The sequence below is a fragment of the Rhinatrema bivittatum genome, chromosome 4 (genome assembly GCF_901001135.1).
Source record: "Rhinatrema bivittatum chromosome 4, aRhiBiv1.1, whole genome shotgun sequence".
Classification (NCBI taxonomy): Eukaryota; Metazoa; Chordata; class Amphibia; order Gymnophiona; family Rhinatrematidae; genus Rhinatrema; species Rhinatrema bivittatum.
In genome coordinates this window covers 180307868-180435208 of record NC_042618.1, presented here as the reverse complement: position 1 = coordinate 180435208, position 127341 = coordinate 180307868, and the positions used below count along the sequence as shown (strand labels likewise).

General features: G+C 43.9%; 1 protein-coding gene and 1 long non-coding RNA gene across 2 annotated transcripts; one reads left to right on the top strand and one right to left on the bottom strand.

Annotated features, from left to right (window-relative positions):
* Window positions 1–7119: 7119 nt before the first annotated feature.
* FAM20A (FAM20A golgi associated secretory pathway pseudokinase) lies at window positions 7120–86377 on the bottom strand. Its single transcript, XM_029599293.1, has 11 exons — window positions 85874–86377; window positions 45359–45543; window positions 36650–36700; window positions 28117–28195; window positions 27062–27154; window positions 25805–25920; window positions 24831–25011; window positions 23199–23308; window positions 22201–22282; window positions 18822–18881; window positions 7120–7729 (listed from the first exon to the last, which is right to left on the bottom strand). Exons 1-11 carry the CDS (start codon window positions 86233–86235, stop codon window positions 7462–7464), a joined length of 1587 nt encoding a protein of 528 aa, XP_029455153.1. The 5' UTR covers window positions 86236–86377; the 3' UTR covers window positions 7120–7461.
* Window positions 86378–86518: 141 nt separating this feature from the next.
* On the top strand, window positions 86519–101135 carry LOC115090344. The gene is made up of 3 exons (XR_003856385.1): window positions 86519–86871; window positions 88104–88529; window positions 100636–101135. It is a non-coding gene; the product is annotated as an uncharacterized LOC115090344 (long non-coding RNA).
* Window positions 101136–127341: the final 26206 nt, after the last annotated feature.

Below are 127341 nucleotides of genomic sequence, written 5' to 3'. Positions count from 1 at the left end.
AACTGGAAGGACTTCTGAATCTTTCTGCACCATATGCATCGATGTTGGTGCTGGTTGCATCGATGATTGTATCTTTGAATCTGCAGAAGGAGATTTGTTTGCATTGATGCAGCATGCATTGACAATGTCCAGTGCATCAAGTGCTCTATTGGTTTGTGAGCTAGGCACTTTGAGGCGTCATGTCCCAACCGCTTTGATATGCCATGTGTCAAACTCTCCGATGAGCCATTGTCAGGGGCAGCAAGATTCAAACCCTCAAGAGTTCAGAGCCAGAGAATTTGACAACAAAGCCATATAGACTCAGAAAGTGCAAAGACCATCTGGTAAAGTTCAGGAGAAGAAAAGACCGAGAGAACCACCCACTCCGACTCCCTGTTGGACCAGCAATAGGTGTGGCCCTAATAGTCTACAGTATATAAGGAAGTCCTGTCTTCCACACCTTTGCTGGTCCAATGGCTCAGCTGGCATCTGCCTCGTGGAAGTGCTATTGGTTTAGTTATGATCTCTGGCCATCTTCATCTTCTCTTGCCAAGCCCATATTCCAAGTCCTGCCTCCATGTAAGTCTCTTGGTTAAGATCCTGATTTGCCTGTTTCTGTCTTCAGCAGTTCCCATTTCCAGCCCTGTACTCAGCGTAGCCTGGTTCCTGCTACCACCATAAGTCCTGTTGTCCGCCTAAACCCACAGGCTGAACCCATGGGGAATGGCGACTCTCGTAAGTGAAGACCATGTAGCCTGTCCAGGCCTTTAGTGCAGAGTGGACCGAGACAGCTGTGTGCCAGACTCTGATGTGTGTTGCAGTAGGTGCTTCAATGTGTCGTGTGCTGGACATTTCAATGCACCATGCTTCTGTTTTCTTCACATTCTTTATGGGCATGCTTTTTAATCGATGCTTCATCAGGCCCTTCTTTTTAGATGGTACTGGCACAGCAGGTTCAGAATGCTTTGAGGATTATTGGCGCTTAGCCTTAGTAGGCAGTTTGAACTGGTCCATTGAGTGAGGTGGTTCAGGACTCAATGCATCTGGGGTTTTCCAGTTTAGGTTATCAAGGTGGGAAGAAGAGTCAAAGACTTGCTGTGGTGGCTTCAAGAAGAACAAAAAGAGTGACTTCTGGATGCAGACCTACTCTTACTTCATGGCCAGAGGCTTGCAATCTTTGCTGCTTGGGACTGCTGAGAGCACAAGGATATTCTGCCACAAGCCACGCAATTAGGCTAATTGTGATCCAGACTGATATAGATATAACATCTGTCATGGCCATCAGTTATGAATATACAGTAATTTGGCCACAGGCACAGGATTTGAAATTGCTCATGATTTTCTTAGCTGCCATGTTCTAGAAGCTTCAAGCCAACAAAAAAGACTTCTCTCTCTTGGTTTTTTTTTGTTTTTTTTTTTAAGCCAAAAGACTAAGTAGCATCAAAAAGTACTATTGTGGGTCACTGTGAACAGTGAGGCTTAGAAAATCTAAATAAAAAAAAAATATCCAGGAGAGACAGAATTACCATCTGTGCAAAGTATGAACAAAAAACAAACTGAGGAGGCTTCTGAGGCAACAGCTGCATGGGATCTCCTGCACATATGCTCAGTAGAGCTAAAAGCTCTGCTAACTTGGAGAGACAAGTCCATCAGTGCCGCTGGATGATGTCACCCATGGATCATGGCTAATTCAGCCTGTTATCAATGAAAAAATTCTGTTAGCAGCAAGAAAACCTGCTACCAGAAAATCATATAACTGTAACTAGAGATTTTCACAATGGTGTCATATACAGAAGCCGGACCCATCTAGTGGACTCGGGTTTGAAGTCAAATTCAGTAAGGGTCCATATGAGCTTCATTGTGACTTATCACCAACATGTAAAAGTTCAACCAATATCTCAAGAACCATTGGTAGCAAAATTTGTAAAGGGCTTTATAATTGAAAACCAACAATAAAATCTCCAGCACCACAATGGGACTCTAAATATAGTATTATGATAATATTATGAAATATAGTATTGTTCAAGCAAGCTTACCCAGAATAAAAGCCTACACCGTTTCCAAAAAAAAAAATAGACCAACTTGCGTCTATTCTCTCTTCCTCATATTGAGGAACCATATTTTGTTATCCTCTCTCCTCTTCACACCGAGGAACCATGTTAATGTTAATGTTACCGTTATTTTTTTTCTCTTCTACTTCTTGTTACCCTCCTCCCAGTTTTGATTCCCCTGTTAAAATGTAATTTCCAAGCTTAACCAGTTTTGCTGTAAACCGGCATGATGTCCACAACTAATGCCGGTATATAAAAATGTTTAAATAAATAAATAAATAAAATAAATATTATGACAACGTAGATACTATATGAACCCTTGGCTACAAAGGAGATAAAAAGTTGTCTCATGGAAGACACTATTTCTAATCAGATCAAAGAATAAGTGCTGGTTATGTACTCTCTGTACCCCCAGATATTCAGAAACAAAGATGCTCAGAACTCATCCAAAATTCCTACTAAAAATAGTTTCATCTGAACCAAGCTATAACATAACCAGCGTTTTTCCAAAAGCCTAGAGCAAGCATTGCATACACTAAATTGTAGAAGAGCCCTCCTCTTTTTTTCTAGACAGAACTATACCATCTAGGAAATCATTGCAACTCTTATATCCTATGATATAAATAGAAATGGGAATTTACTTACCAAACAAACACTATCTAGATGGCTGACTAAGACTATATCTCATAGTTACACAATCATAGATCTCAAAATTACGCAACCAATAAAAGTTCATAAAATGTGAACAGTTGCTGCCTCAACGGCACATCTTAACTCTGCATCCGTCCAGGATATCTATAAGGCAGTCATGTGGGCAACAATACACACTTTTACCAAACATTATTGTCTGGAACAAGAACGAAGCACGGACTATTTTTGGGCAATCAGTGCTGAGAAATATTTTAATATAGAATTTACTTATGGGTTGCAAAAAACTAACTATGGACACAAAACATCAAATTGCAAACCTCAGCTGGGGAGGAGTCCATCTTGTGTGGCTGTGTTGTCATGCTTGTCAGGAGAGAAAAAAAGTTGCTTACCTGAGACAGGTGTTCTCCAAGGACATCAGATCAAACAGCCACTTAATCCCTCCCTCCTCCCCAGAAAGTTGAAGTTAGCTAGGAAATAGACTGAGGGAAGGATGTGCGGCAATGGTAGTGCAGGGAACACCCATGCATGCTTAGAAAGTGCTATTAGTTATGAGAGAGAAGAATCCTGAATTGGTGCTGTAGGATGACATGACCCATCTTGTACGGCTGTTTGTTCTGCTGTTCATGGAGAACACCTGTTACAGGTAAATAACTTCACTTTATCCTTTTAAATAACACTTGGACTAGGGCATAGTCCATGAAATTAGCAATCAACATGTTTAAAATAAATCATAGGAAGTCTTTTTTTTTTTTTTTTCCATTCAGTTCACAACGAAGCTATGGAATCTGCTGCCAGAGGATGTGGTCAGGGCAATTAACATAGTAGGGTTCAAAAGAGGGTTGGACAAGTTCCTGAAGGAAAAGTGCATAAATAGTTATTAGTTAGACAGACTTGGGAAAGCCAGTGCTTATATCTAGGCTTGAGATTCAAGAAATGGATAAACTATTTAGGATCTGCTGGTTACTTATATCCCAGACTGGCCATTGCTGGAGATGGAATGCTGGGCTCAATGGACCTTGGTCTGATCCAGTATGGCACTTCTTATGGTCTTATGTCTACTCAAATTTAACAGAGTAAAAACTTGACACAAAGTTTGTATCTTATTCAGACTTTAACCTTTAGAATTCTTCTCCTTCATGAGGATGATATCATTTCCATGACTTGAATGATTTTGGTAAAGAACTTTTGTTGTGAATCCAGACTGACCAAGAAAACAGTCTATGATTCTAAGAAAACTACTTAGGCAAATTTTCTTGGAAATTCTTTGGCATCACTTCCATGTATTTATTTATTATTTTATTTAGTGATTTTTTATATACTGCGGCACGTTAATAACATCACCTCGGTTTACAATAAACAAAAATGTAGGAGGGCCAAAGCACTTTTCTACATATGGTATTATATAGGTTAGAATATAAAAGTTCATTTAACAGAAACATTGAGGGAACTGGCTGTTGTACATTTAATGTGATATATTTCTTCAACACGCTGCTAAACTAAATCAACTGAATCTATTACTGAAATTCTTGTACAGGATCAAAAGAAATATCTAGTTCCAGCAATGAGAACTTAAGAGATTTGTTGAATCAGCCCATTACCTAGAAGATGGTGCACCAGGTGTGCAAAGAGGTCCCTTCCATATACCATACATCTGTTGCTTTTATGAGCTAAGAAATTTGTGAGGACTGCCAACAAGTAGTACAGGTTTGTGAGTGACTACCAAAGAATTTTCAATGATGCCTGCTGACCCTAAGATTACATGGAGTTGAAGGCTTGCAGCTTCTGGTATTTGTGATCAGGAATTGTTATTCTGTGCTGTGATGCATTTTTAATTTGGCATTAGCACCCCCAAACGTAGACTGCCTTAATTTTGGGAATAGGGGTTTTCCACTTGCATGATGCTGTCTATTTAGGAGTTGTAAACCTTTATTCCCACAGTTGAAATGTCATGTTGCCTTTTGTACATAGAAACATAGAGATGATGGCAGAAACGGACCAAATGGTCCATCCAGTCTGCCCAGCAAACTTATGATAGTATCTGCCGTGTGTGCAGGTTACCCCCATGCTTATCAGTTTTCCAAACCATAAAAGTCAAGGCCCTCATTGGTTACTGTCTGAATCCAATTCCCTGTAACTCCTTGCTGTTGAAGCAGAGCAATGATGGAGTTGCTTTGACAGTATGTAAACTGGGAGAGGGGAGGGGTTATTTAAAAGACAACATAACTGACTTGTAGGGCTGAGAACAACAGAAGTGGACATTGTGCTGCTGATGTGGTAAAGAATGTTAAAGTATTTTATTTATTTGTTTTTTATATACCGACATTCGATATGGAATATCACATCGGTTTACAGTGTAACTCATGGAATAATATGACAACGGTGTCTTATTATTTTTACATAGTAACAGAATAGCTTATTTAACAAATTGGAATTCTCGTTTGATATACAAAGTAATTTTGCGCCCTAGGCTAACCTTCCCCATCTTACCTTGTGGTAGCTTGGGCTCCAGCACATCTCACCCCCTTTTTGGCAGTATTGGCTCGGGCACAGCACCCTTCTGCATCTCACGTGGGCTGGATTTTGCTGACCCCCACATTTTTGTGCCTAGTTTGCCTAATGGAAGCATCACCCCTAAGAGCAATCATGAAGAATAATCAGATGTTCTTCATGCTTTTGCCTGTGGCTGCTATGCACAGTTTCTTTCTTTAAAGCCCTCCTTGCATGGCCAATCCAAGGATATTAGATGCCCTAGATAAACCTTCAGTCTTGTGCCCTCCCCCTTTCACACCTGCACAGCATCACCCTACTCAGCCAACCACCTCTTGCTCTCCTCTCACCCGCTGCCAGTTTTATTCATATATTATTTTATATTCTGCTTTTTGTCACATCAAAGCAGATTACATTCAGGTACTGTAGCTATTTCCCTCACAATCTAAGGTTGTACTTGAGGCAATGGAGGGTAAAGTGACTTGTCCGAGGTCACAAGAAGCAGCAGCAGTCTTTGAACCCTTGCTTCCCTGGTTTGTAGCCTGCTGCTGTAAACACTAGGCTGGTCCTCAGCTCCCTATGTATCCTCCTCCCTTTGCCCCCTATCTACAGTGCCCAGCATCCCTTCTTTCTATTCACTGTCCAGCATCTCTCCTCTGTTCTCTTTTCCTCACCCCTAACATCCATCTTTTTCCCCTTTGCTCCCCACTCAGTACACCAGCATCACCCCAATCTGTCCTGTTTTCTGTAGTGCCTAGAATCCCCTCTCCGTCCCCTACCTGCTCAGAATATTCTCTTCCACCCCACCCTCACCTGCCAGCGCCCTCTCTCCACAACTCCCCCCCAACTTCCCTCTCTGTTTCCACCCAGCATCCATTCCTTTCTCTGTTTGGTGCCATGCCTTAGAAGTGGATAAGTGGCACCAGAGGTTACTGGAGTTTTGGCCCCCCTTTCCTCTGCCCTCCCCTAAATGTTGGTGCCCTAGATGACCAACTAGTTTGCTTAATAGAAGAGCCAGCCTTGCCTACTTGATAGTGATTGAATCAAGATAAATTTGGGGTTTATCTAAAGTGCTCCAAGCTGTTTTGCAGATAATAATACTTCTCTTTCCTCAATACTGCACCTTGTTTGTATTAATAGCTGCAATAAAGTGCTATATGAGAATAACAGTGGTGTACAGGTGGACATCCTAAACAATGTATTAATTGTGTACACATTATGATACACTATCATGGGTGACTGGGGGGTGGCAAGGGGGTCATTTGCAGCCCCTACCCCCTGGATTTTAATGAGACAGGTGTCTCTCAATTGTTCATAATTTGGTCTCATGTACTATAACAGAGTATATGAATGCCTGCAGGAATATAAAAAAAAAATTAAAGATATACAAAAAAAATCATAGAAAGTTCAGTATCTCAGAATACTTTTCCTTCTTCCCTCTCTGAAATAATATAAGCTGTATTTCAACCAATTTGTTTGATCCATTTGGGTATTATGGGCATATAATACACACTATATAAAATAAAATATTAGTCTGGATCAGGCCTTGGAGTCTTTTTCATAATCACAGAATCAGTGGAAAATCTCACTGTTTTCTCCCTCACTTTAAGCTAGGTTAAGGGCCTTATTAAAAAATATTGTCTTGCCATTCCTTGTCTTGGCAGATAATAAATCAAATCTTTAATGAATAAGACCTTATGACAGTAATTTTTCAAATATACAATTTCTTTGGGAAACCTTTTCCATTACTGCTGGACAAATAGGAACCAACAGAATTCCATCTTGGTGACACTATCTGCTGAGAGGCGAGCTCAAACTTTTAACAACTTATTTGTAAAAGAAAACATTTAAAGTAGATAATTATGTTATACAAGTTTGCATTTTAATCATAAGTGCAAATGAACAAGTGGAAGACCTGTCTGTAAAGATGGCATATTGAGAATTAGGGATCAAATAATGAAATTCCACTTGCTGGATTTTCTTGAGGCTGATAAACACAGAAGATTATTTTAATCTTTTTTTTTTTTTTTGACTCTGTTTTCTATCTTTTATTCTAGCCTTGACTTTTCATTTCTAATTCCAGTGTTCATCATGGAAGACTCGGGAGTAGTCTTCAAAAGCATTCCAAGAATCTTCAGAGGTGAAGCTGGCTCAGTGCAGATGGTTCTATAATTTGTGTGACTAGCTTCAGTACAGTTTGGTGGTTTGTTCCCTCGCAGTGTTATTACCAGACCAGCCTGGTAAGGTTTGTAAAGATTACAAATTCCAACTCAGCAATTCTAAATAGCAGACCCTAGCTTGCTCCAGACTTTCTATTAGCCAGGGGTAACTCAGGTTCTTTGAAACTGTTGTGGACCACAACTTGCTTATCTCCATTTATTTCTATGCATCTTTTCACTGTGTTGAGCACTTTCTGCAATCGTCTATCCAAAGCCAAAAGATGGGGCTCTGTCAGGATGGGCGCCAGACGGTCCTTAAGGAGAGACTCCCTCATGACATCACTGAGTCTATAGTCTGGTAAGGCCAAGAGTTGCAGTCGTTCTAATGTTGTCTTCCTTATCCTGTAAAAAAGTGATGATTAAGGATGAATATTTTCTTTGGGAAAGATTCTTAAACTAAGGTTTACGGCTTACCAGTGTTTTTTGGGAAATGTTGCAGTACTATGCTAAATGGCAGACAGTAGAATTAACATCTGATGCATGATTATATAAGTACAAAAGGAGTATCTTGGAACAAGTTGCCAAGAGAAACATAGAAATGAAATGAAACATAGAAATGACGGCAGAAGAAGTCCAAATGGCCCATCCAGTCTGCCCAGCTTGTTTGGGATAAAGAAAACTCCAACTCTTCTTCTTTTTTTTTTTTTTAAAGTATGACTTTTACCTGTCAATTTATGTTTAAGATTAAGATTCAAATCTAATTTACTAGCTATACCAAATGCCCAAAGATGTGTCCAATTAACCAAATGAAAACCTTTTCTAGGTTTTTAAAGCTGGTGTTTGTCTTCTTGCCTTGGGCACAGAATTTAAACTGAATTCTCAGATTTAATTTTTATGCTGAGGCGTTAGAAATGCTGAGAAAAACGTCCTCTTGTTATTGAAATATTAAATTGTAGGGACTCTTACAGGTCCCTTAAGCACTGAGATGTTATCTTCAAACCCAGTGGCGAGCCAGAACTGATTTTTTGGGTGAGCTGTAGGCATGCAGGATTGCATTCTTATTGATTAAATAATACCATATCCTGCACCTTACAATGGCTTTCTAAGTAGTTTGCAACAGCCATTATATATCATGTGTGAAACTTTAAAACATTTTACCTCAATTATTTCAAGCACTTGCCAGCATTAAAAATTCCTTATTAATCTGTACTCATTTATTTTATATTCATTGCAGTATATTAATGCATAAGTATATCATGTAAAAAACAAAGAAAAGAAGCAAACAGATCCAATCAATCATGTAATAAAACAAAAATCAATGTATTCTTTCATGTATCCTCTTTGCAGAAAGCCAGAAATCATCATAACGGCAATAAAATATCATTAATCATCAGACCAGGTACAGAGCAGAGCTAGGACAATTCATATTACAACCACCATAAAAAAATATTCAAATTCTGGTATCACCTCAGCAAAATATATCCTTCCACTGCTATTTTGTGAAGTAACAAACTCCTGCAAAGAAAGAGACAACTAGAACCTTGTCATACCATACAGTCACAGCAATCACTCTCAGGACTCAAATAACAGCAACCTTATGAAAAAGCAGCAATGCAAATATTGCACCAGGCCCTAGAATATTAATATATCACCTACTGGAGTAACAGAACAAGCTGTACTGCTATAGAGAAACTACACGCTAGCAGAAATACTGCACTTCAGTCACACACACGTAAAACAGAGACTGACCCTTACCTAATATACAAATAAGAGACTACAAATTAGAAATAGAAACACGCAAACAAAACCAAAATAGCCTGAGAAACTGGACTCTGAACAGTGGAATACTGAAGAAAGCAAAATACAAAAATATAAGATATGCACATTCCCAAAGATGGCATATTCAAATTGCTAAAATCTCAAAATATATTTTATTTTTACATTTGTTCTCTGATCTTTGTGTTTTTCTAATCAGTTGGTCCTGGTCTCTCTTTTCCCATGGTGCTCATTTCCTAATTCCTTTTCAGTGTCTCTCTTCTCCTCTATTGTCTTCTTCTCTTCCTCCTTCACATTAAGTTCTCACTCTCATATGATCTCCCCCCCACAAGCTCACATTCTTTATACAAACACACACACGCACGCACGCACGCACACACACACACACACACACACATAAGCTCTCACTCTACATGCTCTATCATACAAATACACAAGCCTTCACTCTCCACCTCCCAGGCTCCCATTCTCACCCATACACATATATTCAAGCTCCTATTCTCATCTACACACATGCAGGGCCTTTTCATTAAGCACAGCCAAAGCCCTACTTCTGCTGCTGAGGGATGGTATCCTGCAATGGCCTTGTTGGTCCAGCCTTCTCCTTCACCATAACAGGGATGGGATCCCACAGTGGCCTTGTTTTTTCCAAGGCCGTCCTCTTTGCTGTTGCAGGGATGAGATCTAATGATGGCCTTGCTTCTTCCGGGGCCCTTCTCTTTGTCGTCGCGGGGATGGGATCCCGCAACGGCATTGTTCCAACAGACCTCTTCTGATTTTGTGGGCCATGGCCCACTCACAGCTATACTACTGCTCTAGCCCATGGTTTAAAAATCCCATCCTAAAGCATTCAGGCTGGGAGAGAGGGGATTTACTGCAGGCCTTTTTTCTTAACATAAATCCCTGAATGCAGTGGAATAAGAGACCCAGAATAAGCTATGTGAGTGTTTATGGAGTTCCCATTCACTACTGTATCAGTTATGAGCCAGTGACAGGAAGACCAGTTCTTGGGAAATACCTCTGCAGTGACATCAGCTCGCCAGTATTCTCCGTCTCCAGCAGATGGTGGACATGTATCTCCCTACTGGGGATTGCTTAAAGTTTTCAGAAGAAGAAAAGAAGAAAATTAAATCACCCTGCTCTCCTTTGGTGATACCATATGGTCCCTTCCTCAGTTGAGAATTCCTGAGGTGATATATACCATATTTTTCCTCAGATAAGTGCCTTGGACCGGTAGTTGGTTTTCAGCCAGCATGGACTTAGCTGTAAAAGACAGATGAAAGGCAAGCGGGTACAGGAAGCTGAGTGCAGTGGTGACGGTATATGCATCTCCCCCCACAGCTGTAGACCGACTCTGTACTCAGCCAGGATAGGTTGAACTCGGTAAAAGCAAAAAGAAAAAAGAGAGAGAGAACAAGGAGGCTTGTTTGTAGGGATTCCTCCTTCCTCCGGTCTCTGTGCTTGGCGGGCCGATCCAACATTCGTTCCCGCCTCTGAGGGAGTTTAAGGGACGTGGGCAGCCTGGTGGATTGAGCAGCCTTTTTGGGCTAGGCCCCGATTTTAAGTTTATCACTGTGTGCCACGTGGTAGGCTTCGGCAGCCTTTTTGCACGTTTTTTCCTGCGCATTAGGCTGCCCTCTTCAGGATCGTCGATTCATGCGAGTGCATCCTGATGTGCATCCAGTTGTGTGTCCAGTTTTTGGATGCTTAGTTGGATGCCTGCTTGGGCATCCAGTTTGTAGTGGCATCTAATTGAGGTGCGCTTATCTGTACACACAATCTGAGCAGCTTTGAGGATGCTCAGTTTTTGGGCATTCATCGAGGCACAAGGCTGTATGCTTAAATTTTGGACACCTAAATTTTGGATGCCTATTTTTTGCAACACGAGTACAGCTGGACTTTCAGTCACCTGTTAAGCATACTGACAGACTGATGGCAGCTATAGTTAAAAAACCTAAGCGCCTTACCCTCTGTGCTGCTTGTCATGTTCAGGCATTCCCTCTAACTTGTGCCAGCGCTGCTTGGAGGCTCAGGGAGAATTGCCTTCATCTGATTTTACTAAGCTTGATTCTTCCCAACCTGGGATGTGGGCCTGGGTAAAGATGTGTCAGAAGGGGTGCCTGACTTTGGAACTCCCTTAACTTGTTTGTCAGTGGGGGAAGGTAATTCAGTGGGCACAGGACAGGTGCCTCCTGGTTTTCGCATGGATCCTTCTGCCTTTTCTTGGGTGGAATATTTTCAAGGATTGCAGTCCTTTCTTCAGGTGTAGACCTTGGCCCTGACCAATCTTGCCAGATCAGAGATGCAGGTGGTGACCTCCCGCATGCCTGGTGCTGCAGTTAAGTGTTGAAGTACACCTAGATCAGCGACTGGTCTTCCAGATAGGGACCCGGATGGCATGGATGCTGAAGCCAATCCTTACTCCCTGGAAGATGGGGAAATTCCTCTGGGATTGGAACTATATAGGACTGTTTTTGGTTCTTTCATAGAGATACGTTAACAGCTCTGATGTCCCAGACATTGAAGATACTGGGAGTCCCTGGGCTGAATCCATGTCTGAGCCAAAGAAAGATCCCATTTTGATTTCTTTGTGTAAAGCCTCTTGTTTTTTCCTTGTTATGAAGGCCATTCAAGAATTGATTGATCTTGAGTGAGGCGCCCCGGAAGCTAATTTCATAGGGGGACAAGTCTTGGAAGGACTAACCCCCCTGGATCCAGCTGCAAGAGAGCAGTTACATTTTCCACAAGTGGATGCGCTTGTGTGTGCCATCACCAAGTGGACGACTAACCCTGTAGAGGGATGAGCAGCCTTGAAGGATGAATTTGATAGGAGGATTGAGGCCATCCTTAAGCAGGCATTTGAAGCAGTGGCTATGACTTTGCAGATAGCTTCTTGTTGTTCCCTGGTGACTCACTTCTGTTTTCTTCTCTCTCAGGTGGTCAATGAATCTGGTGTGAATTCCAGAGCAGTAATGGAGCCAGCAGCTGCCTTTTTGGCAGATGTGGGATGCGGGCTGTGATTTGGTCTGCACCTCAGCCAGAGAAGTGGCTTTGGTAATAGTGGCCAGGTGTCTGTTATGGCTGAAAAATTGGTTGGCTAATGTGACCTCCAAATCTAACCTTACAAAGTTGCCCTTTAAAGGCTCGATCTTGTTTAGGAGCGAGTTGGAGAAAATGGCCAATAAGTGGTGCGAGTCCCAGTTCCTTGGTTACTAGAGGATAAGAAGCAGACGCCAAGCTCCTTTAGCATGAGAAGTCATGCTAGGGGATCCAAGCATTTTCAACTTTACAGAGGAGCGTCCTTTTAGAGGATTCAGCCTTTCGGTAGGCCTCCGTCTTTTCGTCCCAGACGGGGTGCAGGCTCGTGTAGCGGAAATCCTGAGACTCCCATGGAAGGTGTGCTGACCCACTCCCAGGAACAGGACATAGGGGATTGCCTCTCTCTTTTACCAGAAGTGGGTCGAAATCATGTTAGTCCAGTGGTCCTGGAGGTGATATGGGATGGATATGCACTGGAGTTTTGCAGTGTTCCTTGGGACGTGTTCATGGTGTCTCCCTGCCACTCTTCACTGAAGAAGCAGGGAGTGGAGTGTACATTGTCAAGGCTCCTCAATCTGAGGGCTGTGATTCCAGTGGTCACGTCTCAAGAAAATATGGGCTGATATTCCATCTATTTTGTTATGCCCAAAAAGGAGGGCTCTTTTCATCCCATCCTGGATCTCAAAGGGGGTCAAGTGTCATTTGTGGGGTCAACCGTCATTTTTGAATGGAAACCTTGCACTCAGTGACAATGGCCGTGCAGTTGGGGGAATTTCTGACATCCTTTGATCTGTCAGAGGCATAACTGCATATTTCCATCTGGCTAGAGCACCAACTTTTTCTGCGATTCGCAGATTTGGGGTGTCATTATCAATTTTGAGCACTGCCTTTTGGTCTGGCCACTGCACCCAGAACTTTTTCCAAGGTTATGATGATGGCAGAGTTGAGAAGATGGGATTGTAGTACATCCATACTTGGATGACTGGCTGATTCAGGCCAATACTTTGGAAAAGAGTCTCCTGGTGTCACACAAGATGATCTCCTTGTTGCAGGAGCTTGGTTGGATGGTGAACCTGACCAAGAGCAGTCTTCAGCCATCTCAGTCACTGGAGTATCTTGGTGTTTGGTTTGACCCAAAGCAGGGCAGTGTTTTCTGCTGGAGGGACATATTCAGAAGTTAATGGCACGGGTGTGTCTGTTGAACACAATATGCCTGCCAGTGTGGTCCTATCTATAGGTACTTGGATTGATGGCGGTGAGCCTGGAAGTGGTGCCATGGGCAAAGGTGCATATGCATCCTCTTCAGTGCTCCCTGCTGTCTTGTTGGAGCCCTAAGTCTCAGGACTATTTGATTCAGTTTCACCTGTTGATGGAGGTCTGCACTTACCTGCAGTGCTGGTTACAAGCGGATCATCTGAGAAAAGGGGTTTCCTTAAGCCTACTGGACTTGCTGGTACTCACTTCAGATGCGAGCCTCCAGAATTGGTGGACTCTCTGTCAGGAACTGACAGTGCAAGGGCGCTAGAGTCCAGAAGAATCTTTCTGCAGTATCAATCGGCTGGAGGTCCGTGCAGTCCGGTTGGCATGCTTGCAGTTCAGTGACTGATTGTAGGGTCGAGTGGTTTGAATACTGTCGGACAATGCAACGACAGTGGCTTTCATCAATCGGAAGGGAGGAACCAAAAGCCAGCAAGTACTGCAGGAAATAGCCCAGCTTATGTAATGGGCGGAAGTGCATCTTCAGGAGATCTCAGCCTTGTAAACTGCAGGAAAAGACAATATAAGAGCAGACTTTCTTAGTAGACAGAGTTTGGATCCAGGAGAATGGGAATTGTTAAACGAGGCATCTCAGCTGATAGTGGATTTCTGGGGCCTTCAGTTTCTGGACTTACTAGCAACTTCTCACATTGCAGAGGTTCCTCATTTCTTCAGTCGCAAGAGAGATCCCAAGTCCTTGGGAATCAATGCCTTCGTGCAGAAGTGGCTTGAGGGCAAGCTTGCTGTATGTCTCCCCCCCATAGCCCATGTTGGGAAGAATGGTATGGAAGATCGAAGGTCACAGTGGGATGGTGCTTCTGGTGGCACCAGATTGTCCCAGGAGATCATTGTATGCAGATCTGCGAAGGCTCCTGCTAACCCCCCCCCCACCCCCACCCCGTCCCCCCTGGCTTCCAGTGCACAGGAATCTGCTGCTGCAGGGGCCTGTTCTTCACGAAGATCCAACTCAATTTTGTCTTGCGGTATGGCCCTTGCTTGCTGAAGCTTGATATTCTACTGTGGTGATTGCCACCTTGCTGTGGGCAAGAAAGTTCTTCACTTCTTTAGCCTATGTGTGGGTTTGGCAAGTATTTGAGGCTTGGTGTGAAGATCAAGGGGGTTAAGAACATAAGAACATAAGAAAATGCCATACTGGGTCAGACCAAGGGTCCATCAAGCCCAGCATCCTGTTTCCAACAGTGGCCAATCCAGACCATAAGAACCTGGCAAGTACCCAAAAACTAAGGGTTCTTCTTTGTTCAGTTAAGATCCTGCTCATTTTGAAATGTTTGCAGGATGGATTGAATAAAGGGTTGGCCCTTAATTCCTTGAAGGTACAGGTAGCGGCTCTTGCCTGTTTCAAGGGGTCAGGTGGATGGTGGATCCTTATCGGCTCATCGAGATAAGGCCTGTCCCTTGAAAGGAGTGAAACATCTTCATCCTTCCTTTTGGTTACGGGTGCCCTAGTAGAGTCTTAATCTGGTTTTGGATTTCAAGTGGGCCCTACCTTTCGATCGATACAAGACCTTTCCTTGCGGTTATTGACTTTGAAATCGGTGTTTCTTGTGGCAATTTGTTCTGTGTGAAGAATATCTGAGCTGCAGACCTTGTCTTGCTGGGAGCCATTCCTTCAAGTGATTCCGGGGTCGATACAGCTGTGTAATGTTCCTTCCTTTTTGCCAAAAGTGGTCTCGGATTTTCACTTGAATCAGTTAATTTCCCTGCCATCTCTGGATAGGGAGAGAGATGCAGAGGAATATTGCCTGTTGTGACCCTTGGATGTCAAGAGACATATCGTGAGCTATCTGGAGGTTTCTAAACCTTTCCAGAAGAAGGATCGCCTGTTTGTCCTCCACAGTAGAAGTAAACAGGGTGAGCTGGCTTCGCGAGCAACAGTAGCTTACTGGATTAAGGAGGTAGTCACAGCCGCATATGTGATGCTGAGCAGCTATTGCCTAGCCAGATTAGAGCTCATTCCACTAGGGATCAGGCAGTGTCATGGGTGGAAGTTAGATTGTTGTCTCCCATCGACATTTGTCTCCTTATATACCTTTTCCAGGTGTAATCGTCTGGATGTGCAGGCCCGGGAGGATGCAGCCTTTGCACGTGCAGTTTTGACTGGACCTCGGGCAGCTTCTCGTCATGTTTGGGAGTAGCTTTGGTACATCCCACTTGTTCTGGATCCACCTGTCTAAACATTAAGAAATAAGTAATTACTACTTACCTGATAATTTCCTTTTCTTTAGTCAGGTGGATCCACCTTCCCGCTCTTGGCTGCCGGCGGGTTGTGTTTTTGTTCTCTTGCATGTCTTCATGTTTCCAGGGGTTACTGGAAAGTGTTAATCCAGTCCCTAGACTAGGGTACATACATTCTTTATCTGAGCTAAATATTTCCTGTTGGCTGAGTGCTGGAATGATTATCTGTTGTTAATCGAGTTTTGTTAGTCTGTCCACAGTTGGTTTTTGCAGAATAATACTGGTGGGCTGATGTCACTGCAGGGGTATACATACTGTGATGTCAACTTTGCTTCATCTCCATCTGCTGGTAGAGGTTCATAACCTACTTGTTCTGGATCTACCTGCCTATACTAAAGAAAAGGAAATTAACAGGTAAGTAGTAATTTCTCAATGCATGCAAAGCAGTTCATCCATACCTAATTTTATGCTAATAAAATAACATGTCCTACTTCAAATAATGCAAACCACATTATTTCCTGAAAAGGTAGCTACAAACCAGGGAGGTAATTTTCAAAGGAGTTACATGCATAAATGTGGCATACTATCGTAGCAATTTTCATAAGCCATTTACTCACACAAAGTGCACTTACAGAAGTAAACCCTATGGACAATTCAATGGCATATATTGTAGCAATTTTCAAAAGTCCACTTATTTGAGTAAAGTGCATTTATTCGAATAAAACCCAGTTTTATGCATGCAAATGCTTTTTAAAATCAGGCCCCAGGAATTGTAGTTAACCTTTCCCTGGAGCATCAGGATGTTAATTTCATTTCATTTCATTTTTTCATTTATTAAAATTTATTGGTCGCCTACCACAGGGAGGCCTAGGCGATTTACAACATTAACATACATAATAAAAACATAAAAATAACAAATACAATAACACACGAATTGCATATGTTTCACAGAAACAGAAATAGACAATCTCATGTAAATAAAATGAATAATCAATCACCCAAAGTATGTAACAGAATCCTCACATCTGTAAAGGAATTTCTTCTGCTGGCAGCACTCTAGAATATGTTGTATGTACGCTGGAGAAGGTGCTCTTTCAATGACTGTCTGAACTTTTTTGCATCATCCAAAGACCTGAGCTCAAATGGAATGAGATTCCATTGTGTTGGTGCAGCAATGGAAAAAGAGGTCTCACGAGTACTATATAAGTGAGCTTGTTGAACAGAAGGAACTTCTAGCAGATTCAATTGAGAAGAATGTAAGCATCTTACTGGTTTATAAATGCGTAGAAGGGCATTTAGCCAGTAAGACATTCATGTCTCAATGCTCTTGCACTTAAATTTAAATGGCCAACAGCAGCCTGAAAGAGGTTCCCTCCATCCAAAATCCATAGTATCAGAATTCTTAATAGTATCAGGATTCTTAATAATTTTATAGGGTTTATTCATATATTTATTTTTTAGGGATAAATATTAAAGGCTTATCCCCAAATTTTGATATAAACTGACATGAAGTACATACAATGTTCGTTATATAAACATGCCTAAATAAATAAATAAATAAATAAAATCCCTCCCTCTAGGGGTGTGGCTAGATCCCTGCCTACCCCATTCCCCTTGTCGAGGCAGCCCAACAGAAAATAGAATATAAAAGTATGCAGTGACACCCTTTATAAAAAAAATAAATTCCTCCCCGATCCAAACCTGCCTACTCTTCAGACATCCTTGCCCCATATCATAGAATAGGTCCTTGGTAGTCCCCCTAGACAGCGGCCCGGTCACCGCCATTTTCCAAAATGGTGCTGATCAGCCTTTCCCCATCACGTGATAGGGGCAGCTGTCCTGGAGGCTAGGAAGAGCTCTAGATCCCACTAGACTAGCAAACACACCACTAGACCACCAGGGATCTATTCTAAGATAGGGGGTGGGGGGAGGGGTTTCCAGAGTGTGGGCTAGGCTGGGAGAGAAGGGGGGTTTGGATCGGGGTGGACTGATCAGGGGAATTTTGTTTTCAGGGATGGGGCACTGAGATGTAACTTTTTGTATCCTATATTTTACCTTTCTCCCCTGCTGGGTGGCCTTGACAGGTGGCAGAGGTTTTGCCAGACCTTTGGGGGGGGGGGGGGGGGGTGGCACATGGGGTTACTTTTGGGCTGCTGGTGGTCCTGATGACAGTCCTAGGCAAAGGAGCTGCTGAAGCGTGTATTTTCCCTGTTTCCTTGCAATATTTTTTTCTTGCAGAATACTGCGGGAAGCTGCCATAGTATTTTACCACAGAGGGGAAAAATGCCATGTCAACGCTATACACCCACAGTGTTTTACAGCGGCCCACAGTATTTGTCCCCTCCTGCAGTAAAATACCATGGCTAGGTAAATGACCCCCTTTGTTTCCAAGAAAGTCATTCTAAAGTAGAAGTGGGCAACTCCAGTCCTCAACAGCTAGAAACAGATCTGGGTTTCAGGCTATCCACAATGAATATGTATTTGAGAGATTTGCATGCAATGTCCTCACTGTATGCAAATCTGTCTCATGAATATTCATGGTAGATACCCTGAAAAACCTGGCCTGTTTATGGCTCTTGAGGACTGGAGTTGGCCATCCTTGCTCTAGAGCAGCAGTATTCATTTCTAATCCTTGAGGGCTGCAAACATATTTTCAGGATATCCTTAATGAATAGGCATACAATATAATTGAAGTAGTGTGCATGCAACTCTCTCTCATGCATGTTCATTAAGCATATTTTGAAAACCCAACCTGAATGTGGTAGTCAAGGACTGGAAGTGAATACCACTGCTCTAGACTGACTGTAGATTTGTGTTTCTGAGCACCTCTATATAGGAGCATCAGTTTCCTGGGCATTAAAAAAAACAACAAAAAATAACAACCTATGCATAATATTGCTATGATAAAGTTGCAAATCATCACTATTTTATAAAAAGAAGTATTATATACTGCTGATTTGTGACTACCTCCTAATTCTATGTTCAAGACCACCTGACTAAAGCAGCCCCTTTATATGTTCATTAATGATCAATAAACCATTGTCAGACTCTCCTCTCTGCAGCAAAGCTTGGGCAAACCATGAGCCTGGATGCAAACTCAAGCATTTGAATACATCAGAAAAATGTGTCATGATGCCCATTCATTTTTAGAAAGTCTGTGTAGGAAGCTTTTCCCACTTTATAGCCACCATTATGTACCCTTAAAGGATCATCGGGTAAAACTTACATGCAGCACTGATAAAGTGGAGCCAGGATGGATATTTCATCATGTGAATGCTTCCCAAATCTGGAAAACCAGCAAAATAAATCAAACTACGGCAAGTTAAATTTCCAGAAGAATACATACTGAAAGTTAGTAGGGAAAACAGAAAACCCTTCCTCTCTGTCAACATCATCATCTCTAATCTTTTCAATCAAAAAGTTTTTAGTTGCTGTTCCAAATTTTAATATAAACCAAAAAGATTGATTAATGTCTACCCACCCCTAGCAAACAGGCCAGAAATTGGCTGTACCAGCTTTACAAAAAAATAGCAGAACGTTATGAAAATAGAAGTTTACAGGATGCCGTAGTCAAGCATAACCTAACAGCAAAGTATTTCAATGAAAAAATTGGAAAGATACAAAAGAATTTCATACAAAAGTCCCACAAGAAGAATTATCTCCTGATCTTTTAGAATTCTGGGAAGCACAGGATAGCAGTACGCTGATTAGAAGAAGTAAATTTGCTTCATTTCATACAATGTCAGAGGTTGATGTACTAAAAGTACTTCATCTAATGGATTCCTCTCAATCTTCTTTGGATATACTACTGCCCAAATTGATGAAATTGCCAGAAGTAGGACTTTTTCCATATTTGACATCAATAAGTACCATCAGTTTTTAAGACCCTGGTTCGGCTTATTCTTAAAGGAAGTAAACTTGACCTGACAGTGCCTGACAATTATAGGTTAATTTCTAATTTGTCTTTCATTTTCAAATTCTTAGAGGAAGTTGTTTGTTTTTTTTTAAACCAAATAAATGATTTTTGAGCAAAATAAATGCCCTTCACCCCACAGCAAGCTGGGTTTAAGACTGATTTCAGTGGTGAGATTTCTCTTACTGTCTTATTAAATAAAGCTAGAAACATGGCCAGTTCTGAAAAGGATGCTTTGATTATTTCACTAGATCTAAGTGCAGCATTTGATTCTATTAATCATCATATTTAACTTTGGTGGTTATTTGATCTTGATTGCAGGGACATGGTTTTATTTCTTCTTAACTAGCCATACCTTCAGAATAGTCTGGAATCATACCAACTCTGATTCTATGCCATTGTTCATTGGTGTTCTTCAAGGTTCCATTTTGGGTCCAGTTCTTTTTAATGTATGCCTAGTCTCATTGATCATCCTTATTCAAGATCATGGTTTTAGCCCCCTATATTTATACAGATATTCAGCTTGTGGCATATGCAGAACCAGGTATACCAGATAACTAGTTTTCTTTAAATCAGTATCTTGCTGCTTATAGATGACTGGTTAGAAGAACATAGGCTGAAACAGAAGCCCTTTGGGTTAGTCGGTTGAATCAACCAATTAATGTTTGTCCTAAATTGGCTTATATCCTAATCCAACCTAACAAGTGAATTTTCAAAGGACTTACATAAATGTAATATACTATTGTAGCAATTTTTAAAAGCCATTTACGTATGTAAAGAACACTTACACTGGTAAATCCTATGGACAATTCAATGGCATATATTGTAGCAATTTTCAAAAGCTCACTTACATAGGTAAAGTGATTTTGCATGTGCAAAACTCAGTTATTCCCAGTTATACAGCATGTAAATGCATTTGAAAATCAGGCCTTAAGGATTCAATTAAGACCCTGAGAATAAGACTAGATAGTGAATTGACCAGGAATGCGCATGTTTCATCTGTGGTCAAAACATGCTTCTTTTACCTTTGGTTTCTTTGGCAAGTAAGATTTTATTAGGGGGGGAGGGGAAGAACTTAGCGGCATTAGTGTATTCATTAATTTTAAGCTGTTTAGATTACTGTAACATTATATACCTGGGGTGCACTGAAAAATTGTTAAAGCCTCTTCAGTTTTTAGAAACACTGCTATCAGATTTCTTTTTGGTGCAAAAAAGACAGACTCTATTACCCCTATATTTATATAGACTTCATTGGTTACCTCTGATTTTTAGAATTGTTTATAATTTTGTCCATAGTATTTAGGGTTCTTCACACTGGTCAGCCTCAATATCTTTCAAATCTTTTTCTTCCATACAAACCTTCTCAAGTTTTAACATCTAAACAGCAGGAACTAGTACTTATTATCCCTTCTGCTAGTCAAATAGGCTTGGAACAGACTCTACAATCAGCCTTTTCATATGCTGCTCCATATTTATGGAATACTCTTCTTCTTTCAATCAGAATTGAGAAGAATTATTTGAAATTTTGAAACAGTCTTAAAGTTATGGATATTTAGACAGATTTATAATGAAGAATAAAGTTTTATTATCTCTTATGCTAACCGTTGTGTTATTGCTTAAAGACATGTATCCAATGTTTTATAATTTTAAGAAATATTATGTCTTATGTATATTCTTGGAGTAGTAATTCTTTTGTTTTAAGTTTTATTATATTGTATCTTTTACCTGTGGTACTATTGTAAAATGCTCTGATTTTTATCAATCAAATTACAGTATATCAAAATATAATAAATAGAATTAAGATGATGGGTATATGTTCTATAGGTAGGGAAGTTAATATAAATACCTTTAATAAAGTAAAACATTTCTGGACCTATTCTGTCTCAAATTACAAATTTGAAAGAGTACAATCTGTTAAATGCACATTGATATTATTTATCATTATACTATGCAATTAGCTGATATAAGTTTTGGCTGGTTCTGGGCTATAAAGTAGGGCATGTAATTAAATCAAACTAAGTGGGAAAATTTGAAAAAATGAATTATTATAATACATATTACATAGAGATGTAAGGATCATACAGAAAAGGAAAAGAATACCTTGCTCTAATTTTGCCACAACCTAGCTCAGAAAGATATGGAATTGCAGAGTTAAGTCAGAGTAAAGAGTTTAAAGTGTCTATAGGAAGAACAGGAAGCCAGTGATGATGTTCAGGGAGAAGTATGGTTAAAGCTGGGTGAGTGATAGGTGAATTAAGCAACAGAACCAATTGTTAAGCAGCTGAAAGGCTTTGAGGGAAGATGTACAGTTTAACTTTGAGTAACTGAGGCCAAAAAGAAGCTCAACACAAAGCAGAATTTGGGGAAAAAAGGAAGTAAGGAAATTTCAGGACTTAGAAATAATTAAAAGCAGACAGAATTGTGATAATGCCAAGCTGGGAACCCTGAAAAACACTCAGAAAAAAAGGAAAGCCGAAGAAATGACATCCTTCCTCATTTTCCTTCTGCCTTATTTACAGCTCTGAAAGAGGAGAGCAACTCTCAGACAGAACGTTGAACACTGGCCAATATTTGCATGGAGAAGCCACCACCATTGATCATGAACAGGGAATCAATGTTTATTACTCCCTGCTTCAAAACCTCCTAGTCTTGCAACTTAAAAAAAAAAAAAAAGGCTGGTTGACGGTGTTACCCTCTGGCATTGTCGAGGTGGATGAGGAACCCATCTTCCTCAAACTTGGTGAACATTTCATAATGGTGGCGGTCCATGTTCCCTATGAAAAAAAAACAAGAGAGGAAGCCATCTTTCTTTTACGTAGATGGGTAAGAGACTCTTTCAAAACAAACTTCTTTATGAAAACTCTGCCTACTACTACCCTCAACAGAACGCTTAGGGGTAACCTGCATGGAGCAGCAGTTACTACTCAAAACAGAATGCATAAGAGTAACATGCATGGAACAGCAGTTACGTACCCTCAACAGGACATATGGGCGTAACCTGCACAGAGCGGCAGCTGCTACCCTTAACAGAACGCATGGGCATAACGTGCATGGAGTGGCAGTTATTGCCCTCAACAGAATGCACCTGTATGGTGTGGCATTTACTATCATAAGTAAATGGTTGGGCAGACTGGATGGACCATTGCTCTTTATCTGCTGTCATTACTATGTTACTGTTTTATCCTAATGTAAAACTATATAGTGTGGGGGGAAAAGCATTGAAAAGCATTGAATGTCCAATGGCAATTGACGACATTTTGGGGGTTTGACACACTTTCCCTACACACTGCTTCTGGTGGTCTCACTGCTCTTTGCATGTGCTAGGGCTTGGTTATTACTCTGTGGCAGATGAATGGCTGCAGGTTCATCTTCAAGCATGCCCTAACTGAGGAGGTGTTACTGCTATCCTGGAAAGTACTGGCAAAACCTACTCCCTTCATAGCATCCTTTGACTGACTAATTCCAATTTCCACCATGACCAGATTTAGGTATAGGCAACACAGGCCTGGGCCTAGGATGCCAAATTTCAAAGGCACCCAAATACTAGAACACCCTCCCCTGATCTCCAGTCTTCAAGGGGATCCCTCTCCCATGCGTAATCTTAAATCCAGCCCTGGTTTCCAATGGAAAGTTGGACCTAGGGAAGCAGAGGGGAAGAGCAAAGTGCAATCATTCTTTTGTTTAATTTACCTATTAAAAAGTCAAAAATAGCCATGTCCATGACATCCAGAAGCCTGTTGCTGTTGTTGTATGGGTAGATCTGTTTTAATGTGCTGCAGTAGAATGGATTGACTTCCCACCTGATAGACAGAAAGAAATTGACATATTCTGAAAAGCAGACCTGTTGAGTGAGGCTCCTACACTATATTAGGAAGCACTAGACTACAGGAACTGCAGGAAAAAGTAAAAAAAAAAAAAAAAAAAGTGTATTTAAATTGATTTCAGTACTAGTCTTCAGTGTACTGTGGATGATAATATGGCAGTATCGGAGTGATGTCAAAAAAATTTAGATTAGCCATTTATAACCCTCAAACGTTGAGTATAATGAGTGTAAGAACCTCTTCCATCAGTGACTGCTGCTTCCTTCACTATCTCTAACAGAAAAATGTTTGCCTACAAAACATAGCTAGGGACCTGAGACTTGCCCCCGTGAAATAAATTAATTTCCTCCAAGTTTGACATCTTCTTTTTACCATCTCTCTGTGCATTTTTTTCCGGCACTACATGTCTCTATGAACACAACAACATCTGGATAGCTGGCAGACAAAGTTTTCATAGCTCTAGCCTGTTGGGGGTCTGACTCAAAGAAGAAAGCACATGTGTTATTTGTAGCCTATCCTCATATAATTTGGTTTTCTTTACTCTCAGTTTGAGAGTTATGTCTCAGCAGAAATTTGAGGTCATAGTTTGAGACCGAAGCCAGAAACTTTCAGATTGGAGCCTGACTTCTTAGTGTGTTATAGAGTTTATCTGGCCCCCAAGGTGCACACACTTCAGAACTGATTCTCGATGTGGGTGGTAGGCCTCCCAGAGGATGCTCCTGCTTTTGTAAAAGGAGATTCAGACCCAGTAGGGCAGAGCAGAGAACAACGCTTCTCTCTTCAAAAGTCTTTAAAGGTAAAGTGATGGCAAAGGCAGTAGGCAAACTGGCATAAGTTGGCAACACAAACAGCCCGAAGGCTCTGTTGCTCTGGAATGTGGAGAACCCGCAGACCTTAAGGCCAGTCCTTGACCCTTGGGACAGATAGACTATAATTTTCTTCTAGCAACCATGAAGAATCCCAGAACCCTTGGAATATGTAAATCCCTACACTATCCCTACATTTTCATTTTGTCTTCTTTCTATTAAAGAAATACCTGAAATCTTTTCCAAAACAATTCACTTGGCAGCTAAAACAAACAGAATTTCAAGCTTCATAAATATATTTTTTAATTCCTCCCATTTAGCTACTCCCTCCTATAGGAACCAAATTGACTAAGGTGCTGTTGTGCTGATCCACATCAGAATTCCATGCAAATGTCACACTGCTAGATGCAGAAATTGAGCAAAGCACAAACAGCCAAAGGGTGGACGCTGGGGAAAGCAGGCATGACCATAACTCAAGCTTATAAAAATATCTGAGGGATCTAGTAAGGGCTACTGCTTTAAACTAGTGCTACACCTTAAACCTGAAACTAGTCCTTTTGGTAGCATTTCCTAAGGAATGCCTGCCTTTGGACTCGGATGAGTGGAGTTCGTGTGGGAAGAAAATTTTATAGTTGGGGCCAATGCAAACAAACCAGGAGCAGCAGATTGGTTGGCTTTTAAGGCACTCCACTTACTCCTCTTTTCCGGTGAAGGTGTAGGAACGAATCCAGGGGTTGGGGACAGACACTCTTGGTGCAAGGTTGAGCGAGGGCAAAAAGGCAATAAGGGACCCCTCTAGGAGGTGAGGAGTCCCACACACAGCATACTCTGTTTTACACATGTATGGGCACTTGGCAAAGAAACACACGTTGTTTGCTGCAGGAAACAAACAGAAAGAATGTAAATTAAAAAATAGCAGTCCTGTAGAATGACATTTTCCCAAAACTCTTTTCTTTCTTTTGTTATTACTGAATTCAGTATTGCTCCCTGGGCTTGTGCTTACTGTCCCTTGGGTACTGTAATATTTCATTCACTTGGCCCCCAGCGCCAAGAAGAACACCCATGTGTTGCAGGATCTCCCCCTGCTGGCAGCCAGTGGGGGAGGGGAACAAGAAAGAGGGTGCTAATTCTTTATTAAAACACTTGGGATAAAAACACATTAGGATTATCTCACAAGAATTCTGTAAAACTCTATCTTTGGTAAACTAGGAAATTTTGACTGCCCTATGTACAATAAAAAAAATAAAGTGCAAATCTGTAACAGACAATGCTAGAAATGATAATATGAGGGATAATCAAACTTGCATGGAACAGTCTGCCACCGTACAGTTCAGTTCCAGTGAGGAGAAGTCAATTCAAATGAAATGAGGGAACATGCTCCCCATCTGGCAGATTACTTTATTTTTTATCATTTTGTTGTCAAGCATTTTAAACCTCCACTGGACACCAGATTACACTGGAAGGTGGTGTTACATTCATGAGGGCCTAAAAAGTGGTGAGGGAGACATGATTAGCAGTTTCCTCCACCCCAAAATCTGGCCCTGGGCAGTTCACTGTCTTTGTTCTCTGCAAAGGCAAAGGGGGAAAATGGATTTCTCCACCACCTTTTCAATTAATTGCCCATCCCAAAAACATACAATCCTTTGTGGCAGGGTACTTCCTACCCTACCAGGAGAGACGAAGAAAACGCTTTGTAAGACTTCATTCTTGGTCACTTGTAGGATTTCCTGGGTGATGTTAATCATCCTCCCGGCCACCGGAGGCACTCGGCGAAAATCCAGGATTCTGCATGGAAGAAGGGTTGCACAACACTGAATTTTAACTTATGAAGAATGCGGCAGACATTACTAACTTGGCAAGAGTCATGCAACAGTGGCACTACAGAATGACTTTCTCTGAGGTGACTTTACTACTCCCTGGAGCATGCAGTAGCCTTTAAAATTCTGATATTAATTTACTTCACTTAAAGTAGGCTTGCTACTTCATAGCCTGTTTAAAATGATTTTTTTTGTTTTTTTACAGTTTATATATTAATTTGATCACTAACCATTAAATAAACCTCATAATTTGACTGTGAGAGCATGTTTGATCACTAATCAGGAATAATAGAATTATTGGAATACTTCTGTACCCTTCTCTGAACAACACTTGCTTGCTTATTTATTTAAGATGCCTTGCCATAAGAAAATGCCTCTGGAGAGGAACAACACTTGTATCTAATGCTGTTGTCTGTACCTGGTAACCTTCAGTATAACACTCCTACAAACAGCTTCATACAGAGATGGGATGTATCTTGCTAGAACAACTGATTCATAGTTTAGCTTTGGGCCAGAGGTGCTGTCAGATGTTCTCAATGCTAGTCCTTAAAAGGGGGAGGGGAGGGGGGGCTGCAAACGGATCTGATTTCAGAGCAACCGACACATGCCAGATGTATGCAAATATAATCTGATGAATATGGATAGAGGATATCCTGAAAAAACCTGACCTGTTTGTGGCCCTCCAGTACTAGGAGTGAGAACTCTTGTACTAAGCATTTTGTTCCTAGACAAAACAATGGGAAAAAAATCCTTTAGCACATCTAGCCCATAGGGACTAGAGTAGACCATACAACAGTGCAGCTTAGACTATGTAACTGAGAAGTGTGGATAAAGTGGAACATAAGCAATCTGAATGAATAAATAAGTAAAGAAAGAAATAAAATCCCTTAAATCTCTCTCTCTTTCCATTCCTTCGGTTTTCTCTCTGTTTGTACCCTGGCGACCAAACAGTTGTTCATCAACAGTTTTTTGGGGATATTGAGTGATCTCTCGACTTCCTCTTTGGAAGCCAAGATAATGGCTTTTAATTAAGTGTGCATGCTTTGCCATCTATGAAAAGTGATCCGGTGACGGTAAGCTGGAAGGATGAGCCATTTTACAGCACATACCGGTCCAGGTGGAAGGCAGCAATCTCGGCATTGTGCCTTTGGAAATCAACAAAGTAGAAAACGTCTTCTGGGGTCTCCTCTTCTCGTCTCTGTCTGAAAAGAATACAGAGTCTGAAACTGGGCAGTAAAACGGAGACAGGATGTAAATTTACAGTGTAGGAGTTCTGGTATGCATGGGGGAGAGAGAGAGGGAAGATAAAGAGATGACTGGGTAGGCCAAGAAATTCTTATATTTCAACTCTCACACCTTGCTAAGTTAACATTTTAATATTTAGGAGAAACAGGATTTTTGTATTTCAGTTTTGTTGGGTTCTTACTCGATTTATTAAGTGAAAGGTTAAGTCATGTTTAGAGGCTTGTGGTTCAAAATTAGGAAGACTGAAATAACTACAGGCAGAATCTATATGCTTAGATAGGGGCAGCGGAACACCTTTTTGCTTGGGGGGGGCTAATAAACCAACCTCTGCCTTTGCCTCTCTAAGCTCCTCAGTTGCTGATGCCATGTGGGGCAAAATTTTGATCGAGACATGGTGCCTGTGGGCCTGCCCATTCCACTCTCTATGTGCTTAGAATTCCCTGGGCAAAGTACAGTAGGAGGGTTTCAATTTTCTGTGAGGCAGTCAGTACATGGCGAGATATGTTCACTTTCCGGAGGGTGCCGTATGTCCTTAAAGGGCAGGTATGAGGCAAGAAAACTCTTGTGCATGGAAGAGGACCCCCACCCTTTCCCCCAATGAAGTCCTGCAACTTCCTGATGTAGTTTCAGAGAGCGACGCCTCTCCCCTGCATTTAAAAGCCTGTAAGAATTAAATCCAGTCCCAATCGTTTGCATCCTGCTGCATCTGTTATCGTGGTGATAGATGTAGCTTTAACCAGTCCCTCTCACCTCCTCCATCTGTATCCCTGGAACACAATCTACGTTCTCACTGCCAATCATTTCTGGTTGTTTGCTGTTCACAGTTATTTGCTGACCTTCCAGTTCTGTTTGCTGCTGCCTTTGCATGCAAGATGAAAGTGGCTGCTGGTTAGGGGAGGTAACGTCCATGCTTCCTTACCTCATGGGTTTGAACATGGCCTTCCCAAAGTCCTGGAACCTCAGAACCAGTTTCAGGTGAACACCGCTGGGCTTCACAACTGGAAGGAGAGAATTAGAAGAAAGCAGGATACACACAAATAAATGGCTACAAGCATAAGAGAAATGTGCTTACTACTATGTGTTAAAACATACATTAAAAACGTTAAGTGCCTAACAAACAGAAAAACAGATTAGTCAAGGACTCATTGAAAAGTCCTCTGTCAAAAAATATTACATTTCTGAATATATAGAGCACTTTACCAGGTCCATAGGTGAATGGTAAGGACCAGCGAATGGTTCATGACTGGGATTCTTAATGCTATTATAGGCAGCTCTTTTTCTGAATAAAGAAAATATTTTACTTGTATGGGTTTGTATAAGAACCTAAGAACATAAGAAATTGCCATACTGGGTCAGACAAAGGGTTCATCAAGCCCAGCATCCTGTTTTCAACAGAGGCCAAACCAGGCCATAAGAACCTGGCAAGTACCCAAACACTAAGAAGATCCCATGCTACTGATGCAGTAAATAGCAGTGGCTATTCCCTAAGTAAACTTGATTAATAGCAGTTAATGGACTTCTCCTTCAAGAACTTATCCAAACCTATTTTGAACCCAGCTACACTAACTGCACTAACCATATCCTGTGACAACAAATTCCAGAGCTTTATTGTGCGTTGAGTGAAAAAGAATTTTCTCCGATTAGTCTTAAATGTGTTACTTGCTAACTTCATGGAATGCCCCCTGGTCCTTCCATTATTCAAAAGTGTAAATAACCGATTCACATCTACTTGTTTAAGACCTCTCATGATCTTAAAGACCTCTATCATATCCCCCCTCAGCCGTCTCTTCTCCAAGCTGAACAGCCCTAACCTCTTCAGCCTTTCCTCATTGGGGAACTGTTCCATCCCCTTTATCATTTTGGTTGCCCTTCTCTGTACTTTCTCCATCACAACTATATCTTTTTTGAGATTCGGTGACCAGAATTGTATACAGTACTAGGTGCAGCTTCCAGCAGTGGTGTGGAAGCAGAATATTCAGCATTAAACGTTCTGCAGCTTTGCAACACTCAGCTAGGGACTTTATTTCAACCAATCAGGATGAAGCATGTTCAGACATGGGATTCTGTAGGTGTCTGATTTTTCCTAAGAAGCATCAGGGCTCTTCAGAACATATCTGGTAAAAGCAGCTGCAGAGATGAAGGCTGTAGAAATCTCCAGAGGAACTGGCCCATTCTGCAGGGCTGCATCTTTCTCTCCTATTCCTATCATAAATCTTCCAAGAGCTGCTTTTTCTTTTCCTTTTTAAAAATTAGGCATGTCCAAAATTCCCCAAAAGTCTTGTTTCTCAATGTCGATTTATCAGTTACTGGGTACCAAAAGCTCAGGGGGAAAAGGAGGGTCACTTAAAAATGTGAGGTATTTTGATTTACTGTTTACAGAATGCAGTAAAAGTGAACATATAAAGCAGAAGGCTAAGATTTTGTTTTGTTTATTCCAAAGTGTGACACTGTGTATGTCACCAATGAAATCACTAGTTAAAAAAATGTCTCCCTCCATGGCATATTAAAACATTGAAACTGGGGAATATGTTTTCGTCTACCTGCATGATTATATTGCCATAGCCTCAGGGGTGGCTTAAAGCAATCTACTGCCTGAAGCAAGTGATGAGATGGTGCCCCCGCCCACCAAAGGCATGACATGGGTCAAATTAGTTAGAAGGCAAAGAGGGTGGGGGATCTCTTGGAGTCCTGGCCCTTTTGGTAATTTGAAATGCTTAGGAGGGGGAGGTGGAGGTGAAGGTCAGTATTCCTAAAGGAATGTCAGACAATATTTCTAGGAATCAAGAAACCCTGCCACACTCCCAGGAACCCTACCATCTATATGTGTGTGGTGTTCTAGGTGATCCTTACAGCCTTGTCCTCCCCCCTACCCCTTCCCACACACAATTAAAAATTATGCATTAGTAATATCTCACATGAAAAAGGACATCAAAGTACAGTTTTCTGAAGTAAAAATCACATAACACGTACATTATATTTATACGCCCTGCTGAGGTACCAGCCAGAAAACACTTCAAAAAAGACACTTGGAATTCATATGGTATTAGGCCTATTGTAACACATGTTGGGTGTGAGCTTGGCCCTCAGAAAACCATAAGTAAATTGAATTATAATTGGAATATAGTAACCTCCTATACCAAAACAGCACTAATTGCCAGCCTTCAAACAGTAACAACCTTTCCTATGAAAAAGGCAACATTGCAAATATTACACCAGGCTCTAAAACACCAATACAACTGCTATTAGGAAAACAGAACAAGCCAAACTGCTATAGATCCATACAAACAAACAACACATTAGTAGAATACATCACCTCAGTCACACATGCAGAAACACAGACAGACCTTCACCAAATACAGAATGAAAAAGAGATCATGAAGCCTAAATAGAAACCTGCAGACAAAAACTAAACAGGAAACTGCAACTAGGCAGACTCTGTGTATAATGTAACAATGGAAAAACTGAACCATTAACATTCCTCATAAAACATCAACTAATAAAATCGAGAAACATAAAACAATCATAACAGTACAACCATACTAATAAAAAGCATAAATATTTTAAAACAGGTGACAAATATAACATCCAATAATTAAATTTTTTTTAAAATTTCCCAAACATGAATAAAATATTTAAAAATAGCAGACACATCAAATAACACCCAATAATTAAAACTAATATAGATGAAAAATATTCCCCATTCTACCTGGGAACTTTTCATTTTTAGTCACCCTGAGATTGTCATGGACTTGTGAGTGTTACATTTTGCCGCTTGTGGATGGTCCCTTGAGTAGCTGCACTCACCACAAATCTCACCAGTGTTCTCCATGTGGCAGGTCGCTGCTGTTGATTCCAATGCAGCAGGATGCTGCAGGATTCCTTAGTGTGCGTGCAAACTGACGCTACCTGATTTAAAAGGCCCATGATGGGAAATCCCCTGCAGCGCTCTCTGATGAGGTTATCATTCCTGCCCTACATAAGCCTGTTTCACGCACTCTTTCAACAGCTCAGCAAAGGACGTCTGCAAGTCTTTTTCTTGTCTTCAAGCCTGCCAGTCTCATTCCGATTTGTCTCCAAGCCTTTGTTCGTAGTCTGTTGTCCAGCTTCCAGTCTTCAAGCCTTGCTCCGCTCCAGTCTTCAAGCCTTGCTCCGTTCCAGTTTCCAGCCTGCTTCAGTTTCTGCTTCACTCCAGGTTTTCAGTCTGCTTCATTCTTCAGCTCCTCTTTGCTCCAAGTCTTCAGGCACAGCCTTGCCGCCATCAAGCTTTCAGCTTCCACCATAGCCTTTTGGACTCTGTCATAGCCTGGCCCATGCTAAGATTTGCTCACCTACCATCGACATAAACCTTAGGGCCCGGCCTACAAGGTTGCACCAATTGCGCCACGTCAAGAGAGGATCACACCCATGTTGTTCACAACAGATTGCTGAGGCCATGAGCTCAGTGAACGTGTCGCACGATGCTGCATCGGTCTCCCAGATGCAGGAGCAAAAAACGGAATTGATTGGTCTCCTGCACCAGTTCATGCAACAGGCCCAGCAGCAATTTGATCAAGTCAATGAATTACTACAGATCCTATCCCTACATTTGGATATGATACAAGGTCAATGGCTAGCTTCAGTTCCAGTTCCAGCTCTTGTGAACCCTGCACAGGCACCTATACAGCCTGTGGAATCCATGATTCAACTCCCACCATCTCTGAGGTACAGTGGGGATCCTAAGGGGTGCAGAGGGTTCCTCAATGTTTGTAAGATGAAATTTGAGATACAGCTGGCTGGCTTTTTTTTTTGACAATGTGAAGGTCACGTATATCCTCTCCATGTTGGACAATACTGCTCTCACCTTGGCTTCTCCCTTATGGGAACAAGATGATTTACTTCTCAGGAACTTGGATAACTTTATACAACTGTTTTGCCTGACTTTCACCCAGTCTGGTTGTCTTTCGTCCACTGCTATAGAAATTCTTCGTATTCATAAAGGCACTTGCTCGGTTAGTGAGTACACAGTAGAATTTCGTACCCTAGCTTCTGAACTCGGTTGAGGCGAAGATAGCCAAACCACCATTTTTTGGCAAGGATTATTGGGGAAGATAAAGGATGAACTAGTAGCCCACCGTCCCTCGAAGACCTCCGTCCCTCGAAGCACTTATGCCTTGGCTATTCATAAAGACTTGAGATGACAGGAACAAGCTTGTGAGAAAGACCTCCTAGTGGATCACTCCCATGGCTCCCAAACCTCTGAATCCTTCACAGCCCATCCTGGAACTGCTGAAGGCAGTGGCCTTCGAAGAACCCATGCAATTGGGTAATACCCGACTCTCACTTGATGAGAAACAATGGTGTAGATTGCACAATCTCTGTCTCTACTGCGCTGCACAAAACCATTTTGTCAGTCGGTGTCCTTTAAGACCAGGAAATTCAGTAAAAAGTCTAGCTGGGAGGTTAGCATTTCACTATCCTGCTTCCTCTCCACAACTACTGATACCGGTGTCCCTCACCTACAGAAAAGAAATACACACTTCAAACCAAAGCCTTAGTAGACTCTGGAGCCGAGGCAACTTTATCCAGGAATCACTGCTATGCCAATGTGACTGCCCTACTACCCACCTAACCACCCTCTGTGTCATTTCATCCATCTACGGAGAACCTCTACCTGGTCACATGACCACCACTTCCTTGTCTATTACAATGCAGATTGGGTCTCTCTGAGAAGATCTTCAGTTTTATGTGCTATCTAAGATCTCCAGTCTTGTATTTGGCTTAGCTCCATTAATTTATTTATTTAGAACTTTTCTATACCGACATTCATAGGAATATCACATCGGTTTACATTGAACAGGGGAAACTGTTAACTTTTGGAAAAGGAATTAGAAATTACATGGAACGAGGGAATGCTGGAACTATGGTGTATAAGGAATAGAAAAGAAGAGTCGAGTAACAGAATTGAGTATTTACAATTAGAGGTATCCATTGCCTAGAGCACCTTACAGATTGACCAATGGGATCTGTCCTGCTGGGAGCATTGTGCTGTCTCAACCTTATATCAGGGCACTTTCCTCCAAACCCACTTGCCTGAAGTAGCAGACCTGCGGCTCCAATGTAGGGTCTGTTCCTATTTGAGTTCTGAGTTATGTTGTCCTCCTGAGGATCCTTGCCTGCAGATCAGGATCAGACCTTGTCTCCGTCCAAGCCTTCAGCCTTGAATGGTTCTTTGGTCCAGTCACGAAACCAAAGAATCACTGGATCCTGTGTCAAGACCCCCGAGTTCCTAGTTGGTAAGGGGGTACCTTCATTTTCTCAGAAGCTGAAGAAAAAAGGCCTGAGGAGGGGGCTTAGAGGAAGGGGTACTGTTACATTTTGCCACTCGTGGATGGACCCATGAGCAGCTGCACTCACCCCAAATGCTGCCAGTTTCTCCATGCGGTGGGCCACCATGCCACCGATTCCAAAGCAGTTGGACACCGCAGGCATCCTTAGTACGCATGTGCACTAACACTACCCAATTTAAAGGGCCCGTGGTGGGAAATCCCCCGTGGTGTCCTCTGATGAGGTCATCATTCCTGCCCCTCATAAGCCTCTCTCAGGCATTCTTTCAACCCCTCAGCCAAGGTTGTCTGCCAGTCTTGTTCTTGTCTTCAAGCCTGCCAGTCTCATTCCAGTTTGTCTACAAACTTTGTTCCTAGTCTGCTATCCTGCTTCCAGTCTTCAAGCCTTGCTCTGCTCCAGTCTCTAGCCTGCTTCAGTCTTCGCTCTGCTCCACTCTGCTCCAAGTCTTCAGCCTGCTTCAGTCTTCAGCTCTGCTTTGCTCCAGGTCTTCAGCCACAGCCTTGCCTCTGTCAAGCCTTCAGCTTCCACCATAGCCTTTTGTACTCTGTCATAGTCTGGCTCGTGCTAAGATTCGCTCTCCTGCCATCGGTGCAAAACTTAGGGCCCAGTCCATGAGGTTGCGCAAATTGTGCCACGGCAAGAGGGGCTCATGCTCGAGTCATTCACAACAGTGGGGAGGAGGGTACCTTCAAACTTTCTCCTGTCTCTCATAGACACACACTCTAACACAGCCAGGCTTACTCTCTCTCACTTTCACACACATGTTCTCTCTTATATACCTCCTTCCCTCTCACTCTTACACCATGCTTTCTCTCTTATGTGCTCCCATTCTCTGTCTCCTACTCACAAGCATACTCACTCCCTTTCTCTCCTACTCACATGCATGCTCCCTCACCTGCTCCCTGCCTCTCTCTTCTACTCACACTCATACTCTCTCTCATGTGCTCCCTATTCACACAGATGCTTTCTCTCATGCGCTCCCTACCTCTCTCTCTATCCTTTTCACATGCATACTCACTCTCTCATGTGATCCCTCCCTTTCTCTCTCTCTCACACACATACACACACATGCTGCCTTGCTCATGCGCGCGCGCACACACACTGAAGAATAGGCCGAGCAGATAACCAAGAATTCCCAGATGCCTCTGCTGTACTGTGGCCTGTCATAGGTGAATGAACTTTGAGTGCTTTTCTGAGCATGACTTGCAGAAAATCTCTGAGACAGATTTGCTGGCAACAACAGGAGAGAGGCCTAGTTAATGGCTACATTTACTTTACAATACAGAGAAACTGGGTCCAGGATGCAATCTTTTGTCTTGCAGATGCATGGTTTCAATGGACAGAAACCAATTTGAAAAGGAGATCCTGTGAGGTGACAGTTTTTAATTAAACCCTGGTGCCAAGAAATGGAATTCAAGCCTAGCTCCTATTCAAGACCCAGACTGCGATTTGTTTACACAACAAAAGAAGAACAGAAGAGAATACATTGCATCAAAGCCAGAGTGATACAGGAACTTGTATGATGGGAGGATGGTTCAGGGAAGACTAGTATAGAATGATTTTTACAATTGAATGGGGGGTGTCATCACAAGCATTTCCTATACATGATAGATTGTCATGACAACAGCATAAGGTATTTTTTGTAAGGAAATCTTTGGGCAGTTACGTCATTCATTCTGGAAGCTTCGGGAATGTTGTATTTTGATTATATAAGTCAGGGCATGGCAGAGATTCACTGAGATGCAAGTTATTACAGATAGAGGGCAGTTATATTGCATCTCCCAGAACACTTGTCTTGGACTTTCTTATAAACAGCTGAATAAATTATATTTTAAAATCTTTTTCTGAATCGAAGTGTTCTGATTGCCCTGTCCCTGTGATACAAAAATTATATACAACACACACACACACACACACACACACAAACATCTCTTTCATTTCTTTTGCCTCTAACTGGATGGGCTTTGTTTCTTCGGCTGCTGGTCCTCTCTCTCTTGCTCCTTATTTTCTTTGGCTGTGGTGGCCCCACTGGGCCTCCCCCTCTCCTCCATCACTGCTGCCACCCCTGGGTAACACCAGGCGTGATTCCACCTTCCCTTCCTCACTTATCCACACTCTCCTTCCCTTTTCTTCTCCTCCCACTCTCAACCTCCCTCACATCCAATGTTGTCTTCCTCCTCCTCCTCCTCCTACTGGCAAATTAGGACACTGCCACTCCAAGTTTTCCTTCTGCTCAGGGAGGAGAGAAACCCTGCTGGCACTTGGGTCTTCCTTATGTCCCCCTCCCTCCACTCATCCCTCATATTCCCTCCCCTCTCACTCACCCTTCTCCCCTCACATTCACACTCTTCCCTCTCACACCGCTTTGCACCTTTCCCTCTCATTCTGTCCCCTCCATTTACTCATGTTCCATCCCTTCTGCCCTCTTTTCCCTCCATTTACTCCCCTGCAGCATTCTCTCATGCCTCTCATTTACTTTCCCCTCACACCCCCTTTCATTCACTACTTTCTCCTCCCTTCTCACTTAAATCTTTCTTCCTTCTTTCCCTCTCATCATCTCCCTCCCTACCTCAGGAGCTGGTTCCAGCCAGGTCCACCTTTGCTGGTGGGGACCTGGCCTATCCGCCAGTGGCTGTGCTGGGCGGTGGGCCCGCCACTCTTCTTTCATTGGCAGGGCCTGGCCTCCCCGCCAGCATCTGTCCTCCATGGCGAGCCTGGCTGCTTCTCTTTCATTGGTAGGGCCTGACCTCCCTACCAGCAGCTGTTTGGTGTGGCAGGGCCAAGTGATGTTGGGGTGGGGAGTACTTTTTCCCCAGATGTGGGGTAGGAACCTCCTCGGCATGTCAATAAATCATGCCACTTGACTCACTTCCTTCCAGGAGACCCTCTTGTTAGGTGGGGAAATAAGGTGGTTGCTGCAGGGGTATTTGGAGAGGGGGAGAGCACTTGCTCCCACCTAAAAATGTTACCACCTGAGGCATCCGCCTCACCCTGCCTCATAATAGAGCTGCCCTGCAATAGCCTACAACAAACCACAGGGTTGCCACCTGGAAAGAATGCAGCGTTCCTGTAATCTCTGGTAGTAATGAAATCACATCAACATGAAAGAAGAGAGAAGCTTGACTTACTCTGGCTGCAGTCACATGTTCCCAACAGAGCCTTTTCATCTTGGCTATAATCTGCAACACACAAACAGGCCATTTATTTTTCATTTGAAAGGTGCCCTAAAGCTGGGTGCTGTATATCGCATCACAATCCCTAATCCCAAAGAATTTACAATTTAAATGGACACATGAGGCACAAAGAAAGAAAGCGACTTGCCCGAGGTCACAGTGAGTGGCAGAAGTAGGACTTGAACTTGGATCTTCCTGATCCCAGTCCACACCTCTAGCCATTTAAGCCCCTCCCTAAACTGAGAAAGTTTGTGGAATGTCCAAAATGAAATAAGCACAGATCAATAAAATACTGATTTAACAGGTACCTTTTTTTCCCAAAATACTACTATCTTTTGTGATTAATATTGCTCCTCAGGTCTCTACTGTGCAAATATGTATTTATTTAATTTCTTGCTTGCTTATAAACAATAATGCTCTCAGAGCAAGGAACAACAGTAATAGCAAAAAAATCATAGCATCAAATAACAGTATCATAGCAATCAAATCAGAAAATAAGCATGTCATAAATAAAAAACACAGTACAATAAGCGAAAATCTATGAAATCAAATAAATTAAAAAAACAAGCAGGAAATTAAGATCCAAAAAAAGAGGAAAGCTTGACAAAGGCAAAATAATATGAATAAATAATAAAAATCAGTTAAAGGCCTGTACAAATAAATAAGCCTTGTGTTAGAGACCGGCTTCCCAAAGGGGAGGAGTTAGCAATCTGATAAAGGCCAGCTCCCCAGAGGGGAGGAGTTAGCAATCTGTTATAGATCTGCTCCCCCAGAGGGGAGGAGTTAGTAATCTGTTATGAATCTGGATGCTGGATACCTCCGATGAAGGAGGAGTTAACAAGCTATAAATGATCACCCCGCCAGGGGGCGAAGTAGCACTCTGTATGGATCTTACTAAGGAGTAGCAATCTGTTAGTGCTCTGCTCTTCCAGAGGGAAGGAGTAGCAACTGTAATGCTTTGTTCCTGTAGAAGGTGAACCAGCAACCTGTATGATTCCCACGGGGAGATTGCTATCTGATATGGGTCAGCTTCCGCAGAGAGAGGAGTGATGGTCTGATGTGGGTTGGCTCCCACAGAGTGGTAGATGATGATACCGCTCTTATTAGTGTAGGAATAACACTTAGTAGAAATAGTGAATCCCTGGGCCGATGGCAGTCGACAGCGCCCTCAAGTGGAGATCCTGAGAGGGACCACTGGCTAGGCTGGAGCATTGAGACAAACACAGATAGTTCTTTATTAGACTGGAAGTAGAACCACCAGAGGTGGCAGTAGTGAGTTGATACGCCCGGCAGGGCTGAAGTCCCTCTGATACTGAAACCACAATCTCTGAGTTGTTGAGCTGTAAGGAGAGACTATAGATAGTGAGTAGACAGGGTATGCTGGCCATAACCAATAATAGATGATACACTCACAATAGTAGATCTCTGTAGTGTCTTCTATATGCAACAGAGAATCTTCAGTATTCAGGAACAGGAGCCGCAGGCGAGCACTGGTTCTTGTAAGCAGTCTGAAATAGTAGAGATGTGAATCGGTACTGGAATCGGTTCCGATTCCGGTTCCGATTCACATTGTGAATTTTTTTTCGTGCGGCCCGATCGGGTTTTTTTTATCGGCTGCGCCCGAGCCGATAACAAAAAAACCCACCCCAACCCTTTAAAACAGCTCCCTTAGCTTCCCCCATCCACCCAACCCCCCCCAAATGTTTTAAAATTACCTGGTGGTCCAGTGGGGGTCGTGGGAGCGATCTCCTGCTCTCGGGCAGTCGGCTGCCACTAATAAAAATGGTGCCGATGGCCCTTTGCCCTTACCATGTGACAGGTTATCCGTGCCATTGGCCGGCCCCTGTCACATGGTAGGAGCACTGGATGGTCTGCACCATTTTTAAAAATGGTGCCGGCCATCCATTACTCCTACCATGTGACAGGGGCTGGCCAATGGCACGGATACCCTGTCACATGGTAAGAGCAAAGGGCCATCGGCGCCATTTTTATTAGTGGCAGCCAATGGCCCGAGAGCGGGAGATCGCTCCTGGGACCCCCACTGGACCACCAGGTAATTTTAAAATATTTTGGGGGGGGGGGTCAGGAGGGTGGGGGAAGCTAAGGGAGCTGTTTTAAAGGGTCGGGTGGGTTTTTTGGTTATTGGGTTGTTTTTGTGTGCTGTTTTTCCCGCCCTCCCCCAAAACGATAAGAGAACCCCACGAACAATTTTGTGGGGTTTTCCTATCGGTTTCGGGGTGCCCCCGATTTCTGACGACTTTGAAAATATCGTACGATATTTTCAATCGTCAGAAAAACGATTCACATCCCTATGAAATAGAACTCACAATAACTGTGTATGGGATGGCTTCTGGAATAGAAGAGAGGCTAGGAGAGATTTAGGAATGTAGGCCCTCGTGGAGCGAGTACCGGTTCCTATCTGTTAATCTGTAATAATAATCCATAAGATATAGGTATGCGATATCTTCTGAGGAAGAAGAGAGCATGAGAAAGGAATTAGGAACATAGGCCCTCGTGGAGCGAGTACTGATTCCTATCCGCAATGGTAAGTCACGATCTCCGTATCTGTGATAACGTCTTAGATGGAAGGGAGCCTTAGCGATAAGGAACAATGGCCCTCGTGGAGCGAGTACCGGTTCCTGTCTGAAATAGGACTCACTTTGTTCACGTCTGCGATCGCCTCCAGGCAGTCGTAGTCTTCTGAGTCTTCGGGAACGTAGGCCCTCAATAAGCGAGTACCGGATCCCGTCCAACAATCTGAAATCAAGAATAGAGAGAGCGGAGCCCCCAAGGAGCGGGTACTCCTGGTAAGTTTGAAAAGGCCGAGCAGTGGAGAAGAATTCCCCTAACTGACTCGGATCGTAGTTGCAAGTAGCGTGGACTGCCGAAGCAAGTCCCATTGGAGTTCCTTGCTAACTCATTTGTAGTTAGCAAACAAAAACCTTTTAAATTGAAAACGGATGATGTCAGAACAGGGGGATGCCCCCGAGGTTCACGCCCTTGCTGGTACAAAGTCTGGAGCGTATGCGTGCCCTTACGTCATCAGAAACATGGTGGATCCGTAGCGTCAAGCCAGCCCGGGGACACCAGGACCAAGAGGCGGAGAGAAGCCGTGGCTGCATCTGTCCATCTGAGCCGAAGGGAGTCGCCACAAAGGTAGAGATGGTGGAGCGAGGGCGAGAATAGGCACAAACGCAACACCTTGGCAAGCTTTCCAAAGTGCAAACAATTAGTGATGGTAGGAACCTCAACTGACAGTTAAATCCATAGCGAGGGAATGATGCTGTTGTGCTTGGGGGTGGACCCCTGTCCTGGAGCAGAGAGGGAACACCTCCTGAAGGAAACAGAAGGCAACTGCCCCAGGGGGCGGAGCACTGGAGGAGACAGAGGCTAGGGAAGAGCTTCATCACTGGAAGCCCAAGGTCCTCCGGGGAGGAGCCCATAGGGACCCGGGCCGCTTGGACTTAGGTGGCCTTGCAGGTTCTCCGGGATAGAATGGAAGCCCGGCTTGCCCACAGACACAGAAGGAGCGTGGTCGAGTTCGAGCTGGAGCAGGAAGAACCAGAACAGAGTTGGTGATGATAAGGTGAGGAACAGAGCCCGAATCTGGAGGCGAGGTCAGGCAGGCAAAGGTCGAGATCCAGAGATCAGTCCGAGGAGTGGTCAACGAAGCAGGGGTCAGAAACTGGAGGTCCGACGAAGTCGAAGGCAGGCTGAGGTCTGAGGCAGGCAGCAAGCAGGCAGGTCATGGAACAAGCTGAGGTGCTAAGGCAGGCAGCAGGTAGACGAGTTGTATCAAGAAGCAAGCCGGGGTCAGTACCAAGAAACAGTCCAAGGGTACTACCTGGGGGTGCGCAGGAACAGACAGGCGAAGACAGCAGGACGTTGGAACAGGACTGGAGGATAAGCTGGTCAAGCAAGCAAGCAGAGTTCAAGTTCCGGAGGGCAGATGTGGTCAAAGAACAAACAGGTCGTGGTCAGGTGGCGGTCAAGCATGGTCAAAGGACAAGCAGAGGTCAAAATCAGGCAGTGATCAAACAAAGGATTCTTAGAGACAGGCACAATAGCAGGAGCCCAGCCAACTATGGAGGAAGCCAGTTGCAAAGGCAAGCTCTGGTAGTCAGAGCTTGCCTTAAGTAACCCTGAGGAAATGAGATCAGCAGGGGAGGCCCGGCAGCCCTAGCGCATCGTGGCCCCTTTAAATCTTGGAGGAAGGCGCGCGCACGCCCCAGCCAGAACGGGGCTTGATGGCGGGTGAACCACGCGAGGGCTGGAGGAGGACGGTGATGGCGTTCCTGCTGTGCTGCGCCGCGCCGCGGAGAGAGTCTGCTGTGCCGTGAGAGAAAGGTGAGAAGAGCCAGTCACAAGCTCCTTGGCCGGCCTTCGTAACAGATGCAATAGAAAGCTCCTTTCTAGTGCTGCTTAAGCAAGCTCTTTTTAAAGACGACTCAGCCAGGGCATAAGAAATACCATGCTGGGTCAGATCAAGGTCCATGGAGCCCAGCATCCTGTCTCTGAGAGTGGCCAGTTAGGGTAAAAAAAACTCAGCAGCTCCCACCCATAAAGTAGGTCTGTTTCCTGTTACTCACTTTCAGGGTTAGCAATTGTTTTCTTTAGTCTACTGGTTAATAAGTGTTTTAGAGACTTTTCCTCCAAGAACTTGTCCAAACCTTTTTTAAGTAAGACAAAAGCAGACTATGTATTTCATCAGATCGCAAACTATGACTGCGGTTGCTGAGCAATTTTTGCACCTCTCTTTCTTGAAAAACTGCACTTTTAAACGAAGTACTTAAAACTCAGAAAAGTTTCTGCACAAATTTGCATTTTTTAAAAGCTGTATAACAGGCACGGGAATGCCCTCAGGCCTGGGGAGAGAGGGGAGACAGCTGCAGCAACAGTGCTGGCCCCTGCTGGCTAAAGAGTGGTACTAAGGGATGAACCTCAGAGGAGGTGCCCCTTGGGCTAGTAAAGGTTTAAATAGTGCCGCCTGGGGAAGGAGAATCAAAAATGGGGAGGTAGACTTTTTGACTATAAAAAGAGGAAGCTTCTCTTCTGAAAAGGAAGGGTTGATAAGTCTGCACCACTTGCCAAAATGATCAAATGGGAGCCTGAGCTGGTGCTTTTGGCTACTTTATTTTGACTGGTTATTTGATAGTAAAATATTGTATTTTCAGAAAGAAAAAGAGAGGTTTAAAATGAATGGTTTAATATAGAGACCATGTTATGCCAATGAAAAAAATTCTTAAGAGCCTATGACTCACAAGCCTTAAATATTTTTTAATAATCTACCAAAATTTTTAAATGATATTGCTCAATCAAGGTAAGTACTATCTGGTATCAGAAAAGCTAGTGACTCAGCTCCCACATAAAAATGTAACCCTTCTTTCCAACTGCACAATAACAATTTCACAACTCAGAAGCAATCAAGATTTCCTTGGCAGATTTGTTCAGCTCTTCCATAAGACACAAGAGATCATAAAAGTAAACTCTACTGCCACACATATAATCATGTTTGGATTCTTAGCCTACCTTTCCAAATGACATTCAGGGTAGCTTACAATATTGTTTGAATTCAGGCACAATAAAAGTTCCTTCCCAAAAGAGCTTGCAATCTATCCCCAATGTAGTATTGTAATATCCCCTGCACTTGATTCCTTTAAAGTTTTATATTGTGTTTTTACTTTTCAAATTTTTTATTTTAATTGCTACTTTTTTGTAATTGTTATTTTCTCTTTTATTTTATTACTATTAATTTGTTTTATTTTACTATTGTAAACCGTTTTCATTAAATTATATTTGTAAAAGCGGTATATAACCAAATTTAAATAAAATAAATAAATAAATGTGGGCACGTGAGGCAATGAGAGATAAAGTGTCTTGCCCAAGGTGTGTCAGTGGGGGAAGTGGGATTGGAATCTTGGTTTATCTGGTTCTCAAACTACTTCACTAACCATTAGGCCGTTTCACTCAATAAGGGCAGTATTTTAGGATTACGATTTAGTGTATCAGCCTCCAGGCACAGCAACAACATGCTGGGAGTATCTCAGCCCTTCTGTCACAGAAGGCGTATCGCAGTTATAAAACTGCCTCTAAGGAAGAGAAAAGAAGGAACTACAAAGCTGAGCAGATGTGGCTTGGCAGACTAGATAGACTGTAGGGTCTTTATCTGCTATCATGTTCTATGTTTCTAACTCACCTTTCCTAATATCCCCAATATAAGCTACGTAATATCCCCAATGTTAGCTATGACCAGTGCTCACAAACCTGTGTGGCCAAATGGTGCCACGTCATTAGAGGCAATCCCTGCATAAATAGATTATTGTAACCCTAATTTAAGCAAAGGCTGAAGAATCCTTACCACAAAGAGTGCAAAAGCTGAAGGTGAAACTGAAATCTAGATATTTGGTCTTTTATTGACATACGTAAGTAACTTTAAAGTGGCTGGAAATTCCCATTTCCACAATTAGAAAAATGGTAACTGGAGAAACAGTTAACAGGGAATTTAGTTCTGGCTATTGCCACCTTACGTTGCATGACTTAGAGGGTAAGTATTTCATCTTTGATCAGGCTCTACATGAAGTCAGATTTTAAGCAAAATCTTGAGGAAGAGGCTGACCAAAGTGAAGCCAATCAACTGCTGCTGGACACAGAGCGAGCATGGAGTAGAAGGAAATCAGGGAGGAGTGAGCAAGGAGGTTATGATCCTTTGTGCTCTAGTCCAGGGCTTCCTACACCAGTCCAGGGGACCTCACAGCCAGCTGAGTTTTGATATCCACAATGAATATGCATTGGAGACTCAGGGGCGGATTTTAAAAGAGTTACGCGCGTAACCCTTAAAACCACCCCCTGCGCGGGCCGAGCCTATCTTGCATAGCGCGCAAGCCCCAGGAAGCGTGTAAGTCCCGGGGCTTGCAAATAGGGGCGGGGCGAGGGCGGTCCAGGACGGGGTGGGGCCTGAGCCACCAGACACAGCGTCCATTTGCTGCGGTCGTTGGCCGGCGCGCGTTAACTTCTTCAACAAAGGTAAGGGGGGGGGGGGTTAGGTATGGCTGGGGGCGGGTTAGGTAGGGAAAGGGAGGGGAAGGTGCGGGGGGGCGGGGGGCGGAGGGAACGGAGGCAGGCTGTGCGGCTCGGCGCGCGGACGTTGCACAATTGTGCACCCACTTGCGTGCGCCGACCCTGGATTTTATAACATGTGCGCGCAGCTGCGCGCGCATGTTATAAAATCGGGCGCAGATTTGTTTGCGCCGGGTTGCGCGAACAAATCTGCGCCCACACGCAGGTTTTAAAATCTGCCCCCCCAGTGTATGCAAATGTTATCTCGTGCTTCTTCTTTATAGATACGCTGATGACTGGCTGGGGGGGGGGGGGGGGGCACCAGGACACGTTTGGGAAATTCTATTCTAGTAGCTTATATCGAGGAAAACATGAGCTGGTCAGATCCAATGAGGAAAGGAACCTACTGCACAATTTCCGCAGGCAACACTGTCCCCTGGCACACTGAGAACACTTTTCAAAACCGTTTGCTTGAGTAACGCAATCTGACTGAAACCTGCCAGCCTCAGTTTGGCTAAAAGCCTGGGCAAGCTTCCCCGCTGCCCTAGTTAAGCAGAGATGTTCCCGGGTCGGGGGAGGCACCAGCACCTGTACCTTGATATTTTCAATTCAGCTTTCACTGTTCTGCCACTGATCTCCTGCAGGTACAAAGTAGGCTCGCTGCTAATCTTCAAACCACCCAGGCAGCCTTTTGTTTTTGAAAATTAGCTACCAGGTACAGGCAAGTTGGCACAGACCTTACAACAACGTGGGCTGCTCAGAGCTGGCCCCCATTATGTGTATATTCTGCTGACAGAGCACGGTTTTATGCACAGCAGAGGTTGATGAAATGAGCACTGGGGCTTAGGATGTGCAGTGAACACATGTGAGCGGTAAAGGGCCTGCTTAGCGGAATGATTTTCACATTTTCAATATCTGAAACAGTTTAAAAATCATTTGCATAGTAGAAATTGCTTATTGGCATTGTGACTGCCTCTTATCTGCCAGTATATGTCCTGTCTGGCTTTCACCGTTTTGATGCTAGAGCTGTCTTCCAGTTTACTTGTTACTCGGACAGATGCAGAGTCATCTAAGTGGTCGGTGGGAGCTCTGGTGTCAGGGTAAGGAGCAATGTCTTAGAGGCAGCCATGCTCTATGGCTGGCAGCCTGGATATATCCTTGGCAGTGTGGAGAGGAATGATTGCCATCATCTGCTATGTTACTATATATTCTTCACAAGGAAAGGTTTGCAACATTTACAAATTTCCCCCGAAGATGATACTCCACAAGCTTTTGTCAGGTCATACAGGTGCTTCCTTCATGCTTGCCTCTGAAAAAGGGACCTCTGTGTTCTCAAAAGCTTGCGTAAAGTCAAACCCTAGAAGCAAAGTTCTGGCCAAGGAAGTCAGGTCAACCTTGACAGGCTGATCCAGTCCTTTTTTTTTTTTTTTGCCTAAAATCTCATCCCAATTAATTTTGGAATTTGTAGTTCTAGCGTTTCAATAAGTCCTAGGAATAGGAGGTTTCACCAAAAATAGAATGGATCTGGCCCATCAAGGCTACCCCGAGTCAGTTGGTAACACTATTGTCAAAAGGCATAGACTCTTAAATATGTATTTTAATCCTTACCGGCACTGATAGTGTTAAAGTTGCTCATATCATCCAGAAGCCTGTCCACAGTAGAACTGTCTCTAGGGTACAGTCCGGAACGGCTGATTTCCTGGTGAAACCGCAGCCAGTTTGCTTCTAGATTCAGCAGTGCTTGTACATCGGGGTAGGTCATGTTGAGCTCCTCTCTGTAAAGCTTTTGTCTCCTGAAAAACAATTTTTGTTTATATAGAAGTCACTGATAAAAATGTGACTTTAATTCTGTTGCTCTTCAACTACGTATTATGCTCACAAACAGCCAGATCCCTAACCACATGCAAGACCTGCAAACGTCCAACTTCTTATATATGTTCAAACTATATTTAGGGCAGGTTTCTGGTTTTATTGAAGCTGCTTTGTCTCTGGGTCCTGTCCAACAGAGCTGAAAGCTGTACAGAACACTGATGACCTGCTGTGAAAAGAATGCATTGATTTGGATTTGATATTTTTTTTTTATGATCTGTGGCAGCTTTGGCTCAGTGTTCATTTTTATTGCCTCATGCCTTTCTTGACTTGTGACAAGCTTCCCCTATCATCAATTTACCACAGTAAATGATGCTATTCCATGCCTTTGCCATACAGGAGGCAATAACTGTGCACTGGGCTCTAGGCAAGGGCTATAGTTCATAAACCATCTCTCCTGGACCGGACCCACCCAAGACCTGACTAATCAAGCCAAGAATAGAGAACAGGAGATTAAGGTTCCTTAATTATACAGAGACAGACTAGACACCACTATCTATACCTTTAACTATAATGATAACAATATATATGAAGAAAGAGGTCTTTTTTTTTAAATATTTTTTTGCTGAATTCAGAATTACACCAGAAATCCAGGCAAAATGAGCACTGCAACAATCTTTCTTGTCCTTAACTGCTTGTTATGGATAAAGAAATTCTTCTTGACATACTTGCATGCAGAAGAGAAGACGGAGAAAAGGGCCATGATCCTTGTAATGGATCTGACTAAGAAAGAACACCTCAGAGGGGTGACAATTGCTTTCTCTGCAGTTTCTTTGGCGTTTTCACTGCTCATCTGTATTTTGTTAGATCTTGAAATCTTACAAGTAATTGGAAATAAACCAAAGGGAAAAAACGTCACACACCCTATGTTTTTCTCTGTTGATTCTATGAACAAGTATAAACAGTCCAGAAAATTACTGAATAATGCAATGTCTGCCACGCCGGTGAATTACAGTCGGTGAAAACATGCTCCTTGCAACACATACTTATCAGCAAAATAAATGAGGCTTTTGGGAAGCCGCTACTTTAATTGCTGTTTACATCCAACCATGAAAATGCACCATATCCAAATTAATAACTGCTCACATGAAGAGGCTGAGTGTTAGCTGAACCGTACAAGGAGGCGTAACGCCCTATGCAGGGCTCCTGTTGCAGGCAGAACAACGGGCCAGGCCTCTGGAATCACATAGCTTGGATTTCATGTGCAACGTATGTATTCAGGACACTAACATGGTCTGACATTCTGGGCCCTTATGGTGTGAAGATGATGCGTGCAAAAGATATTTTTGCCAAGATCTTCACTGGCAACGTATCATTAGGATGGCCCCCAGGCTTGGCCCTGGTGCTGTGAGCTGTGCTGCAAGGAGACCTATGTTAGGCTTCTTCTCTGTCAGGGTACAAAGGTAATCCTTTCAGGCCCTGGGAGTGAGGGCGGTACTGCTGAGAAATAGATGAGACCAAAAAAATCAGCCTCACGGGGTGCTCCCCTTCCGGCCTTCATCCTGACACCACAACCTGAATGATCTCTGATTCCCAAAAGGTGACCTTCCAGACCCTCAGCCAGCTCTGCTTTTCAGGAGATTCACATTGAATGTTCATGTATTAAATTTACATGCATATGGTCTAAAACCAAGTGTGTTTGCACATTTTGGTTATCTTGTAAACCAGGCCCAGTTAGAGGTTTTGAGCAGCAGGTTTGTAGCACTGGTTTAGAACAGTGATTCTCAACCTTTCATGACTATTGCATTCCTGTCAAGGGTTTGAGATGTTTCATGTACCCCCCCCCCCCCCCCTGGTTTGCAAAAATTCTAAATTTATAGCAAACACTATACCTACTTTTATTTTTACTCTACCTTGATTATAAGGGGGTTTCCACCTTGGTCTCTTCTCTTCTGTCATCTTGTTTGTCTTCTCTCTTTGTTTATTGGTTCTCCTTTCCATTTTCTTTTTCCTTCTAAGGTTGTCTCCTTTCTTCACCCATTTTTCTCTCACTCTTTCTCCCAGATTTTTCTTTAAACTAATTTCTCTCCATCTTTCATCTTCAACAGTCCGTCTCTGCTTTACTTCTCTCTCTCTCATTACTCACCCCTCGTTTCTTCATTTCCCACCCTTTCACTTCCCTGTCACTTCTCCTATTGACCCCTCTGAGCCCTCCACTTTTCTCTGCAGGCTCTCAGCTCTCCCTTTCCCCATCTCATGCTCACCTTTCCCCCCATATTTCCCAGCCCTCCGTTGCCCTCTCTCTGGCTTTTCCCTCTGTGCCTCCTTTCTCTGACTGATTCTTTCCCAGGCCTCCATCTTCCATTCTCCCGTACCTCTTCCCCTATACCTCTCAGCCTTCCAGCTCCCTTTCCCCCTACTCATTAGTCTTTCATCTTCCTCTCCCCCATCCCACCATCCAGTTTTCAACTCCCTGCCCCCCCCCATCTGCACTCTTTGCTTTCCTCATTTTTGGGCTCTCTTGGCTTCTCTCCCATGTCAAGACTAAAAAATACTTACAAATGACACAGAAAAAAGCCTGCCATTCCATCAAGCACATTACAAATACCCTCTACTGAATATTTTTGCACTCTATTTAATTTTTCTCTTTACGTTAAGCAAAACACCTCTTTAAAAAGGAAAGCTTTTCATTTCTTTCTAACACTCTGAACACCTTCTGTTACTCTAAGCTCATCTGGGAGAACATTCTATTGTGTACGACCACTGAAAATGCTTTCGTTCTCATTTCCTCCAGCCTGATCTGCCTTCCAGATGGGGTATGTTTAAAAAGTTATGTTGTGACTGCGGCGCGAGCTTCTGACTTCCCCATCTAAGCTCTTAATATAGAGTATGTCAAGATGCACTGAACCTTCACAACTATTCCAGCCTACCCTGCCTCACTAGACTAAGAGACAGGGAGCATCGTCACAGGATACAGCGGAAATCATGAATATGCACAGTGCTGTGTGGTGATACTTCAGTAGTGAAGCTGAAAGCAAAGCACTGCCTCTCAAAGGTAAATGTTTACCCAAGCGAACACAATTTTTGCAAATCCTGCAGAATTAAGAACACACAAAAAATTAGATTTGCTCTTTTTTTCTTTAGGTCAAGTACTATGACTTTGCCCTGGGTTTTTTTGTATTTCTGAATGGAAAACATTTGAGAGTTACTTATGAATTACATTTGTCAAAGGTACCTTCAGCCCAGAATGTCACCCAGAGCTTTTTGTCCTGGGTCAGCATGTTCTGACTCCAGGATTGTGACACTGCAGCATGCCGTACTCTAACCCTTCTGCAAACATTACTGAGCTCCATCTCTGAGAGTGATATTATAAGGGGCACAAAATAAAGAGTCAGGCTGGAGATATAAGGATCTCCTCTTGGGGGTTACTGGTGTAGCTCAGTTGCCTCTGATCATCAGGCCATAGGTTGGAGTCATAAATTTGCAAGTTAAAACTCCACTTGGGAAGAACATGCTGCAGTGATGTAATCAGTGAGAACCCTCAGATCCTTGCCAAAATATGTATGCTTTTCTGCTGTGTCTGTCTCCTGCCAGGCTGGAAAACCTCTACCTCAGAATGGGAGTTCAGGAGAGACTGTACTGCTTTGTCAACACTATTTCAAAAATGGGGTGGTGCCCACAGGCAGCATTTCAAATTGCAATATAGGGTTCTGACCTTGATTTTTTTTAATCCAGTTCTTCCACTGAAAAGAAAAGTGCTTTATTTTTGCAAAGTGCATTATCTAAATTTATTAAGATCATAAAAAGTAACAAACTTTGTAGAACTTGGTATTTCCTTCTGACTGAATCACAAGTCTCTCGTGGCTTGTTTGGATCTGAGATGAAACCGTGATCTTCACTTTGTCACCCCATTTCCCAGGGTCAGAATGACTTACGAGTAACAGGAAACCTCAGACACCTTATGAATATGTAAGGCACATTCACACATGTCCCAAATATCAGTTCCAATCCGGGAATATTTGTGCCATTGGCAAAGCACTGAACAGTATGGAGATGATAAAGCAAATTAGAGCTCCCAAAGCCAGGCTGTGCAGAAAGCACCATAAAAAAAAAAGGGAGGAGCAGCAGCAACCTGGAGACAACACAAGAGAGGGCTAGCCCAGTGGCTCAGCGTGTGTGACGGGGTAACTGAGCTTGATTCCTGGTTCATGTCTACACTGCCGGGGTCAGAAGGAGGTGGGGACGCCATGGAGAAGCCTTCACAGCCCTTGGAGAAAGGCATCCCCGTAACAGTGTTATGGCCACACCTGGTGGCTGGATTTAGGATCCATGATTGCAACCACCTGGAAGGAGGCCTTGTGCATGGCCCCTGGCTGAGGTCAGTTGCTGCAATGACTGGGCTAGAGTAAGTTGGGAAGGAAATAACAAAGGCGGTGGGGGATGTCCCTGAGCATTTGTTGCAAATGAAGTCCCGTGACACCAGATCCCACCCCTAGTTCCGACTGAACTGGAAGTCCGAAGCAGCAGGAAGGAACTGCTAGGACAAAGAAAGAGATACCCAATTGCTCCCCAAATGAGAGGAAGATTGGTCAAAGGTTTGAATGGAGATGAACAGGAAAATCCCAGATGTATATCTGACCCTCTTCGTTAACAAACAGCGTAACTTTAATATCATCCAAATTGTAAAATTTCGTAAACTTTCAGGGTGGTTTTGGCCCTGGAATTTGAATAAGGCGTTTGATAGAATTCAATGGCTTTATTTATTTCAGATTCTCAAGAGATTTGGATTCCATGAGGAATTCAATTACTGGATAAGAGCGCTCTATTGTGGCATATGTATCAGTGAACGGATGTCTGTCAGACATGTTCCCAAATCTTAGTGAGAGGAGGTGTTATTTTCTGTGGTGTGTATCATTTGTTGAATATAAAGTTAAAAAAAATAAAATCTAAATATAGGGCCGGATTTTAAGATTTACGCGCGGGCGTAGATTTGTGCGCGCAACCCGGCGCGCACAAATCTACGCCCGATTTTATAACATGCGCGCGCCGGCGCACGCAAGGGGGTACACACTTGTGCACCTTGCGTGTGCCGAGCCACGCAGCCTTCCTCCATTTCCTCCGAGGCCGCTTCGAAATCGGAGAGACCTCGGAGGGAACTTTCCTTCCGCCCCCCCCACCTTCCCCTCCCTTCCCCTACCTAACCCGCCCCCCCAGCCTTACCTAAACCCCCCCTTACCTTGAACTTAATGGCCGCTGTGGCTGGAAGCCGCTGTGCCTGGAGGCTCTGGCCCCGCCCTGCCCTGCCCCCTTTTTCAAGCCCCAGGACATACGCACTTTCCGGGGCTTGCACGCGTTGCTGGGCCTATTCAAAATAGGCTCGGCACACGTAGGCTTTGAAAATCTGCCCCATACTGTGTGGGGCACACACAAATGCTGAGGGATGCCTTGATTCAATAACAGAAGACATACTTTTTCTTTTATTCTGAACAAAGGTGCATGCTGCTCACAAAAAAATGGAATATAATAGAAGGTTGTCAAGGTTTGTGGTTTCTGGCAGTGAAGTCTGAATCAAGTCACAGTGAGCCAGGAAGATGTAATAGAGCAAATCGACAAACTAAAGAGGAACAAATCAAACCCCTGAAAGTATTTAAAATGAAGATTTATTACTCTAATCTCTAAATTCATATTTAAATCAGCTATGGACCTGAAGATTGAAGGATGGCCAATGTAATGCCCATTTTTAAACAGAGCTCTGAAGTGTACTGGGAAACTAGAGCCTGGTGAGTCTGATGACTTTTACTGGCTATCTGGATCGACACAGACTAATGAAACAGAGTCAATATGGATTTAGCCAGTGGCGTAGCCAGAATTGATTTTTTGGGTGGGCACAAGGTTAACATGGGTGGGCTGTAGGCATGCAGGTCTACTAGTTGTTTTTTTACTGATAAATAATGCCAAATTATGCAGCATAGCATTCACATCTACGCCTAAATATGAGGTTTACTTAATGATACAAACATAATTCACGGTGATTTGTGGTACTTTAGCCTTCTTATTATTACGATTTTATACACGGCTCCTACCTGTCCATAAATTTTGAGAGAGCGGTTGTGTTGCTTATATTTAAATTGCTAACATCTCAAAATATAGATATATATTTTTACCTTTGTTGTCTGATCTTTGTATTTTTCTAATCAGTTGGTCCTGGTCTCTTTTTCCTATTTTTTCCCTTATAGCTCATTTCCTAATTCCTTTTCAGTGTCTTTCTTCTATTACTGTCTTCTTCCCTTCCACACACACACACACACACACACACACACACACACACACACACACACACACTTTCTCTCACAGACTCCCTCTCACACACTCAAGCTCTCACTCTCATATGCTCTCCCCCCCCCCCCCAACAAGCTCACATTCTCTGCAGACACATACAAGTTCTCACTTTCTCACTCCTCCCCAGGCTTATATTCTTATGCACACACAGACGCACATCCAGGCACCCATTCTCACCCACACACATAAACCCAGACTCCCATTCTCACCCACAAACCCATGCTCCCAGTCTCACCCACACATATTCAAGCTCCCATTCTCATCCATACATATACACATTTAAGGTCCTATTCTCACCCACACATACACACATTCAAGCACCCATTCTTATCCACATATTCAAGCTTCCATTCTCACCCACCCACCCACACAAACCCAGGCTCTCATTCTCACCCATATATACACACATTCAAGCTCCCATTCTCACCCACCCACAAACCCAGGCTCCCATTCTCAACCACATACACACCCAGGTTCCAGTTTTCACCCACACACACTCCCATTCTCATCCACACATACACATTCAAGCACGTGCACAGCTTCCGCTTTCTCCCCCAAAGCAGGAAGATCAGCTGCCTCTCCTGCTGCCACCGGACTCCTGCTATCTTCAGACGTCGGAGCCGAACTTCCTGTCGGGGGGGGGGGGGGAGCGGAAGCGCAGCGCACAACGTCCGCTTCCTCCCTCCCCCCCCCCAAGCAGGAAGATCGGCCCCGACGCCCGAAGATAGCAGGAGGCCGGTGGCAGCAGGAGAGGCAGCTGATCTTCCTGCTTTGGGGGAGAAAGCGGAAGCTGTGCGCGGCGCTTCCGCTCCCCCACCCCCAAACAGGAAGTTCGGCGGGAGATAGCAGAACGGGTGGCAGCAGGAGAGGCAGCTGATCTTCCTGCATTGGGGGAGGAAGCGGAAGCTGCGCGCGGCGCTTCCGCCCCCCCCCCCCCCCCGAACAGGAAGACAGGTTGGCCATACAGCCGCAGCAGCGCTTCCCCATGTGTGCCGTGATGGCGCGCGAGGCGTGGGTTCTCTTGTTCGCTGTCGCGGGGATGGGATCCCGCGACAGCCTTGCAGTTCCGGTGCCAGTTGGGTGGGCCTGGGTCTAAGTTGGGTGGGCACCTGCCCACCCAGGCCCACCCGTGGCTACGCCACTGGATTTAGCAAAAGGATATTTTGCCTTATAAATCTGTTGGATTTCTTTTGAAGGAGTAACAAACATGTTGGCAAGAGTAAGTTAGTTAATATGGTGTATATGGATTTTCAAAAGGCATTTGACAAAGTCTTTCATGAGCAACTCAAAAAGTCATAGGCAAGAAGTGCAAAGTCATGCATATGGGGAGTGGAAATCCGAATGAACTGTATTCGATGGGGGGGGGGGGGGGGGAAAGGCTGATGTGCACGGAGCAGGAGAGGACCTTGGGGTGATAGTGTCTAATGATATGAAGTCTGCGAAACAATGCGACAAGGCGATAGCAAAAGCCAGAAGAATGCTGGGCTGCATAGAGAGAGGAATATCGAGTAAGAAAAGGGAAATGATTATTCCCTTGTACAGGTCCTTGGTGAGGCCTCACCTGGAGTACTGTGTTCAGTTCTGGAGACCGTATCTACAAAAAGACAAAGACAAGATGGAAGCGGTACAGAGAAGGGCGACCTGGAAGGTGGAGGATCTTCATCGGTTGACGTACGAGGAGAGATTGAAGAATCTAAATATGTACACCCTGGAGGAAAGGAGGAACAGGGGTGATATGATACAGACTTTCAGATACTTGAAAGGTTTTAATGATCCAAAGACAACAACAAACCTTTTCCGTAGGAAAAAAATCAGCAGAACCAGGGGTCACGATTTGAGGCTCCAGGGAGGAAGATTCAGAACCAATGTCAGGAAGTATTTCTTCAGGGAGAGGGTGGTGGATGCCTGGAATGCCCTTCCGGAGGAAGTGGTGAAGACCAGAACTGTGAAGGACTTCAAAGGGGCGTGGGATAAACACTGTGGATCCATAAAGTCAAGAGGCCGCCAATGAAGAGTGGGTGACTCGCCAGAATGATGGCTACTGCCTGGACACAATACCCTTATTCAATAAACATACACATGCTTACTGTGACTCCAACATCGCTCTAAGCTTCAACAGCAAGAGGAAATGTGGAAAAAAGGATTTGCACTCACAAAGAGGGGAGTAGCTGGCTTGTTACGGCGGTTACTACCCCAAACCAAATAAGCCTGATACTTCACTTTCAATGCATATACAGCATAGCTCTCTGCTTCAACGGCAAGGGAGAAGAATAACTGATACTTCACACATCCAGCAGAGCTCTCTGCTTCAATGGCAGGGGAGAAGAAAAAAGGGTTCGCACTCACAAAGAGGGGAGTAGCTGGCTTGTTACGGCGGTTACTACCCCAAACCAAATGTGCCTGATACTTCACTTTCGATGCATATCCAGCATGGCTCTCTGATTCAGCAGCATGGGAGAAAGACTGATACATCACGCATTTCCAGCATAGCTCTCTGCTTGAACAGCAGGGGAAAAGAAAAACTGATGCTTCACGCATTTCCAGCATAGCTTCAACAGCAGCGGAGAAGAAAAAAGGATTCGCAATCACAAAGAGGGGAGTAGCTGGCTTGTTACGGCGGTTACTACCCCAAACCAAATGTGCCTGATACTTCACTTTCAATGCATATCCAGCATGGCTCTCTGCTTCAACGGCATGGGAGAAAGACTGATACTTCACGCATATCCAGCATAACTCTTCACGCATATCCAGCATAACTCTCTGCTTCAACGGCAGGAGAGAAGAAAAACTGATACTTCACGCATATCCAGCATAGCTCCCTGCTTCAATGGCAGGGGAGAAGAAAAAACAACCAATAAGGGCTGTATAACATAGTCTGGGTACAACAAATAATCATGGGTGTAGCTTGCTTATTGCGGCGGTTACTACCCCTACTGCCCCTAACTAATCAAGCTAGATATTTCACTTGGATGCAGCTCCATCACTGCTCTCTACATTAATGGTGGGGGTGGAAGGGAAATAGAACCAAGAGCTAAGAGAAACAGATAAGTATGAGAGAAAAAATGTGTGAAGCTTGCTGGGCAGACTGGATGGGCCGTTTGGTCTTCTTCTGCCATCATTTCTATGTTTCTATGTTTCAATGTCTGATTGTGGATTGGTAACTAAAGGATAAGAAACAGAGAGTAGGACTAAAAGGTAATTTCTCTCAGTGGAGAAAGCTAAACAGTGGAGTTCCCCAGGCATCTGTACTGAGACTGATACTTTTTTCATAAATTTATAAATGATCTGGGAAAGGGAGTGAATAGTGAGATGATCAAATTCACTAATGATACAAAATTATTCAAAGTTGTTAGATCGCGAATTGATTGTGAGAAATTGCAACAGGACCTTGCAAGACTGGGGATTTGGCATCTAAATGGCAGAATGAAATTTAATGTGGACAAATGCAAAGTGATGCATACAGGGAAGAATAATCCAAACTATAGGTACACGATGCTGAGTTTCATATTAGGAGTTACAGTCCATGGAAAGGATCTTGAGTCATTGTGGATAATACTTTGAAATCCTCAGCCCAGTGTGTGGTGGTGGTCAAAAAAGCAGATAAAATGTTAGAAATGATCAGGAAACGAATGGAAAATAAAACAGAATATATTATAATGTATTGATCCATGGTGCAACCACACCTCAAGTACGGTGTGCAGTTCTGGTTGCCCTATCTCAAAAAAGATATAGTGGAACAAGATAAAATACAGAGAAGGGCAACCAAAATGATAAAGAAGTTGGAACAACTCCCCTTCGAGAAAAGGCTAAACAGGTTAGGGCTCTTTGACAGGAGCTGAGAGGAGATATGATAGAGGTCTATAAAATCTTGAGTGAGGTGGAACATTGAAAACAAATCTGAGATATTTTTTCAATCAGCACACAACTTAACTGTGGAATTTGTTACCAAAGGATGTGGTCAATGCAATTAGCATGGCTGGATTTAAAAAGGGTTTAAAAGTGAAAATAGAGAGCTCAAACAATTTAATATTACATTATCCAAAAATATTTATTTTTCAAAAGAATTCAGGAAAAGACATCAGAATTTAGCTTAAACTGCTAAAACCTGAATAAAGCTCAATACATCAAACATAGGTAAGCAAAACTGCCACAAAAATTCAAGTTATGTGTAAGACACCTTTATATGTGATACCTTTAAAAAGTATTTCTCAAAAAATCCAGACGTGTTATGCCTACGATAGAACAAATTCCACAGGGAGCTCTTCCCACTATTGAGAACATATCTAAAGTCAATATATCTCAATGTAAATCACAGAATGATGAAAAACAGATTCTTATGTCTGCAAAGCTGTTACGGTCCTCCTCCTTCCAAAATATATCACTTATACCAAAATCGTAAGGCTCAAAAGATGGCAAATATAAGAATGTAAAACACTTATCTCAAAAGTGGACTTGTGCACTCCTCAAGTCACTACGCTTGCTTGAAATTTGGGAATAGACTCTCCAAACCACTTCAAAAATATCCCAGCATGAACCATGAAAATGCCAAGGTGGCCAACGTTTTGCAGGTGAGCTGCATCGGGGCTATTAGAATTCTCTTGGATACCAACAGCAATAATTCATGTGGCTGTGCGAGACTTCTGACTTGAACCGGTCACTGTTCGAAACAAGATGCTGGGCTTGGTGGACCTTTGGTCTGACCCACTGTGGCATTTCTTATGTTTCTTAAGGATGGATGTGTCCTGAAAGAGAGATATCTTGTTTTCTCTATATGGGGTTTGCAAAGCAGTGTCAATGTTATAAATTCTTACTTGGCTCCATGCAGGTTCTCTAACTTCACCTGGCAGCTGTTGCACACTTCCACATTGCTTTGCACTGCAATTCATCACACTCTGTGATTACTTGCATTAACAGGGGATAATTGCAGTCTGCTGCTAGAATAAGACTTGTCTTGTTGCATCCTCACCTAGATGCTTGGACCATAGTAATTTTGAAACTCCATAATCATGGCACTGAAATCCTTACCTGTGTATTCTGTTTACTGAGATAGGGGCAGGGAAGAGAAAACAATAACAGAAGACATGGCTGCTTGTAGTTGGAAACAAGGCTGAGATGCCCCATTGTTCAGCCACAGCACTGGGTGCAGTGGGACTCGAGAATTGTGTCTGAGACTTCAGGCCACCAGGACCTGACACATTGCAGAGGTGATGAACTCAGGCCCTCACCCCACTTTCCCACAGACACAAGGGAGGATGACCCCTACTAAGGCAAAAACAATGCTTAGAGGCTCTGTCTGGGAGGCTTCCCTGCCAGTCCTCAGCCTGCAAGGGACCTGTAATGGTATTACCCAACTAATGGCTGCTTTTAAATTGTAAACCCTGACTCTCCCTGATCGTAGCCTTGTTGATTTTAACCATGTTTTCTATAACACATACATTTCCCAAAGCTTCTTGTGTCTTTGTTGTCCCAGGAGGTGGACCCTTGGCCTAGTGCAGGATTGGTCGGACCCAGAGAGCGCCTGCCACCAGGAAGCGGAGCACAAGAGGAGACAGAGGCTAACTGGAGCTTCGCCACTAGCAACCCTAGGTACCCCCGGGTTGAGCCCCTGGGTACCCGGGCCGCCTGGTCTTAGGTGGGCCTCGCAGGATCTCCTTGATAGGAAGTTCAGGGGTGTGCCCACCATGATCAAGGGTGCGCGGTCGATACTCAGGCCAGAAGCCCTGGTGCCTGAGAAGGCCAGAAGAGAGTCTCTGAATGTATAGCAAGGATCAAGGCCAGATTCAAGGAAGCATGGTCAGCCAGTGCAAGGGTCAGAGCCAGTAATTAGTCCGTGGATAGTCAGGCAAAGCAGGGGTCAGTTACCAGTAGTCAATCAGACGTGGTTGAGTTCAGGTGGAAGTCAGGTCAGGCGGCCATCAGAGTAGTCGGAGGTCCAGGCAAAGGTCAAAAACTAGGCACAAGTTCGTAGTGAGCAGCAGACCGATGAGCCAGGGATACAACTATGCCCAAGGAAGAGAGAAGTTGCTAAGGTGATTCCTGAGTGCCAGGAGTCGCCTTATATACTGATCTGGGGCTGACATCATGTAGGAGAGCTGGCAGTCCTTTCGCGCTGTAGGCCCTTTAAGAGGAGGGCATGAGCGAGCATGCACCCCTAAGGCCCTGCCCCGGGAGAATCAACGGCGGCGTCTCTGCCGCAGAGGAAAGGCCTGAAGGGAAAGAGCCGGCCGGAGGCACCTGGAGGCCCTCCGAAACACCTCACCCATCCTGCCCCGGAGCAGGGCTAGCTCTGGGACGGTGTGGGGGGAGAGGTAAGACAGGCCGGTCACAGGTCCTGCGACCGGCCGTCACAACAGTCTTGACTAGATTGAAAGCTTCTTGGAGCAGGGACTGTCTTTTATGTGTATCTGTACAGTATTCTGTGCATCTAGTAGAACTATAAAAACAATAAGTAGTAGTGGTAGTAGCCCTAAAGAGGTGAAAGCGGAGGGAATAAAATAGGAGGGGAGAATATTCAATCTTTTAGTATTTGGAAAGGTCCACATTACCCTGGTTGTACAGTAGATGTGCAGAATTCATCTCCAAGAGCTCACACAGGGGGAACCTATTTTGAGGTTGCTCCCAACATATCACACTATAATCCTCCTCTTCCCCCTCCTTTAGCTTTCTCTCTCCACAGTTTGCCCCTCCTTCCCATAACTTCCCTATTATTTTTCTCTCTTAGCCATCTTCTCACTGTTTCCTCAATCTCTCCTGCTTTTGCTTTTATAAATAAGTAGAAATGACGTTTTGAAGATTCTCCTTAATTGCCTCAACTCTTAGTTCCTAGCTTGTCCCACCCGCTCCCAATCTGAGAGCAGCTCCTGGAATGTCATTCACCAACTGGACACTGTAGGAGAGAAACCTAGAGAAAGCTAGAGAGAACCCCACCGAGATGATGTCTAGGACTTCCATTTTATCTTATGAAGAAGAGAGATAAAAGCAGCACTAACAGTCCCAGGTAGTCATGAACGAAAGCTCAGGGCACCGGATCCCTGCCTGATTCCAAATGAGCTGGAAGCTAAAAGGAGAAGGAAGAAACTGCAGCTCCCTTCCTCTCCCAACCATAAGAAAACAAATAGGGGGAGGGGGTGGGAAAATCCATGGGTTAGTCAAAGTAAAAATGCCACAAATTGGACAGTGGGGGAAAAATCCTGACAATGCAGTAGCTGTTTTTAAAACACTTTTAAAATAATTTGAATTAAAAAAAAAAAAAAAAGAAAAGCATTTCAAGAGCTCATTTTATATAATAATAGCACTATTGCCTTGAGAAGCTCAACAAAAATAAAGCTCCATTTATTTATTTGCTTCTATGTATTTCTCACTTTATCCAAGGAGCTGCTCAAAGTGGATCACATCAGGTTCTATATTTGCCCGGCGGTTTCCTCAATCTTTGGGTCTCCAGTCAATTGGAACTGACCTCTTTTGTACTATGGGGTCTTGCGCCTTCATTCGCAGCTACCAATGGAGGTTGCCCATGTTTTAACCCCCTCCTGCCATGCTTTTCGCCTCCATTCAATCCACTCCTCCCTCAGTGCCCTCCACCAAACCTCAATCCTCCTCCTCAGGGTACACCAGCAACCCTCCTCAGTCTCAGTAACCCCCAACCGCCATCTTCCTCAATCTTCTCCCTTCAGAATCTCTTTCTCATTAGAATGGGATGACAGTCCACCCCCTTCCCCACCCCTTGTCCATACATACTCACAAACCCAGACTCAACTCAGTGTGATAAAAGCAGAAGTAAGTGTAATAAAAGGGGCAAGAATGTACAGCACCACCATAGAATCTTTCTGGCTACATTCAAATGCACTAGAGTGACCCAATATCTAATTAATCTAATGGCACATACTGAGATTGCTTACAATACAGCTGAACATAAAAATGAGTATTCAAAATGAGAACATTTAATTTATTCCCCTGGTAGTATGCATGCTGCCTCAGCCAAGATGGAATCCACTTAGACTTCCATCTGGATCTAATGACCCATATACAAAGGTACTTCAGCAGATGGACTATTACTACTGGTTTTTGGAAAGTGGCACAAACACATATTTTATTTCAGTTTGTTCAAAGTAGAATATGCAGTATTCAAGCTGTGGAATTTTGTGCCAGAGGATGTGGTCAAGGAGTCTAGCATAGCTGGGTTTAAAAGGGCTTTGGTCAAGTTACTGGAGGAAAAGTCCCTAAACCATTATTAGCCAGGTAGACATGGGAAAGCCACCACTTATGCTGGAGAGTGAGCAACAAGAAATGGATCTATAATGTTTTTATTTTATGTTTAAATCATTTTTATTGATTTTTAAACCCCAAAAACACAAGAACAACAATTACTGAACAAGCTGGGAACACTGGTGGGTTCTTCCCAGTGCCCCTAACAATCCAAGAGTTCTTCCCCACCCTGACAGTATCCCACTAGCTGAGAACATACTGGAGCAAACGTCTTACGGCGGGCCAAGATTGCAGTGGAGTAATCCGCAAATAACATTATCGGGATACACAAGCCGCCCATTGCTCCGATACAAAATTTAAGAATTTGATCTCAATCTACTTTGACCCCTTGCTTCACTTCCAAGCAATGCGCACATTCTATCAACATAGTGCCCTTCGTATCCTGCAGGCCAAAGGCCTTAGGCAGCCACGTTTCCAGAACTACATGGAGATTGCGATCAGAGATACTTTCAGGCAGCCCTATAAATCTCAACTTGTTCCTCCTTGAGCGATTCTCTAGATCCTTGACTTGATATCCATTTTGGCTAATACAGCTTTCACTGTTGCCACTTCATGCTCAAGGACCTGTACCTGCTCATCCACGCTGGAAAGATATGTCTCAACCTTCACAATCCACTTTGTGTTGTCAGCAAGTAAAGACTGCAGTGCGTCAAATTGCTCATGAATTTTCCCTAATTTTTCATCATCGTGGTAATTATAGTATTGGCAATGTCGCCACGATCACCATTACCCACAGCTGGCGATGGGGGGCTATCAGCCATTTTTGGTGTCAGTCTGCCCTTTTCTATACCTGTTTTGTGGCCATCTGACCTTAAATGGCCCCAAATAAAAGGTATACCCGAGCTAGCGCATTTGTCCCTTTACAGATTTTATCTATTTCTTGCACCTGTCAGGCTATTTAAAAGAGCGAGTATAGTTGATTTGAGGAGTGAGGCCAAGGAGCGAGAAGAAACCACATCCTTCCACTCACATCATATCACATTACACCTATGTTTTTATTTTATATTAATTTGTTTATCTGATGTATTTTATATTTTGATTCCTGTTTTATATATTTTATTGTAGTATATTGTACACCATTTTGAAAATCTGTATAACAGAAAAACTTAATCTTTACCTTTATTCTTTGGGATCTGCCAGATACTTGTGACTTGGACTGGCCACTGTCAGATACAAGATACCGAGCTCAATGGATCTGTGGTCTGACTCAACATGGCATATCTTAAGCTCTTAAGTTCTCAAGTTCTCAACCATTATGCCAAGAATCATCATTCAAGGCCACACTGCCAGGGGCATTGTTAGGTACCTAAAAGGTCCAAGGCACAAGCCCATAAGCTCTTCCTCATCCTCCCCCACTCCCACCCCCAAGATTTTGACAATTAACTCATCGTGATCAATAGCTTCCCTCTTCCCCAGAACAATCCTATAAAAATACTAAGATTGTAACTTTTAAAAGTCCACGTGGGCGTCCATGGACATGCCAATTTTATAACAGGCATACGTTGACGTGTGCATGTTATAAAATCCGCTACCCATGCACACACGATTTTATATCAGCGTGCGCATGTGTGCGCGAGTGCCATCTTGCACGCGTACGTGAGGGAAATGTTTAGTAGAAGCATACAGCGATGGAACAGGCCTTTTCCCCAGTTCCCTCCCAGTCTGCTCTAAGCACAGATCCCTGAGGCACTCCACTGTTTACCTTTTTCCACTGTTAAAACAGACCATTTAATCCTACTCTGTTTTCTTCTTTTAACCAACTTGCAATCACAAAAGGACATCGCCTCTTATCCCATGATTTTTTAGTTTTCTTAGAAGCCTCTCATGCATGACTTTGTCAAATGCCTTCTGAAAATCCAAATACATCACATCTACTGGTTCACCTTTTCCACATGTTTATTCACCCCTTCAAAAAACTGTAGGAGATTTGTGAAGCAAGACTTCCCTTGGGTAAATCCATATTGGCTGTGTCCCATTAAACCATGTCTATCTAAATGTTTTGTGATTTTATTCTTTATAACAGTTTCCATGATTTTTCCCAGCACTGAAGTCAGGCTCACTGGTCTATAGTTTCCTGGATCACCCCTGGAGCCCTTTTTAAATATCGGGGTTACATTGGTTATCTTCTAATCTTCATGTACAATAGATGATTTTAATGATAGGTTACAAATTAACTGAACTAGATCTGAAATTTCATTTTTTAGTTCTTTCAGAACCCTGGGGTGTCTGCCATCCGGTCCAGGTGATTTACTACTCTTCAGTTTGTCAATATGGTCTACCACATCTTCTAGGTTCATTGTGATTTGGTTCAGTTCATCTGAATAATTGAAAGTCTCCGGAACGGGTATCTCCCCAATATCCTCTTCAGTAAACACCGAAGCAAAGAAATTGTTTAATCTTTCCACAATTACCTCTTTTACCCCTCGATCATCTAAGATTCAACTGACTTTTTCGCAGGCTTTCTGCTTCAGATATATTTTAAAAAGTTTTTATTGTTAGTTTTTGCCTCTACGGCAAATTCTCTCTTAGCCTGTCTTATCAATGTCTTACATTTAATTTGCCAATGCTTATGCTTAATCCTATTTTCTTCTGATGGATTCTTCTTCCAGTTTTTGAATGAAGATCTTTTGGCTAAAATAGCCTCTTTCACCTCACCTTTTAGCCATGCTAGCAATTGCTTGACCTTCCTTCCACCTTTCTTAATGCAAGGAATACATATGGACTGTGCTTCTAGGATGGTATTTTTTAACAATATCAATGCCTGTGGCACACTTTTTATCTTTGTAGCTGCACCTTTCAATTTTTTTAAAACTATTTTTCTCATTTTATCAAAGTTTCCCTTTTGAAAGTTTATTGCTATAGCCGTGGATTTACTTATTGTCCCCCTTCCAGTCATTAATTCAAATCTGATCATATTATGATCACTATTGCCAAGTGCCCCCCCCCTGCCCCCACCGTTACTTCTCTCACCAAATCCTGCACTCCACTGAGAATTAGATCTAAACTACATGCTAGCAGCAAACCTCACTTCAGTCACATGTGGAACACAGTCAGACCCTTGCCAAATACAGAATAAAGAGACCATAAAGTAATAAATAGAAAAGTGCAGACCGGAAACCACAACAAGCTAGACTCTGTATGCAGTGCAGAAATGGAAAAAAAACCCCCATCACTATTCCTTGTTAAATTCAAATGCAAGCAAGAAATATAAAATATCAACCATACCAATAAAAAGAATATGTGAAATCAGTTGATGAATTGAACATCATTTAGTAAATAAAAACATATACAAAAATGTTAAAAAAATTACCAAACACCAATAAATTATTTCAAAACAGCAGACATATCATATCCAATAATTAAAATAAGGATAAAAAATTCCCCCACTCTCCTCACCTGGGAACTTTAGATTTCCATTCATCCTAAGGTTGTTGTAAATTGGAGGCCGGCACACAAAATTTAACCTCACACTCTCATATATGCACTCTCTTACACACACACAGGCTCTCTCACTCTCAAAATTACACAGGTAGTCTCTCTTTCTCACACTTACACAGGAACATACATACTCTCTATTTCACTCTCACACACAGGCTCTCTCATACACACTCACACATAGAGGTATTCTCGCTTTCAAACACAGGCACTCTCACTCTCACACACACAGACAATCTCACTCTTTTACACACAGAGGCACTCTCTCACACATACACAGGTACTTTCTCTCACACACAGACATACAGGCACTATCACATTCTCTCGCACACACAGGCACGTTCTCTCTCTTTCTCTCTCACACACACACACACACATACATACACAGAGGCACTCTCACTCACACACTCACATTCACACATAGAAGCACTCTCTCACTCTCACACACATAGGCACTCTCTCTCACTCTCACATACATGGGCACTCTCTTATACACACATACTTATAAAGGCACTCTCTCCCGCTCTCATACACATAGCACAGAAGCAAACTCTCACAAACACACACAGGCTCTTTCTCTCTCTCTCTCTATCTTTCACACATCCAGAGGAACTCTCACACATACACAGGGTCTCTCTCACAAACACACTCATACACATAAAGGCACTCTCTATCATACACCCAGGCACTTTCTCTCACTCTTTCATACACAGAGGCACTCTCTCACACACACAGAGGCACTTTCACACATACACAGAGGCATTCACACATGCACACAGTGGCTCTCTCTCTTTCACACATAGGCACAGAGGCACTCTTTCATATACACACACACACACAGAGGCACTCTCTTTCTCTCTTTCTCACTTTCTCACCCACACACACACTCACACACAGAGGCACTGTCTCACTCTCACACTCAAAGACACTCTCTCACACATATAAGCACTATCACTCACTCTCTCACACACACACACACACACACACACACACACAGGCACACAGACAATTTCTTTCACTTTCACAGACACATGCACACACACCAGGGGTGCTCTCTCTCTTACACACACAGGTAGTTTCTCTCATTCTCTCTCTCATACACAAGCACCCTCTCCCTCACACAGGCATTCTCACTCTCTCACATGCACACAGGCACTATCTCTCACTCTGTCATATACAGAGATACTCCCTCTCACACATACAGAGGCACTCTAACTCTCTCTCTCACACACACACTTACTCACACACAGATGCATTTTTTCACTTTCGTCCACAGAGACACTCTCTCATACACACCAACACTCTCTTCCACTCTCACACTTATAGACACAGAAGCACCCACTCACAAACACACATAGGCACTCTCTACTACTCTCTTGCACACACACACAGAAGCAATCTCTCACAAATAACAGGCACCTTCTCTCTCTCTCTCACACACACACACACACAGAAGCAATCTCTCACAAATAACAGGCACCTTCTCTCTCTCTCTCACACACACACAAAGATGCACTTTCTCACACACACATATAGAGGCACTCTCACACAGAGATGCATGCTCTCTCTTTCTTCCTCAGCTGTCATCTGGAACCAATGTCGGCAGTCCTACAGGGCCTTTTCTTCAGCTACCAGTTCTAGGAAATGCTGGCATCCCACAGGGCCTCTTCCTTGGCTGCTGGCTGCAGGAAACACTGGCAGCCCTGCAAGTCCTCTTCTTTGGCCACCAGGCCTCTTCTGCTCCACCCACAGCTGGAGACTTGGGGCACAGAGAAAGAGACTTGGGACACAGGCCCTGTGTGCCCAGTGCTAATGATGCCCCTGCGTGCGGCAGCTGCTTTTGGGACATGGTATCTATGCACCCTGAGTCTGGCCACTAGGTGTCATCGTTTTGCAATAACATAAATTTCCTCGTCTCCTCTAGGAGCTTTGAAAGCTGCCTATGCAGCATCCCCAGCCCCGGCCAAACTGTGTTAAGTGTAGTCTGGCCCAAGAATTGAATCCAGGTCTCCCACATAGCTCCATCAGGCCAGGCCAGGCTCAGTTCAGTTTATTTTAACATTTGCACCCTCACAAATGGTGCACAGTGACATGATGAATAAAATATTTCAAAGTAGAAAGACCCGCAGAAAGGATGGTAGGTGCATGGAATGCCCTCCCAGAAGAGGTAGTGAAGACAGGAATGGTAATGGAATTCAAAAGGGCTTGGAATAAACACAGAGGATCCCTAGTGGCTAAAGGACAGAAGTGAAGATAAAGGGTAACCTGCATGGGGATACTCTGTACTGAATTGCAGTAATTGACCGAAGGCATGGGGATAACCTGCATGGAGCGGCAGTTACTACGCATAATAAAAGTAAGAAGAACTTGCTTGGCAGACTGGATGGACCACTTGAGTCTTTTTCTGCTATCAGCACAATTTGATGAGCTATGCAAAGACATGTGACAAAGCAAGGAACCTGATGTACATACTAATTTTCTATGTTTTAAACCTTAATCTGCCCTGGGCATTTTGTGTGAAGGCAGAATAAAGTTGAATTGAATGAATAAATAAATAAATAAATATACCAAAACCCTATGTATCTTGGTTTGAACCATGTTAAGCCTTTGAGACCTTGAATAAAGAAATGATTTGTAAACAAGGAATGACTGATGCTGATAATGAAAATTTTCCAATAAGCACAAAGGTTAAAACAAGTTGAAATGTGCCTGCTAGAGGCATGATGCAAAAGTGCATGTCCCTTCTTCAGAGCAAGTCAACGTTGGGCATGGGGTAAAATTAGACAGACAAATTGCAATTTTGCATTGATTAATGCCAAAATGACAACAACATTACATCTTGGTTTTCCAGGTGCTGAATTTCAGCCCAATCTGTTCAGCAATTTGCAGTTTCTATCATGTGTGCAAGGCATGTGGGCTGATGGACAGGTGGACAGTGGACACATCATGGGCAATGGGGACTCTGGTTCCAGTGCAAGCCACCTAAAAACCCTAAAATAGTGTACAAATCTAAATGCCCATGACAGAAGAGCTGAAAAGAGCTGGGACTCTGTTGACCTGCTGCAAATTTACTTTTTTTTTTTTTTTTAATAAATGGGATTTTAGTTATGAGAGTTTGATACAGGGCCCATGAAATGCAGGTGCACAGAAAGACTCCACTCGAAGCAGCTCTTAAAGCTGCTCTGAAACCACCACGGCTTTAGCACAAGGCCAGAGTCTGTCTAATTCGGCGGCCTGATTCTTCTAAGCATTTTGGGCCCACTGACAAAACACTAATGCCTACTCTATTTGCCAGAAAAGGCAAGTCTCAAAAACCTAAGCTGTGGAAATTGCATGTTTCTGTTTTCATTAAACCTCAAGCTTACTGGACATCATCCTCCTAGCCTCAGCCATAATGGAACTGCCCAGTGCCCAGACTCTGCTGGCCTGGGCAGAAAATCAGGGAAGAAGAAGAAAGGATGGAGCCAGCTCTCAAAGATCAGGGAGCACTGGCAAAAGTGAATCCAGGGACTGGCTCTGTACTCTGGGCTGCGGTATGCTGTGCTGCAGGAGAAGAAAGGTTCTTTCTGCTTCTCATTGTGCATTTAGAAGACTATAGCTTGGTCCAAATTTATCTCTTCAGCAAATGGTTCCTCAGTCCCTTGCTGTGTTTTGCAGACGGTTAACCAGGTGCATGGCTGTGAGCATGCACAAGTGCACACACAGTGGTTGCCACTCCCTTCAGCTGGCAATTCCATCCTAGTGTTTGGCAACTGACATCTCTTGACTTACAGTTCCTTCCCTAATATCTCTCTCAAGAAAACTCCAACCCACCCAGCCTGAAAATAAAACAGTAGTACACAAATGAATATTAAAATATCCAAAAAACATGGCCCATTATTCTGAGGACCAGTGCAAGGATATTAGATGCCCTAGGCAAACCTTATACTCTTGTGCTGGCCCTTCCAACATACAATTAAAAGTTATGCATTTACAATAAGATTGTACATGAAAAGTGACGTTTAAAATACATTCTTCTGAGGTACAAATATCACTGACAACATGTCTATAACATTTACATGTGCTGCTGTGGTGCCAACTAGAAAACCCTGCAGAAAAGCAAAAAAAGACATTTGGAAGCCATATGGCATTAGCAGAGTAGGTGGATAGGCAGACTAGGCAGTTATCTAGAGTGCCCCCAGTCGGGGGGGGGGGGGGGGGGCAATGGCATGGCCTCTCCTTCCTGCCCACATGGCCTGGAAGAGAAAGTGCCATAGCATAGTTCCACACAGAAGGGAAGAAGGAGAGGCCATGCTTTTGCTAGCAGAGGCAGTACTGACCCTGGGCCTGCATGGCAGTGAGGAGCAGGAGGAGCAAGGAGCAGCAGCATGGCCTGGGGGACAGAACCAACAACAGCAGCGGAGCAGTGTGGCCCCACCCACTCCGGAAGGAGTAACCGGTCATGGTCTCTGCTCAGCTGAAGGAGGAGGGTTAGCTTCCGCAGGCTTAAAGAAAGGGAAAGAGCACCATGGGCCACGGGGCTAAAGGAGGAGGCTGAGGCTGTTGCTGTTGGCCTTGTGCTTCTGGGCGAGGGGTATGAAAGAGAGCCTGTATATGTGTGTGTGTGTGTGTATGTGTGTGTATGTATATGATTGAGAGAGAGAACATGTCTCTGTATGTGTGTCTATGAGAGAGAGAGAGCATTCTGTGCACGTGTGTGCGTGTGTGTGTGTGTATGTATGAGAGAACATGACTGTGTGCTGTATATATGAGAGAGAGAGAGGACATGCCTGTGTCTGTATATACATCTATATGAGAAAGTGCATGTCTGTATGTGTGTTTGTGTGTGTATATGTATGAGAGAGAGAGCACTGGGTGTGTGCATGTATGAGAGACAGAGCATGTCTATATGTGTGTGTATGTATCAGAGAGAGAAAGAGAGAGCATGTGTGTGTGTGTATGTAAGAGAGAGTGCATGCTTGTATCTATGTCTGTGTATGTAAGAGAGAGAAAGCATGTCTGTGTGCATGTATGTATGAGAGAGCATGCCCATGTGTGTGATATGTGTATGTATGAGAGAGCATATCTGTATCTATGTATAAGAGAATGAGAGCATGTGTGTGTAAGTATGAGAGAGAGCATGTCTATGTGTGTATGTATGAGAGAGTGCATGTCTGTGTATGTGTATATGTGAGAGAGAGAGGACATGTCTGTATGTATATTATGAGAGAGAGGGCATATCTGTGTGTGTGTGTGTGTGTGTGGTGTGTGTGTGTGTGTATGAGTGAGAGTAAATAAGCATGCATGTAAATATGAGAGATAAAAGAAAGTTTGTGAGTAACAACTCCTCTCCCCTCCCCCAGCTAACCCACGATAATCTCAGGGCATCTGGAAATCAAAGATCCCAGGTATGGATAGCAGGAGATTCCAGGTATGGACAGCAGGATCCTTATTAATTTTAATTATTGGGTGCTATATGATGTGTCTGCTTTTTTAAAATAGTTTATTGGTATTTGGAAAATTTGTATGACTTTTAAATTACTGAATGTTGTTCTATTCATCAGCTATTTGAAATATTTATTATTTTTATTAGTATGGTTTTACTCTATTGATAATGTATATTTCTTGATTTTATTGTTAGTTTTATGAGGAATTGTGATGTTTCTGTTCTTCCATTGTTGCACTACATACAGAGTCTGGCTTCTTGTGGTTTCCAGTTCAGTTTTTGTCTACAGATTTCTATTTATAGTTTATGGTATCTTTAGTCTGTATTTGGAGAAGGTCTGGCTGTGTTCTGCATGTGTAATCAAGGTGAGGTATTCTACTAGCCTGTAGTTTCTCTGTAGGGATCTATAGCAGTAGGGCTTGTTCTAATAGGAGGCATATTGGTGTTTTAGGGTCTGGTGTAATATTTGCAGTGTTGCTTTTCATAGTAATGGGTTGTTACTGTTTGAGTAATGACAATTAGTGCTGTTTTGGTATGGGAGGTATACTCTATTGAAAATGTACTACAGTTTATTCATGGCTTTTTGAGAGCCAAACCCACACCCAACAAATATTACAACAGGCCTAATACCAATTCCAAGTGTCCTTTTTACTTTTTTCTGCAGGGCTTTCTGATTGGTGCCATAGCAGTGCATGTAAATATAAAAATATGTTGTAAGTGATATTTTTACCTCAGAAGACTGTACTTTGAATGTTTTTTTCATGTAAAATTAAAATAAATGCATAATTTTTAATTGTATGTGGAGGATGTGACCTGGGGAGGGGAGGCGGGCACAGGCTATAAGTTTCATCTAGAGCCCCTAATAACCTTGCACTGGTCTTTGGGCATTAGGCCTATTGCAAAGCATGTTGGGTATGCGCTTAGCCCTAAGAAACTCATGAGTAAACTGAAGTACAATTACGATATAATAAACCTCCTATACCAAAACAGCACTAACTGCCAGCACTCAAACAGGAACAACCCTACCTATGAAAAAGCAACAATGCAAATATTACACCAGAATATCAGATGGTAGCGTAGAAAAAGGATATCAGTCCTTTTTTTTTTTTTTATTATTGTGATCATTAGCAAATATACTTTATTATTTCATGAAGTTCCAAATGTTCAAAATCATACAAGTAACTCCAAACCTGGTGGCTAAATATTACACCAGTCCATAAAATACCAATACACCTCCTTTTAAGAAAATAGAACAAGCCAGACTGCTATATTTATTTATAATTTAAAAGATTTGTAGCCCTCACATTCCAAGGTTTATGCCAGGGTACAATAAAAAAACAGAGGTCAATATTCAGCTGGCTAACTTAGCCCAATTATTCTATGAGTTGGGTATATCATGGAGAGACTACTTTGAGGAGACCTTTGTATGCAGATCTTAAAGACCTATAGATCTGTACACAGAAACTACAGACTAGCAGAATACTTCACCTCAGTCACACATGAACAATACAGATAGACCCTCAGCAAATATAGAATAAAAAGACCATAAAGTATAAATAGAAATGTGCAGACAAAAACTGAACTGGAAACTGCAATAAGCCAATGGAAAAACAAAAACATCAGCATTCCTTATGAAGCATCAATCAATAAAATAAAAAATATAAAACATCAATTGTAATAGTAAAATCATACTAATAAAAAGAATAAATATTTCAATACAGCTGATGAATAGAATGACATCAATAATTAAAAACTTATTTACAATATTTAAAAATTCCCCAAACACCAATAAAATTGTCAAAACAGCTTTTCTACTAGATCGCCCTTGTTGTATCTTTTATTTCAGATAATAACAAAAATATGTTTTTTCTAAAGTACTTTAAATATAAAGAGTCTTTGTTTTGTGGACAATGTGTACATGTTTTTCCAGATGTACCTAGAGAGAATCAGGCCAAAAGGAAATTATTTCTTCAGCTGAAACCAGAGATTTTGGCATTAGGGGCTTCCTTTTTCTTAAAATTTCCTTGCAAATGTGTTGTTGTACATCAAGATATGTTTACATCTGATGCATCTAGAAATCTTTATAGTGGATAAATCATCCTGAATGGCTGCTGATGTCTTGGCCAGTTTTTCTTGGGTATTATTTTCCTTGTTTGTTATTATTTTGGCTGCAGTTCTCTTTTATGTGGATTTGTTCAGATCTGATGTGTATTGCAAGATATTTTCTGTATCAATTTAATTTCTTGGGTTTGTGACCTGATAAATGATTTAAACTTAATAAAATTTAAATTTATAAAAAAAATTTTTGAAACAGAAAACACATCACACATCCATACCTGGGAACTTTTGATTTCCAGTCACTCTGAGATTGTCATGAATTAGTGGGGGGCAAGGGATGCACACAAATTTACTTCTATCTCTCTTTCACACACACACACACACACACACACACACACACACACACACACACACACACTCTCTCTCTCTCTTATGCACATGCTTGCTCTCACACACATGCTCACTCCCTCTTATGCATATGTGCTCTCTCTCTCTTACATACACACGTAGATACACACTGTCATGCAGATGCTCTCACCAGGGGCGGATTGGCCTATCGGGGGATCAGGCATCCCCCGGTGGGCCGGTCGCGCTAGTCACGTGGTCGGCCAAGCGTGGCCGTGACAGAGCCGCTCTCGGCAGACCATGTGGTATCTCCTGGGCCGGCCTGGGCGGTGAATCCCCGAGCCGGTCTTCATTGGGAATCCGCCGCTGGCTCTCACACACACACAAATGCACTCCCTCATGTACATGTTGTCTCACATGCATACTGTCACATACATGCATATACACTTTTTCATGCACATACTCGCTCTCACACACACACACACACACACACCCTCTTCCATGCAAATTCTCTCTCTCGCACATTTATTTATTTTGATTTTTTTGTTTCTCATGCTCATGCTCAGTCATACAAACTCAAACACACAACCACACACACACACACACACACACACACACACACACACGTGTTCATATACTTTCTCTTACGCTCATACACATGCTTACTCTTTTCCCTCTCTTCAATGCCCAAAACAGCAGCAGCCTCTTCCTTTGGCCTGCACTGCTGATGGGATGCCCTCTCTTTTTTCTGGCCTTAAGGGCCTACTGCTCCTGTTCATCTCTCTTAGGAAAATGGAAGGACAGGGCAGGGGCAGGCTGAAGCTGCTGATTTCGTCTGGTCCCACAGGCCAACTGAATCAGAATTTGCGCCTTCTGGCTGCCTGCAGGAGGATGCTGCTCATTTCTTCTGGCCCACCAATGCTGCTGCTGCTCCTTCAGCCTGGCTGTAGATATTACACAATTCTTCCCACTCCCACAGCTCCATATGAGAGAACTTCCTTTATTGAGCCCCATGGGTAGGAAGAACAAGGGGGTAGAATCACCGTTGTCCTGCCACTACTATGCCACTGCTCCTTAACTGCCAGTGCTCTAGGAGGCCACCCAGTCCACTTAATGGTTCCACCAGCCCTGCCCATCCCATGGTGTATGAAATATTTATAAAGCAATATTAAGCATTTAAAAAAAAAAGAGAGAATTTCTTGTTAGATAGACATCATAAAGCATAATGACAAAGTCTGACATAACACACCCAAAATGGTGGAGCAAGTATTTCAGCTTCCCCATGTGGCGGGTCATATGTAATCATCAGTCTGCAAAACAATTATAGTCCAGATAATTTTTATAATGCAAATAAAAACAGTCGCTTTCCTTAGAGATGAGTGCTAGAGTTGCGCCAACGTCAATGAAAAAAACAGACCCCACATAACGTTATGTTTTGAGGTTCCAAACTGTCATGATGCTATAAGAACTTATTAATGAAAGTTAATCGATTTTATCTACTTATTTATTTATTTATTCCTTACGTTTTTACGCCCCCATTCAGAAATGGCTGAGAGTGGTGTTCTTTGCCAACATCTACAGCATGAGGTGAGCAGAGCTTTCAAAGTGGGACCCTCAGCAAACTTGCATGGATGCTTATCATGAGAGGGTTGGTTATGAAATAAAGCAAGCAAGGAAACCACTGAATCACTGCCTGATCAAGAACTGATTCACAGCTTTGATCTGCACCTAGTCCAGCGTTTCCCAACCAGTGTGCCATCAGACCTGATCAGGGATGCCACGGGAAAGTCACAACTATCAGGTGCTCAGGTCCAGACCAGCTCCTGGACTTTGTGCTAAACATGTCACAGCAACAAGGGACACCAGCGGTGGTTCTTAAATGTGCAGGAGCTCCTTCCTGTGCACATGTTGTCACAAACAAATCTATTTCCCCAGCAACAGAATGAGCTATGGTTTGTTTAATGAGTATGCTGTTCTGTTATGAATAAAATAGTTTAATTTGAAACACATTAGAAATAACAGACATGTTTGTTTCTGATCACTCATGTTTTCTTAAAATGCTACACATCTTATAAATTCTGCCTGGAGTATGTAAACTTATGAACACAACTGTTCATACTGTATACACACACACACACAAGGAGAAAGACAGACCCTCAGCTCCTTACCGTGCATGGACTCCTGTCTTTATCCTGACCCTCAGTTCCTTGCTGTGAACACACACACACACACACGCACACACACACACATATACACACACATATATATGTGTACCCACATCTGCTTAAAGCTGACAGCGTGTGGAAGCCATCAGAGCCTTCTGTCATTATGCAGGCACATCTGTTCATTTCAAGTCACTGGAATACTGTTCCATTGTGACAGGTCCATGTGTGTCTCTGCCTTCTCTCTCCCTTTCTTTTAAAAGTTGGAAGAGAGATCGGTGGCTGGTGGGGTGTTCAGTGTTTCTCCACTTCTATGTCTACATGAGTCCTCTCCATGTCTGCACTGCCTGCTCCGCAGAGGCCGATGTGCCACACGAAATTTTTGTTAATGTGGGTATGCCTTGGGATTGAAAAAGTTGGGAAACGCTGTTCTAGTCTATAGTTTTCATGGCTTGCATCGGGGAATGCACGTTTTTGACTATTCCCCAGATACTGAAGTTTTGGATTCTTTCCTTGAAGACCTGAAGACAAGATGCATTACATACATGTGCTTTCTTGTGAAAGGGGAGATGGCAGCATGTGTTTTGTTCGGGGCTGCTTAGAATAGCCAGGTGTGCTCGACAGAGCAGTGAGTATGCAGTAGGGCCAGAACCAGTCTCAGGGATAAAAAAAAAAAAAGCACACACCTAGCGAGGCCCCCAGTCCAGCACCGGAGAAAAAGCCAGTAGGCAAACCAAACAAAAAATATGTATATATGGGCGCTGTATACATCCCCTGCTAGGAAACAGAACTGACTAGCAGAAAGTCCCATGGAATGTGCCAAGCTCTACCCCAAGGCCAGAAAAAGGGCCCCAGCACCAAAGCACAGAAATGCACTTCAGGAGAGGTTTTTAAAGGCTTTGAAGGGACACAGGGACTGGGGGATATATTTGTTTGTCTCTGGTGACAACACATTCTTTATTGTATTCTGGTTTAACTAGCCTCGTTCCTTTCTTCGCTGGTGGCAGCTAAAAGCAGGGCCGCCATCAGGAATTTTGAGGCCCCATACAGCCAAAATGTCTGGGCCACAAGCTTACCCTTTGCGCTCCGGGGACTCCGCGGCTCCTCGGCCTCCAGCTAGCAAGCAGACAGCGACGGCCCGCGCGCTTTGCCGGCGCATACTGTCTGACGCGGCGGTGACGTCACAGCCGCGTCAGACAGTGAACGCTGGCAGGACAGAGCGCGCGGACGAGTCTCTGTCTGCGGTGCTCTGTAAATCAATGCTATGTGTGTCTAAAAGACACGCATAGCATTGATTCTCTCCCTTCTCTGGGGCCCGCACCCAGGGCCGGCTCCAGGTTTCAGTAGGCCCCTGGGCAACAGACTGTCGGAGAGAGCCTCAGTGGGCCTCTTTGCCATGAACTAATACATCCCCCAAGCGCACCTGCTGCCTGGTGGCTGCGGGCCCCCATATGTGGCAGTAGATCCTGGGGCCCCATACTGCAGGCCCAAGAATACTGCCCTGATGGCGGCCCTGGCTAAAAGGATTTGTGAATGGAGGCTGCAGAACCTTCTTGGTCACTTAACACACAAAGAATGCCAAGGAATCAGGAAAAATGATTAGGAGATGTGTGTACTGTTTGCAGGAAAGGATCCATGTTTTGATAGAGGGAAATTCTGAAACGATCCTCTATCCTTCAATGCCAATGTGATGCTAGACTAAGCCTCAGGCCACTGGTAGCTCTGTAGCAGGTAGCTTGGGCTATGTTATTGTCTAACTCAAATACTGAATAGAGAGAATGAGACAAGGAAAGTGGTTTTTTTTTAACCCTTCAACTGATGGAGTTTGTTTCCCTCTGGAAGGTTTAAATATCCTGCAAATATAAACTCTGTGATAAGGCAATAGTGCACAATTTGACACTTGCATTATTATTATATATTTTTTTTTTTATAATATCCGTAAATCTGATTCCTTAGCATCATTTTCACTTTATTGATTTATCCTAGGACCACCTTTGCAGATTTACAGGCGATAAAGAAATACTTCGGTTGTTTTTCCATCTCTGATCACAGGTTTACTGATAAAATTACTTTGCTGGTTTAAGACCTGCAGTAACTGTAATTCAGGCCCCCTACAGCACAGTGGATATATGGATAGAGAAACTGGTGGCCATTTCTTATTGTGACAGCAATAATCCAGCTCAACATCCTTGGCTTTAAAACTCACCCTTACCAACTGGATGACTGGCTCCTTCCTAGAGATACACACTTGATGAAATATAGTATATTTGATATAGAAATAGGAAGCTCTTGCAGCCAAAAAAAATAAAAATAAATTAGAACATTTCAGGAAATCTGGAAACCTGTAGATCATTATGTAACCTAGGTGTTGTTACTGTAATCTTTTTTGTAGTTTCATTAGATGACTATGTTGACCAGTATCAATGCACAGGTATCATCCCACAAGAGCTGAGCCTCTTTCAGTGGAAAGGAAACTCTGGGATGACGGATCAAGGGGGATAGATAAGAAGTAATCTAAGGAAATATTTATTTATAGAAAGGATGGCGGAGGCATGGAACAACCTCCCAAATTTGGTGATGGAGACAAGGACAGTATCTGAATTCAAGAAACCATGAGTTAAGCACAGGGATTCTCTGAAGGAGTGGTAGGGATTGTAGAGCTAAGCAGTTGGTGTGGATGGACAGACTAAAAATAGGCCACATGGTCTTTTTCGGCCATTGTGCTTCTGTGTTAATAAGGTAGCAGCAGGCTCCCAGATAGGTTAAGGTCAATGTTCACTACATGGAAATTGTATAAAAAAAAATTCTGGTGAAATCAGTGAAAATATATGAACACAAAAATAGTTCCATTCAGCTAAGGATTATTTTTACAGGTCACCATGGCTGTTTACAGTTGTTTCATAATCAACATTTTATTTTGCCCAAAATTTTTATTTTGTGATAGTGGCTAAACAGTCAAGAGGCTCCCAAAGAACTTCCAGAATGATTTTCCCTCTGCTGCCAAAATGTTCTTGACTTTTTGACAGGATAAACACAACCCCGAGAGACATAAAGGTTATATGTAACTAGCTAAGCAAACATCACGAGTGAATTTGCAAAGGTTATGTTCTCAAAAAGTTTTAATTAAATCCTATAATAGCAATCCCACTGCAGAAAAACAGAAATCTTGATCGCTGACAAAAGTTTGAAGGCTTATTAGCCGGAATATGAGACCTTTGGCTGCTGGTGAGGTCAGAAATATAGAAATAAATAAAAATTAAATAACCTTAAACAATAAGCAAAAAAAAACAAAAACCCCCAAAAAACCCCCAGCTCAGCTGATTTCTGTTTCTTCATTGGGAAACTGTAGGACCTTGCCTAAGGCATGGGCTGCTGAAAAGTCTTTAAAGACAGTGGTTTCAGTTTGTTTTATAAGAATGGATGGCTGGGAATCCTTTTGTTTGAGAAGAAAAAAAAAGTCAGACTTCTGCAAAGTTATCTTTAGACCACCTGAGTTTGAATATTTATTAAAGGCTATTTTTTTTTAATTTATATATTCTGCTTTTTGGCACTTCAGTGTACATTAAAGCAGATTACATTCAGGTATTTCCTTACCCCCACAAGGCTTAAATATAATTTTGTACCTGAGGCAACAGAGGGTAAAGCAACTTGCCTAAGGTCACAAGGAGCCTCAGCAGGATTTGAACGCTGGTTTCTCTAGCTTGTAGCCCCCTGCTGGAACCACTAGGCTACTCCTCCACTTTCTACCTTGCTCATGTCCTTTTATTATGTTTAGCTTTCCCTGATAAACCGATGAAGAAATAGTTGCGATACAGGCTATTAAAGCTTCTTAATTATGTGACAAACAGTAGATGGCTGATGAGGCTGTAAAGAAAGCTTGCCCATGCCGCCTTTTGCTCAGTTCCTGTTAAGTTGCAGATGCTCAGTAGGGTTTCATCTGGCTTGTGACTGAATGGGAGAGCTACGGAATGGGCCTGCCTACCTTGAATGTGTTCTTCGCTGCACTCGGCACCTACAAAAGAATATAAACTAGATGGCATCAGTCTAGAGGGCGGCTGCTGAAATAGTCAGTGGGCTTTGTAGTAAAGCATATGGGGACAGACCTAGATACCCTGGAGGAAAGGTAGGATAGGGAAGCTATGATGAGACATTTAAATAACTCCAAGGTATCAATGTACAGGAAGTGAGCCTCTTTCAACATAAAGGAGTCTCTGGAATGAGGGGTTATGGGATGAAGGGAATAGGGGTACACCCAGAAGTAATCTAAGGAAATATTTCTATACAGAGAGGGTGGTGGATGAACAGAACAGTCTCCTAGTAGAGGTGGTGGAGACAAGGACAGTATCTGAATTCAAGAAGGCATGGGCCAAAAACAGGGAATCTCTGAAGGAGTGATAGGGATTGTAGAAATGGGCAGATTAGATAGGTGTGTTACACAGATTTAACATAGATTTATATTCCATTTTTTCAGGCACTTCAAAGAGGATTACATTCAGATACTGCAGATATTTCCTTTCCATGCAGTGTTCCCTCTAAGTTGGGCACATGTGAGCTCGTGCACAACTTTTCCCACACACATGTACAACTTTTCCCCTTAGCACAGGAAGGCTAGCGGGGCCGTGGTAGAGGCCACCCCGATGTGCCCGAAGATGGCAGAAAGGATGGTGGAGCCGCAGTAAAGTCTATCACGCCATGTGCTGCAGAAAGGAGGAGAAAGAGCCTGTGTACATGTGTGTGTGTAAGTGCAAGTGCAAGTGTGTGTGAGAGAGAAAATAAGGTTTGTGTGACCCCCCCTCCCCCACTTCACGACAATCTCAGGTTGACTGGAAATCAAAAAATCCCAGATACGGACAGCAGGAGATTTTAAAATCCTTATTAGTTTTAACTATTGGCTGTTAATTGATGTTTCTGCTATTTTGAAATATTTTATTGGTGTTTTGGGAAATGTATAACATTTTCTAATTACTGGATGTTTTATTCATCAGATGTTTTGAAATATTATTGTTATGGGTAAGAACATAAGAAGTTGCCATTCTGGGTCCATCAAGCCCAGCATCCTGTTTCAAACAGTGGCCAATCCAGGATACAAGAACCTGGCAAGTATCCAAACATTAAATAGATTTCATGCTACTAATGCCAGTAATAAGCAGTGGCTATTCTCTAAATCAACTTGATTAACAGCAGTTTATGGACGTCTCCTCCAGGAACTTGTACAAACCATTTTTAAACCCAGCTATGCTGAGTGAAATTTTCTCCGATTTGCTTTAAATGTGTTACTTGCTAACTTCATGGAGTACCCCCTAGTCCTTCTATTATCTGAAAGACTAAATAACCGATTCATGATTTTATAGAGTATAGTTATACTCTGATTTATATTTCTTAATTGTATTGTTTGATGTTTAATGAAGAATGGCCATGTTGTACTGCATCAGCATCTGGCTTGTTGCAATTTCCAATTCATTTTTGTGTGCACATTTCTATTTATGCTTATAGTCTCTTTATTCTGTATTTGTCTCCAGCACTTAAATGACACCTGTGGGTGTATTTTGTGTAATCTATGAAGTATTAAATAACATCTGAATAAGATGCTGTCAAATGATTTAAAAATAGTTTTGCTAAGTGGCTAAAACTGGCCAGGGTTTTCTTTATTGCATATAGGACCGTTATAGCCAAGTTGCCAGATATAGTTAATGGCAGGCCAAATATGCATAATTTAGGGGTATGGCTTTCCTTCTTGGTTATTTAGGAAAAATTTGAAATTTCTGTTGGAGATTTATGGCTCAGTTCTGCTGGTGATGTGTGATCCAGGGATACATGATTGATAGAAAATGATACAAAATTGTTCAGAGTAGTTAAATCACAAGCAGATTGTGATGAATTGCAGGAAGACCTTCTGTGACTGGAAAATTGGGCATCCAAATGGCAGATGAAATTTAATGTGGATAAGTGCAAGGTGATGCATATAGGGAAAAATAACCCATACTATAGTTACACAAAGTTAGGTTCCTTATTAGGAGCTACCACCCAAGAAAGAGATCTAGGTCTTATAGTGGATAACACATTGAAATCATCGGTTCAGTGTGCTGCGGCAGTCAAGAAAGCAAACAGAATGTTGGGAATTATTAGAAAGGGAATGGTGAATAAAATGGAAAATGTCATAATGCCTCTGTATCGCTCCACGGTGAGACCGCACCTTGAATACTGTGTACAATTCTGGTCGCCGCATCTCAAAAAAGATATAGCTGCGATGGAGAAGGTACAGAGAAGGGCGACCAAAATGATAAGGGGAATGGAATAGCTCCCCTATGAGGAAAGTCTAAAGAGGTTAGGACTTTTCAGCTTGGAGAAGAGACGGCTGAGGGGGGATATGATAGAGGTGTTTAAAATCATGAGAGGTCTAGTACGGGTTAATGTGAATCAGTTATTTACTCTTTCGGATAATAGAACGAATAGGGGGCACTCCATGAAGTTAGCATGTGGCACATTTAAAACTAATCGGAGAAAGTTCTTTTTCACTCAACACACAATTAAACTCTGGAATTTGTTGCCAGAGGATGTGGTTAGTGCAGTTAGTGTAGCTGTGTTTAAAAAAGAGTTGGATACGTTCTTGGAGGAGAAGTCCATTACCTGCTATTAATTAAGTTGACATAGGGGGTCATTTTCAAAGGAGTTATGCATTTAAATGTGACATACTATCGTAGCAATTTTCAAAAGCTATTTACTCGAGTAAAGTGCACTTACTTGAGTAAATCCTATGGACAATTCAATGGCATATATTGTAGCAATTTTGAAAAGCCCACTTACTTGAGTAAAGTGTATTTACTCGAGCAAAAACCAGTTTTGCTCGAGTAAATGCTTTTTAAAATCTACCCCTTAGAAAATAGCCACTGCTATTACTAGCAACAGTAACATGGAATAGACTTAGTTTTTGGGTACTTGCCAGGTTCTTATGGCCTGATTTGGCCACGGTTGGAAACAGGATGCTAGGCTTGATGGACCCTTGGGCTGACCCATCATGACATGTTCTTATGTTTAAAAATATGTCTTTTTATTCTGCAGATGCAGCATTTCTATATCCAGAGAATATGTATTTCCATATTTCTACCGTCAGCACTGGAGTGGTGATGGTGGTGTTGTGGTGGTGGTGGTGGTGGGGGGGGGGGGGGGGGGGGGGGGGGGAGAATTGAGAGAGTGCTGAGATCTGGAGAAAGATAAAGTGTGCCCACCCCCACTAATCCATGCCAATCTGAGGGGAGGAGAGGGTGGTGTTAGCTCTTCTCTCCGTTAACTTCCCAGACTGACTTCCTTACCCTTTGCCCCAAGAAGCAGGGATCAGTTGGGGAGGGGAGGGGTGGAGCTGCCATCAACGATTTTCGCATAGGGCACCCTACACGGACCAAAGAGAGAGAAGGCCCAATGTGGCCATGGTGGACGCCATCCTGCCATGATCCGAAGAACTCACAGGGTAATGTAAGCAACAATTTTGCTCACAGAGAAAACTTTTGGGCCTTTTTCTGCCATCATGTTTCTATGTTTCTGTGTTTGGTGTTTCCTCAGAAATTAATCTTCTTTCAACAGGATGCAAAGGAGCACAATATTCTTTAGTACTTATCACTACTCGACATATGCAGCACTGCCCAAAAGTACATAAGAGACAGCCCCAGCTCCGCAGAGCTTACAATGTAATCAAGGCAAACATACAGGGCAACAGAGATTTTGTAATATGTTTAGAAAATAGTTTAAAAAGGCTATGAGTAGGATAATCAGTTTTAGATTTAAAAGCAGCCTAAAAAAGGTGAGATTTAGGATTGGATTTCGATAATGGCAGAAAGGGAGCATGATGCACCAACTCAAGAAGTCTATTCCAATTCTCCTGGTTTGACCAGGGTCCAAACAGTTTCATGTCACCAGTGGGGTCGTTTGGCACACACTTCTCATCCCCATCTTGTACAAGTTCTCAGCCTCAGCTAAAGGCCAAGAAGGAGCTGTCCTCATCTCCTGACCCATATCTTACATTTAATTTGATTTTAGCTAAAAAGAGGCGGAAAATGTCACTGAAAGTGTCAACTATCAGACAAGGTTCTGCCTATTCTGTGGACACTTGGCTGATCCCAGGGCTGGGCTCCTTCCACAGGAGCAGGGATGTTAACGTCGGTGCCCTGACTGAATTCCAGACAGCTTGTTCAGCCTGATCTGCTGAAATTCTCCTTCTAGAAACAACCTACTTAAATTCGGGCATCAATCTATTTCTGAATTTGAGATATGTTTCATTTGCTTTGTACAGCACTTTGGACCACAGTACTACGTCAGGGCTTCCCAAACTGCCCTGGCGACTCCACAGGATTTCCACAACGAATGTGCATGCACGGTAGACTCTGTGCATGCAAATTTATCTCTTCATTATTCATTGTTCATATCCTGAAAAATCCAGCTGGCTGTGGAGTCACCTAGACAGATTTAGGAAGACCTGATCTTGCTAGAACCAACCCAGACTCATTCATGATGGGAATGTAGACATACTAACTTATTCCAAACAGATCTGTCAAACAAATGTAGAAGTTTCAACCAACAGTCTGTCAAACTCTTATATGGAGGCGATCTGAAAAAAATAAAAAAATAAAAACCTCTGCTTCATATTTTCAGAACAATCCAATCCAGATTCCATTGGCTACGCTTCAAATGCTTCATGAAAATCCAAAGCACATTTTCTTCATATTTTACCCAGATGCAGCAGATCGAGGGAGGGGCATTTTTAAACGAATTTCTCCAGGGAGCACGGATGAAATCTGAAAAGCCTGTCGCACTCAAATGAAGTTGAAATCCACCCGGTTCATGCACCTCACTAGTGCAGGGCTTAGTTTGCATATTTTCATTCCAAATGCATTATGAATATTAAGATTATTACCATTTAAAGAAAACAAAAACACCCAAGAATGTTGCATGGAAACAGAAAGGATAGGAAAGCAATATAGATTAATCTTGAAATGTTGTTTTTTGCATGATACATTTAATGCTGAAGTATGTAGAGTAGGTAGCTTGGACACAGAGCCAGAGCAAATACATACTGAGAAAGATGAAGGCAAAAGCCAATAGAAACTGCAATTCATTGGGGAAAGTAAGAAATCCTGTTCTCTCTTCTCCCAGGATCACACATATCATGAAACATTAACTATTTTGCCATTTGTTATTTTTTTTCTCAGAAAATGCAGCACAAATGTGTAAGTGTGTGCTACTACTACTCTGGACCTCAGCATGCTAGACAACCAGGGGCAGCTCAGAGCAGATGCCTATATATGAACAGGTCTAGGAATGATGAAAGTCACGGGCATGGTGTCTGCCCAGTGCTTGGACCAACTCGTGGACAAAGACTGAACAAAAAAAGAGGGTAGTCCCTGAAACTTGAGGGTGTTGTGCCTTTCAGGAGCTAGGAATGGAAGAAATATTTTAAGACAAAAGAGGAGAGTAATGGTAATTTTATTTACTAGACCGATTCTCCAAAGATCAAAATGGTGTACAATAAAATAATAAAATAGCAATGTAACTGACTGATTTTCCAGAGAGTTTTTATGAGAGTATAACCCTGATTTTGTGTTTTGATGGTGGGCTCTCTGAGAAGGAGGAAGAGCATGCAGGAGTGAGAGCCTGTATGTGTGTGTGTGTGTGTGTGAGGGAGTGTATATGTGTGTGGGAGTGGAAGCCTGTATATGAGAGACAGAATATAAGAGTGGGAGCCTGTGTATGTGTGTGTGTGATAGTGGCAGCCTGCATGTGAGAATGAGAGCCTGTGTGTGTGTATGTATGTATGGGAATGGGTCAGCATGTGAGAGTCTATGTTTGTGTTGGAATATGAAACTGTGTGAGACAGCATATAAAAGTGAGAGTCTGTGTGTGTCTGTGGACAGGAATGGGAGCTTGCATGTGAGAGACAGCATGTGAGAGTGAGAGCCTGTGTGTGAGAAAGTGGCAGCCTGTATGTGATAGCATGTGAGAGTGACAGCCTATGTGTGTACATATGTATGGGGTTGGTAACCTGCACGTGAGAGAGAGCTTATGAGAGCCTGTGTATTTGTGTATGAGAGAGCATGTGAAAGCGAGAGACTGTGTGTGTGTGTGTTTGTGAGAATGGAAGCCTGCCAGTATGAGCATATGAGAGTGGGAGCCTGTGTGTGGGAGTGGGAACCTGTGTGTATGTGAGAGAGAGCATGCAAGAGTGAGATCTTATGTGAAGAAAGCTTGTGTGTGAGAGCATGCATGTGAGAGAGAGCCTGTGTGTATATGAAGAAGGAAGGAAAGAAGATAGGAGGAGAGAGAAGAAACAGCATAAAAGAGACCCTGAAAAAGGAATAAAGGAAAAATGAACAAGGGGGAAAAAGAGATTGGGACCAATCCAATTAGAAAAATAAGATCAGACCTTAAAGGTAAAAAAGAATTATTTTGCCTTTCAGCAATTGGAATATGCCATTTTTGGGAATGTGCCTTTCTTATATATTTGTGTTTTGCTTTTTCTTCAGTATTCCAGAGTTCACAGAGTCTGCTTTCTCTCTTTCCATTTCATTTTTGCCTACACGTTTCTGTTTCTGTCTGTGATGTGCATGTGTGGCAGAGATGCACATCACAGACAGAAATTGTGTTTCTCTGTAGGGATTTGTAGCAGTCAAGCTTGTTCTGTTTTTCCAGTAGGTGGTGTATTGGTGTTCTAGGGTCTGGGGTATTAATACACACAAGCTCTCACAGGCCCATGCATATGAGCACATACACACATAAAGTGTGTGTGAGGGAGAGATAGGGAGTGTGTGTGAGAGCATTGGTATGTATATGAGAGAGAGAGTGTGTGAAAGAATTAATGTGTTAGTATGTGTTTGTGAATGAGAAAGAGAGGAGATAGTTTGTGTGGCCCTACCTCCCCCAATCTATGATAATCTCAGGATGACTGGAAATCAAAAGATCCAGGTTTGGAGAACAGGAGATTTTTAAAAATCCTTATTAGTTTTAATTATCGAGTGTATTGTATTGTTTTTTGGGGGGAAATAGAACTTTTTTAATTATTGTATATTTTATTCATCAAATGTTTTGAAATATTTGATTGGTGTTTGGTAAATATTAGAACAAATTTATGCAAGTACGTTTAAATTATTGGATGATCATCAGCAGTTTTGAAATATTTAGGTTTTAATATTATGAATGATGTTTTATATCTCTTTATTTTATTGCTTGATGTTTTGTGAGGAAAGATGACGTTTTTGCTTTTCTATTGTGGCACTGCATAATACAGTCCCTACCTTTCTATTTCATGTTTTGTGAGGGTTTGTCTATATTTTAAAGGTCTAGTTCTTGTGTAACTTGAATTCTTGCTGTGAAAATGATGGTACTGATCATCACTGGCTTTTATGGCATTATAGACTTCTCTTTATCATTTCTATTTTAAAAAGAAGTTTGTTCTTTATTAATTTCATTTGCATGGAATGTTCTTGCAGAAAATAGTTGTTATTTCACATAATTTATTGCAATTGCTGTTAGTAGATTAGGCGATTATTTTATGGGATGGGTCTAGCTAACTTTCTCTCTAAGAATTAAGTTGCTTTGAGCATAAAATTGATAAGCTTTTTGCACTGAAGAAAGTAGTGCTCACAGGGTAATGCAGGAAGGTGGTGCACTGTGTTTCCAGGGCACCTGGCAGCGGCAAACTGTGCGGTGCACCACCAACTTCTGCAGTCACCCTCCTCCCCCGCTGACCAACCCATCCAACCCGCTGTCACTTTCCTCTCCCGTGCGTTTTTGATGCTCTCTGCAAGGGAATTAGAGAAGTTCCCGCGGCTTAGCGACTCTTCTCCGTGTCCATCGAATGTGGCCCCCTTCTCGCATCCCCCGCGGGCCTGGCAGCGCTACCCGCATCCTCTCCCCCCCTCTCCCCCCACCCCGCACATAACGCCAGCAGCCGGAGAGCGAAGCCTCGTCTCCAGATTTTTGTTTGTTTTTTTTTCTCCTTTGAGGAATGAGTTTAAAATACAAAAAAAAACAAAACAAAAAACCAACCTGTTGACAACAGTACATGTACAAATGGAAGGTTAGGTCTTGTTGATGTGTTTTTATTTTTTTTGGTCGTAAATCTGTTTATTCTGTCAAAATAGGATGTGCATGAGATGAAATAGTTACACCTCCCCCCCCTCCCCCCTAATAATAAACGGCGGGCACTTGCACCTCTGACTCGCCCCGCCAAGGGGACGCGAGTGCCACGTACCTGGAGCGGGGGGAAGCCCTCCTCCTCCTCCCCCTCCTCCTCCTCACCTGTTCCAGCGGCTCACTTTGCGCCGGAGGCTGCGCGCCGCCTCGGCCCGGCTCAGCAGAGCCTCCTCGCTCCCGGGCGGCGGGGGCAGGCGCTGCAGCGGGTGCAGGAAGAGCCTCTGCAGCTTGGAGGGCGGCGGCGGCGTCCCGGAGACGTTGCGCAGGGCCGGCGAGGCGGGGGACGGCTGGGGGCAGAGGCAGGGGGGAGGGGGCGGCCGCGGGCCGGACAGCAGCAGCAGCGCCCCCCCGGCCCCCCGCTGCCGCCGCCGCCGCACGGCGGGCAGGACGTGGAAGTAGAGGTCGGCGGCGAGCAGCGCGCAGAGCAGGAGCAGCGGCAGCAGCCGGTCCCGGCGGAGCAGCCCCATTGCCGGCGTTAGGATGGGGGGGTGGGTGAGGGAAGGGGGGCTCCTCAGCCCATGGCCCCGCGATCGGATGGAGGGATCCTGCCCACGCTGCTGTGCCCACCTTGCCCCAAAGTGCCTCGGGCGCGGCTTTGCATTGCTGCAGGAGGGCACGGGGAGGGTGGGATCGCCGGGAAACACCTCCCCGGGGACGACCCCCCCCCCCTCCAGGTACTCCTCCCAGAAAGACAGTGAGGGCTGTCAACTCCCTTCCTTCCAACCACCCACCCCCTTCTTAAATGGGCTCCCTCCTCCTCTCCGTAGGAATCGGCGATCGCAAAAGTGGGGACGATTGCTCAGACTTCCAGAGGCTGCCGCCCCCGCCCCCCCCCCCCATGTTGCGCGGTCTTAGTACCGGGGGAGCCGGGATTCTAACGAGGCACACAGGCGTCCCTTTCGCCCTGCCAGAACCCCCCTTCTTTCCTACCCCCCCCCCCCCCGGCCTGCTTCTCATTTTTTGCACAGTGGGCAGTGGTCTAAGGACTAGCAAGGCATGGAGGTACTTGCAGGAGCCCTTCCACCCAGCAATGTCATCTCCCACGCTTCCCAAAAATCAAGCCCGAGAAGCACTCAGAGGGAGGGCTCTCTTGTCTTGCTGCAGTGAGTTATGTGATTATTCTTTCTTTCTTTTTTTTATGGCTCCCAAAGTGACATTCTCTGACATATTTTCCATACCCACCCTAATTCAGATGAATTCCACAGTGCTTTTTTGTTTGTTTGTTTGTTAAATTATTATTGGCTTTTTTTGATTTGTTGATGGGGAAAAAGAAAAAAAAAATCCATCTCAGGCTTCCTAAAACTCCCTCCGTTGGTTATCACCGTCAGTGGCGACGGCAATTCCGGTCCCACATGGGAGGGTCACCCTCCCGCGCATCAGCTGACCGCAGCCCCCGCCAGCCCCGACTTTCTGTCCTGAGGGGAGGGAGAGACTCAGTCTGTCCTCATCAAGGGGGTCGTAAATGAAAATCATACAGTCAGGGGTGGAGTCGTCTTGTTTTTTTTGGTTTTTTTTTTTGTCTAGTGATAGTTAAAACAATTGCTCTTTGGATCAGCAAAGACTTTTTTTTTTTTTTTAAATGGCTGGCGAGTGTTATGAAAAGTTGTTTTCGAAGAGGAAAAAAAAAAAAAAGCCCCCCTCCCCCCCCCCTATCCCCGTCCAGAGGTTCTGTGGGATGAGTTGCTGGATGGTTGGTGAGCAGGAAGACTCTTTTGCAGGTAGGAAGGGTTCCTGCCACCTGCAGGAACTAGAGAGCTGCTCTGCTTCACTGACCGAGTGATTCAATACATCTGGGAGAGCACTTATGAGTTCTCGGAATTCCAGTTCCTCAAACTTTTTTTTTTTTTTTTTTTTAATAGGAGCTGCCTACTTCTTTACGATTCCACATTATAAACACCACCATGGGCTCATTTGTTCTCCCCGATCTCTCTGTCTTTATCATGTAACCGAGGCAGGAGGCAGCCAAGGGCAGACATTGGTGTTTCGGGCAATTTTTTTTTTTTTTTTTTGTTACCCTCCTAGCACAGAAGTGCCCAGAAAGTCTTGACTCGCGCTGTATTCACTGCTCAGCCCGCAGGTTTTATTTCAGGGGACTGCACCTTCGTTCCCAGCTTCAGAGAAGGGGGAGAAAACTCCTTTCTGGGCTGGATCTCCGGTTAGGGGTAGAAGTAGCAGTTACCTCCTGTTCTTCTGTACATTTAGTGCCTTGCACTTAGTTTCCTGGTGGATTGTTTGAATTTTAGTAAACAATGCATTACATATCACTATGCATCTACCTTTACATATCCGAATATTTATGAAAGATTATGCTAGGTTTTTTTTTTTTTCTGGACAGTTATTAGGAGTAGAGGGGGCTGGGCGATCTGGATTCCTCTCAGAGCGCTACAGAGGAGATCAACCCCCGCTAGAAAAGACATGTTATATCGGTCTACGGAGTACCAGCTGAACTGGGGTGGTGGTGCTGGAGGAGGCGGGGTTGGAGAGATCCCGAAAATCATCGCTGGTCTCCTCCTCCTGCTGCTGCTGCTGGCTGTCGTCTCTGAACCACCCGGGAAAGGGATCTGGCTCTTGGAAAGGCAAACAGCACCTCAAGGAGCTCACTGTGAGAAAGCAAAGACTATTAGTGAACTAATGGGTATCTAAATTAAGAGACAATTATAACTAAGCTGAAGCTTTTCAGTCTTTCTGTGGCAAATCCTGTAACCAGTCCCAACTTGACTGGTGAAAATGTTGTAGTGAGTGATGAAAGTAAGTAGAATGGGTAAGTACCAGCAGCGCTTTTAAAGATAGATTAACCCAGTAATGCAACAGTCAAGAGAATTTCAGCAGTTTGGTTTCGACATGCCCATGGCAGTTCCCTCCGATTTTCTTTTCCTTGTAAAATCAATCCTACTTTAGTCAAGCATTATGGAGACGGATCTTTCAAGAGATGATTTTGCAATGGGCTTTGCACAATAAGGCGGGGGGAGGCTATGATGACAGCCCCGTGATGAGCCAAACCAGTATTCAAGGGATCTAGAAATCACAGACTGCTTTGTCTTAATCCGAGGAACACCTTTTTGCCAAATATTTCACCTGACGTTAATGCTGTGAAAGCTAGTATTGCTCCATTTTTAATCTGCTTATGTTATTTCTCTGCTCTTCCCAATACTCCCTTTACAAACAACAGTGCACGTAAATATTTGCAAAGGTGACAACAGTGCATTAGCAGGTTAGAGATTATCTTGCTTTTTTTTTTTCTGCCTTTAATCTAGCAAACCATATGCTGGTGTCTTACTGTTGTTCAAAACCAATTCCTCCTGTCTGCACCTTTTCATGTTTACGTGCAGTATACTGATCATGAAAAACATTTATTCGATTCATGCTATGCAAGGCATTGGTGAGAAAAAAAAATGTACCCCTACTGGTGCCATCTGACACACAGGCAAAAGTAATATCTAATATCGTGCTTGGCAGAATAGTAGGAACAGAGCAGGCAGGATACTTCTTCCCAGTGAATGAAGCTCAGGAGTTGGGAGGACTGGATGGCTCCGAGGATGGGGATGAAGGAACTTGGCAATGGTTGGATGGTCTGTCTAAAATTAATTGTGTGGTTGTAGCTCATTCTCTGGGAACAAGTGCCTTCAGCAAATCAATCTACCCATACCTACAGCTGACATTCTAGTCTCTGAACTGTCGATTGGAATTTGCAAACCATTGATAGCTGGGTTTGCTGTTATACTGCAGCGCTGCAGGAAACACCAGCCACTGATGGAATTACAGTTCTGGGCGCCAGACAATGGATCCAAACTTATAATTAACATCGTTAAGTAAAGTGCCCACTAACATGATTCCATAAGCCCTGCTTTATTTCCTTAGTCAAAAACGTGGAGAAAATTCATGATGAATCAGTCTTGCTTAGTTTATTTACTTTATTGAATATAGTCTTAAAATCCAATGCACAAAAAGACGGTTTTCGCATAGTGTTCTGGTGGCAGCTTTCCTGAGAAAAGTCCCTATTTGGAGAATAATTTTAAAACATCTGGCATAATTTTGGAATATCATGACTGCGGAGTTTAGATTAATGTCTATATAATAGTATTTCAGAAACAATGCAAAGCAGGGTTATTTACATTGCTTTTTACATTTGCTATTACATGTTTTTTTCCCCAGTAATTCATATGTGACTGATCTGAAATGTAACATTTTATGTATTTTGATTTCGTTTTATGTAATAATCATTGCTGATGTTTATTTTGTATTGGTTTTAATTTCTGCTGTTTTGTCAATTTTTATGTTAATTGTATAATTTCTATTCTATATTTTAAATTTAGCACTTTTGAGTTTTTGTTAGGCAGAATAAAATTTGAATAATAAATAAAACATGCTGCATAAAATTGTTTTATATTCAGTTACATTGTTTTATTATATGCATTTGCTTGATATAAGATAACTATGGCTGTGACCTGCCTAGAACGGAGGATAGAGCAGAATAAGACATTTTTTTAAATCAATAAATAAGTTACACCAATTTTTAAAGCAACCTTACATGTGCAAGTCCACTTTGAAAATTATCCTACCACATCTACCTTGTGCAAGTTACACCTATACCAGGCGCACAAAATTTTCCTGAACATTTATGTGCATGCTGTCAAATTATACAAAATATGTGTGGCAGTGCAAACTCCTCCCTACTCAGGGTGAACAGGACAAACGTGCATAGAGGTACCCAAGTACAGGGCAGGCAATTTTATAAAAGGCCACTTCTGTGCGTAAAACACTGTCTTCCACACAGAAGTCCCTTTGAAAATTACTCTCATAAATAGACCGAAAGGAGAAATTACTACTTACCTGATAATTTCCTTTCCTTTAGTGAAGGATAAGTCAACCCCAATAAATGGGTTATGCACCTCTGCCAGCAGATGGAGATGGAGCAAAAGCTGATGTCATGGATATATAGTCCCACCCTGACATCAGCCTGCTAGTATTCTCTGGAAAAGCCAGACTGTTGACAAACTTAATTAAACTTATTAGCAGCAGGCAACCATTCGTGTTTCTCAACCAACAGGAACACTGAGCTCAGGCAAAAGAAGGAACATATCTAGAGAAGCCACTTACCAGTTATTAATGAAAAACAGGAATCACACTCTGCGTCACTTGCCCTAAGAAGGCTAACCACAAAATCCAAATCCAGCAGCCGAGGGCAGATCTGGGATTGACCTACCCTTCACTAAAGGAAAGGAAATTATCAGATAAGTAGTAATTTCTCCTTCTTAAGCATTCAGGTAGGTCAACCCCAATGAGTGGGATGTAAAAAAGCGAATCCCAAAAATGGTAGGAGGCTGCCAGCAGCCCAGTCAAAATTGCCCGCACAAAAGCAGCGTCCTCCTTAACCCTAACATCCAAGCGGTAATGCTTGGAGAAGGTGGGCAAAGATGACCATGTCGCTGCTCGGCAAATTTCAGCAGGTGACAACAAATGAAGTTCCTTCCATGAAAGCACCTAAGCCCTTATGGAATGCGGTTTAATCTGCTTCGGTAAGGCAACCTCAGCAGCTACATAGGCTGCCCTAATGACCTCCTTAACCCAGTGGGCAATTGTTGCTTGCATTGCTGGTGCTCCCTGCTTACCTCCACCATGGAGAAACATACCAAACAGTCTTAGTCACCTCCAAATAGCGCAGTAAATGATGCTTGATGTCCAAGGAGTGCAAAAAGCGGTACTCAGTTTAATCTTTGTCCCTGTCCAAGGCAGGCAGAAAAATGGACTGATTCACATGAAAGTCTGAAACCATTTTGGGCAAAAAGGAAGGCACAGTCCAAAGGTGAACCTGCACCCAGAGTCACATGGAGAAAAGGCTCACAGCAGGTAAGAACCTGAGGTCAAAGACCCGATGAGCTGAACAGATTGCTACCAGAAAAACTGTCTTCAAAGTAAGCAGCTGCAAGGAAAGAGTACACAGCGGTCAAAAAGTCAGACTTGCCAAGAACTCGAGGACCAAGTTAAGATCCTACAAAGGCACCAGAAGCCATAATGGGGGATGAGGATGTTTTACTGCCCGCAAGAAACAGGACACATCTGGATGGGAAGACAAAAGTCCTCCATTGACTCTTTCCCTCTAACAAGCCAGTGCTGCAACTTGAACCTTCAAGGTATTAAGGGCCAAACCCTTAAGCAAGCCACTCTGTAAAAATTCAGTAATCAAAGAAATATCCACCTTGAGCGGTTGAGTACATCACGCAGAACACCAGGCCTCAAAGACCCTCCAAACTCTAATATAAGCTAGAGAAGTAGAAGATTTCCGAGCCTGAAGAAGAGTGCAAATTACAGATGGCGAATAACCATGCTTCAACAGCCAAGCCCTTTCAATGGCCAAACTGTAAGACAGAACTTACCCAGATCCTCATGTCGAATAGGCTCCTGAAGGAAGAAATCCGTCCAAGACAGTAACCAGAGGAAACTGTCTACCAGACGTTACTGGAGATCAGCATACCATGACCTTCAAGCTCAATCCGGAGCCACTAAAAGGATGGTGTTGGTTTGACTTGCAATTTTCTGTACCAGCCTGCCTATCAAAGGCCAAGGTGGGAATGCATACAGTAGGGCGCCATGTGGCCAATCCTGAACGAGAGCATCTATGTCCATCACTTTTGGGCCCTGCCTGCAACTGAAGAAGTGTGGAATTTTCGCTTTGTTGAAGTTCTCCAACAGGTCTAGATCTGGTAGACCTCAGCAGTCCATCAGGAGCTGAAAGGCCTTGTCCTCCAGCTCCCATTCTCCTGGGTCCAAGCTTCTCCTGCTGAGGAAATCGGCTCTGATATTGTCCTTTTCAGCAATGTGAGAGGCAGATATGCTTAGGAGATGCTGTTCTGCCCATAACATGAGTGCATCCATCTCCTCCGACACTTGTCAACTCTTGGCTCCATCCTGATGATTGATGTAAACCACCATTGTCATATTGTTAGACATTATCCGGACTGCCCAAGCCTCTAGTAGCTCAGCAAAATGCAGGCACACCAACCGAACTGCTCGTGCCTCTAATCTGTTGATGTTCTACTGCCGCTCCATTGCATTCCAGTGCCCTTGCACCACCAACTCCTTTCAGTGAGTCCCCCAGCCCCAGAGGCTCACATCTGTTGTGAGTACCAACCAATCCGGCTCCATCAGGGAAATTCCCTTCCTCAGATGGTTCACGTGTAATCACCAGTCCAACTGGGATTTCATCTCTAACGGAATGAGCAGCCTCACCGCATAGTTCTGTGACTGCGGACTCCATCGGGAGAGCAAGGCACGTTGAAGAGGGCACATATGTGCCCTCACCCAGGGAACCATTTCTAATGTGGCAATGATCAAACCCCAGGACCTGTAGATAAGGCCACATGGTCAGACGTACAGAGTTCCACAGGGATTGGACTTGTAGCATCGAAACTCCAGCAGAAATACTCTGCCCTGCCTTGTATTGAATCAAACCCCGAGATACTCCAGGATCTGAGACAGTTGTAAATTGCTCTTGGCCAGATTCACCACCCAGCCTAGTTCTTGTAGAAAGGAAACCACCCTGCGGGAGATGCAAACACTCTCTTCCAATGTCTTGGCTCGAATCAACCAGTCGTTCAGATAGGGTGAACTAGAATGCTCTCCTTGCAAAGGGCTGTGCTACCACTACTGTGACCTTGGAAAAGGTCCTGGGTGCTGTGGCTAGTCCGAAAGGTGAGGCCTGAAACTGCTAATGACAATCCAGGATGCAAATCGGAGGAACCGCTGATGTTCCTGCCAGATGGGAATATGCAGATACGCTTCCATCAGATCCAGAGATGTGAGGTACGTCCCTGTTTGAACCGCCATTATGACAGAGTGCACCAATTCCATCCTGAAATGCATGAGTCGTAAATATCAGTTGATGCCCTTGAGATCCAGTATGGGCTGAAATGACCCATCTTTCTTGGACATGACAAAATAAATGGAATATCGGCCCGTATTTCATTGCGATTCGGGAACAGGGATCACCTCTTTCTGAATCAACAACCATTGTAATGTTGTTTCCACTTCTATCCTCTTCTCAGGGGAGTTGCATGGAGAGACCATGAAGGCATCCAGAGGAATGTAAAGAAATTCTAGAGCATAGCTGTTCAGAATCATGTCGAGAACCCATTGATCTGAAGTGATCTGGGCCCACCTGTGATAAACTGGGATAGATGACCACCTATCACCCTCACCACCAAGTAAGCCCGCAAATCTTCATTAGGAAGACCGAGGGGCTCCACCTCTGGAAACCGTATCCTTTCAAGGACCCCGGGGGTGAAAATATCAAGATCTGCAGAAGGGATGAGATCTCTGGGAAGAACCTCCTCTATAAGGCCGAAAACACCGTTAGTCTCGAGAGCGGCTACTCGCTCGAGAAATCTGGGAAACTGGCTTCTTATCGTCTGGCAAATGTGGGACCTGGTTCTCTCCTCATTTACTTGCCATTTTTTCAATTCATTGCCAAACAAGAGCAAGCCTTTGAAAGGCAGCTTAGTCAGATTGGACTTTGAAATAATATCTGAGGACCAGTTGCACACTCACAGCTATTGCCTGGCCAGAATAACTGAAGCAGCTTCTCTGGTGGCTGTGCATACCAAGTCACAGCCCGTATCAGCCAAGAAGGTGGCCCCCAGTTCTACCATAGGCTCTAGATCGCACCCAATGCCACCAGACTCTTGACAAAGCCACAAGGTAGCCCAAGCTACCAAGGCACAACAAGAAGTAATTTGCAAGTTCATTGTCACTGCCTCAAAGGCTTGCTTCAGATTAGCCTCAGTCCTTCTATCCTGAGCATCCTTCAGAGCCGCACCTCCTTCTACCATGATGGTGGTATGTATCGTGACAGAACACACCAAGTCATCCATCTTAGGGAAACACAACTGCTCTCTGGCTTGCGGATCCAAGGGGTATAGACCCATTAAGATGCATCCTCCTTTAAAGGACGCTTCTGGCACATTTTATTCCAGGTCAATCAACTCCTGGATCGCATCCAAGAGGGGAAAGAAAGAAGAAGCCTTGCACAGGGGACCAAAATAGGGTCCTTCTTCTGCATCTCCAAGGAGTCAGGCCCACTCCGAGGGTCTTCAGGGTATGAGATATCAGACCCGACAACATCATCTCTCTGAAAGAAACGTAGAAGAGTTCTATATGGCTTCAAATCTGGGGGTATATCCATTCCTCACCAGGAGAGCCCCCCTCTGTCATCATCGGTATCATCCTGATCGACCTGCATTCGAGCTCTATTAGACCGCACTGCGCTACACCGCTTGACCATAGAGATAGGCGGAGGAGCATTCAGAGCCCCTGGACCTACCTTAGTAGGATTTGCTGCTTCAGCAGACCAGCCCTATAAAAATGTCTGCAATCCCTGGAAAAATTCCACCCAGGAAAAAGAGGTAGGAGCCATTCCAGGCCCCATAGGCTTGAACCTGATGTCCTACATGCCAGGACTTAACCCGCAGACCAGTTAGAGGAGGACACACCTGGGCAGTGTTTCCCTTGGCCTCACTCCCCTCAGACCGAGGAGATGTATCATTGTTGGCAAAATTGGAAGGAGGCAAATCTCCTTGAGCATTCAGGCAGCGTTGACACAGGCTTAAAGAAAGCTCAAGTTAAATGACTGTAATGTAGCAGGCAGTGTCAGCGCGTCCATTAGGCAAACTTAGGTGGTCACCTATGGTGCCAACCAGTAGGGGGCGCCAAAGAGCAGCCATGTAGTGCTGCGAGCAAAGCCTATCTTGCTCGTGGCAAAGAGCAATAGAGATTTGACAGGCCGCGAGCAGCGCCCAACCTGCTCACGGCCCTGAGAAGCACACAGTCGGCGGTGTAAATGAGATAGGAGTCAGGGCAAGACCGGGGGGGTGGGGGGGTTGGAGCAGTGCGATGAGGGGCGGGGCAGCGCAAGGCAGAAGGATCACCTAGGGCACCTAATACCCTTGCACCAGCCCTGGTAACAGGCAGCACAGATGGATAGGCGCTTAGATTTCTTCGCCACAGGCATCATGCTATAAACACACAGTCCAATGAAGGCTCGCACCTAGCTTTCTCACACATACAAGTGTGCCTAATATGTACGCACAAAAAATGTGTGAAAAAGCCCACACGCCTAGGCCGCTTGACCTACTGGATGCCCAAAATTAATGCCCAGGACCAATGCCCAAACAGGGCGCACAAGATATACGTGCAGAAGGAAGAACTCCTAAATGCACTCACAAACGAGAATGGATGCACACCCAGACTAGCAAGTGAGTGCTGATGGTCTGAAGCAAAAAAGTGTGCAAAAGTTCCCTGCGGCCTACAATGCGCCCAAAATGGGAGAAGCCTGGAAGTGGGGCCTAGTCAAACGATTGCTCAATCTGCCATGCCCACACTCTTTTCCTCACCTCACAGAACTCCCCAGAGATGTGAGCGGGATAGCCAAACACTGCGGAAAGACACTGAGGGAGGGACCGCATGGTATCACCTCAGGAGGTAAGCGGTGCTAAATAGACATCTCCTTTCCAACTTCTTTCTTTTTTTTCTTCTTTTTACTCCCTTTCTTTTTTTACTCACAGGCAATCCCCCGAAGGAAAATGAATGCCCACCATCTACTGGAGATGGAGAATACTGGTGGGCTGATGTCGGGACTATATAGCCGTGACGTCAGCTTTTGCTCCGTCTCCATCTGCTGGCAGAGGTGCATAACCCACTTGCTGGGATTGATCTCCCCAAATGCTTAGGAATTACAGATGTCTGTTTAAAGAAACATTACAGCCCATACTCTTAGGATGGATGCTACAGCTCAGAAATTAGTAACATATATGTTGTCTCTGTAAAACGATTCTTCCTCCAAATCATTCAAAATTGTGGAGAGATCCTGGACTTCTTTCTAAGGAAATCTCTCAGGCCTTTGGTAACAGAACCCACATGCGAGAGGCAATGACGTAGCCACTGGTGGGCCTGGGTGGGGCTGTCTGACACTGGAGAAGCAATGCCATCGTGGGATCCCATTCCCATAACGGTGAAGAAGAAGGCCAGAGCAGCAAGGCTGTTGCAGGATCCCATCCCTGTGATGGCAAAGAAGAGGACCAGAGCTGCAAGGTGATCATGGGATCCCATCCCTACGACAGCGAAGAGGAGGGCTGGAGCTGCAAGGCTGTTGTGGGATCCCATCCGCACAACAGCAGAAGTAGGAGTTTGGCTATGCCTAATGAAAAGGCCCCGTGTGTGTGTGTGTATGTGTGTGAGAATGGGAGTCTGTGTGTGTGTATGTGGGTGAGAATGGGAGCCTGGGTGATTGTGTGGGGTTGAGACTGGGAGCCTGGGTATGTGTGTGTGTGGATTAGAATGGGAACCTATGTGTATAGATTAGAATTGGAGCCTGGGTGTGTGTGTGGGTGAGAATGGGGGCTTGAATGTGTGTATGTGGGTGAGAATAGGAGCCTGGGTGATTGTGTGTGGGGTGAAAATGGGAGCCTGGGGGTGTGTGTGTGTGTATTAGAATGGGAGCCTGGGGGGGGAGGGGGTGAGAATGGGAGCCTATGTGTGTGTGTGTGTGTGTGTGTGTGTGTATGTGTGTAGGTGAGAATGAGAGTCTGTGTTTGTGTGTGTGTGTGTATTAGAATGGGAACCTGTGTGTGTGTGTGTGTACATTAGAATAGGAGCCTGTGTGTGTGTGTGTGTGGGGGGGTGAGAATGGGAGCCTGGGCATGTGTGTATGTGAGTGAGACTGGGAACCTGAAATACATCTGTCTGTGGGTGAGAATGGGACCCTTGGTGTGTGTCTGTGTGTGTATAAGAATGGGAACCTGGGTGTGCATCTGTGTGTTGTGAATAGGAGCCGGGGTGTGTGTGTGTGTGTGTGTGTGTGTGTGAGAGTAAGAGGTTGTGTTTGTGGTAGAGGATGTGAGAGTTTGTGTGTGCATGTATGGTTGAGCATGTTAGAGAGAGAGCTTGTGTGTGTGTGTGTAGAGAATGGAAGAATGAGAACTTGTGTGGGGGGGGGGGGGGAGAGAGCATATGAGAGTGAGAGCTTGTGTGTGTGAGGGAGTCTGTGAAAGCATGAGCCTCTGTGTGTGTGTGAGGGAGGAAGGGAAGAAGACAGTAGGAGAAGAAACAGAACGAGAAGAGAGACCCTAAAAAGGAATTAGAAAATGACCAATAAGGGAAAAGTGGGAAAAAAGAGACTGAGACCAACTGATTAGAAAAATACAAAGATCAGACAATAAAGGTAAAAAAAAAAATTTGAGATTTTAGCAATTGGAATATGCATCTTTGGGAATGTGTATTTCTTATATTTTTGTATTTTGCTCTTTCTTCAGTATTCCACTGTTCAGAGTCTTGTTTCTCAGGTTTTCTATTTTGGTTTTGTTTGCATGTTTCTGTTTCTGATTTGTAGTCTCTTATTTCTATATTAGGTAAGGGTCGGTCTCTGTTTTGCCTGTGTGTGTGTGTCACTGAAGTGCAGTATTTCTGTTAGCTTGTAGTTTCTCTGTAGTAGTCCAGCTTGTTCTGTTATTTCAGTAAGTGATGTATTAATGTTCTAGGGCTTGGTATAGTATTTGCGTTGCTGCTTTTTCATAAGGTTACTGTTATTTGAGTCTTGAGAGTCAGTGCTGTGACTGTATGGTATGGCAAGGTTCTAGATGTCTCTTTTTTTGCAGTTTGTTACTTTACAAAATGTTTAGCAATGGAGGGATATTTTTCACTGAGGTGACACCAGAATTTGAATTTTTTTTTTTAAGTTGGTTGTAATGTAAATTGTCCTAGCTCTACTATGCACCTGTTCTGATGATTAATGCTATTTTATTGTAGTTATGATTATTTCTGGCTTTCTGCAAAGAGGATTCACGAAAGAATGCATTGATTTTTGTTTTATTACATGATTGGTTGGATCTGTTTGTTTTCTCTGCTTTTTACATGATACACTTGTGCATTTATAAACTACAATAAATATCAAATAAATAAATACAGATTAATAAGGAATTTTTAATGCTGGTAAGTGCTTGAAATAATCGAAGTAAAATGTTTTAAAGTTTCACGCATAATGCATAATGGCTGTTGCAAACTACTTAGAAAGCTGTTGTAGGGTGCAGGATATGGCATTATTTATCAATAAGAATACAACTAAAAGGTCTCAGACTTGCATGCCTACAGCCCACCCATGTTAATCTTGTGCCCACCCAAAAAATCAATTCTGGCTACACCACTAGCAAGACGGTAAAACTGGACCTTGTATTTTCATGCTGGAAAGTGTTTCTAAGGTCACTGCAGAAGATCACCTGGGGTCCAGTAGCCACTGGACAATAAGGTTTAATATACAATTGGAGACAGGATGCTAGGCTCAATGGACCTTGATCTGACCCTGCATAGCATTTCTTATATTATTCTTAAAGGCAGATAAAGATCACAGAATGGTCAGGTCAGTTTGTTCAGAGGAGTACATTAGCAGGCAGTGGCTGGCTGGAAGGATCTAGGTGCAGTAGAAAAATACTGAACCAAGGTAAAAGGAACTATTGTAAAGGAAAGAAATAAAACTATTGTAAATGAAAGTAAATAAAATCATATCTGCTTCTGAATAAACATTATATAAATTCCATTCACTATTGTAACTAGCATGTCATTTTCCATAAAAGGTCAATATTCTAAAGCCATTTAGATGGATAACTTAAAGTGATCTGTCTAAATAGCAAGGTATATTCAGCCCCTTATCTGGCTACATTTTAGCTGGATAAGTCATTATCCATCTAAAATCTAGCTGGATAAAAAAAGAGGTGTTTTGGGGGCATTTCAGGGAGAAGTTAAATTCCAGAAAGCCAGTTTTAAACTATAACTGGTTAAGGTAGCCGGATAACTTTAGACCTGCTTCTGAGCAGGTCTAAAGCTACCCAGCCTTGTGTGGCTCGATAACCTGCCACTTAACCGGATATCTTCAAAAGATATCCGGTTAAGTGGCAATCCTAGAGAAGAAAAAGCAAAACAAAACTGTGTGCCTACAGACCCTAACCAGTCATCCCTTTCTCACTCAACCCAAGCTCTAAAGACTGCTCTGCTGCCTCCTCCCCAAATTGAAAAATATAGGGGCCAACACCAGCTTCTCCCCTCCCCCCACCCCCTGGCTCCTAGGTTCCATCTTTTTTTTTTTTTTAAATCTTTTAATCTGTGGGCCCCCTTCCTTCCCCCCACCCTAACTCTTCTCTTCCCTGTACCTTAAATGTTGGTTTCTCTTCAGCCCGGATCGCAGGTAAAGCCTCCTACTGTGACCTAGGCCCGGTGCTTCTGGCATTACTAAGGAGCAGCAATGTAACTCCTTAGCGATGCCAAACGCACCAGGCCCAGATAGTGTAGGAGGCTACTGCAATCCAGCTGAAGAGAATCCACCATTTGAAACAAAGAGAAAAAAAAGATGGAACCTGGGAGCTGGAGGTAGGGAGAAGCTGGCACTGACCCCCAGCCTCTACATATTTCAATAATTCTGATTTGGGCACTTTGGGGAGGAGGCAGCAGGGTCGAACCTTGGAGCTCGGGTTGCGGGAGGAAGGGGACTGCTAGTTAGGGTCTGTAGGCCCACAATCTTTTATTTATGAACATAACCAGCTAAACTGAAAAGAATATCTGGTTATGTTTAAAGTTATCTGGCTAATGTTAGCCATATAACTTTAATCACGGATATTCAGTGGGATGTTTATTCCACTGAATATCCAGGACAAATTATCCGGCTAACGTTAGCCAGATAACTCATCTACTAGCCGGCTTACTGAATATGACCCCCCTTAAATTCCAAAGTGAAGGGAATAGCTTGAAATTTCTTCAACAGTAGAATATTTTGTTTTTGTATTTTTATTCTGCTTTTGTCCTGGTAATTTCTACTTTCATTTTTCCTCCAGTTCAATCAGACCTGGTCTCTGTTGGGATACATCCCCATGAGTTGGCGATTCCCCCGCCTCCCTCCAGCTCAGCCATTGTAGTGACAGTCCTTGACAAGGAAGCAACAGACCATGGATCCTTCTGGAACTCAGTACCTATGCACCCCATCTCTGGCTAATAGGAGGTCACCATTGAGCTGTGGACGATGCTCCCTCAACCCCTGGAGGTAGTGAATGCTGCCTCCACAACATCCCCAGTCACAGCCCACTCGGAAATGGCTGACCCTAGTCCTTTGCATGGCAGCACTGCCACGTTTGAGCCACCAGACTAGCTTAAAATCTTTGTTTCCAACACATTCACATTATAAGGTTTTTGCTTACATTTACAATATTGTATTTCTTGTAGTTTGCGGCTTTGCAATCAATATGTAAGTCTTATATTTGGGGAACCATATTGGCAAATTTGCATAATTGCTTTGGTCTACAGCTGTTACTTAATTAGACAAAAATCCTTTTCAAGATTTGCTTGCTGAGTGGAATTATTTCTGGTGAAAGTGCAGGATTTTAGTATTATTAAATAGATTATAATTCTTTGCATAATTGTAATTAGCTTTTCAAATAGCACATGAAACCCAGCATTTTAAAACTGTCTTTCTGGGGAATGCATTGACAGGGAGTGGAAAGAGATGTAAAAATTTTTTTTTTTTAACATAAGAAATGTCATTCCTTTCCCTAGTAGGGGTGGCCAACTCCGGTCCTTAATAGCCACAAACAGGTTCTAATGTTTGGCTGGCCGTGGGACGTCTGCAACCAGCCGCACTCACCAAGATGTCATCATGGCATGAATGCCATCATCTTCTGGCTCCCCCCACCTGGCTACACCTAATTCTATCCACCCCTGCCACCTAGCCACTCAGCTCTCCCTCTGGTCCCTCCTTTTACATTTATATTCTACACATGTATACAATTTCCCCTCATCACTAAACTGCACTGAGATGTATACAATGTCCCCTCATCACTAAGCTGCACTGACCTAAATTTATTTTCATCTGCACTATATAATCCTGTATCTTGCATTTATGTCTTAGTTACTTTATAACCCCTCATTATTCCTAGTTACTTTTATTCTCTCTTCACTAAGCTGTACAGCTCTAAATTCTTCCTTGTCTGCACTATATAATTCATTAATTCCTTTAATTCTTTATAACTTGTCTGCACTATATAATTCATTATTTCCTTTAATTCTTTATAACTATATATTTCATTAATACTGTACCCTGTAACTACGTCTTAGTTACTTTGTAATTAATAGATAAGATTTGCTCTAGTTAATTTTGTAAATAATTTATATAGTTATCTTGTAAATATTGTATATAGTCCTGCATATTTCCTCTTGTTCTAGGCTTTATATGTTTTACATGTTTTATATGTTTTATTTATCATGTTCTCTGTCAAGTGCCTCCCAAGCGTATTTTTGCGTTTAATGTACACCAATGAACGGCGGTATATAAAAACGTTAAATAAATAAATAAATAAATAAGTAGGATCCACGATGATAAACCTCCTTTTGGGCACTTCCCGATGATGTCACACAGCGTGGTATTTAAACCCCCACCACGTTTCTCTCTCTGCCTCAGCAACAAGTCCTCCTGCCTAGCAATGCATGTTGCTTCTCCTGTGCCCTTCCTGCTTCTTGCTGTCTTGCCTCTATTTGCCTTGCTTTCTTACCTCTGTTGCCCTGCTCCTATTCTCTTGCCGTGTCTGCCCTGCTTTGCTTTAATCTCTGTGTCCTGTCTCCTCCCCATCCTTGTCTGTCTTGGTCTGATTCCTGATATTGACCATTGCTTTGGAAATGGACCTTTCTCTTTCCTGATTCCTGCCATTGACCATTGCTTCGGACACTGACCTCTCTCTTGCCTGTCACCTGCCTCTGACCTTTGCTCTAGACCTGAACTATACTCTGCTTGCTGCCAACCCTGACTCTTGGCCTGTACCCAGTGACTCTCCGATTGCTGCCTGCCCTAACCTCAGCTCATCCTTGGACTCTCTCTTTGTCTTTGCTTGTGGGAGCACTGCCTAAGTCCTGCTGGCCCATGGAAACCAAGGGCTCATCCTGCATGGAATGGGATTGGTACAGGTGAAGCTCCAGCTCTGTCCCAACCCAGGGCACATCCACCAGCTGTTGACATGGGCCTAGTTGGTTTGCCTAATAGGCTGTGCCAACCACACCATAGCACAAGAGTACACTTCCATTACACATCTGGCTTTCAGGATATACTAGATGTATTCACTCCCAGCCTTCAAGAGCTGCAAACAGGTCTGATTTTCAGGATATCTCTAATGAATATGCATAAGAACATAAGAAACGGACTCAGCTATCTTTTCTCCAAGCTGAACAGCCCTAACCTCTTCAGCCTTTCCTCATAGGGGATCTGTTCCATCCCCTTTATCATTTTTGTCGCCCTTCTCAATACCTTCTCCATTGCAACTATATCTTTTTTGAGATGCGGCGACCAGAATTGTACACAGTATACAAGGTATGGTCTCACCATGGAGCGATATAGAGGCATTATGACATTTTCCGTTTTGTTAACCATTCCCTTCTTAATAATTCCTAGCATTCTGTTTGCTTTTTTGACTGCTGCAGCACACTGAGCTGACAATTTCAAAGTATTATCCACTATGATGCCTACCTAGATCTTTTTCCTGGGTGGTAGCTCCTAATATGGAACCTAACATCGTGTAACTACAGCAAAGATTATTTTTCCCTATATGCAACACCTTGCACTTGTCCACATTAAATTTCATTTGCCATTTGGATGCCCAATCTTCCAGTCTCACAAGGTCCTCCTGCAATGTATCACAATCCACTTGTGATTTAACTACTCTGAATAATTTTGTATCATCTGCAAATTTGATAACCTCACTTGTCGTATTCCTTTCCATGAGGATGTTGGGGAGATACCAGTTCCGGAGATGGTTTTCAAGGGTGTTGGGTCAGATGAACTGAACCAAGGGCTGAACCAGCTGTTGGGATGGACCTAGTTGGTTTGCCTACTAGGCTATGCCAACCACACCATAGCAAAAGAGTACACGTCCATTGATAACCTCATTTGTCGTATTCCTTTCCATGAGGATGTTGGGGAGATACCAGTTCCGGAGATGGTTTTCAAGGGTGTTGGGTCAGATGAACTGAACCAAGGGCTGAACCAGCTGTTGGCATGGGCCTAGTTGGTTTGGTTCAGTTCATCTGACCCAACACCCTTGAAAACCATCTCCGGAACTGGTATCTCCCCAACATCCTCATTAGTAAACACAGAAGCAAAGAATTAATTTAGTCTTTCTGCTCTGGCTTTATCTTCCCTAACAGTTCCTTTAACCCCTCAGCCATCTAACGGTCCAACAGACTCCCTCACAGGTTTCTCGCTTCGGATATATTTTAAAAAGTTTTTATTATGAGTTTTTACCTCTACAGCCAACTTCATTTCAAATTCTCTCTTCGCCTGTCTTATCAATGTTTTTCGCTTAACTTGACATCTGCTGAGGCACTCCACTGTTTTTTTCCACTGAGAAAATTGACATTTAATCCTGTTTCCTGTCGTTTAACCAGTTTGTAACCCATGAAAGGACATTGTCTCCTATCCCATGACTTTTTAGTTTTCTTTGAAGCTTCTCATGAGGGACTTTGTCAAATGTCTTCTGAAAATCCAAATACATTACATCTACCAGTTTACCTTTATCCACATGTTTATTAACCCCTTCAAAAAAATGAAGCAGATTTGTGAGACAAGACTTCCCTTGGGTAAATCCATGTTGACTGTGATCCATTAAACCATGTCTGTCTATCTGCTCTGTGATTTTGATCTTTAGAATAGATACCACTATTTTTCCCGGCACTGACGTCAGGCTCACTGGTCTATAGTTTTCCAGATTGCCCTTGGAGCCCTTTTTAAATATTGGTGTAGCATTGGCCACCCTCCAGTCTTCAGGTACAATGGATGATTTCAATGATAGGTTACACATTTTAACTAATAGATCTGAAATTTTACTTTTGAGTTCCTTCAGAACCCTAGGATGCATACCATCTGGTCCAGGTGATTTGCTACTCTTTAGTTTGTCAATCTGGCCTACTACATCTTCCAGGTTCACAATGATTTGGTTTAGTTCATCTGACCCAAAACCCTTGAAAACTATCTCCGGAACTGGTATCTCCCCAACATCCTCATTAGTAAACACAGAAGCAAAGAATTAATTTAGTCTTTCTGCTATGGCTTTATCTTCCCTAAGAGTCCCTTTAACCCCTCAGCCATTTAAGGGTCCAACAGACTCCCTCATAGGTTTCTTGCTTCGGATATATTTTAAAAAGTTTTTATTATGAGTTTTTACCTCTACGGCCAACTTCATTTCAAATTCTCTCTTCGCCTGTCTTATCAATGTTTTTCACTTAACTTTACAATGCTTATGCTTTTTCCTTTTTTCTTCAGATAGATACTTCCAATTTTTGAAGGATATTTTTTGGCTAAAATAGCCTCTTTCATCTCACCTTTTAACCATGCCGGTAATCATTTTGCCTTCCTTCCACCTTTCTTAATGCGTGGAATGCATCTGGACTGCGCATCTAGGATTGTATTTTTAAACAATATCCATGCCTGTTTAACACTTTTAACCTTTGTAGCTGCACCTTTCAGTTTTTTTCTAACTAATTTCCTCATTTTATCAGTTTCCCTTTGGAAAATTTAGTGTTAGAGCTATAGATTTACTTATTGTCCCCCTTCCAGTTATTGGTTTAAATTTGATCATGTTGTGATCACTATTGCCAAGTGGCCCCACCAGTTACCTCTCTCACCAAATCCTGCATTCTACTAAGAATGAAATCTAAAAAGCTCCCTCTCTCATTGGTTCCTGAACCAATTGCTCCATGAAGCAGTCATTTATTACAACCAGGAACTATGTCTCTAGCATGTCCTGATGTTATATTTACCCAGTCAATATTGGAGTAATTGAAATCTCCCATTATTATTGCACTGCCAAATTGGTTAGCTTCCCTGATTTCTCTTAGCATTTCATCATCTGCCTGACCATTGCCTAGGTGGACAGTAGGATACTCCTATCACTATACTCTTACCCAACACACATGGGATTTCTACCCATATAGATTCTACTGAGCATTTAGTCTCTTGTATGATCTTTATCCTGTTGGACTCTATACCCTCCCAGACATAAAGTGCCACACCCCCACTAAATTGATCTCCCTATTATTGCGATATAATTTGTACCCCGGTATAGCACAGTCCCATTGGTTATCCTCCTTCCACCAGGTCTCTGTGATGCCAGTTATGTCAATCTTATCATGCTATACACTCTAACTCTCCTATCTTACTTCTTAGACATCTGGCATTGGCATACAGATATTTCAAAGTGTGTTTATTGTTTGTATTAACAATCTGCTTTTCAGTTGATAGGGATAATTTTGAAATCTATAGCTCAGGTGATTTTTTTACATATAGGCACATGGACTACATTTGCTTTTATTGGAACCTCTCTGTTGGGATGCCCTAACTCTCCTGTTTCATTAGTATCCTTCAAGGATACATTCCTCCGAACCATGCACTGCTGAGTGACTCTCAGCTTTCCCCCTTGTTCTAGTTTAAAAGCTGCTTTATCTCCTTTTTAAAAGTTAGTACCAGCAGCTTGGTTCCACTCTGGTTAAGGTGGAGGCACTGCACATATATATTCACTGTGGATCCTGTAAAATTGGCCTATTTGTGGTTCTTGAGGATCAGAGTTGGTCACCCCTGCTCTAGAGCAATAATTCCAAAACCTGCTAGCTCAGAGGTTCTTAACCCAGTCCTCGGAACACACCTAAAAAACAAGAAGGAAGTCTGTCTAGCAAAGCCATGAGGAATATTAAAACAGAGAAGCCGAAGTCCTCAAAAATATTTATTGATAAAACAATTAAATGCCCGACTCAAGGCCTGAGTTTCACCCAGTGGAGGGCTGCTTCAGGGGCTGTTCATAACAGATTTTATCATTTGACAGGAAGCATTGTAGTTATCTCATACCTCATTCAAATTGACACCAAGAATCCCAAAACATTGGTAGCAGGTCTGTAATTATTGTGTTGATGTACTCATTCCAATATGTTTATGGAGAAGCTTTTAAACTGCAAAGATCAATCTCATCTTCAGGTCTAGATTCACCTCTCCTTAATCTTTCCTGAGTCCTGAAGTACCTTTTGAATGTACTTCAGGTACATTAAAAAATGACTAGCTCCAGAATTCACAGTGTTTTGGTTTAGTGGCTTGGAATCAATATTGTCCCGACTGTAGAAATACCAATGCACAACGTGTGCTAGACGCTATTGTGAAGGAGTGGCCTGAGAAGGAACTTCCCTTCCCCCTAACCTGACCTTCCCACCTTTTCCCCTAACCTTTCCCCCCACCAGCCTTACTCTAACCCCCCCCCCCCAACTTTTATTTTACCTTTTGCGCCTGCCTTCGGGCAGGTGCAAGTTGTGTGTGCCGGCCAACTGCCGGTGCACGATCCTCGGCACAACGGCAAATATGGCCGCTGTTTTGGGAGCTTGACCCCGCCCACACCCCGCCCCTGGACTGCCCCATCCCACCCACATCCCACCCCCAGTCTGCCCCTTTAGTAAACCCTGGGACTTACATGCATCCCGGGGCTTTACGCGCGTCGCCGGGCCTTTTTAAAATAGGCCTGGCGCGCGTAACACTTTTAAAATCTGGCCCATAAATGCGCAAGTGGAAACATTATGTCACATGTTTATGGGTTGTGTTAAATTACATGACTTTTGGAGATAGATTTGTGGGTTATTTGATAGAACCATGGGATTTGAACTTACCTGGTCCGGCTCCCTTTTCTATTTACTCGTGGTAGAGTTGTATAACCCACTGGTGTGGATTAACCTGTCTTTGTTAAATAAAAGGAAATTATCAGGTAAGTAGCATCCCTGCAGTCCTCGCCTTGGCAACAGGTCTCCCTATAGTCTGTGTAGTGTGAGTTGCCAGTGTTCCCTGCCTGCATTCTCAAATTCCTGCGTTCTTCGTCTCTGTTTTCAGTTCCAGTTGTCTTCGTCTCTGTTTTCAGTTCTCATGCTTAGTTCTTCAGTTCTTCTGTGATCTTCATCTCCTTGTCTGCCCACCTGTTCTGTTCCTCGCCTCATTGTCCTGCCTATCCATCCCACCTTCCCTTGGACGGATACTTGGTATTGACCTTGGCTTGCTTCCTGGATCTCCCCTGAACGCCGCTAGCCACCAACCACTGCCACCTTCCTGGACTTTCCTTGAATGTCGCCTGCCACTGACCACTGCTTGATCCTGGACATTCTTGTAAGCTGCCTGCCTCTGACCTGAGCCTGCCTCTGAATTCACCTGTATGACCCAGCCTCCTCAGCAGATCTTTGGACCAACAGAGGCCCAAGCACCCAAAGGCTCAACCTGAGGGGAACATAGGCTGGTATAGGCAAAGCTCCAGTTGGGTCTCTGCCTCTTCCACCTCTGCTTGCTGACAGTGGGGATCTTCAGGGCTCCACCCTGCAGGTTGAGCCAACTCCATCTCAGTCTAAGGATCCACGCCTACAACCTAATGCAATCAGAGACCAAGAAAATGTGACAGAAAGATACAGAAATATTCCTATTGGGTACCACTGGCCTGATTAAAAATAATCTCTAGGTGCATCTAGACAAGTTGCCTGTACATATAACATCTTATAAACTTCAGAAGGAAGCTCTCTTTGGCACAGTTCAAATGATAAGAAGAATATTAGCAGTGAATTTGAGAGATTGGGATTATACTCACATACCCTGTCTTATGAGTGAGGTACACTATGTGCACAATTAACCCATTTGGAGACATTACCCTGAGTGTGTTATTTTCAATCCCAGCATGCACACGAATCTGTGGATGCACTCATTCTGACAAACAGGCTTCATTAGTTCTGTGTGGAATTTCTTTTTATGTTTCATTGTGAGCATTAATGAGTATATAAACTGGAAAGTTGTCTTATTTTATCTCTGATTGATGATTCAAACTTTATAGAGGGCAGTTTTCAAAGGGTTAGGTGCCTAACTTTGGGAATTGGACTCCCATGTTGTCTCTTTTGAGAATTTACAAGTCTGAGTGTCCACATTTAGGAACTTAGCTTCATGAAGAGAGCAATTGTCAAACCATTTCCTCACATAAAACAGTGTTTTATGTGTGGAAATGGGGTCTTAGGATAGGCAACTTTCAATCAGCTTGTAAAAGAGCACATATAGTATCTGTATACACATAATTTTATGCACAGAGAGTAGAGGTGTTCCTGATGGGTGGAATCTGAGCAGAGTCGGCACTTATGTGTTTATGCATATAATTTTGCTGGAAAAATTGTCTATACAAATAGTAGGTGCCAGTAGATGTGCACATTTTTTTTAACTGTTTATTTAAAGACATAGTAGTTACATTAATATCATTACATCACAGAACAGTTGATCTAATAGATGTAGAAAGAAATGCCAAGAACAATATCCAATATCACATTTGTTAGGTTATCCCATTTATCTAATAAAATGCCATCTACTATTAAAGATGCAGGTCTACTCTATAAGGATAGCGGAGTTTCTTCATTGCCAGTATATTTGCCAAAAATTGTCATATTTTCTCAAGTCATTGTTCAGCAAAAAGGTATGTTTTTCCATCACTGCAATGTTTGCCAGTACTGACTTCCAATGTCTGAAAGATGGCCTTGACTTCTAATAGTAAGCAATGGTTATATGTGCAGCATGAAGGAGATGAACAATAAACTTCTCTTTACTGAGAGAGAATTTTTATCTCCCCAGCTGCCCATTAGACACAATGTAGCCGAGAACTGAATGGATTGACTTATTATATCCTGAGCAATACACCATATTCGCTCAAAAAAGTACATTCCCTCCACATATGAATTCCGCAACCCCTCCAAAATAGTGGACTGGAGGCACTGAACTAGTAAAAAATATGTGCATCGATATGTACGATTTAAAAATTTAAACATCATTTCCCTAAACTTATTGAAACATGATAATTTAAAAGTTTTCTGCCAAATCTCCCTCCAATCATCTTCATCAAAATCTAAGGATAAATCATTATTCCACTTTTGAATCAACAAAGTTGGAGTTGCTAAGATGATGGTGTGAGTTAGCCACAGGCTTAGGCATCCTGCATTACTTGCTTACTGCCAGTCTATTGCCTTTTGAGATGCTGCCAAAGAGGAAGGGGAGGGTGAGAATCTTCTTTTCCGAGGCCTCCCCTCTCCCGGGACAGCAGCTCATCACTGACTTCCTGCCTTCTGGGCTAAGAAGTTTCCCATGTGTGATGTTGGAGGAGGGCCATTTTCGACCACTGTGTCACTTAGCCCTGCTAACAGCCGATTACCACCGGCATTGTGGAGTTCCCCTGTCGATGCAGCTGTGGTGCTGTGATGACATCATTACTGGGGTGCTGGCATTGGAGGGAGCCACTCCACAGGATAACTTCAGATTTCTCCAGCATGATGCAGAAAAAGATGATTTGCTGGTGTGTTTTGATGCTGCTCAGATGTGGGAAGTTCAATTGGCAAGTGGCGAGGAAGGATTTTTTGATCTGGCTGGAGGTGCAGCCATGCTGATGGTGGTTTTGACCCCTGCCATCTCCTTTGTCCTACTGGCTAAACCGACATTGGTAACTCTTGAGGCTCTCTGGGATCTGATGGCTAATTTTGCAGCTTATTAAGAACATAAGAAATTGCCATGCTGGGTCAGATCAAGGGTCCTTCAAGCCCAGCATCATGTTTCCAACAGAGGCCAAACCAGGCCACAATGTTGTTCAGCGACCCGCCGCGGCAGCATCGGGAGAAGAGCCATGGTCTGGTAGCCGTTGTTCCTGTGCATCGGCATGGGCCCCCGGGGTGACCGCCGGGCTGGGAGCCGTCCCTGCTCCTCCCGTGCAACATCAGGCAGCTTCTTCCCCGCGGTCGGAATCCAAGATGACCGCCACCATCTTAGGCACAAGGCCGCGCCTCCTCACCAGATTTAAAGGGACATGATCCCTTTAACTACTTTCAGTTGTCTCCAATGAGCCAGAGCAGAGGAAGTATAAAAGGAGGCTTCCTCTGCTCATTCCTTGACTTGGCACCGTCCTACATAGTCGAGTTTGCTTGCTTCGGTGAGTCTTCTTGTGTTTCGGACCCTTGCTCTTTGATTCCTGACTCGTCTCAGTGATTCTTGGTTCCTGACTTCGGATTGGCAAGCGGTGATTCCTGGTGTGTGACTTCAGACTGGCAAGCGGTGATTCCTGGTGTGTGACTTCGGACTGGCAAGTGGTGATCCTTTGGTGTGTGACCTCGGACTGGTAAGCGACGACCCTCTAGCACTTGACCTCGGACTTCTTCTGGACCCTCGTCTCCAAGGGCCCACCTAAGTCCCAGGGGCCCTACGGGCTCCTCCTTGGGGCACCGCAGGCTTCCAGGGGTGAAGCTCCACTTAGCCCTTGCATCGTTCTCTCGACGCCTTGACCTCTCAAAGGTCCACCTAAGTCCCAGCGGCCCGGATCCCTATGGGCTCCTCCTGGGGGGACCGCGGGCTTCCAGTGGCGAAGACATAGTTCCTCTCCTTGACGTCACTACTCTTCGTCTGTCTCCACAGTCGCCTCAGCCTCCAGTGCCGAGGGGCAGCTGGTCCATCTTCTGTTCAGCCTCGCCACCCGATGGGAGAACCTATGGCTCCATCTCCTAAGGTATACCATCCTCCCATCGGCCCAAGGGTTCACAAGCCTGAGCATAACAGATTGCCAAGTCCATGGACCTGGCGGAGGTATCTGCCCGCCAGGCCATTCCTGGAATGGCCCAGCATCTGAAGGACCAGCAAAAGACCCTGAATGCCCTTGTCTCTGCTGTGGAGGGCCTGAACCAATGCTGAACCCCACTCTGCCATCCCCGCCCGTGGCTCCAGGGGGCCGCTCTACTCAGCAGGGCCCCGTGCAAGTCACCATGGGCGATCTTGGGCAGGTAATTCCCACGCAACTCCCGGCGCCCACTCGATACGCTGGAGACGCGAAGTTGTTTCGGGGATTCGTCAGCCAGTGCCAGGTCCGTTTTTCCTTGTTGCCTGCGTAGTTCCCAAACGACTTGGTCAAGACTAGTTCTATTATGACCTTGCTCGATGGGAAACCTTTGATCTGGGCCTCTCATCTATGGGAGAGAAGAGACCCGGTGTTTGGAAATCTGGACCAGTTCTATCCGCCTTCCGGCAAATTTTTGATGAGCCTGTCCGCAAATCCACTGCTGTTTCAGAACTACTCCAGTTGTGACAGGGTACTCGGACAGTGGCCGAGTACGCAACAGAATTCCGTACATTGGCCACAGAGCTAACTGGAGGGAGGATTACCTCCACGGAATCTTCCTGGAGGGGTTAGCCCCGCGCCTCCAAGATGGACTAGCAGCAAGGGAACTCCCGGACGATCTCGATGGCCTAATAGGTTTAGCCAATCGCGTGAATCGTTGCATGAGGTTTTGTCTTCCGGAAGGGAAGGCAGGAAGGAGGTCCTCGCCTGCTCCCAAAGCTGAAGCGGGAGTCCCTCGAACTCCAGCTGAAGAGCCCATGGAATTGGGCCGTGGGAGAGTTTCCACACAAGAGCGCCGGTGGCGAATAAAGGAAGGACTTTGCTTCTACTGCGGCACGGCGGGCCATCAAATAGCCAGATGCCCGGCGCGGCTGGGAAACTCCCAGGCCTAGGACCTAAAGGAGGTCTCGTCCTGGGCCTAACCTCACCTGCACCTCCACTCACTCTACCAGTGGCGCTAACGTCTGCGGCTGGAGAATTCCACAAGTTAGCTCTGGTAGACTCTGGCACCGGCGGCAACTTCATTATGAAGAGTCTGGTGGAGCATTTGAAGATGCCACAGGTCCGTTTTCCAGCTCCATTGGTCATCTCATCAATCCAGGATAAACCCCTCCCAGGACATGTGACACACACATCACGGAACCTGTCCAGTTGAGGGTTGGACTCCTTCATCATGAGTGGTTACCCTTCCATATTTTGGAGCATTCCATAAATCCGGTCTTTTTGGGCCTTCCCTGGCTCCAGAACACGGTCCCCAGTTTGACTGGAAGACCCTGCAGCTATCTCGCTGGAGGCCGAATTGTCATGGCAATTGCCTCCAATCTGTGATTCCAGTCTCAAGCTCCATCGCCTCTACCAGTCTTCAGGGCCTGCCGGCCTCCTATGCCTCGTACACGGATGTCTTCTCGAAGCAGAAGGCTGAGATACTTCCGCCTCATCGACCATTCAATTGCACCATCAATCTCCTCCCTGGCACTGAGCCCCTCGGGGGCGCACCTATGCCCTCTCGCCTGCAGAGATGCAGGCCATGACACAGTATATCAAAGAGAATCTGGAGAGGGGCTTCATTCGGAAGTCCACGTCCCCAGTGGGGGCTGGGTTCTTCTTCATTGGAAAGAAGGAAGGAACCCTTCGCCCTTGCATCGACTACTGGGGCCTGAATGCTATAACGGTCAAGGACCTCTACCCCTTGCCCCTCATCTCCGAGCTCTTCGATCGGCTGCAAGGTGCGAGGATCTTCTCCAAGTTGGATCTCCGAGGGGCCTATAACCTGATCTGCATCAAGGAGGGTGACGAATGGAAGACGGCCTTCAATACCTGAGACGGCCACTATGAGTATCTAGTGATGCCATTCGGGCTCTGTAACACTCCAGCGGTGTTCCAGAACACCATGAATGAGATACTCCACGATCTCTTGTATCGGTGTGTGGTCGTGTACCTGGACGACATTTTGATATTCTCAGACTCTCTGACCACTCACCGTCAGCACGTCTTCCAAGTATTGCAACGTCTGAGAGAACATAGACTGTATGCAAAACTTGAAAAGTGCCTTTTTGAGCGGGAGTCCCTTCCCTTCCTGGGGTATATTATCTCCAGTGAGGGTTTCCATATGGAACCCCAGAACCGAAAAGCCATTCGGGAATGGCCGCAGCGGTCCAGACTGAAGGCACTCCAACGGTTTTTGGGTTTCACCAACTATTACCGATCTTTTATCCCTCATTATGTGTTCATCGTTGCCCCGATGACAGCCCTGACCCGGAAAGGTGTGGATCCCAAGAACTGGCCTCCGGGAGCGGATGCCGCCTTCCTTTGCCTCAAGAAGGCATTCCTGCAACAACCGGATCCACAGCGGCCGTTTGTCATTGAAGTGGATGCGTCCTCAGAAGGCGTGGGGGGCCATTCTGAGCCAGACTTCCAAAAATCACAAGTTATGCCCGTGTGCCTTCCTCTTTCGTTAGTTCTTTCCGGCAGAGCAGAACTATGCCATTGGTGACAAAGAGCTCTTAGCCATAAAGGTGGCCCTAGAAGAATGGCGTCCTTGGCTAGAGGGGGCACAACACCAGTTTACGGTCTACACAGACCATAAAAACCTTGAGTACTTGCATCGGGCACAACGACTCAATCCTCGACAGGCATGCTGGGCGTTATTCTTCACCCGATTCAACTTTGTTCTATGTTATCGACCTGCTGGGAAGAATATCAAGGCCAATGCCTTATCACATGTCTTCGAGGCTACAGAGACTTCTGATGACCCTCAGTTCATCATTGAGCCACCACGTGTTCTACTATCCGCCACCACGACTATTCCCCCCGGGAAAACTCTGGTTCTGCCACACCCGCGGAAAAAAGTCCTGGCGTGGGCTCATGACTCCCGTTGCTCCGGTCATCCAGGACAATCTCGGACCTTACAGACTCTACGCCGATACTACTGGTGGCCTAAGGTCAACAAAGATGTCTGGTCTTATGTAGAGTCCTGCCAGTCATGTGTCCATCATAAGAGGATCCCAGGTTCGACACCAGGCTTGCTTCAGCCTTTACCAGCTCCCTTGGAACCATGGACCCATCTTGCGATGGACTTCGTGGTTTATCTGCCATCATCCAGTGGGAACAAGGTCATATGGGTGGTCATTGACCGATTTAGTAAAATGGCACACTTCGTGCCACTCCCAGGGTTGCCATCCGCACCACAGCTGGCCCAGCTGTTCGTCCAGCACATTTTTAGACTACATGGTCTACCAAGAAGTATCCTCTCGGACTGAGGTCCTCAATTTACTGCCCGATTCTGGAGGGGCCTCTGCCAGAGGTTCGATGTCACCCTGAACTATACTTCTGCTTACCACCCGCAGACCAACGGTCTTGTGGAGAGAACGAACCAAACATTAAAGCAGTTCCTCCATATCTATGTAAATGAGAAACAGGACGACTGGGCAAGTCTGCTGCAGAATTTGCACTCAGTTCTCATCTTTCCATGTCTACTGGATCCTCACCATTCCAGATAGTCTATGGGAAACAGCCATGCCCACTGCTGCCAGTTCCCATTTCAGTCACTCCCCGGTAGCCCAACTCTCTGCAGATGAGCTACACCGCCTGTGGATTTCCACACAGCGTGCACTGATCAAAGCCAGTCAGGTGGCAAAAAGGTATGCCGATCAGCGACGAAGACCCTACCCACCTCTGAGGCTGGGTCAAAAGGTATGGTTGAGCATCCAGTTCATCTGCCTGAAGCTGCCATCAGCGCGATTGGCCCCTCGATTTATTGGGCCATTTCCCATCATTCGACAGGTTGGTGCGGTATCTTATCAGCTTCGTCTACCGCCTTCACTCAAGATACACAACACGTTCCATGTCTCCCTCTTGAAGCCCCTGATGTTATCTTGGCCTTCCAGTACGCCTCCGACTCCACAACCTTTTGCCTCCGAAGATGACCTCACCTATCAAGTCTGGGAGGTGTTGGACGTGTGGAAGCATAGAAAGAAATGGGAGTATCTGCTTGCCTGGGAGGGGTTCGGCCCCGAAGAAAATACCTGGGAGCCATTGGCCAACATACTAGACCGGGGCTTGCTTCAGCAATTCCACAGAGACTATCCGGCTAAACCCAGGCCTCCAGGGAGGTGCCATAAAGAGGGGGGTACTGTTGTGTTCCGCGCCTGCGGACGACTGTGGGCGCAGCCCCCTACCTGACCACGATGGCGACCCGCCGCAGCAACATCAGGAGAAGAGCCGTGGTCCAGTGGCCGTTGTTCCGGGAAGCTGCTCCCGGACCCCCGCTGGACTTTTGGCAAGTCTTGTGGGGGTCTGGAGGGTCCCCCAAGACTTGCCAAAAGCCCCTGGTGGTCCAGTGGGGGTCCGGGCCATCGGCTGCCAGTAATCAAAATGGCGCCGATAGCCTTTGCCCTTACTATGTCACAGGGGCTACCGGTGCCATTGGTCAGCCCCTGTCACATGGTAGGAGCACAAGATGGTGCTGGCCATCCAGTGCTCCTACCATGTGACAGGATCCAGCCAATGGCATGGATACCCTGTCACATGGTAAGGGCAACGGGCCATCAGCGCCATTTTGATTAGTGTCAGCCGACGGCCTGGGAGCCGGAGGATGGCCCGGAGCGGGAGATTGCGGGAGATCGCTCCCGGGACCCCCACTGGACCACCAGGTACCTGTAAAAAGGTTTTGGGGGGGTCGGGAGGGTGGGGGAAGCTAAGGGGTTACTTTTAAAGGGTCAGGGTGGGTTTAGGGGTTATGTTTGTGTTCCCGCCCTCCCCCAAAACGATAAGGGAACCCCCACGATCAATATCGTGGGGTTTTCCTATCGTTTTGGGGGAGCTCCCGATTTCTGACGATTTTGAAAATATCGACAATATTTTCAATCATCCGAAGCCCGATTCACATCCCTACTAAGAAGATCCCATGCTACTGATGCCAGTAATAGCAGAGGTCATTCCCTAAGTCAACTTGATTAATAGCACTTAATAGACTTCTCCTTCAAGAACTTATCCAAACCTTTTTTAAACCCAGCTATACTAACTGCTCTAACCACATCCTCTGGCAACAAATTCCAGAGCTTAATTGTGCATTGATTGAAAAAGAATTTTCCCTATGTTGAGACAGACTATGTTTCAATATATGCCCTTCCTACTTTTGGTGTTCTTTTGCTTACATAATACATTATTTTATTTTAATTTTCATGAACCGAAAGTTTACAGCTATGATTTCTTGTGGGCGAAGCTATTTTACTTCCACTCCACTTAGTGAAACATCAAGGTACTGAGTAGTGATATTACATAATACCTTAAGTGATCTTAATTTTGAATTACTTAAAGGGTGTGAGCTCATATAATTTACTTAGCTCACGTAACACATTTATTTTAATTTTTATATATATTAAGTGAAATATATTTACTCACATTTCTTATTCATGATTAACCACATATTTAGAGTATATTCATTGTTCTTATTCACACATGGGCATCATAGTGATAATCTGCAATCTGCAAGGTGTCCTGGTCCATGGACAGTTCAATAGTGTGAAAGTCTTTAAAGTATAAAAAGTAATCTAACTCTTTACTAAAGTTAATAGCATGTCCCCGAAACACATCCAGAATCTCTGTCTCGGAGGGGACAGGTTCTGGTTCCAGGTAGTACAGGGATATTCCTTCCATATCCACTATGGAATTCTTAGGAACAGTAATAAGACACACACTACTTGGCAGAGGCATTCTGTCAAAAACATCATGTTTATTATGAGAAACTATCTCCTTTTGTGGTGTACTAACTAGCAAAACATTATTTATAACAGCAGCTTTGGCATCAGTAATGATCTCTGGAGAAACCAAATAAGTAGGGATCTGACCCTGCATAATACTATTGATACTATTGTCTAACTCTCTTAGCAAGTCATTGGTGAAAGCTTGAATAGGTGCAATGAAAATATGTACTTCATTGACTCCTTGTTACGCATGCCGTCTGCGGTAGACCCGCGGTACGGCCCCCTCACCTCTTTGCAGTAATTCCAGCGCCTGGTTCCTCATCCCTGGCGGCGGTAGGCCACCACCTCCATCCTCAGGCCACCCCTGGTACCTCCGGCTCAGCTACAGACCCTGGTGTTCCCAGTCCAGCTACCACTTCCACTGCTCCGCGGAGAGATGCTGCTACTCGGCCCTGTGCATCACTGAAGCTTAAGTAGGGCCCGCGGTGGGAACTGAGCCGCAGCCCCGGATGATGACGTCAGCAGAGCACCGGTATTTAAGCTTGGGCTCCGCTCCCTAGCTTTGCATTTGCAACAGGTGTCCTCGCTGGTCGAGTACTCGTTGCCTCCTGAGAGTTTCGTCTCACTCCCATTTTCCTGTTCCTCACTGATCCTGGTTCCTTATTCCTTTGCTCCTACATTCCTGCTCTTCACCTTTCCTTGGATTGCCTACACGGATTTTGACTTTGCTTTGCTTGACCAAGCCGCTGACTCTCTCCAAGCCTGGACTTCTGCTTTGCCTGACCATGCCGTTGATTCTCTCCAAGCCCAGACCTCTGCTTTGCCTGACTACGCCGTTGACTCTCTCCAAGCCCGGACCTCTGCTTTGCCTGACCACGCTGTTGCCTCTCTCCAGATCCAGACCTCTGCATTGCCCGACCTCGTGGTTGCCTCTCTCCAGACCCAGACCTCTGCATTGCCTGACTACGTTGTTGCCTCCCTCCAGACCCAGACCTCTGCATTACCTGACTACACTTGACTATCTCCATGATCAGACCTCAGCCTTGCTTGCCACTGCTTCCAGATTGCCGCCAGCCCTGATTCCAGCTTGTTCCATGACTCCTCTTCAGCCTACGTCCTGGGCTTGGCCTATTCAGGCTTCGGCCTGCTTTTGCTCTGGCACCCCCTGTCTGCCTTTGTTCCTTTGGCGCCCGGGTCTCCAGGACACTACCTTGTCCAGTCGAGACTGTACCATCTCTCTCCTGCTGTCTCTGGGCTGACCTCAACCTCCTCATCGACAATGACATACGGAGGCCCACCTAGGTCCAGCTGGCTCCGGCATCCAAAGGCTCAACCTGCGGGGAACGAGGGCTGGTATTGGTGAAGCACCAGCTGGCCTCCTTCCGTCAGCCCACTCCGCCTGCCGACGATGGGGACCCGTAGGTCCCTACCTACGGGTTGCATCAACCCCACCTCTGCCCAAGGGTCCACCTCCAGTGCAACACTGCTTTCTTAAGTACATTCAATTCATGTCCATGTTGATCAATGGCTTGTGAATATAAATTAACTATTGTGACAGCTTCTTTCAATGTCTTGCCCTGGGCAATTAACTTACTCTGTTTTTGGTGTAACTGAACTGAGATGCTAATCATATCAGCTTGTAACTCTTAAACACTATTCTGTAAATTTCTCACAGAAACAGCATTCACATTAGACATGGTGGAACCACACAAAGAACCCAAAACTGTGAAAAGAAGTGCTTCTACAACAAATCCTGCAAATCTCTTGGATCTGTCTCGACCTTTCCTGACTGGCTGAATCATAATTTTCCTAGCTGTCGCAGCGTATTTTGCACATTTGCAGTAGTATAGTCCATTCGCACCTGAAACCATTTGGGTAGATTTTCAAAACAGTGCATGGGCGTACATGTGTACACTTTACCTGGTGCGCACACGTGTATGCCTGATTTTATAACTTGCACGCAGGCGTGCGCAAGTTATAAAATCAGGGGTCGGCGTGCGCAAGAGGGTGCACAATTGTGCACTTTTTGCGTGTGCCGAGCCGCGCTGCCTTCCCCCATTCCCTCCCAGGCCACTCCGAAATCAGAGCGGCCTCGGAGGGAACTTCCCTACTCCCCCATCCCACCTTCCCTTCCCTTCCCCTACATCCCCCGCCCTTTCCCCCCTACCTTTTTCTTCTTCTTTTTTTTGTTTTAAAACTTACTTCAGCCCTGGGGGCTGACTTCCGGCGTGCGATCCCTGACACAGCGGCATGTCGCCGGGCCTTTTTAAAATAGGCCGTACACGTGAAGGGCTTTTAAAATCCGGCCCATTGTTGGGTACTGTACAATGTCATATGAGAAAGGCTAAAGTGTCTTTGGACCACATGATGAGGATCCAGTGATACATATGCATTCTGTGTAACTATCTGTGACTGAGTGATTAGGGATCTGGGAGTGTCTTGTAGCACGATTCCTGAGGTAGGACCAGGTTCAATCATCTTGGCAAACTCAGCTCCCGCAGCAGCAGCATCAAGAAAAGAACCTTCAGGGTTTGGTTCTCCATCTATACAAAGAAAAACAACTATTCTAACTCTTGGTTAGTAGTAGTCATTTCAGGAAGTGAATCTGGATTCCGGAATCTACTAGGATGGCAAGGTCAAAGTTGATTAATGTGGACCCATTTAAGGAGGTCTTCACCTTCAGTGTTTTTCTTAATTTGAATAAGATATGCAGCAGGTGAAGTTTTGTCCACAGCTGGAAATGGTCCTTTCCAGTAAGATAAAAATTTTCTTTCCTTTGTCTTATTCTTGCCAAATTTGTAATAAAACTCTTTATCACCAATTTGGTACTCTTTAGAGGTAGTCTTGAGAACAGGTAGGCTTTTTGACCTCTGGCAGCCTGTTCAAAGTTCTTTTGAACAAAGCCAAAGATACTCTGTAAATGTGGTCTTCTGTGTGCAACATATTCATGTGTAGTTGTTGCACTTGCTAAATTAGTATCTTGCATTCCTGCAAAGAAAAACATAGTTAATTTTGTGTCATCATTTCAAATGGTGACACTCACGTAGAACAGTGAGGAGTGGCTTTGATAGCCATTAGTATCTGTAGCACTTGTATGTCATTTAAGTCAATCAAGCAACAGGCTCCGAGGAATCTTAACTTCATTCTCCATCTCTTCTGAGATATCTGTTATGCCCACAGCTGTGACAGTGTTGTGGGAATCATCTGTTTGAACAGGTAGAATCTCTGTTTTGTCAAGCTCCCTTGTCAACAACAGATAGTTCTTTCCTGTTTAGACTCTGGATGATTTGTCACCATGAGACCCAATGTACTGTAATGTAACAAGGCCTTTAGGAGAAGTTCTGATCACTTCAGGCATCTTTTCATCTGGAGGAGTGTCAAGTTCATAGGATACAAGTTTATGACTGTCAAATTCAATTCCAGGTCAGGGAATGTGCAATCAAAAATCCAATAAATTCATCTCTGGTTATAGTTATGTCTTCTGATTTTGTGTTTGCACCTAACAGATGTAAATATGTGCCAGTTACTTCCATGTAGAGCATGGCACATACAGACAAACCTAACTCTTCAAAATGAGTTCTTGGGCACAAAGAAGATCAAAGGGTCTAACATCTGTTGCCATTTTAGAATTTGAACTCTAAGAGAATAATCTTGCACTTTTGAAGGTACACAGACATCAGTGAGGCTTATTAACTCACAAACTTGTGGAACAGTGGTCCTGACTTTAGTGACTTGTAAATGTCAGGGGAGCCCATGGGTAATACGGGCATCCAGGACATCTCTCTCTCACATCCACCCTTTTACATTCCTCAATAATCACAGACAATGGGGTTTGGGTTTAACAAGGCCGCAGCTTTAATAATAACCTGGAGGCCCGAGCCCCAATAACATTACAAAGTCAACAACAACAAGCTTTTTCCAGCCGTCCGCCACTCATCTAGCAAGACGACTCCACACCAGCCCCTCGGCTCGCCTTTGGCCTCCTCACCAGATTCAGACTCCCACCACCTTCCAGCAAAGGAACCAACCCAGCGGGCCACCGCCGCCAACGAGCAAGTAGCCAGGCCTGCCAGAAGACTCCCGCCACCTTCTAGCAAGGAGTCCACCACCAAACCACTCCTCAGTTGTACATCCCTCTTCAATCGTCCCATGAATCCAACATCTCATAAAATATAAACAGTGAACCGCCAGCATTGGCTCAGGCCATCCGCTGCGACAGCCAGCACAATTCAAAACATAACAGACAACAATAAGGGCGGGTGGGAGAGAAAACGGCCTCTGCCTCTCGGAGCAGCCGCGCCACAGTGAAGAACTGTGCCGTGTTGCTCTGAGGCAGACCCTAACGCCTGCCACGAGCACGGCTCACTGGCCAATCAGGATTGGCCAGCACAGCCTCAGCTCCTCCTTCTGCCCTTATCTCTACCCTGCCGGTATCCACCTAACCTCCTCCTGACCCTAACTCCCCCCCAGCTGCCTGCCCCTCAGATGACCCCTGCCTTCCCGGGCCCTCCACCTCTTCCTATGGTGTCCCTACCCCCTAGGGACCTGCCACCTCCCGAGCGTGCCTGGGCCCGCATTACCCTGGCCTACCAGTCATATCGACTGGCAGGCCCTTCATTCCCTTCCATATGACTCCATAGGATGTCATTTACTAAATACACATAGGCTCCTAGTCTGATAAGACAATCAAGTCAAGACACAGTGGTGATTTCAGGTTTCTCAAAATAGAGAAATTGTGTGTGAAACTTTATCACCTAATTTGAATGTAATGTTACAGGTTCCAACCTGTAGCTTAGCATTTTGTCCTGGTATCTTTATCCAGGTGTTGGTCTGTTTAACGGATTCCAATGCCAATTTGCTCTTAAGCTGGCGAAAGTAGGATTCTCTAATCAGTGAAGAGTCACTGTCCAATTACAGGTAGGCAGGGACTTCCTGACTGGACCCTAACTGTGAGTACAGCAGAATGCGCTCTTCCTCCAGGTGTATGTCAGTGAGTTTTCTGGGGTGTGTCAGGTGTGAGCCCTCAGGCTAAGGTACTTTTACCTGGCAGACCTCTGGTATCCTTTCACTCTGGTCGTTCTCTGCACGTAAATCCTTCAAGAGGATTTTCAGGCTTTCATCACCAAGAGAAATATCACACATTAGTTCTTGTTTATTAAATAACATTCTCTTTATCTCTTAATTTCTCTCAGGTCCTTTGCAGTGGAGATTAGGATAAACTGACCTCTGACAATTAATTCTGATTGAGGTATCTTTATGTTCTACAGAAGAACTTTTAACCTTGCCTCCTTGCTGAACCTTAGCATAAGGAATCGGGTGTTTAACCCGAGTCCAAATGGCTTCTTGGACTTAGTCCATGATAGGATGATGTGCATAGCACATCAGATTGCCAAATAATAATAAAAATCTGGGATATCTAAAACCCCCTTCTCCTTTCGGGAGTTGCAGTACTTGTAATTTAATATGTGGATTCTTTTTTCTCTATATAAAAGATGATATTGCTCTATTCAATTCCTTAAAGACTTATTTGGAATATGATATGGTAAGTGTTGAAAAAGATATAACAATCTTGGCAAAAACAACATTTTTACCAAATATACTCTCCCTAGCAATGATAACGGGAAATCTGTTTCTAAGTTTTTTTTAATCACCTTAGAATAATTCAACTGATATAAATCTTTCAAGCTAGCAGAGACAAATATTCCTAAATATTTAATCTCTGATTGTACTAGAGTAAAGTCATCTGCATCCAGTTCTTATCGCATGCTGGTTCTATTGAAAAACTAAAGATTTAATATATCCCATTAAATCTCTATATCTCTCAATAAGGGAGACCAAATCAGGAAGTGATATAATCCGGTTGAGTGAGATAAAGTAAAATATCGTCGGCATATAATGAAATTTTGTGTGTGAATTAATTGATTTGAAAGCCAATTACTGTATATCTGGGGATTCCTTAATCTTTTGAGCTAGTGCTTCTAATGCTAAGTTGAACAAAGTAGGTGAAAGAGGGTACCCCTGCTGTGTGCCCCTAATTATTGGGAAAGATATGGAAGAAGCCCCATTAATTATTATTTGTGCACTAGGAGCTCTGTATAGTGCTTTTATCCATTGTTGAAACTGTAAGCGGAACCCAACATATTGAAGAGTTAAAAATAAATATCTCCAAGAGACTGTCAAATGCTTTATCTGCATCTAAAGATACAAGAATTCACGGGATTTTATTTTTATTTTTGCAAAATGCATGATATCGAATAATCACCTAATGTTATCCACTGAACTTTTCCCCTTAACGAAGTCTGTTTGGTCTGTACTAATTAAGGGTACGATGCAATATAGTGTGCTCAGCCGAGCGCACTGTATAACCTGCACTCCGACGCGGGTTAAATAGGCGCTAATCCACCCCCAATGCAATAGGGGGATTAGCGCCTATTTAACCCGCGTCAGACACGGAGTGAATGTAATAGTGCTCATTATATGCAATTGCATGTGAATGAACCTATTACTCATTCACTCCGCAGGCGTTAATAGCTGAGCGCAGGTAAAAGAATACAGAAAAGCAGAAAAAACAGTAAAAAAAAAAAAAACTCGGCAGACCGCCGAGTTATGAAGACCGACGCCGGTAAATTCGGCGTCCGTTTTCATTATTGGTAGACAGCCGGTTATGAAACCGACGCTGAGTTTACCGGCGTCGGTCTTCATAACCAGCAGCCGCGGTGGAGTCACGTTAGCAAGGAGGCGCTAAGGTCGCGCAAGTGACCCTAGCGCCTCCTTGCTAGTGCGACCCCCCTAATTTGAGTATTGCATGGCGCCCGCTTTCCGTGCTTTATATTGCATCAGCCCCCTCTATGTGGTAAGACCAGCTCTAGTCTTAGCTATAACACGTTTGCAAAATCTTCATGTCTGCATTTATTAAAGATATGGGTCGATAAGGTCCACATTGCAGGGGATCCTTACCCGGTTTCAGTATTAACATAATCAATGCATCCAATAGCCTGCTAAGTTGAAAATGAAGAGTACCCATACAAATAAACAATTCCAGAAGTAAATGTTTATAAAAGTAAATGTTTATAAAAATCAAGCAGAAATCCATCCAGCCCTGACTTATGTGCAACACTAGGGGGTAGATTTTTAAAAAAAAGCGCGTTCACGTACTTTTGTTTGCGCACCAGGCGCAAACAAAAGTACGCTGGATTTTATAAGATACGCGCGTAGCCGCGCGTATCTTCTAAAATCCTGGATCGGCGCGCGCAAGGCTGCCGATTTTGGGCAGCTGGCGCGTGCCGAGCCGCGCAGCCTGTCACTGTTCCCTCCGAGGCTGCTCCGAAATCGGAAATCGGAGCGGCCTAGGAGGGAACTTTCTTTCGCCCTCCCCTCACCTTCCCCTCCCTAACCCACCCCCCGGCCCTATCTAAACCCCCCCCCCACCTTTATCCACGGATTTACGCCTCCCGGAGGGAGACGTAAATCCATGCGCGCCAGCGGGCTGCTGGCGCGCCGAGACTCAACCCGGGGGCAGTTCCGGAGGGCGCGGCCACACCCCGAAACGCCCCGGGCAGAAACCACGCCCCCGGCCCCGCCCCTGGCCCCGCCCCACCCCAAAATGCCGCATCATCAGGTCCCGCCCCCTCGACACGCCCCCGACACGCCCCTTCCAAAAACCCCGGGACCTACGCACGTCCCGGGGCTCTGTGCGTGCCGGCGACCTATGGAAAATAGGCGCGCTGGCGCGCAAGGCCCTGCTCACATAAATCCGGGCAGATTTACGCGAGCAGGGCTTTTAAAATCCGCCCGTGAGGGTAAAGAGTACTTGCAGATTTTAGACTTCTGCCCACAGTTTGAAAGTTACCCTCTAGAACCCTAAATTTAGGAGCCAAAATTGGATGTCTACTGGGGAAAGGGTGGAGGAAAACGTTAGGTGATTAGCACTGATTTTCAGCACTTTGCACCTATACTTAGGGCAAATGAATAGCATCCCGAAATGTAGTCCCTGAGTTTTAGGACTTAAGTTAGAGAATTTTCAGGTGAAATTCAGGTGCCTAAATTTAGATGCTCAGCTTTTTTTGAATATAGGCCCAAGAAGAAATGATATTAAATAAATCTGTAGGGAAAGTGAGAAAAGTTTAGGATATTCCATGTCATTAAAATCATGTCTCAGATGTATCTAACTTTGAAAAGAGCAAAGTGCTGGAGAGATCCAAAAGCATTCCTATGTCTTGCTTCAGTTCAGGGCTGTCTAGACACTGTAATGCAGTGCTGCATTCCACTCTTTCTTGAATCTTTGCCACTCTGTTTCTCAACATTTCCTATAAAGAAGTTGAGAACTATTCACTTTGCCAAAGCCTCAATTACACTAATGAGACCCAAGTTCCTGTAGCAATTGGCAATCTGTCCCACTGAAACCAATGAACTTGTAGCAGGTGGCAGAAAACAAAATCCAAAACCCACATCCTTTTTAAAAGCAGGCTTCCCTACATATATGTTATGGTTGTGCATCCCTGCATTGTAACTTAAAGCAGGACAGGATGACTAATTTCAGCAGCTGGAAACTCTGCTCAAAGATATGAAATAGGGGAACGCTCTAATTTTGGTCCAGTATTCTCATGGTACCTTGCACCTCTACCTTCCCATTTGGTCCCTCGAGAAATCTCAAGTTATCCTTTCTTGGAACAACTTACAGTTACTTGACTCCATTCCCCAGGCAGGAGGATATTTGCTGTCTCCAAGCACATTTTGGCCCACATTGTTTTCACATCAGATCTGTATTTTATTCAGCTTTAATTCTTGTTTGTGATGCCACTAGTACTTCTGCTATGAATTGCATTCTGCAACATTTTTGCATCTGAGAGAATGAAACCTTATCCATACTACACCTACCCACTTCCTTCCGCAGGCAAGGACTGCTGAAAAGGGATATTTATAAGGTGATGACTCATACTCATTACTGCTAAGACTTAAGCTGTGGTCAGAGATACTTTGAGGTCATTCAACAGGAACTGAATCATAACTGAGTGCCCATTTTTTATAAAGTTGGTATAGTATTTGTTCTAGAGAAGGCTCTTATTTGACTATAAGTTTTAGATAATTCTATAATCTTTAGAAACTTTTGTTAGAAATTTCCCGTACTTCTTGGTGACCACCCGTTGGTTTACAAATTGTGGCAAGTAGGTTTGATGTTTACATGCAATTGGAAAAAGACTGAGACTATTTTTATTTTTCCATTTATAGTTCACCATTTCCAAAAGAGACCAGAGTGGAGAACATCATCACAGTAATAATAATACAACATATTAATTACAGCAATTATGTTATTGATGCATATTGCTTTGCTTTATAACTATTAACAAAATCAATAAAATATACATAGTTTCTCTGTTGACAAGCAGGGCTGAACTAGCCATGACACATGGGGGTGACATCATCTGATGGTGCTGGACAGACCTATCACTCTAGCTCAGTAGAGTTTTTACTATTGAGCATATGCAGGAGCTCCTGCGCCTATATGTGCTGCCTTGTCAGCCCTTCCGGCTCTTATGTCTGCACTACTGCATGGATATACACCCTCTTTTGTTGAAAGATTTTTTTCTTTTAGTCTTGGGCTTCTTCTTTTCTTTTTTTTTTACAATTTATCTGCCTTCACTGCCTCGGCAGCCCCTCAACAGCACTTTTCAGTGCTACCTTGATAAATATAAAACAATTGGACATGTCAAAAAAGATGCCCAGTAAGAGGGCCACTCCCAGTGGCTTCAAAGATAGATTAATAGTGCATGAATGATACCAAACTGGGCATAACAAGCGAATCAAGAGACAAAAGATCAGAAACTTGTCAAAAGTCAGTGTGCAAAGAAAAAAAGAAGCATATTCAGAAAAAAATACACAATGGCCACCGCTGTGCTGCATTTAGTAGACTGAGCGAGAATACAAACACATGTGCAAACAACCAGATTGTGTGACTGGATAATGTTAATGGACACATGGTTTGCTACAAATACCTGGACCCAAATCATGATTCTGCATGCCTGTGCCCAGACTATGATTGCAGCCAGATGTCTCCCAGGACCCAGTGGAACTGGGCGTTCAAGATGGCTGAACTCCACAGGTCTGTAGGAGGCTGAAGCTGATCCTCTTCCCATAACAAAACTTCCTTGGGTGCTGAGTCAAGCAA

Excerpts from the sequence above, each read along its gene's own strand:
- FAM20A (XM_029599293.1), bottom strand. The coding sequence starts at position 86,235 with ATGGGGCTGCTCCGCCGGGACCGGCTGCTGCCGCTGCTCCTGCTCTGC. Across the intron at positions 36,701-45,358 it reads CTTTAACACTATCAGTGCCG|ATTATAGCCAAGATGAAAAG; the intron begins GTAAGGATTAAA and ends TGTGTGTTGCAG. Across the intron at positions 25,921-27,061 it reads GCTGCCTTCCACCTGGACCG|AATCCTGGATTTTCGCCGAG; the intron begins GTATGTGCTGTA and ends TCTTCCATGCAG.